The sequence below is a fragment of the Rana temporaria genome, chromosome 9, assembly GCF_905171775.1.
Source record: "Rana temporaria chromosome 9, aRanTem1.1, whole genome shotgun sequence".
Classification (NCBI taxonomy): Eukaryota; Metazoa; Chordata; class Amphibia; order Anura; family Ranidae; genus Rana; species Rana temporaria.
The window spans coordinates 37607990-37727005 of NC_053497.1; the positions used below are offsets into that span (position 1 = coordinate 37607990).

General features: G+C 46.3%; 1 protein-coding gene across 3 annotated transcripts; it reads right to left on the minus strand.

Annotated features, from left to right (window-relative positions):
- Window positions 1–13751: 13751 nt before the first annotated feature.
- LOC120913327 (cytochrome P450 2G1-like) lies at window positions 13752–93635 on the minus strand. 3 transcript variants are annotated; one of them, XM_040323196.1, is made up of 9 exons: window positions 93423–93635; window positions 62589–62748; window positions 55136–55285; window positions 44945–45105; window positions 34957–35133; window positions 34250–34385; window positions 21463–21650; window positions 21008–21149; window positions 13752–14301 (listed from the first exon to the last, which is right to left on the minus strand). In XM_040323196.1, the coding sequence occupies exons 1-9, from the start codon at window positions 93597–93599 to the stop codon at window positions 14114–14116; spliced, it is 1479 nt and encodes a 492-aa protein (XP_040179130.1). In that variant the 5' UTR covers window positions 93600–93635; the 3' UTR covers window positions 13752–14113. The 3 variants fall into 3 exon arrangements, with proteins under 3 accessions (XP_040179130.1, XP_040179131.1, XP_040179132.1); XM_040323197.1 differs by lacking the exon at window positions 93423–93635 and adding an exon at window positions 79147–79176; XM_040323198.1 differs by lacking the exon at window positions 62589–62748 and having other exon boundaries at window positions 93423–93494.
- Between the last annotated feature and the right edge of the window lie 25381 nt (window positions 93636–119016).

Below are 119016 nucleotides of genomic sequence, written 5' to 3' on the forward strand. Positions count from 1 at the left end.
CCAGGGAACATAATTAACCCCTTCCCCGCCCCCTAGTGTTAACCCCTTCCCTGCCAGTGGCATTTTTATAGCAATCAATGCATTTTTAAAGCACTGATCGCTATAAAAATGCCAATGGTCCTAAAAATGTGTCAAAAGTGTCCGAAGTGTCCGCCATAAGGTCGCAGTACCGATAAAAATCGCTGACCGCCGCTATTACTAGTAAAAAAAAAATTATTAATAAAAATGCCATAAAACTATGCCCTATTTTGTAAACACTACAACTTTTGCGCAAACCAATCAATAAACGCTTATTACTATTTTTTTTACAAAAATATGTAGAAGAATACGTATCGGCCTAAACTGAGGAAATTTTTTTTTTGATATATATATTTTTGGGGGATATTTATTATAGCAAAAAGTAAAAAATATAATTTTTTTTCAAAATTGTCGCTCTATTTTTGTTTATAGCGCAAAAAATAAAAACCGCAGAGGTGATCAAATACCACCAAAAGAAAGCTCTATTTGTGGGAAAAAAAGGACGCCAATTTTGTTTGGGAGCCACGTCGCACGACAGCGCAATTGTCAGTTAAAGTGACGCAGTGCCGAATAACAAAAAGTGGCCCGGTCATTGACCAGCAATATGGTCCAGGGCTGAAGTGGTTAAGGACCCCTTCACGCCGATATAGGTCAGCAGAAGGGCACGGCTGGGCACAAGCACATACATGTACGTCGCCTTTAAGAGCCCCGTCGTAGGTCGCGAGCGCGCTGCCGGCGGCGCGCTCGCGGCTTGGTCCTGTGCTCCGTGACCGTGCCCGCAGGACCCGATCGCCGCCGGTGTCCCACGATCGGGTCACAGAGCTGAAGAACAGGGAGAGGTAAGTGTAACCAAACCTTTCCCCATTCTTCCTAGTTTGACTGCCATTGATCGTCTGTTCCCTGTCCCCACACAGTAGTAATCACTCCCTAGGAAACACTTAACCCCTTCAGCGCCCCCTACAGGTTAACCCCTTCACTGCCAGTGTCATTTTCACAGTAATCAGTGCATTTTTATAGCACTTTTCACTGTAACAATGACAATGGCCCCAAAATAGTGTCAAAAGGGTCCGATGTGTCCGTCATAATGTCGCAGTCACGATAAAAATCGTTGATCGCCGCCATTAATAGTAAAACAAAAAAAAAAATGCCATAAAACTATCCCCTATTTTGTAAAAGCTATAACTTTTGCGCAAACCAATCAATAAACGCTTATTGCGATTTTTTTTACCAAAAATATGTAGAAGAATACGTATCGGCCTAAACTGAGGAAACAATACTTTTTTTTATATATTTTTGGGGGATATTTTTTATAGCAAAAAGCTCTATTTTTGTTTATAGCGCAAAAAATACCACCAAAAGAAAGCTCTATTTGTGGGAAAAAGAGGATGTCAATTTTGTTTGAGAGCCGCGGCATCGCACGACCGCGCAATTGTCAGTTAAAGCGACGCAGTGCCGAAATGCAAAAAAGGGGCCTGGTCCTTTAACTACAAAATGGTCTGAGGCTTAAGTGGTTAAGCTAGTGCATTGTTGGTTCACTTACCTTTTCCTTCGATTTCCCTTCTAAATGTTTTTTTTTCTTTGTCTGAATTTCTCACTTTCTGTTCCTCTTCAGTAAGCTTGCCCCCATCATCCGAGCCATTCTGGCCAGAACAGCTTACTGAGGAGGAACAGGAAGTGAGAAATTCAGACAAAGAAAAAAAACATTTAGAAGGGAAATCGAAGGAAAATGTAAGTGAACCAACAATGCACTAGCTTAAAGGAACCTATTTAGAAAATAAAAGACGAACCTTTACAACCCCTTTATGCCCTGGTTCACACTGATGTGATTTCTGATGCGCTCCAGAATACATGGAATCTCCTGACAATTGAAATAACATGGCTTCCTACGGAGGCCGTTCAGATATATGCAGTGGGATCCCAAAGTGATTTTGAAAAGGGTTCTGTGCATTTTTAAGGCAATACAATGAGAATTCAATTTTTTTTTTTATCTGTCCTAAGGTTTCTACAAGTCTCTGCTTTCTGCCCAACCTCTCATTCTTGGGATCAGAAATGCCAACTGTAGCAAAATTGCAAGAAAAACACATTGGAATCGCCTCTGACCCACATCAACTCGCACTGATCAAATCGCATTGCAAAATTAATTCAACTTGCACCACATCAGTGTGAACCTAGACTTACTTGGCACAGTTTGTTCTGGTTGTGTACATAATTAAATATCTACAGCTACAAACATTTTCAGCCTTTGGCTTGCCCCATTCTTACTTGTTATAGATTCAGTATTTTTTTTTATTGAAAATGCTTTGTAGCGGTACCCCCGTAGGGACCACAGGCGAATGTGGTAGTCTCCCACCCTGCACAGCCAGGCACACACATTTCCAGGCACTCCGAGACAAAAAGCAGTCCTTGCAGCTTTGTTTGTTTTGTTTTTTCATTTAGGGCAGGGGTCTCCAAACTGTGGCCCGAGGGCCAGATTTGGCCCTTTGCTAGCTTTTATCGGGCCCTTGGAGCACTATTTCTCCCACTGACACCAACGATGGGGTACTATTTCTTCCACTGATACCAATGATGTGATACTATTCCTCCTATTAATAGGAACACTGGGCCAGATTCAGATACAATTACGTTGCTCCACAGCAGCGTAACGTATCTGATTTACGTTACACCGCCGCAGGTTTACAGCGTAAGTGCCCGATTCTCAAAACTCTTACCTGTAAACTTGCGGCGGTGTAACGTAAATGCGCTCGGCGCAAGCCCGCCCAATTCAAATGGGGCGGGCACCATTTAAATTAGGCGCGTTCCCGTGCCGAACGTACTGCGCATGCTCCGTCGGGTAAATTACCCGACGTGCATTGCGCTAAATGACGTTGCACGGACGTCATTTGTTTAGACGTTAACGTAAATGGCGTCCAGCGCCATTCACAGACGACTTACGCAAACGACGTTGTTTTTTCAAATTTCAACGCGGGAACGACGTCCATACTTAACATGGCTTAGAACAACTAGGGCTCACTCGACGGAAACGGCGTAAAGTTAGATCGACGGGCAGCGCGGACGTTCGGGAATCGCCGTAACTAGTCATTTGCATATTCTACCCCGACCGCAATGGCCTCGCCACCTAGCGGCTGGCCTAGAATTGCATCCTTAAGATCCGACAGTGTAATTCAATTACACCTGTCGGATCTTAGGGCTAGCTATGCGTAACTGATCCTATGAATCAGTCGCATAGTTAGGACGGCCGTAACACAGAGATACGACGGCGTATCAGGAGATACGCCGTCGTATCTCTTCTGTGAATCTGGCCCACTACTCCTATTTACCACCAACCCTGAGGCCATATTTATTCTCACTTCTGCAAAGCATATTACATTTTCTCCCCCTGCTGGCCACAATCTGGCCCCCCTAAAGTCTGAAGGACAATAAACTGGCCCTTTGTTTGAAAAGTTTGGAGCCCCCTGATTTAGGGGAAGAGATAAAATAAAATACAAATTTTATTAGCGCTAAAACTTTTATTCATTTGTTGTAATGAGCAACATGCAAAGTCTAATGTTAGAGCCGTTCACACAGGAGCGACTCGTCAGGTGACTCAGCCGCCTGACAAGTCACACTCCGCTCTATGCAATGGAACTGTTCTAATAGGAGCGACTCAAGTCGCTCCGACTTAGAAAAAGGTTCTTGCACGACTTTGGGGGCGACTTGCATTGACTTCAATACAGAAGTCATTTTGCAAGTCACCTCTGAAGTCGTCTTGAGATCGCCTTGCCGAGTCGCCCCCAAAGTCGTGCCGCCCCAGTGTGAACCGGGTCTCACAGAGCAAACATGAGCCTCAGTTGTCCTGGCTGAAAAAAAAAAAAAAAACTAAAACTCTCCTGTAGTTTGTGCTATGGAGTTATTATGTCCTCACCTTTTGTGTTATTGAATACAGTTCTAAGCCCTATTATACTGTACATCTACTTTGACTTATGTTCTTTGTAAGAGTCAAAAGGTAATGGCAGTTTATATAATTGCCAATTCATGCTGAGTTCTCGTGATTAGTGCAGAGGTCAGGGACTTGTCCGTATGACCCCAGAGCCATGTACAATCTTTTAGACTGATTGCAATGAGTGCAATTTCAACACTTTGATGAAAGTAGTATGATTTTATGTTGTTTGTCTACCTTTTTTCTACTTGCTAGAACCAACCTGTATGCCTGTGAAAGTTTTCATTTATTCCAGGTCATGGTGTGGTTAGTAGTAATCTACATTCAGCAAGTCTTGTTTTGTTAAAGACATTTTGACTTTGATTCAAGTGACTTCTTGGGTTATTAATGAGTGCCAGGAACATACCCCAGCAGGGCCGATCCTAGGGTCACAGACGCCTGGGTGCAGAAATATTTTTGGCGCCCCCACATGGGCATGGTCATCTTACTAACTCCTCCCCTTTACAAATGTTTCTATGGCTACGACTCAAAAATAGAGATGCTTCCCTAAGAAGTCTTCATTAGTATCCCCCATCAGAACCCCCCCACAGCAGGTGTCCCCATAGATCAGTACTTTTAAAATAGATCCATGTAGCTTGGGCGTGCTGGGAGCATAAGCACCTTACAGGGGGCGGGGCATATGTGCCATCTTTGGTTACTTGGAGGGTGGCACTCAGAGAGAATTTCTGGGAGTGCATGGGATGATTTGTGTGCTGCCGTAATTTTGTCATCTCAATGACAGTGTCATCTCCCTCACCTCTTCCTCCTGCCGCAAAGGGAAAGTGTTTTCTCTCCTCTATCCAGCCGCGACATGAGAGGGGGAGAGGGGGCGACTGCCAAAATGACAGTTTTCTCCTCTCCTCTCCTCTCAGCCGCGAGCTGAGATGGTGGGGTGACCGGGCCCCTGGGAACATTCAGGCCCCTTACAGGTATAGTGCCTGTACACCCCTGATGGCAGCCCTGGTTACAGTTAATATATTGTTTAATGGTAAATGTTTTATTAGTTGAAAAGGAAGTCACTAAGGTACTTTTTTTTAATTATTGATTTGATAGTTTCTAATAAGGATATACCCGCCCCTCATTTGAGGGCTTGTTTTGCTATAAATATCAGTTTTTAAATCAATGTGTGCTTTGATGAAGGCTCTATAGCTGACATGTGTCAGCATATAGCCTGTACCAGCGTACCCATGTAACAAATAAAGTACTTTTATTTAAGAGCATCCGAGTTGTCAGCCTTCCTGATCCAAGAATGTGGCCTGGTATGGTTTGGGAGGGGGGAGTGAAAGCTCACCCCCCTTTTCCTGCTTGACTTGATATGGTGTTTCAAAAGGAGCGTTTCGTTTTTTTTTATGTTTGAGGCTTCAGATCCCAATGACAGCACAGCAGTAGGCCCTACTGAGGAACTTGACTCATTATTGAGAAGCACTATGCCTCTTCTTCAGTCTGGTGGTATGCAGCAGATCACAATGCTCTCCAGGAATGGCATGGCATAGCTGGGCCTCTCAGCGATCTCCTGACTATTGTCCAGGCTTTTCTGTCCGTCTGGCTCCTCCTGTCTCTCGCTCTGGGTCTTGTACTTCTCTCTGCCTGTAGTGGTATTAGTTTGTTTCCTTTCCCAGACTACAGCTCCCAACATTCGGTGCTCCAGCTATAAATTAATCAGAAACTCTAAGTCTGAAGAAACTCCTTCTTGTGGTTGAAAAAGAGAACTACATGCAAGGAATGCAGCGGCGCTGCGCACTGTGATTGGTCAGGCGATCGCCTGGGACCTGTCACGTGTCCCAGGCGATCGTCTACAGGGAAGGTCCGCTGTAGGCGATATGACGTATGGCCTAGGCGGTCCCTGGATGGAAGGAGGAAGTGGGGCAGGAAGTCCCACTCCTCCTGAACCCCCCCCCCCCAAAAAAAAAAAAGATTACATGCCAAATGTGGCATGTAAGGGGGCAAGGAGTGGATTAAGCGGAAGTTCTACTTTTGGGTGGAACCTCGCTTTAACTATAACAACGCATCATAAAAAGCTGCACATTTCTGTAACAGTAGGGGGAAATTTACTAAAACCTGGTGCAGCTCTGCATAGAAACCTGTCAGCTTACAGGTGTTATTGTCAAAACTTAATTGAACAAGCTCAAGTTAGAAGCTAATTGGCTACCATGCACAGCTGTACCATATTCTGAGTGCTCCAGCATACGATACAGCTCCCCCTGCAGTCCACACAGGACAGTGTGAATTCAGCCTAATAGAATTTATAATTTTTATAATTTTCTTTCAAACTTCATCCCCTAAGTTATAATCATCATCCCTGTGGCCCCATGTTTCTGAAAGGTAACTTACATGAAGAACATGCTCTGCATGGGCAAAGAAAATGTTACTTTAAAGTCACCCTGTGCTTTGCTAACCTAGGAAATGGCAACATGGTTGTTTAACATCCCCCTTCTCATCAGAACATACTCTTTACTTTGCCCCTAAACTTTTCTGTTGTGCAATAAAATACCAATTACTTCCAGTATAAGTAGCATTATATACAGTTGCAATAAAAAGTATGTGAACCCTTTTGGAATGATATGGATTTCTGCACAAATTGGTCTTAAAATGCGATCTGATCTTCATCTAAATTCATCTATCACAACAATAGACAATCACAGTCTGCTTAAACTAATAACACACAAAAGAATAAATGTTACCATGTTGTTATTGAACACACCATGTAAACATTCACAGTGCAGGTGGAAAAAGTATGTGAACCCTTGGATTTAATAACTGGTTGAACCTCCTTTGGCAGCAATAACTTCAACCAAACGTTTCCTGTAGTTGCAGATCAGACGTGCACAACAGTCAGGAGTAATTCTTGACCATTCCTTTTTACAGAACTGTTTCAGTTCAGCAATATTCTTGGGATGTCTGGTGTGAATCGCCGTCTTGAGGTCATGCCACAGCATCTCAATCAGGTTGAGGTCAGGACTCTGACTGTGCCACTCCAGAAGGCGTATTTTCTTCTGTTTAAGCCATTCTGTTGTTGATTTACGTCTATGCTTTGGGTGGTTGTCCTGTTGCAACACCCATTTTCTGTTGGCTGGTGGACAGATGGCCTTAAGTTCTCCTGCAAAATGTCTTGATAAACTTGGGAATTCATTTTTCCTTCGATGATAGCAATCCGTCCAAGCCCTAATGCAGCAAAGCAGCCCCAAACCATGATGCCCCCCACCACCATACTTCACAGTTGGGATGAGGTTTTGATGTTAGTGTGCTGTGTCTCTTTTTCTCCACACGCCGGGCCGGATTCAGAAAGAGATACGACAGCGTATCTCCTGATACGCCGTCGTATCTCTGAGTTCCAACAGTCATATCTATGCGCTTTTTTTTTACATCGTTTGCGTTCGCCTTTTTCCGACGTATAGTTACCCCTGCTATATGAGGGGTAGCTAATGTTAAGTATGGCCGTCGTTCCCGCGTCGAGTTTTGAAATTTTTACGTTGTTTGCGTAAGTCGTTCGCGAATACGGCTGGACGTAATTTACGTTCACGACGAAAGCATGACGAGTTGCTGACGTCATTTGGAGCATGCGCACTGGGATTCAGTTGCGGCCGGCGCATGCACAGTTCGTTCGTCATGGGGACGCGCATCATTTAAATGATACACGCCCCCTACCCGCCGAATTTGAATTCCGTCGGCTAATTTACGCTACGCCGCCACAACTTTACAGGCAAGTGCTTTGTGAATACAGCACTTGCCTGAAAAACTTGCGGCGGCGTAACGTAAATGAGTTACGTTACGCCAGCAGAAAGATCCGCTGATCTTTCTGAATCTGGCTCATAGTGTTGTGTGTTTCTTCCAAACAACTCAACTTTGGTTTTATCTGTCCACAGAATATTTTGCCAGTACTGCTGTGGAACATCCAGGTGCTCTTGTGCAAACTGTTAACGTGCAGCAATGTTTTTTTTGGACAGCAGTGGCTTCCTCTATGGTATTCTCCCATGACATGCATTCTTGTTTAGTGTTTTACGTATCGTAGATTTGCTAACAGGGATGTTAGCATATGTCAGAGACTTTTGTAAGTCTTTAGCTGACACTCTAGGATTCTTCTTCACCTCATTGAGCAGTCTACGCTGTGCTCTTGCAGTCATCTTTACAGGACGGCCACTCTTAGGGAGAGTAGCAGCAGTGCTGACATTTCTCCATTTATAGACAATTTGTCTTACCATGGACTGATGAACAGCAAGGCTTTTGGAGATACTTTTATAACCCTTTCCAGCTTTATGCAAGTCAACAATCCTTAATCGTAGGTCTTCTGAGAGCTCTTTTGTGCGAGACATCATTCACATCAGGCAATGCTTCTTGTGAAAAGCAAACCCAGAACTGGTGTGTGTTTTTTATAGGGCAGGGCAGCTGCACTGTGAATATTTACATGGTGTGTTCAATAAAAACACGGTAACATTTAATTCTTTGTGTGTTATTAGTTTAAGCAGACTGTGATTGTCTATTGTTGCGACTAATGTTGCGTACAGACGGACGTTTTTTGTGATGAAAAAATAATGTTATTTTTGAAAACGTCATTTAAAATGACCGTGTGTGGGGAAAACGTTGTTTTATGTCTTCTGAAAAACGTAAAAAAAAAAAATCGAACATGCTTGATTTTTTTGTGTCCTTTTTCCAAACGTCGTTTTTTGTATCAATTAAAATGATAGTGTGTGGCCAAAACGACGTTTAAAACAACGTTTTTAAACCCGCGCATGCTCAGAAGCAAGTTATGAAGCTAGCTTCAATGGAAAAGAGTGCTGAACGTAAACGCGCTTTGCTAGAGCATTTTGAAAAAACGATGGTGTGTAGGCAACGTCGTTTTTGAAAATGAAGTTTAAAAAAACGTCGTTTTATTTCATGATTTAAAACGTCTGTTTTTTTTCATCACAAAAAACGACGTCTGTACGCGGCATCAGGTGAAGATCAGATCACATTTTAAGACCAATTTGTACAGAAATCCATATCATTCCAAAAGGGTTCACATACTTTTTATTGCAACTGTAGCTCACTTTCCTTTCTCTCATATGCAGTATGTTGCTGGGACTCTTAGGCCCTGTACACACGACCGTATCTGTCCGCTGGGATTTATCCATGGATCAGTTCCAGCAGATAGATCCGGTCTTGTGTACGGCCTAGCGGACATTTTCCAGCGGACATTTGTCCAGCCGACGGTTTTCCAGCGGATAAAAATTTCTTAGCATGCTAAGAAATCTATCCGCTGGAAACCTGTCCTTCGGACTTATCCGGTCGTCTGTACAGACTCACCGGATAAGTCCGTCCGATCCCCATCCCTTGCATGCGTCGAAATGATTCGACGCATGCGTGGAAGTATTTACCTTCCAGGGTCGCGCACGTCGCCGCGTCATCGCCGCGGTGACGGCGCGGCCACGTCACCGCGGATGTTTTCCGTGGGGATTTTGATCAGATGGTGTGTACAGCCATCAGATCAAAATCCGGAGGAGAAATGTCCGATGGAAACGGTCCGGCGGACCGTTTTCATCGGATATCCGCTCGTCTGTACAGGGCCTTAGATCTATATGAGAAACACACAAACTAGAGCGCCATATGCAATTTGACCACAAGATGGTGGTGTCATGTATCGCTACAACAGTTATAACAGTTATAACTGTTGTAGCGATACATGACAGCACCATCTTATAGGCACTAACGATATAGCGCCTTTTTTTCTTTTTCAATATAAGAGACCCCGGGCCTCTGCTAAAAATATGCGTCAGCTGCCACTTTAAATGTGAACCTCCCTAATAAATTAAACCAAAAATAAATAAAAAATAGGCGCTATTCGACTAGATGTATGTGTTAAGTGATTTATACCTAAAACATTAGAATAAACAATACCATGCAATAAACTGGATTATTTAAAAAAATAAAATAAAAAACCTTTAGGGATTTAATCAACAAAATCATACAATTCATATATAAATGTTCCATTCGTGATGCATTTGTGCACAAACACCAAATCAATTTGGTCTGTGTGTTTCTTTTTGGATTATCATTTCTCAGCTTTCGGTGGAATAGTCTTAGCAGCTGGGTTAGTGACTTTCACCACTTCATGTTTTTGGCTACATACCTCTAATTGCAAGCTGGTACTACCTGGATGTTGGTAGTTTTTAGATCTATATGAACTGATCCTTTAACATGTTATAGCTCAGCAAGTCTGAATTTCTTGTGGACAATGGATGATTCACCAATCTGGCCATTCTGCGTTATCGGCAGTGTGATGCGTGATTCAGTGAATCACACAGCTCCATTTTGTTTGATTTTTTAAAGCTGCTTTATTTGAAGTCTACAAAACATGCAATTTATTTACTGAGATGTTGGGCAGTGGGATAAGTTATGTCATGTTAAAAGGTCAGTTCTCTAATTCTCACAAAAGCAACAGGATGTTCTCCTCGCTGGTGAATTTGTGATAAAATTGCACCTAAAGCAACAATTGATGCATCATAAGAGACAAATGTTAGTGCGTTTGGTAAAAAAGAGGCAAGTGTTGATGCAGATGCTGTGTGGAGTTTCAAAGCATGTACGGCCTTGGAGAAGGGTTGCGTCCAATATCATTCTGTGATTAGGGATGGGAAAATGGTTCGGGCCGAGCATTGCCCCGTTCGTCTGTTCGCTGAACACCCAAATTTTGTGTGCGCTCAACAAGATGTTCGCCAACTGAACTCGCAGTCTTTAGATTGTTAAGGAGTGGGGCTAGGAAGCCAGAGGCCCTGTCCTTAACAACGGATGATTCATCCTTTTTTAGCTGGCTTCCACCCTAACAGCCGAATAAAAAAAAAAATAGCCGGCAATAGTGTGGGCCCCCCATTACGTGGATTTTAAGGGGAACCCCACCCCAAAATTAAGAAAAAAATCCATACCAGACCCTTATCTGTGCATGCAGCCTGACAGGCCAGAAAAGGGGGGGGGACGAGCAAGCGTTCCCCCTAAACCATACTAGGCCACATGCCCTCAACATGGGGGGTGCTTTGGGGCAGGTGGGCTCAGCCCCCCATCCCAAAGCAAATTGTCCCCATGTTCACAAGGACCTTATTGCCACCACCCTGGGCAGGGAGCTTATCGGAATCTGGAAGGCCTCTTTAACAAGGGGGCCCCCAGATCCCACCCCCATGTGAATGAGTGAATTGGGTACAATGTAAATGGTTAACATCAGGTGAGTTCTGTGTGCCTAGTCAGTGTTTTACTGTACTATGTGTGGTACTTTTACTAGGGGAAGAGATGGAACTCATTCCCCGCTTTGCAGGGACACAAACTCCATCCCTTCCCTCTTGTCAAAATGGAGATCTGCCTTGTTTACAAATTGCAGTTCTGTGTCTCTACCCGACGACCCTACTGGAAGTGTGGGATATATTTTTTATATATACACACACACACACTTGATCCGGCGCACAGCTGCTCTGTAGCAGTAAAACTACTAAAGGGCTGACGTAAGTCAGGGGCGAATCCAGGGGGGGGGGGCAACAGGGCAATTGCCACTCCCGAGAAATTTGTGCTAGTTGCGGAATTCGCTGGCACCGCAGAGTCTGAGCGGGCGGTAGTTGCGGAATTCGGGGGCCCCGGCAAGTCTGAGCGGGCGGTAGTTGCAGAATTTGCGGGCACTGGAGAGTCTGAGCAGGCGGTAGTTGCGGAATTCACGGGTGCCAAAGAGTCTGAGTGGGCGGTAGTTGCGGAATTTGCGAGCGGCGAGTGAGAGTCAGAGAGTGGGCGGTCAGCTGGTCGGCTCTGTGGGTGTGAGGGCAGCTGGCCAATCAACAAGCCGAGAGACATCATCTCTCTCTGCCCTGCACCCGCCTTGCATCCATGCAGTAACTTCCGCCCTCACTGTGCAGGCAGCAGAGAGATTACATCATCTCTCTGCTGCCTGACACTGACAAGCAAAACACCATCTTAGCAAGTGACAATCCGCAAGGTGTGGCAGGTGAGGTGGCAAGTGACAATCTGCATCTGGTGGTAAGCAAGTGACATTCCGAAACTTTTGGCAGGTGACGTGGCAAGTGACAATCCGCAACTTGTGGCAGGTGGCGTGGCAAGTGACAATCCGCAACTTGTGGCAAGTGACAATTCGAAACTTGTGGCATTTTAAGTGACAATCTGCAACATGTGGCAGGTGACGTGGCAAGTGACAATCCGAAACTTGTGGCAGGCAAGTGACATTCCGCAACTTGTGGCAGGTGGCATGGCAAGTGACAATCTGCAACATGTGGCAGGTGACGTGACAAGTGATAATCTGCAACATGTGGCAGGTGACGTGACAAGTGACAATCCGCAACTTGTGGCAGGTGACGTGGCAAGTGACAATCTGCAACATGTGGCAGGCGATGTGGCAAGTGACAATCTGCATCTGGAGGCAGGCAAGTGACATTCTGCAACTTGTGGCAGGTGATGCGACAATCTGCAACGTGTGGCATGTGACGTGGCAAGTGACAATCCGCAATGTGTGGCAAGTGACAATCCGCAATGTGTGGCAGGTGACGTGGCAAGTGACAATCCGCAACATTTTCCTTTCTTTTTTCAATTAACCCCTGTTTTTGACAACACACGGTATACTCCACACCGTCCCCTCCCCCCATCCCCCATGTACCGGGTTCACCCACCAGCTAGTGCATCAATTTGAAACCTACAGTGTTAATGAAGTGGTGAGACCCACAGTTTCCCACTTAGGATAACTTTATACATTGTCCCCACGGTATATGGTTGGGACCTAGAAATTATCATACTTTTATGATGCATGTCACTGATGTGTGATCTTCTAGCACGTACAGACGGGCGTCGTTATTTGTTGTCTCAGTAAGTCTTGTCAGTCTTGTTACATGTGTTAAGGAACTTTTTTAAACTAGATGGTTTTTTACATCTGATTACCTTTCAAACTGCACCAAATCTGTGCTAAATAAACCTTTTTTTGATATATTTCTAATTAAGCTCTCTGGTCATTTACTGCTACTAATGGTAACCCACCTACCTAAACTCTACAGTCTTCTCTTAGACTACTTCCCATTCCCACACTTATTCTTTTCATTAATTTATTTTTGTGGCAGGTGATGTGACAATCTGTAACGTGTGGCATGTGACGTGGCAAGTGACAATCCGCAACGTGTAGCAAGTGACAATCCGCAATGTGTGGCAAGTGACAATCCGCAACATGTGGCAGGTGACGTGGCAAGTGACAAGCTGCATCTGGTGGCAGGTGACGTGGCAAGTGACCCATTCGGGGCTCCCACTGATTCTACATTATAGTGAGTTGAACCATTTCATTTTATATTACAATGTAATAATAGAAATAATGCATTTCAATCATCCTGACACCAAAACAACCATGGTGCCTTCATCATTGAAGCGCTAACACCAGCCATTTCCCTGATAAATTGCCCCCTAAAAAACATATTTTCTGGTAGTGCCCCTCCTGAGACTAGACTCTGGATCCGCCCCTGCGTAAAGTAGATAATAATGAAAATGGCGATTGTAAGTTGCTGCATTTAAAATGTAAACCTTCTAACAGAATTTGCTGTCTAACAGCAGTTAAATGTCAATATTTTGACACAGTGACAGTTTAAAATGTGTCTCATTCTTTCCAACTGCATCAATCTGCAGGACATCAGGCTCCTGAACTGCCTGCTTTAAGATATGAACAGATGCACGTGGGGTGGAATGGCAACATTTAGCAAGGTGGTTCAGCTTGTTAAATTCAGCAAAATTATAATCATTATAGAAGGATTTATTTTTATTGAGAAAATCACATACACAACTGTATAGTCAACCATGTTGAGCTTTGTTTTTTTATTTCCAGTGGACTTGATAAATATGCAACTTTTTGTCTGACCAATAATGATGCAATAGAAAACAAGGTATTGTGGTGAGATGTGTTACCCAGCAATCCAACACTTGACTTGACCCACCTCCCACACTATGCCCCCCCCCCCTATACATAACCGTCACACTGCCAGTGGGAAACAGAACTGGTGTTGATCAGTGTGCTGTTTCCCCTTTGAAGCAAGCACCAGGATGCAAGGTAAGAAGGCTTTCTCAATCCAGCTCTAGGGATCTTCTTCATGAGAGGTAAGGAGCGGCTTGTGGAAAAGGGGGAGGTTGTTCCTTGAGGTAGTCGACATTCTAAAGAGCCCGAGAGATGAAAGACATCTCATAAAATATGGGGATATTGGCGGATCCTGTCATTGTGGGTTTGATGTCTTCATCAGTGATTTTAATCTTAGAAGTCAGTTTGAAGTTCTGTAGTATAGTTGTTATAAAAAGAAACAACTCCATACGGGCCAGAGCTTCTCCAACACAAATTCTCTTTCCTAAAAAAAAATAAAAAAATTGCATATTGCATTATATTGAATACATTTTTATGTAAGAGACTATTTGTTTAGGCAAGCGAGAGAAGACATTTCTAAACTTTAGTCACAATTGTTTTGTCTAAATGACCTAGAAAGTGTTGAGACCCGAGACCCGAGACCCGAGTCGGGCAATTCACCTTTCATTTAAAAAAGTGGTTTAGCAAAAGCAGCCTTCATATTTCTCTAAAAAAAAACAGTTTCCTATATACAGTAGGTCATCTGTTAGTAATTTTGCCAAGAGACTGTTCTTCTGAAGCAAGCACTGAATCCTTGTTAGTGGGCTGAGAGGTGAGGTGTGAGGACCAGAGCGATTGCGTCATCATATTGTGGAAAGTGGGCTTCTGAGCGATGGCCTGTATTAAGGCAAGTAAAGCAGTTTATAGGGGATTTCAAATCAACTTCTCCTCTGAAAAGTATTGTTACCTATTTTGAATAAAACCTAAGCCAATTTTGGAGTACTTTAACCCAAAAATGTGGTGTTTGCTACTATTAACAATAGTAATACAACATCAGGTGCACCCTAGTGCATTAAGTGCAGCAATTACTGTGTTTCCCCGAAAATAAGACCTACCCCGAAAATAAGACCTAACATTATTTTCCAGGAGGGCTGCAATATAAGCCCTACCCCGAAAATGAGCCCTAGTTAAAAATGCTTGTGGGAGAAGAGAGCTCCGGCAGGTCACAGAAGCGCAGAGCGGCACTATAACAAAGGTATTTGGCACAATTATATTACAGAAACACACACATTATATAATACTGTAATAGAGTGGATTATAGGATTTTACAAAAATTTTAACTCCGTTCACACTGGGGATTCCTGACAGGGAGAGAGAGGGGGAGAGAAGAAATCACATTACATGGTAAGACCTACCCCGAAAATAAGCCCTACTGTGTCTTTTGTTGCCAAAATCAATATAAGACCCAGGCTTATTTTCAGGGAAAAACACTATAGAAAGGTAGAAATATATGTGATGTTACATTTACAAAAAAACCTTTAAAACATCAATTGGGTACTCCACAAAAGGGTCATCAAGAAGGATACCAAAAAAAATAAAAAATTCCCGTGCACAGACAAAGGTGGACGTGGGCCTTCCTCAGGCAGGGCATGTTTTTCTCTGTTTAGTGATGTTACCTGTGCTATCCAGATCCAGCATGCAGAGGAGGTGGTGGCCTGGCTTACTGAACCATCCACATCCTCTATCACCCAAGCTCACACTAGTGCACCGTTCACCGTGGCTGCCAGAGCAGCTTATTTTGCCTCCTTGTCCACAGCTATAGCCATAGCCCCACCATCATGCATGGAGGAGTCAGCTGAATTATTTGAACACGGCATCAGCCACTTGCTTCTTGACGATGCACAAACATTACTTCATTCTGATATTGTTTCAGATGTACAGGAAGGGAGTAACATGAGCCTACAGAGAGGGGGGGGGACACTGATAAACAACAAATTGGCAGTCATGTTCCCCCATGAACTTGAGCCTGAGTGTACTATAATTTGGCTTCTTCACATAAGGCTTGCTCACTGTGGTGCAAAAATGTGTTATTTCCATATAGTGTTGCTCACGAATATTCGCATTTCGAATATTCGTTACGAATATGGCATATTCGAATATTCGCGAATAACTCGAATTTCGCGGCCAATATTCCCGATTCCGAATATTCGCATTTTTTCAAATTTATTTTTAAAACAGATTACATCCTATCGACGTCTAAAAGCATTGCTGGTATGATTAGAGACCCTGGGCCGAGTAGCTAAGCTGAGGCGATCCTTTTATGTTGCCGAATATTCGCTATTGCGAATATTCGATTTCCGAATATTCGCGAATACTTTCTCAGCCCTTCTTTTGCATCAGAGCCAATCAGAGTTCTCCTACCACAGTTGTCAAAATCTCGCAATCAATTTCGCATTCGCATTAGCGAAATTTCGATAAAATATCACCAATTTTCGATTTCCGAATATTCGCGAATACTTTCTCCGCCCTTCTTTTGCATCAGAGCCAATCAGAGTTGTCAAAATCTCGCAATCAATTTCGCATTCGCATTAGCGAAATTTCGATAAAATATCACCAATATTCGATTTCCGAATATTCGCGAATACTTTCTCCGCCCTTCTTTTGCATCAGAGCCAATCAGAGTTGTCAAAATCTCGCAATCAATTTCGCATTCGCATTAGCAAAATTTCGATAAAATATCACCAATATTCGATTTCCGAATATTTGCGAATACTTTCTCCGCCCTTCTTTTGCATCAGAGCCAATCAGAGTTCTCCTATCACAGTTGTCAAAATTTCACAATCAATTTCGCATTAGCGAAATTTCGCAAAATTTATTTTTTTTATAAAATATCACGAATATTTGATTTTAGCGAATATTTCACGAATATTCGGCTATATATTCGTGATATATCGCGAAATCGAATATGGGGTATTCCGCTCAACACTATTTCCATACAAAGTCTGCCAAAGAGACACCAGAATTTTTCTCTAATCTTGTTCCGAGTGCAGTAAATTGTGGCCTCATCATACAGACTGGCTCCCCAAGCCGTTGTTTACAAAATAAAGAAAGCTTGCAGGGAAAATCAACTCTTTATACAGTATCTCACAAAAATAAAGTACACGCCTCACATTTCTGAAGAAATTACACTTTGCTACAATGTAGATGTAGCACCCTATAGTTTAGGCAGGGAGCTCCTCACAAATTTACTTGCCAGGAATTGTTATCCTGGTTGATTGATAAAGATCTATTGATTTCTCCCTAAGTTTGCCCTTGTTGCACTTTTCTCTCTTACCACTAGGTGGACGGGTACTTGGTGGTACTAGATATTAGAAGGGCAACCCAAGGTCAGGTTATGGGTATGTGGGGAGGGGTTTTCTTGAATCCCTTGGCCTGCTGGCAGAGCCTATATATTCAGATGGAGTCAGGTGATCTATGTTCTGTGCCACTTAGATGGCTGTCTGGGTGGACGTGTGTCATATTGCCCAGGCTGCTAGGCCGGAGATTAGGCCTATCCCGGGCACATATCGCTGCTAGGCTGTGTGAGGGCCTATCCAGAAGCAAGAGAGCATCGCAGGGTTGGGATTGCAGCTTGCAGTCCAACCAAAAGTGACAGCTCTGCAGGCCGGAAAACCTGTCTTGGTCGGAGGTAGAGGAGAAGCTGTCAACAGTAAGGGACTATCTGCCTTATTACCAGGGACCACAGTGAGTAACTGAGCAGTATTCTCACCAACCGAGGATGGTGAAGAATCGGGAAACTTCAGTGGAAATCAAGCCAGTGGAGGTGTGTCACGCTAGGGACTGAGCGGGCTAATGTGGGTGAAGCTTGAGAGGCATCTAGAGTGCCAGGCTAGGGACCCAGCAGAGAAGCGGGGGTGACCCTTGAGATACCACCGTGAAGATTGGAGGAGCTCAAGGGATTCAGTGGCAGTGAATCAGAGCGTCTAGTGAGAAACCGGGAGCTCAGTGTGTGGAAGAACTACAAGGAGAAGTTGTAGTGAAGCTGAAAAAACTATTACACTTTGTGTTAGGAACTGTTAAAGACTGTTGCCATAGGAGACAGCATTCCTGCACGTGCAGATGTGGCTTCTTGCTGGGGCCTTTCCCTGCATGGTTGTCCTCCTATTGAAGTCTCAGTGTCTGCTAATTGAGTTTGCAATTATATAAGAGTGTCCTGGCCCTAACCCTCTTTCCCCTCCAGACTGTTAAGAGATATAAAACGTCTTTTACATCCAAGAAGTGTCTGGCGCCCAATGACTTTCACCATCTTTGCACCCACTATGCCTCACAACCCACCACATACAGATGGATGTCAGCTATCCCTGGCCCTAGATGTTCTCATAAGACCAAAGGAGGCATGGGACCTTGGAACATAAAGTAGGGAGTGTACAGCTTGTATAACAGTGTAAATTTGCTGTCTCCTCAAAATAACTCAACACAGTCATTAATGTCTAAATCCATGGCAACACAAGTAAATACACCACTAAGTGAAAATGTCCAAATTGGGTCCAAAGTGTCAATATTTTGTGTGGCAACTATTGTTTTCCAGCACTGCCTTAACCTTCTTAGGGCTTCACCAGGACTTCACAGGTTGCCACGGGAGTCATCTTACACTCCTCCATGATGATATCACGGATCTGGTGGATGGTAGAGACCTTGTGCTCCTCCACCTTCCGTTTGAGGATGGCGCACAGATGCTCAATAGGGTTTAGGTCTGGTCGTCTTGGAGGTGTGTTTGGGGTCATTAAGTTGGAATACTGTAAGAAAGACACACTTGTCTTCGTACTTCTCACCTGGTTGCTGCCACACATGCTTGACACCATCTGAACCAAATATGTTTATCTTGGTCTCAGACCACAGGACAGGTTCCAGTAATCCTAATGCGCATACACACGGTCAGAATTTCTGACAACAAATGTTCGATGGGAGCTTGTTGTCGGAGATTCCGACCGGGTGTAGGCTGCATCGGACAACAAAAATTTGAGAGCTGGTTCTCAAATTTTCCTACAACAAAATGCGTTCTCGTAAATTCGGATCGTGTGTGGACAATTCCGACGCACAAAATTCCACGCATGCTATGAATCAAGTACAGGACAGAAGCGCTTGGTCTGGTAAAACTACAGTTCGTAATGGAGATAGCACATTCGTCACGCTGTAACAGACTGAAAAGCATCAAACTTCTACTAACACGACTGGTATTAAACTTCCCTTTAATAGTGCTGTTGTACGTGTTGTACATCACGGCGTTCTTGGCACTCGGAATTTATGACAACATTTGTGTGACCGTGTGTATGCAAGACAAGTTTGAGCCAACATCCAAAAAATCCACGGTTTTGTAGTCAGAATTTCCGATCTTCTGTGCGCAGCATAAGTCTGCTTGTCTTCACAAACTATTTGCTAGCTTTCTTGTGCATCATCTTTAGAAGAGGCTTTTTTCTGGGACAACAGCCATGCAGACCAATTTGATGCATTGTGCAGCGTATGGTCTGAGCACTGACAGGCTGACCCCCCCACAGCCCTCTACAGCAATGCTGGCAGAATTCATATGTCTATTTTCCAAAAGACAACCTCTGGATATGACTCTGAGCACATGCACTCAACTTATTTGGTTGACCATGGTGAGGTCTGTTGTGAGTGGAACCTGTACTGCAGCTCAGTTTCAGGGTCTTGGCAATCTTCTTATAGCCCAAGCCATATTTATGTAGAGCAACAATTCTTTTTTTCAGATCCTCAGAGAGTGAACTTCCAGTGACCAGTATGAGAGAGTGAGAGCAATAACACCAAATTCAACACACCTGCTCCCCATTCACACCTGAGACCTTATAACACTAACAAGTCACATGACACCTGGGAGGGAAAATGGCTAATTGGGCCAAATTTGGACACTTTCACTTAGGGGTGTACTTGTGTTGCCAGTGGTTTAGACATTAATGGCTGTGTTGAGTTATTTTGAGGGTACAGCAAATGTACACTGTTATACAAGCTGTACACTCACTACTTTACATTGTAGCAACTTGTAATTTCTTCAGTGTTGTCACATGAAAAGATATAATAAAATATTCACAAAAATGTGAGGGGTGTGCTCACTTTTGTGAGATACTGTATATGCCAGTTTTGCTGCAGCAGGTTCCATACATGGCACAGATGACCCACTTTACAGGTAGACTAAGGGGACCCCCCCCAGGCACTATATTTAAAGGATTTTTTAATGTTTATAGTTTCATTAAAGCGGTAATAAACCACAGGTGGTGTAAAAAAAAAATTCCCTGCAAGGCAATAAACTTACCTTAGAACTAAGCCCTCCACTGCCGCAATGTCACCGCTGAGACAGCTGATATCTTCCTTGAGTCTTCTTTCTGGGTTCGCGGCCTCCGGCTATATGAGTGGCCAGGGTCGCAATGACGACACAAGCTCTGAAGGTCTGGCACTGTAAGCTGGACCTTCAGAGCGCATGCGCGGTGATGTCATTGGCTGCATGCACTATGGATATCTCCTAAACTGTGCACGTTTAGGAGATATTCACAGTACCTACAGGTAAGCCTTATGATAGGCTTACCTGTAGGTACAAGTGGCGTAACAGAGTTTACTACCACTTCTCTGCAGCAATCTCTGCCGTTTAAAAATAAAAATAAATTAAAAGTTTGCATTGCTACATTTCAAGCCCATAGACTTTAATAGGGTTTGTGGTTCGATCCGAACTTTTGCGATGTTCGAGAGTACTGACACAAACCTAACCGGGGGGGGGGGGGGGGGTGGAATTTGACTCTAGTTCTGGATGAAATGTAAATGTAAATGCACCTGCAGAGAATGGCAATTAAGGTTTAAGTTCAGAACTCTGTGAATGAATGCTGTGGCCGAGCAGAGCCGCATTTGTTTATTTTATTGTGACAGCAAGCGGTGGGAGAAGATCCCCGACCCACTGTCACAATGGGGGGAGGGGTGCAGGGGCCGGTGCTACAGTAACATGTTACACCCTGAATATGGGTGTAACATGTTATACTAGGTGAACTTATCCTTTAAAAACGTTGTTCTCCTTAAAGCAGTCATTACATCAATCAAATACTTCAAAAACAAATAGTCATTAAGGAGGATACCAAAAACAGGACCACTCTCATTCTGAGTATAGTTGCACTTTAATCTAAGAAAGTGGTGTCTCTTAAATGTACATGTACCTGCAGAGAATGGCATATAGGCTTCATTCTTCTTAAAGCAGCCATTACTGTCCAGGAAATGATTGGGATTGAACTTAGTGGGAGTAGTAAACATCTTGGGGTCTCGATGAACAGTACATAGTAATGGATAGACATCTGTACCCTAAGACATACAAAAAAAAAGACTGAGTGACCTTGAAGGAGATGGCTTAATACATTTCAGAATATTAAACAACAAAGTGGCCTGTATGCAGTGTATTTTAGGACAAAGTTAAACAATACCCGATAGATACAATATAAAACATCCCCTAGATTATTTCATGTTTAGACCAATTACTGTTCTACTTTTGTCAAACAATGTTAGCGATTTGAAATGCATTTATGTTGGCATGAAAGAAGAAAAAAAATGGAATAGACAACAAACTGAATAATTTTATTTAAAAAAAAATTCACAGTGAGCAAAAATCCCCTCCTACCTTAGGAATGGTATATCCCTTAAAGTTGATCTCTTTCGTCACTAAGTGTGGAAGATCAGCTGGAAAAATATCAGAGAATCTCTGGATCTCATGGATTACAGCATCCGTGTACGGCATTTTGTTCCGATCCTCAATTTGCGGGATGCGATTTTGGCCAATAATCTGGTTTATTTCCTCAAGTACTTTGTCTGAGAAAAAATAAAGATATAAAGCAAAAACCAATGCTTCAGCAATATAAGAAATCTATTTCTAAAAAGAAAATTGCTGTGCAAATGGCTCAGCTTCTGCATAGCCATCATGATTTGAATAATATGCCTAATATGTTTATTTCCAATGATCATATGCTCCATGTAGTTCCTATAATCCAGTATTTTTCTGAGATACCTCAATCGGGAAAATACCCTATTATGGTCACTAGATGGAGCTAAAAGGATAAATTGCAAGTGTTCGATGATCTGGCTGTGCAGATAAGGGATTTGCATGCAAATTGTTTATGAATAGACCCTTAAAGCAGATCTTTATTGCATCTGAGCACCAAAAACCAAAAACACTATGGCCCGGATTCACAAAGCACTTACGCCGACGTATTTCGAGATACGCGCGTAAGTGTAAATATGCGCTGTCGTATCTACGCGCCGGACTCTGAAACCAAGATACGCCTGAAAATAGGCTTCATCCGACCGACGTAACTTTTCTACGCCGGTGTATCGTGGGAGCATATTTACGCTGGTCGTAAGTGGTGCTCCCATTGATTTCCTATTCAAATATGGAAATGAGGGAGATACGTCGATTCACGAACGTACTTGCGCCCGGCGCATAATATACGCGGTTTGCGTAAGTCGTATGTCCGGCGTAAAGTTATTCCCCATATATGAGGCGCAACTCATGCAAAGGTATGGACCAGGGAACACAGCCGTCGTATTTTACGTTGTTTACGTAGTACGTGAATAGGGCTGAGCGTAGGTTACGTTCACACCGTAGGCAGTGATTCGACGTATCTTAGCCAGTTGTTTTGACGTGATTGGGAGCATGCGCACTGGGATACGTCCACGGGACGGCGCATGCGCCGTTCGTTTTAAGTACTTGTCTGTCACTCGGCCCATCATTTGCTTGGGGTCATGCCTCATTTGCATTGCTCACGCCCACTTCCACTTACGACGACTTACGCTTTCAAAACCCAGCGTAGATTTGGAAGCAAGTGGGAGCAAGTGCTTTGTGAATACTGTGCTTGCCTCTCTGCGCTGCGTCGGCGTAGCGTATATTCGATATGCTACGCCAGCATAAATATGCGCCGATGTATGTGAATCCGGGCCTATTATATTTACTATTAATATTTAAAAGAAAATTCCCTCATCCATCCAAGTCTCCATGCTTTTATTCTGTTGAGAAATCAGCAAACCCCTAGCATTTCTGGCCATGGCCAACTTGAGTAAGGACAAATGATTCATGTAGCATTTACTTCCTGAAATCCATCCCTGTGAGAAGAGTATGCCTAGCTGACAAAACCCCTCATCCTATCCTGAAGACTTCTAGGATGTATGACATTTGTCTAGGCAAGTATAGCAAACCCCCAAGGGAGCTGCTTTTGTTTGTTAAGTCCGTTACTCTGCCTTTCAACCTCAATGAACTGACCCAGTGTCACGATCAGGTATCGGGCTTAAAGACCAATTGCAATAGCAGTGGCAGGACAGGCATACTTCTGTTACATAGTTACATAGTTAGTCAGGTTGAAAAAAGACACAAGTCCATCCAGTTCAACCACAAAAAATAAAAAAACAAAATAAAAAACACAGTACAATCCTATACACCCAACTCCATACCCACAGTTGATCCAGAGGAAGGCAAAAAACCCCAGCAGAGCATGATCCAATTTGCTACAGCAGGGGAAAAAATTCCTTCCTGATCCCCCGAGAGGCAATCGGATTTACCCTGGATCAACTTTACCTACAAATCTTGCATACAGGCAGTCACTTCTGGCAGATGACACAGGCTCCCCTGAGGTGCAAAGTCTAGTACTAGCTGGTTTTCCCCAGAGCTCCTGATGGTGGAGATGGATTTAGCTGAAAGCTAGTACCAGGTCGCGGTCCTCAAGTTTGCTCCACCGGGAGGTGAGCAAGCCCGGGTCCAATAGCGGATAAACAGACAAGGATGAAACAGCAGCGTGGTCAGTAAACAAGCCAAGGGATCAATCACAAATAGTTGCAGATTGGGATCAGGCAGTAGAGTAGTCCAGGAACAGGCCGAGGGTCAAACACGGGTGGTTGCAGATTGGCATCAGACAGTAGAGTAGTCCAGGAACAGGCCGAGGGTCAAACACAGGTGGTTGCAGGTACAGATGGCAGCAGGAAAGACAACAGCAATGCACTGGCAGGGAAGGCACAATAAACTGGCAAAGAGGAAGTGCTGAGACAAGGCTTTTATAGGAAGCTCATGGGAGGAGCAAGGGGTTCAAGGTTCAACAGCAATCAAGACACCAAGCAGAGTAGTCTAATGGATCAGATAGGTTTATCCAGCAGATCAGGCAGGGAACTGTCCAGCATCCCAGATAGCTCAGTGGGAAGAGTCAATGCCAGACACAGAAGAGGTCCCAGGTTGAAGCCCAGGTCCTGACACCCAGCCCCTCTGGCACACCTAGCAATGTGATTAATGGAATATCTCAGCAGGAATACACAACACAGTTTTTCTTGTAGTTTACTTGAGGAAAAGTAAAATTCAGGTTAACATTAGTCAGCCAGGACCTGGGTAAGCACCCAGGACTTGGATGAAACAGTTTAAAGGGGTGGTTCACCCTAAAAACTACTTTTTCTTATTCCACTGCCCCCCCACATTCCATCACGATTAAGGCTCTTATTATTTTTTTCATGCTGTACATACCTTAGTACAGCATATTCACCCGTGCATCCGGGTTGCGAGTCCCGCGGGAGTGGGCGTTCCTCACATGCTGGTGATTGACGTTTTGCCCAAAAACGAGCTCCCCCCGTCGCGTAAGCGGCGTCACGATTGGCGAAAGGAGCCGAACGGCGATGCGCATGCGCAGTATAGCGCCGACTCGCCGTTCGGCTCCTTTCGCCAACCGTGACGCGGCTTACGCGACGGGGGGAGCTCGTTTTTGGGCAAAACGTCAATTACCAGCATGTGAGGAACGCCCACTCCCGCGGGACTCGCAACCCGGATGCACGGGTGAGTATGCTGTACTAAGGTATGTACAGCATGAAAAAAATAATAAGAGCCTTAATCGTGATGGAATGTGGGGGGGGCAGTGGAATAAGAAAAAGTAGTTTTTAGGGTGAACCACCCCTTTAAAGAAAACAGTCAGGAACACTATGCAAACAACAAAAGCAATAGGTAACAATATGTAAAGATTACATAGACTCCCAATAACTTTTGGTGTGTGTGGGATGCTGTGGCTAAAGGGGAACACCAGGCTAGCCTATGATACCTCTAGTACACACCCAGTGAAATGATATCAATACCCATGGTGCGTCCCCTATAAGAGCAACCGCGGTAATGTCTTGGAGGCAAAGCTTTGCGTTTTATTATCTTCACCGGCAATATAGGAGCTCTGTGGACAATATTTGGATGTGGTATTCTATGAAAAGCATTAAAGGTTCCTGGGCAAAGCCCCCTCACCAAATCCTATACACAGTGGTCCTCCCCTGAGCGATCGATCGATCTTAGATGCAGGTGTGTCGCAGTGGCATTCAGTCCTTGAGATGTTGCAGGGTGTCCTTCTTTAGCATGGACAATCTGTTCCTCTGGGTTGGCGCTGCATGAACAATTTGTTCCTCTGGGCTGGAGTTGCAGGCTGTGTGACCCTTGGTAGGCCACAATTTCACACACACACATATAGTGCAGATGCTCTCCTGATGGGGTGCAGGCAAAATGAGGCTCTGGCCTAGTTCTTATGGCTTTTTATCTCCTCTCCCACAGTCCTTTGTTGCTGTCTCATGATTGGCTCAGGCTCTTCCAATAGGGAGTTTATAGACAACCTCCAATAGGGAGTTTCCAAACAAGCAGTTCTGAGTGTCTGTGTGTGAAGAGAGAAGGGGGGGGGCCACGCTGCTGCAGCAAACAGCTGTCCCCTATTAGATTAGATCAGTCTGGGGAAGTACCCTGGCAGAGGAACCTCCCACCAATGAGCATGGGAAGGAAGGTTGTCCTGCCTACAGGCCACCTTAACTGGAATGGCCCAGTTAGATGTGCCAGGGGGTGAGTTGGGGCTGTCCTCCAAAGGCGTCTCAAGAGTCCTTTTTGAGGTGAACACAGCTTCCTCAGAGCTTTCATCCCACAAGTCATAAGTCAGTCTCTTGGGTAGGTGAATAGCCCTTCGCTCTCTCTGTTCTTTTGGCTCTGGTGTTACAGGCACACTGGACTTGGCTTTGTCCACAGCTTCTTCTTCCTGCATATCAGCTTCAATTCCCCCTTCTGTAAATTATTGGACATCTTGGGGTCTGCTGTTGGCAGGGAAGATTGAGTGTCTTCCAACTCTTCAGAAGGTTGACTATGGTGCACAAATGCAGGAGCCTGTGGTCTGAGAGTTGCAGCGTCTGTCACTTTAGGCGCAGACAAAGGGGGGGTGGCAAACCCTGGCATTTGAGGTGGCCACAGCCAGTCTATCCCCATCTCTTCATCTTCACTGTCCTCATCTTCTACAGCGAGGGGTACAGACTGAGATCTAATGACCGGTTGGGATTTCTGAGGCTGCGTACACACCATCGGTCCAAACCAATGAGAATGGACTGAAGTTCAGTTTCATCGGTCCAAACCGACCGTGTGTACGGCCCATCGGTCTTTTGTCATTCGGACCAAAATTTTAGAACTTGCTTTAAAATCGAACCGATGGACCGCTGACCGATCGGTCCAAACCGATGGTTAGTACGCAAAAGCATCGGTTCAAAACCCGCGCATGCTCAGAATCAAGTCGACGCATGCTTGGAAGCATTGAACTTTCGTTTTTTTCAGCACGTCGTTGTGTTTTACATCGCCGCGTTCTGACCCGATCGGATTTTGAACTGATGGTGTGTACGCACATCAGACCATCAGGCCGCTTCAGCGGTGAACCGATGAAAACGGTCCATCTGACCATTCTCATCGGATGGACCGGTCGTGTGTACGCGGCCTGAGAGGTCGTGGGTGTGGACTGTGGATCTGGCGGTGGTGACAAACAAACTGCTTCTGATAGGGGTAGTAGATGGTTGTGATGCCAAGTCTTCAGTGGGCCTGTGATCCCCTCTGGTCGGATTTGGTACACTGGAGTCCTGGCAGTTGCTTGCAAATTACATAAGGGAACTTCGTTAGAACACCCCTTGATGCAGTTGCAACTGATCCCACTCTCGGTGCAGTAGGCTGGCCTCCTTCGGAGAGTCAGTGAGAAACAGGTCGGGGTGTTGGTTCTCCAAGGCTTTCAATGCCAAGTTACAGATGGGATCTTCCAACTGGTCTATCCTCAAATCCTTCTTAGAAAGCTTCGGCAGACCTTCACCCCCGACTTGGGTGACATTGTAATAACATTTGGGGACACCAGCAGCTGAAACTCCAATGTCTTCGGCCCTGGATCCTCCTCTAGCTTGGTGTTCTGCTCCCTGAAACAAGGCTCGTACTCCTTCAGGTGTCAGCCGGGTCCACTCTTCTGGGGGGTCACTGGAGCAATAGGGCCTTCTTTACAGAGCGTCTGCATCCTTGTTCCCGACCCACAGTCGATACTTAAGGCTGAAAGTAAACTCTGATAGGGCAGCCAACCATCTGTGACCTGTGGCATCCAACTTGGCAGTGGTGAGGATGTACGTAAGTGAGAGGACTATTATTATAATAATATTAATAATAATATTAATATAATTTTATTCACTACTGCCTACTTCAAGGCCAGGAACTCGAGCTTATGTGTGGGGTAGTTCTTCTCGTGGGTGCCAAGCCCTGACTCACATAGGCAACAGACCGTAGGTGGCCATCGCGTTCTTGATACAGCACCCCGCCTAACCCATCTCGACTGGCGTCAACGTGTAGTTCATATGGCTTGGTTGTATCTGCATAGGCCAGAACTGGGGCAGTTGTTAGACTCCACTTCAGCTGCCTAAAGGCCTGTTCGCATTGGGCAGTCCACTGTTCCTTAATGGACTCTGTGGGTTTTCTGGGCCCTCCAGCTGGTCTGACAGGCCTTTTCGGGTCATCATCTTCCTCCTCAATTTTCAGTAGCTCATTGAGTGGGCGAGCTATCTTGGCGAATCCCTCAACAAATCTTCTGTAGTAGGAGCAGAACCCCAGGAATGACCTGAGTTTAATCACATTAGTGGGCTTCAGCCAGGAAGTGACGGCTTCCAGCTTCTGGGGGTCTGTGGCCACTCTGTCGGCAGACACAATGTGACCAAGGTAGTTGACCGAGGGTTGATAAAACTGGCACTTCTCCAGAGACAGCTTCAACCCCTCATCATAGAGTCTTTTCAGGACCTTCTCCAGACGCTCTTCATGCTCTTCCAGGGTCTTCCTGAAGATGATGATGTCATCTAAGTACACCAACACCTCTATAAGGTTCATGTAAACCACAGTCTTCTCCATGAGCCTTTGGAAAGTGGCTGGGGCACCGGAACAAGCCCTATGGCATGCGGTTGAACTCAAAGAACCCCACCAGGGTAATAAAGGCAATTTTCTCTCTATTATCAGGATGCATGGGGATTTGATAGTACCCGCTCTTCAGGTCTAGTACACTGAACCACTTGGCCCCTGACAGGCTCTGCAAAGCGTCTTCTATCCGTGGTGTGGTGTACTGGTCGGGAATGGTTCTTCTGTTTAACGTTCTGTAGTCGATAGAAAGCCTCAGTGATCCATTCTTCTTCCGTACCACCACTATCGGAGAAGCAGGATGGACTCCGGGACTCTCGGATGATGCTTTCTTCAGTTCTGCCAATTGTTCACGCAGGTCTACCAAGTCCCCTAAAGGAATCCTTCGGACTCTCTCCCTGAACAGCTTGTTTTCTTGTAGATGGATCTGGTGTTGAGTGCTCTTTGCACTTTGCCACATCGAATTCACTCTTGAAAATGCGGCCTGCCATCTCAAGAACTAAATTTTGTCTCTTTCTTTCCATTCCAGAGAGAGGGAAGCATTCTTCGGATAGAACTCCTCTACAGGTATCCCATACTTTTCTCTGCCAGTCTCACCAAATCAGATGGTGAGACTGGGGTGGCCGGGTTCACTTGGCCCAACAACATCCAAGCCGGCATCTTCACAGGTGAGGTTGTTATGTTGCGAACACTAACTGAGATCTTCCCGTGACTTCTCTGCAACGCCTTAGTTGGAACCACTTCAGGAATTATCTCCACCCTCTTGTCTTCTTTCTGCCTGTCAGCTTCAAGGACGATGAAAGGGCCTGAGTGCTTCCAAGTAAGCTTTACTGACGCTCTCAAGCAAGCTACCTCACCGGGCTGCAAAGTGGTTCCAACTAAGGCGTTGCAGAGAAGTCACGGGAAGATCTCACTCCGGTTCAAGCGCCATCTTTCCCACTCCTTCAGATGGGGCCTTCTGTTCTTGCACTAGGCTCTGATAGGCTTGTCTCAACATGGGGTGCACATCTGTAGTTGGAGTGTCCTGCTCTTGGGCAAGAGGTGTTCTGACAAGGTCAGTATTAGTCCCGATGATGAGGAAAGTTTTACTAGCCCCTGGTGGGTGGGGACAGACCACTGCCAAAGTGTCAAAGGTCTCAGCCCTCCCTGCTACAGAAGGGTCGAAGGTCAGTTTGACTGGTAGATAGCCATCGTAGGGGAAGTTATGAGTACCAATTCCCCATATCTCTAGCTCTTCTAACTTCTGTAGTGGCAGGTGCCTGTCATAGAAGTCTCTGTAGAGGAGAGTCACTTGAGCTCCACTATCCAGGAGGGCCTTGGTATAGATTCCTTGTACTTGGATGGGAACAACCGGAGAGGGCCCCACTAGCTTGGCGGAGAATTTGTGGAAAGTGGCAGGCTTGGCCTGTCCCATAGCTTATATCCGCACTCCTTTCTTGTGGGAGCTCTGATCTGGCTTGAATCTCTGTTGGGTCTGGTGTGCATTGTCTCTCCGATGGCGAGTAGCATGGGTCAAAGGGAGTGGGACACTGGGTCGCTCGGAGGCAACAACAGGAGCCCTCGGTAGAGGTTTGGACTCCAGCTGCGGTCTCCCAGCTTTGTTGTGTGATTTGGAGCTAGCTAATGTAGATGGGCACCCGGTTGACTCCTTGACTCCGGAGTTTCCCCTCCAGCTTTTGGGTATTGTGTTTCAGCCTTCACTGGGCTTGGGCATACTTGTCGATAATGATCGACTCCTCCGCAGTTGAAACAAATCCCTTGTTTTGCTGGCTTCTGCACCTGAGCAACCGTACAGCTTAAAAACTTCTTGGGCCCCTCTGATACTTCATCGCTAGGTAGAACAATTGGCTTGGCGGTCAACAGGGCCATCATCTCTATCAGTTGTGACACTTGAGTCTTAAGATGCTTGACCTGAGGGTCGCCATTCTGAGAGTTCTAAACCCTTCTTCAGCAAGATTTGGTGTATGATTTTATCCAAATGTCTCATGTACTCCGGCAGCTTCTCTCCCACATTTTGGTAAGTGTGCTCCAACTTGTAAATAAGATCAATGTTGATTTGAAGAGTGAAGTTCCATTTTAACCACTTAAGCCCCGGACCATTATGCAGCTTAAAGACCAGGCCACTTTTTGCGATTCGGCACTGCGTCGCTTTAACTGACAATTGCGCAGTCATGCGACATGGCTCCCAAACAAAATTGGCGTCCTTTTTTCCCACAAATAGATCTTTATTTTGGTGGTATTTGATCACCTCTGCGGTTTTTATTTTTTGCGCTATAAACAAAAATAGAGCGACAATTTTGAAAAAAATTCAATATTTTTAACTTTTTGCTATAATAAATATCCCTAAAAAATATATTAAAAAAAAACATTTTTTTCCTCAGTTTAGGCCGATACGTATTCTTCTACATATTTTTGGTAAAAACAAAATCGCAATAAGCGTTTATTGATTGGTTTGCGCAAAATTTATAGCGTCTACCAAATAGGGATAGTTTTATTACATTTAATTTTTTTTTTACTTTTAACTAGTAATGGCGGCGATCAGCAATTTTTATCGTGACTGCGACATTATGGCGGACACAAACTTTTTACACTATTTTGGGACCATTGTCATTTTTACAGCGAACAGTTCTATAAAAATGCACTGGTTACTGTAAAAATGATACTGGCAGTGAAGGAGTTAACCAGGAGGGGGCGCTGTAGGGATTAAGTGTGCCCTAATGTGTGATTCTTACTGTGGGGGGGCGTGGCTGGGCGTGGGACGTCACTGATCGTCGTTCCCTATGACAGGGAACAGACGATTAGTGACAGGCTCACTAGGAAGCACGGGGAGAGGTTTGTTTACACTTACCTCTCCCGTTCTTCCTCTCTGTGACCTGATCGTGGGACACCGGCGGTGAACTGGTCCGCTGTTCCCACGGGGAATGTCATGGAGAAGAGGACCGGGTGCGCTCGCGACCCATGGCTGGGATCTTAAAGGGGACGTACATGTACGCCCTTGTGCCCAGCCGTGCCATTTTGTCGACGTATATCGGCGTGCGGCGGTTCTCAAGCGGTTAAAGTGTTTGTTAACCCCATAAAATAAAAAATTGATCCTGCTCCTTTAATTATATATATATGTTCTAATTATAAATATTTGACACAGGGCTTGTCCTGTGTCATTTGGCCCCCTGTAACACCTAAAAAACCTGTCTGATCCTGTCAGTTTCTCCCCACCCCTCTGTAAACTGACCACAGTGTATCATGGCTGCTGAGACCAGACACCGTGGTCAGTAGGGGTGAGCTTTATGTTCGGGTCGAACATAAGTTCGACTCGAACATTGGCTGTTCGCCCCTTCCGCCGAAAAACAAACAATTTGGGGTGTTCGCGGCAAATTCGAAAGCCGTGGAACACCCTTTAAAAGTCTATGGGAGAAATCAAAAGTGCTAATTTTAAAGGTTAATATGCAAGTTATTGTCATAAAAAGTGTTTGGGGACCTGGGTCCTGCCCCAGGGGACATGTATCAATGCAAAAAAAAAAGTTTTAAAAAAGGCATTTTTTTCGGGAGCAGTGATTTTAAAGGGTCACTAAAGGAAAACAAATGTTTTGCTGAAATTACTGTTTACAGGGTATAGAGACATACAAGTTAACTGATTCCTTTTAAAAATGATTACAAATAGATAAAAAATCAGTCCTATAATGTGCCTGCAGGCTAGTTTCACTTTTAAACTGGTTTCATGTTCCTGTGAACTAGAGAGACACACAGAACAAAAACAAACAAATCCAGGGCAGTGTTTTGTTTTTAAAATGAATCTGATTGGTTCTGTTAAGTTTTAGACACACAGTAATGACAGCTTAGACCACCGTGAAAAGCTCCCAGTACTGTGGTTATAAGGAGCCAGACAAGCAGGAAGTGTGGAGATCACAGCAGAATTACAGCAACTTCAAAGCAAAAACGAACAATGAGGACATGAAACTAGTACTGCAGTAAGGTAAAGGAAGCTATTTAGCTAAAAAAAAAAAATCCTTTAGTGATCCTTTAATAATGCTTAAAGTGAAACAATAAAAGTGAAATATTCCTTTAAATTTCGTACCTGGGGGGTGTGTATAGTATGCCTGTATAGTAGCACATGTTTCCCGTGTTTATAACAGTCTCCGCACAAAATGAAAGAAAAGGAAAAAAAAAGCCATTTAAAGCTACTTGCAGGTATAATGAATTAAAACAAGAAATTGATCACACACTGGAACTCCAACTTATCTTGATGTCATCTTGCACCTGATTCTAACTGGAGCAGTGTGCTTCACCTTGTTGTTTGCGGCTATAATGAATTGTCGGGTCCTGACAATGTAGATAAAAGTCATTGAAAAAAACAACATGCCCCCCCCCCCCAGTTCATTACCAGACCCTTTGGGTCTGGTATGAATATTAAGGGGAACCCCGAACCAAAACAAAAAAACAATGTGTGGAGGTCCCCCCAAATTCCACCACCAGACCCTTCAGGTCTGGTATGGATATTAAGGGGAACCCTGCGCCAAAAAAAATAGCATAGGGGTCCCCCTCAAAATACATACCAGACCTGAATTTTAAGGGGAACCCCTTACCAAAATAAAAAAAAAATGCTGTGGTTATCCCCCAAAAATGCATACCAGAACCTTATCTGAGAACGCAGGCCGCAGGAAAAGAGGGGGGATGAGAGAGCGCCCCCCCTCCTGAACCGTATCAGGCCACATGCCCTCAATATGGAGAGGATGTCCCCATGTTAATGGGGACAAGGGCCTCACCCCCACAACCCTTGCCCGGTGGTTGTGGGGGTCTGCGGGGGGGCTTATCGGAATCTGGAAGCCCCCCAGATGCGGCCCCCTATGTGAATTGGACTGGGGGGGAACCCATGTTGTTTTTTTAAATGATTTTTATCTGTATTGCCAGGACCCGACAATTCATTATAGCGGCTAGTAGGGACAATTCTAAACACGGAAAAAATGTGTTACTTTACAGGCATACTATAGACACCCCCCAGGTACGAAATTTAAAGGAATATTTCACTTTTATTGTTTCACTATAAGCATTATTAAAATCACTGCTCCAGAAAAAACTGCTGTTTTAAAACATTTTTTTTGCATTGATACATGTCCCCTGGGGCAGGACCCAGGTCCCCAAACACTTTTTATGACAATAACTTGCATATTAACCTTTAAAATTAGCACTTTTGATTTTTCATGTTCGTGCCCCATAGACTTTAATGATGTTCACGTGTTCAGACTAATTTTTGTTGCCTGTTCGCATGATTTGGTGCGAACCGAACCAGGGGTTTCCGGCTCATCCCTAGTGGTCAGTTTATGTGCCTCTGTCATCAGCAGCCTGCTATCTGCTCTCCTCTCTACTCCAGTGTCCCTCTCCCCCTCCCTTCTCTGTCTGTGTGCGAGCCGCCCCTTCCCCCCTCCTGCTGCTCTCATAACACTAACCTGTATACACCATCAGCACTTCCTCCTATTTCAGTGTCCCCCCCCCCTGTGAATGATTTATAAATACAAATGCTGTAAATACCTTATTTAAGAGCCGAGATTGCATTTACATGACCAGCCAGCTCTCTCCTCCTCTCCTCCTCCTGCCTTCAAGACTGACATCATCAGAGGAATCTCAGCCCCGCCCGCTGCATCTCTCAGAAGAGGAAAGGAGAAAAATGGCCAGTCATGTGATTGCAATCTCGGCAGTGAAATTAGGTATTTGCAACATTTAGTTTTATAAATGACACACAGAGGGGGATACTACAATAGGAGGCAGTGCTGATGGTGTACACAGGTTAGAGTGGATTAACAATCAATTTAAGTGTACAGTAACACAAAGCAAAAAATTAGACATCCCTCTCTTGCTCCACATATTCTAGATGGTTGGGAACGAATATACTGTATTATTTTTTTAACAGGCAAAAGGCATCTTCTTTCTTTTTCAGGCTGGGTTCACGGTATTGTGAATTGGATGCAAGTTTTCCGCATCCAATTTGCATGTCAGGAAATTGGAACCTGCTCTCTATGGAGTTGGTTCACACATCTCCAGAGCTGCTCCAGTGAAAATTGCACAGGAGCCCTGTGCATCTTCTGGTCCTTTTGATGTTCAAATTCAGCCCAGAATTCAGGCTGAAATCGGACCTGAACCAGTGAACAAAGACACACCGGACCCCTGCTGTAAGCCGATCTGTGCTTCGGTGTGAACCCAGCCTTCATAAGTCTTTTACTAAATTCTCCCCAGCATTTACCTTGTATTTCAGGATATTTCATAAGTATAAGGAATGCATTTCGCAGGGTGCTGCTGACTGTCTCCGTTCCACCAAAGAACAAGTTGAGTATTGACAGAATCATGTCTCTTGTGTCAAAGTGTGGATTGCCCTTTTCCTTAAAACATGAAATATTATGATAGTACTAATAATAATAGTAAATAGTAACTTAAAATTTCTCTATGCACATAATAAACTGAGTTGGCATTGTAAAGGAAAAGGAGATGCTCCATTGGGAGGCATTCGGCAAAAGCATGCCCTTGCTTGGTGCAGAAAAGAAATGGAATACTTTTAACTCCTACTCCATCAAACACAGCTATAATGAAGAGGAATCACTGGCCAATGTTCCAGTGTTGGCAATCTCCTGTGTCCTTCGCTGTGCTCAAGGTTCTTCTTCCACCATCCCATACATTGTTAGGGTGTCCTTTAGCGATGTAAGTGTTGGTGGGAGCAACTAATGAGCGCAGCAAAGGACTTGATTTACTCATGGAATTGTTGGTTTCCCAAAAGAGTTGGAGATTCATCTTCCTCACATTGGTGCATGAGGGCAATCAGGGCATGGGGAGACTTTACTTTGTGGCAGTCAGGTTAGGAATTTAGATTGCATTTGTACATTCCTGCAATTATCCTATCATTGCTTGCCTAACTGGACGTGTCTCGAATGCATATTATGTAGTAAATTCACATACTTGCTGTTGCTTTACAAGAAAACAGTCAATGTAATCCCGAGGACAGTTGGGATCCAAGGTCTCCTGGTTTATCTTCACTCTCTCTAAGACGAAATTCACTAGTTTATCCAGATGTCTCTTTATTCTCTGATGAGGTCCCGGAATGTAGTACATAATTTCTGGGAGCATTTCCTGCAACTGGATCATGTACACAGTTACTATTTACAAGCTTCCAAATTAGACAAAATACAAAGCTCAGGTTGGGGTGTAATTCAGCTGCAGTTTGAAAAATTTTCATCAAAATGAAAGTGGTATTTAAGACCAAACGCAAAAAGGTATTGACATTGAGGTGGCATGACTGCATTGTTTTTTTCTTGTTAGACTTTTTACGCTACGTTCACACAATTACATGACCAATAAGTCTTCCTTTAACCATTTTAGCTCCGGGAAGGTTTACCCTCCATCATGACCAGGCCATTTTTTGAGATACAGCACTGCGTTACTTTAACTGACAATTACGCGGTTGTGCAATGCTGTACCAAAATAAACTTTGAGTCCTTTTTTTCCCACAAATAGAGCTTTCTTTTGGTGGCATTTGATCACCTCTGCATTTGTTATTTGTTGCACTTTAAACTTAAAAACTACTGATGATTTTGAAAAAAAACAACAACATTTTTTACTGTCTTCTATAAAACATATCAAATAAAACAAAAAATAAAATGGAATTTCTTCATAAATTTAGGCCAATATGTATTCTGTTACATATTTTTGGTAAAAAAAATCCCAATAAACGTATATTGATTGGTTTGCGCAAACGTTATAGCATCTACAAAATATGGGATATTTTTATTTATTTATTATTTTTACAATTAATGGTGGTGATCAGCGAGTCATAGTGGTACTGCGATAATGCAGAGGAAAAAAAAAAATCGGACAGCAGGGGACACTTTTTGGGGACCAGTGACACTAATACAGTGATCAGTGCTAAAAAATATGCACTGTCACTGTACTAATCACACTGGCAGGGGATTGGTTAACATCGGGGCGATCAGAGGGTTAAATGTATGCCTAAGTTGTGTTTATTAATTGTGGGGGAGGTGCTTTGACTAAGGGAAGACAAAGATCTGTGTTTATGCTTAGTAGAAATGCAGGATTAGTACCTTCCCCTCTGACAGAATGGCAGTCTTCCTTGTTTACATAGGCAGACTGCCATTCTGCTTGTGTCACAAACGATCGGCGGGTCCCAGTGGACACCGAGTATGCCGAACCCGCTGATTGGCTCCTGCTGCGTCCAATCATGTACTAAGTATGTGATCTGGTACAGAGTGACCGCCCTGCCACAGTAAATGTACCCTAGGCGGTCCGCAAGCGGTTAAAAGCCTACACTGCAAAGCAAAAATAGGATTTTTTAATACAGCTTACCTGTAAAATCCTTTTCTTGGGAAAACATCACGGAACACAGAGCCTTAATTACTTAATGAGTTATGTAGTCAGCACAGGTGATTGGACACTGGTTAACCCAATTAGAATTGAGTTCCTCCCCTATATAACCCCTCCCAAATGGAGAGTACCTCAGTTTTGTAGCAAAGCAATAAGTGTTCCACGTTTAACTCCAAAGAGGGGTGGGTGCTCTGTGTCCCGTGATGTATTCCCAAGAAAAGGATTTTGCAGGTAAGCTGTATTAAAAAGTCCTATTTTCTTGATCACTCATCACGGGACACAGAGCCTTATTTACTTAATGGGATGTCCCATAGCAATGCTAAAATTTGAGGGGAGGGAGACACAGATCAGAATAAGATCACCATCGAGCCAGAGGCGGCATCCTCGTACCCTCTCACATCTACCTGGTAGAATTTAGTAAATGTATGGACCGAAGACCAAGTAGCAGCCTTACAGATCTGAGCAATGGAGGACTGGTGATGCACTGCCCATGAAGCACCAACTGCTCTCGTCGAGTGAGCTTTCACCTGAAAAGGAGGGATCTTCTTTTCTAAACCATAGGCCTGAATAATGACTTGTCGAATCCATCTTGCAATAGTGGATTTTGACGCTGCCTGGCCCTTCTTTGAGCCTTGTGACAGAATGAATAGACAATCAGTCTTCCTTATCTGAGCCATAGCTTGCAGATAAACCTTTACCGCTCTTACAACATCTAGAGAGTGTAGACTCTCTTCCTCCGCAGACTACGGATCTGGAAAAAAAGATGGTAGGACTATATCTTGATTCAGATGAAAACCTGAAACCACCTTAGGTAAGAAAGTTAAGTGAGGACGCTGCACCACCCTGTCTTCATGAATAATCATATAAGGTTCTTTACACGAAAGAGCCACCAATTACGATACCCTCCTTGCTGAGGATATGGTTACAAGAAAAAAACAGTTTCTGTGTCAACAGACTTAGAGAAACCTGGTGTAAAGGTTCAAAAGGTAGCTTCTGTAAAACAGATAATACCAAATTCAAATCCCATGGGCACACAGGATACTTAACCGGCAGATTTAAACACAGTGCACCCAGAATAAAGGCCCTCACTAGAAAATGAGAGGCAAGCAGTTTTTGAAAAAATACCGACAAGGCCGAGATTTGGCCCTTGATAGTGCTCAAGGCCAATTTAATATTTAAGCCCAACTGAAGAAAGGCAAGAATCCTATTAATGGCATACTTCCTAGGATGCCACTTTCTGTGTTCACACCAGGAAACATATGCCTTCCAGATTCTGTAGTAGCATTAACCAGAGTGGATAGGACTGGCCCCGAGAGCCCATGTTTCCTTAGAATGTGGGTCTCAACAGCCAAACCTTCAAATTTAGACTTTGTAAGGCAGGATGGAATATTGGACCCTGCGACAGTAGGTCTGAGCATAGTTGGAGAACCCAAGATCTTCCTACTGCCATCCTTACGATTTCTGCTTACCATGGTCTCCTGGGCCAAGCCGGGGATGACCAAAATCACTGACTTTCCTTCCTTCTTGACTCTCTGAAGAGATCGTTGGAGAAGAGGACCCGGAGGAAACGCATAAATCAGGGAATACTGGTCCCATGAGATTGTCAGGGTGTCTGACCCTAGAGCACAGGGACCTCTTGTTCTTGAAACAAAGCTGTCCAGCTTTGCGTTGAACCTGGAAGCCAACAGGTCCACATCTGGGGTTCCCCATTTCTGACATATGACTTGAAACATGTCGGCATGTAGAGACCATTCTCCTGGACTCAGTTGCTGGCGGCTTAAAAAATCCGCCTGACAATTTTCCACCCCTGGAATGAAGCCCGCAGATATGCGAGGAACATGCCTTTCTGCCCAGGCCAGGGTGTGAGTCACCTCTTTTTGGGCATCCAGACTTCTGGTGCCTTCTTGGTGATTTATATAGGCCATGGCCGTAGCATTGTCGGACTGAATCTGAACAGCCCAGCCTTGCAGGCCCAAACTTTGAGGGCCAAATTAATTTCTCGAATCTCCAGAATGTTGATGGGTAGGAACTTTTCGGCCCCGGACCACTTCCCTTGGGCAGATGCTTCTTCTAGAACTGCCCTCCCAGCCCAGAAGGCTGGCGTCTGTGGTCACCACTTTCCAGGTAACTGAATTGAAGGATTTTCCTTCTGACAGATTTTGGGGGAGCAACCACCAATTGAGGCACTGACGAACCTTGGAGATAAGATCATATGAAGATCCAGGGCCTGAACATCTTTGTTCCAAGCTGACAGAATTCTGCCCTGTAACGGTCTTGAGTGAAACTGGGCGTGAGAGACAGCCTCGAATGAGGCTACAATCTTCCCCAATAATATCATACATAGATGGATGAAAGGCCTTCTTTTCACCTTTAGCACTCGGACCAAGTCTGTTATGGCTTTTGTCTTTGTCTTGGGAAGTAATACCTTGCTTAGGGACGTGTCTATAATCATGCCCCAGTACTCTAGCCTTTTTGAAGCTGCAAGGAAGACTTCTCCAGATTGAGGACCCAGCCTAGGTACTCAGATCGTCCAGGTAGGCTGTTACTGCTATGCCTCATGCCCTTGGCCTTGCTAGAGCTGGGGACAGTATTTTTGTGAACACTCGAGGTGCTGTAGCCAGCCTGAAAGGAAAGGCCACAAACTGAAAGTGGCGCTGATCCACCACAAACCTTAGAAACCTTTGGTGAGCGGGGAATATTGGCACATGTAGATATGCATCTCTGATGTCTATTGATGTCGGGAATTCTCCTCCCTGAAGAGTGGAAACAACTGAACGGACAGAAGGAGCGAATGTTCAGGAACTGATTCAGGCTTTTCAGATCTAGGATAGGTCTGACATCCCCGTTTGGTTTTAACCAGCAATAGAGTAGACTTGTCTCGGTAATCTTTTGGATGTATTTATCCAGGTCATCCCCAAACAGGCGTTCTCTCCCAAAGGGGAACACTGCCAAGTATTTCTTTCATGAAACCTCTGCCTCCCAATGTTTTAACCAAAGGGACCTGCGAATGTGTACCTGCAGGAGATTCAAGCGGGATGCTTGCTGAACATAGTGCATAATCACATTAATCACAAAACACAAGGCCTTAGGAAGATCCTCATAAACCTCAATCTCCTCTGTAGGGAGGAGGTTATTCATCTGCTTAATTTGTTCCTTGAGGAACTGACATATACCAATGGCTGCAACTGCAGGTTGTACTACAGCCCCAGCCATGTAAAAGGAGGCTTTTAATAGGTACTCCAGCTTTTTAGCAGTTGGATCCTTAAAACCCTGCGCATTGTCTATAGGACAGGTCAGGCTTTTGTTTGCACAAGAAATAGCTGCATCAATAGCAGGTACCCCCCATTTCTTGGTGAAATCTCCATAGGATAAAGGAGGGAAAACTGCCTAGGAGGAGAAAACAGTTTATCTGGGTGAACCCAGTCACCATACATCAGTTTATCCAGCAAGGGATGAACTGGAAAGGAGCATGCAGCATGCGCGGATTTCTGAGATCCCCTTCTAGGTCCTCTGAGGAAACAGAGGACCTAGAAGCTTCAATAGGAGGCAATTTGTAAGTGGCATACACCATCTCTGCATAATATTGCACCTGCATCTTTAGCGACTGAGAGGTAGCAGGAATCCTATCATCCTCAGAGTCCTCAGACTGCACATGATCCTCATCTCCAGAGAGGGATTTTTCACCCTCAGAAGGAGCAGGGATTTTCTGGTGCCCCTTTTACTAGCCCTTGACCCTCTTCTCTGGGACATAGTCCTTACTGCAAAGCAAAGGTACTATCCACAAATGCAATCACTGTTGTGCTATAGTCTTACAATACACAAAATATCAGCTCACTGCACAACCTGATGCCGAGTAGGAGTCTTAGGTTTGCCTGGTTCAATCCACAGGGATGCTTACAGCCCACAGCTCTGTGTCCATGCTGCTTACAGAAGGCTCTGGCGTGCTGGGCTTTTGAAACCAGCCTCTTGGCGCCTGCACACAGGTGTCCCACATTGCACACGGGGCACTAGCAACCACGGCCCTCCCCCATCCATCTCTCACTTAGACAGCAAAAGCACGCTCCCGGCGGCACACAGGAGACAAGGAAAAGGGGGGAGAGATTACTGGGGGGCATCATTGTGGACCCCTGTATGCGTTAATGTGGCAGAGCCTGCAGCGGAAGGAGGTGAGTGGTGTTTAAATTTGACCAACTTTGACCGACTTCACTGAACTTGTATCCTGGATGGCTATGTAAGAAAACACCAGGTTTTCACTTACTCCCTCCAGTGGTGAAAACCAGGAAAGACATCCTACTCACAAAAGATAATATAAAAATAAAATTATCCTCTTCTTACCTGAAAGCTACTAAAGTAGTAGTAGTAGTTCCAACTTTCACCCATCACTGTGGGCAAGTTGTGCCAACCTTCAGGTTTATCAAAGGTTTTATTAGAGAAAACCTCATACCTGGACCTGTAGATGACTGCCAGAAACCATTTGTGCCACAGATGTATTAGTACACCAAAGTCTGGATTCCAGAGCCCAGACCTCCGCAGAGAGACATTACAGGCACTCCTTGTTTCTTCTTACACAAGGCCTGGGTACCAACCATCTTAGGCTTTTGATATTGGCCCGAGGAATGGATCCGGTTTTAGCTCCTAGGTCTACGCAGCCAGACCAACAAAAGAGCATTTTTCTTCTTGGCACATGTTGAACGTGACCAACCATCTTAAACACTGGCGGAAAAACTGAGGTACTCTCCATTTGGGAGGGGTTATATAGGGGAAGAACTCAGATTTAATTGTGTTTGCCAGTGTCCAATCACCTGTGGTGACTACATAACCCATTAAGTAATTAAGGCTCTGTGTCCTGTGATGTATGATCAAGAAGGTGGCAGTTAAAGTGTTGAGACAAACCATTTGACACCATTTTCCACTCATGAATCGAACACTACCTTATTGCCAGATTGACAATGCTTCCATCCAAGGGTGTCTCCATTGCTCTAATGTAGCCATTAGACATGTGCACACTGAAATATTTTGTTTTGGAATTTCGATTTCATCCGAAAAATACATTTATTTAGTTACTCCTGAATTTTTTTTTAATATTTATTAATTATTATTACTAGTCAGCCAACATTAGAATTCTTCTATAGCCTATGGGCTCGCGGCAATCGTATATTTGTTTTTAGCTGCTTCATCGAATCTTCATGTCTCTATAATGTTGAATCTTTTCTCTCTATGTCGAATAATCTTGGACTAATAGAGTTAGGTTAGGCACAATCAACCGCAGGTTCGATAGACACAGACAGGGGCGGACTGACCATTGAGGCACTCAGGCACTGCCCGAGGGCCCCATGCCACTGGGGTGCCCCATCAGGGTTGCCAGGCTCAGTAAAACCAGAGACAGTATGTAAAAATCTGTGTTTTTTTTACATCTGTCCCTGATATGTAGGAAACCGACATGCTTTTGATGTGAAAATCCCGAGATTTTAGCTGCCCCGCCTCTGCACTACCTCCTGGCATGGTGGCCATCTGTAATCCCGGGGGCCCCATAATCTTCTATTGCCCGGGGGCCCCATTAGTTGTCAGTCCGCCCCTGGACATAGATCACTATTGTCACCATCATGTTGAATCTTCTATCTATATCGAACTGTATGCGGCCAAGCACCGTTCCTTGAGCACAGTATCTGTAGGATCTGCACATCATCCCTTGAGCCTGGTATCGCCCAGACTGGTGAGCGGGTGAAAGCCCACCCATTCTGCACCTAAAGACACTGGGGTAGATTTAGGTGGCGGCGCAGCGTATCGTATTTACGCTGCGCCGATGTAAGTTTGAGAGGCAAGTGCTGTATTCACAAACCACTTGCCTCCTAACTTACGGCGGCGTAGCGTAAATGGGGCCAGCGTAAGCGCGCGTCATTCAAATGATGTTGAGGGGGGTGTGTTTTATTCAAATTAGGTTGACCCCACGTATTTAACGTTTTTTACGAACGGTGCATGCGCCGTTCGTGAAAAAATTCCAGTGCGCATGCTCGAAATTCCGACGCAAATCGTCATTGCTTTCGGCATGAACGTAAATTACGTCCAGCCCTATTCGCGAATGACTTACGCAAACAACGTAATAAATTCAAATTTCGAAGCGGGAACGACGTCCATACTTAACATTGGCTGCGCCACCTAATAGCAGGAGCAACGTTATGCCGAAAAAGCCTTACGCAAACGACGTAAAAAACTACCGCCAGGCGCACATACGTTCGTGAATCGACATAACTAGGTAATTTGCATATGCTACGCCGAAAACAACGGAAGCGCCCCCTAGCGGCCAACTTAATATTGCACACAATTATATGCCATCGCATTCAAGTTACGTTGGCGGAGGAAGCCTATTTTTTTAGCGTATCTGCCTTTGAGAATCGGCGTAATGATACGCCGGCGCATATTTCAAATTACAGGGGCGTATCTGGAGATACGCCGCCGTAAAAGCTACCTGAATCTGCCCCACTGCATGCAGACATCTTTACTTTGCCCTTCTCATTAGACATCTACAACCACAATTGGATGTCATTCTCCAAAGGAAACATTGGGCCCCTTTATTTGAGCTAGCCGAAGATACAAGACAACTGTATATTAAGTGAAGCTCTTTTTTAACTCCTTCCACTGTATAAATGTCAATGGTCCCAAAAAAGTGTCAAAAAAGTGTGCAATCTGTTTGCCTCAGTCCCAAAAAAAAAAAAATTCAGATCAATTGCAGATTTGGGGGATCAATTTGGACGTCAATTTTGTTTTTGTACAACTTTGCATGACTGCGCAATTGTCAGTTAAAACCACACAGTGCTGTATCGCAAAAAATGGCCTAGTCATTAAGGGGCCAAATCTTCCGGGGCTGAAGTAGTTAAGGACAATGAGGGGGGATTTACTAAAACTGGTGCGCTCAGAATTTGTTGCAGCTGTGCATGGTAGCCAATCAGCTTCTAAATTCAGCTTGTTCAATTAACCACTTGCTGACAGCCGGTTTGAAGAGGAATACTGTTGTTATGGCAGCAGCTAGCTTCTTTTTATTTCATTTTAGCGTAAATATGGGATCTGAGGTCTTTTTGACCCCAGACCTCACAATAAAGAGGTTCTGTCATGCTTTTTTTTTCTATTTCAAGGGATGTTTACATTTCTTGTAATAGGAATAAAAGTGACCCAAATCTTCTTTTTTAAAAAGTGTAAAAATATTAAACTTCTGAGCTCAAACCACACATGTGAGGTATTTCCGCGATCGTTAGAACGAGAGCAATAGTTCTAGCACTATAACTCCTCTGTAACTCAAAACAGGTAACCCCGTAGAAATTTTTAAACGTCACCAATGGAGATTCTTAAGGGTTTTCCTGCCATTCCACGAGCGGGGCGCAATTTTGAAGCGTGACATGTTGGGTATCAATTTACTCAGCGTAACATTATCTCTTGCAATATAAAAAAAAAAATGGTGTGACATAAAGAATTGCAACAGCCACCATTTTTTTCTCTAGGGTGTCTGAAAATCTATATAATGTTTGGGGCTCTAAGTAATTTTCTAGCAAAAAAATAAATTATTTTAACTTGTAAACACCAACACTCAAAACCAGGCTCTGTCCTTAAAGGGGTTGTAAAGGTTTGTTTTTTATTTTCTAAATCGGTTCCTGTAAGCTAGTGCATTGTTGGTTCACTTACCTTTTCCATCGATTTCCCTTCTAAATGTTTTTTTTCTTTGTTTTCTTTGTCTGAATTTCTCACTTCCTGTTCCTCCTCAGTAAACTGTTCAGTAAGCTGTTCTGGCTGGCTAACCACCGCTCGGATGATGGTGGCAAGTTTACTGAGGAGAAACAGGAAGTAAGAAATTCAGACAAAGAAAAAAAAACATTTAGAAGGGAAATGGAAGGAAAAGGTAAGTGAACCAACAATGCACTAGCTTAAAGAAACCTATTTAGAAAATAAAAAACACACCTTTACAACCCCTTTAAAGCGGTTCTCCACCCTAAAGTGAAGTCCCGCTGATCGGAACCCTCCCCCCCTCTGGTGTCACATTTGACACCTTTCAGGGGGGAGGGGGGTGCAGATACCTGTCTAAAGACAGGTATTTGCACCCACTTCCGGCCCGGCATTCAAGGGCAAAAGACAGGCATTGCGTCACATCCCGTCGCCCCCCCCCCCTGTTGTGTGCTGGGAACACTCGGCTCCCAGCACACAGCGGGAGCCAATCGGCGGGCGCGGCGCGACTCGCGCATGCGCCGTAGGGAACTGGGCAGTGAAGCCGCAGCGCTTCACTTCCTGGTTCCCTCAGCGTGGATGGCGGGGGGAGCAGCAGGGTGACGAGCGATCTTTAGTGCTCTGCTGCGGACGGCGCTGGACTCCAGGACAGGTAAGTGTCCTTATATTAAAAGTCAGCAGCTGCAGTATTTGTAGCTGCTGGCTTTTAATATTTTTTTGGGGTGGAACATCCGCTTCAAATGGTTAAGCTTTAGCAATCAATCCTGGGAGCAGAGTTGCACCTGATTTTGCACTCTCCAGCTTTAGTAAATAACCCCCAATATTCCTTAGTAAGCCATATAGCACCAGCACAACCTACCTGTCCCAAAGGGCCGCTCGCGTCTTTGAATGTTTCACTAAACAAGGTCAAGAGTTGCCGAAAATTCTGATCATCGTATTCAAAACGGTTTCCAAAAACGATAGAACAGATGACATTAGAAACAGCCTGGGATAGGAGGTTTGATGGGTCAATGGATTTTTCTGCAAGCAAATTTAAAAAATATAGTCAATGTACAGGTTTGCAACCCTTCATACTTCACACTATCGTTATGACACCATTACTGCATAATGGTGTTATGGATGGGGGCCACATGACATACAATCCTAGAGATGTCTCAGGAACTAATTCTACAGTGGTGCCTAATAACAATACAGCTGTGGCTTGGAGGAATAGGTACTGTAGATACATTCATTCCCTAACTGGGGCAACATATCAGCCATAGCTGAACCACCAACACTAACCCTAATTATACATCAGACAGGAGGCTCATATCTTATGCATTATCTTTCTTTAATAATGCCCATAGCAGAAATACAGTAAACATTTATTGTAACTTAAAAAATTCAAAGAACTACCCTTCCCAGCAGTCCCTGGGCCAGTGTAGCCCCTCCCAGACCGTAGCCTATATAAGGGACTGTCTGAGGTAACCTATTCCTCTTTCTTTCTGCTCATAGCCAGAACTCAGATAAGTACAGTACATTACTCTATGTTTATAATTTTTATGTAGGCTTGCTTGTTATTTGGTTATCAGCAGCCTTTTTAAATTTGTGTAGATCCTAATGTCACATCGTCTTTCCACAGGGTGCTGGGGATCCCCCCCCCCCTCCCACCCCGGCTTTTATTACAGCTACGGAGGTTTTTCCCTCCTCCGTTATTCCCTTCAACTTCCACCTGTATCTGTATATACCCTCTGATCCCCTCAGACCTTCATCTGTGTGTGGTTCTATCAACCTTCTGTCTTATGAAGCACAACTGATATTTCTAAAAATGATAAACGTTTAGTTTTTGCTGTATGTTTTTCCCACTTTGCTATCTGTGCCACCCGTTTTGTAGAGAACGCGGTTTCCTCTGATGTGTACATCTTACAGTCATTGGGCTTCTTTATTTGTTTATTTTACAATATACCGCTGCTTTGCTTCTTTTGTTTCCCCCCGGTGCGCTCTGCACACTGCTCGTTTTCTGACTGGAGGTAGGACGGCGCCATTTTAACATCTCGGCGCCTTTTTCCCTACCTCCCTTCTTCTCCTCAGAGCGTCTCATCTCTGAGGGGGGCGTGGCGGTGAGGATCTCCCTGCACCAATCGCGCTATTGTCGCGAATCGACGGCCTGTCCTGGGGACCCCATCCTCCGTGTGCTAGGCCGTCTCTCCCCATCGCCGCCACGCCAGGGTGCGGGCGGCTGTATGGTTGGAACTCTGTGTAGCTCTCACTGATCTATGCGAATCACGTTAGGCCGTAGTCTCGCGAGACTACGGCCCCGAGCCTCACGTCTAGCTCCCCTTGTGGTGGGGTATATCTCCCCTCATCTAACTTCTGTCACTCACACCTAGCTGGTGGGGAATTCCTCCCCTCCCCTGCTTCTGTCACTCCTTCACCTTCAGTCACATTAAACATCAGTTCTTGTTCTGGGAATTTATTCCCCTGTAGTCTATTCTACATATAATGAATATATTAATACATGTAAATAAATAATAAATTTAAATAATTATACGAATGAATAAATTATTGACTTATTAAATAAATATAAATAAATCAATGAACATAAATGTCTATAAATAAATAATTTATACAATCTATATGATTGAATAAATAAATAAATATATAAATATATATAATAAACACATTTTAAATATAAACTATTAAACTATACTTTATATATAATTTAATAAATAAATACATATATATATATATATATATAAATAAAAAAACAAATTATAACAATAATTGAATGAATTATAGAAATTACTATACAAGTTATAGTACATAACTTCCGTATCTTCCTGTGCTGCACGGCCGTGCTGTCCGCAGACAGCTGACTCCTCTCCTGTGGCTGGCGACAGATCCTTTACTCCCTACTGGTGCCACTGAAGTGGTGGACGCAGCCCTGGAAGGCCCTACCTACCTCAGTGCTGCACTGGTTCCTGAGCTGGTCGGTAGGTCCGTCCAGACTACCAGGGCATCGGTTGTTCCAACCCACATGCACCCCTATGTCCGGATCTCCCGGCAAGGATATAACGCCCCTGAGTAGGGCATGGCGTCCCGTATGCGCCGTCACATTAATGTGGCCTCCGTCTCCCCGGCAGGGGAAGTAATTAACATGCCCCAGGCAGTACCCTCCCAGGACTGCCGACCCATTGACTCCCCGACAGGGGAAGTAAATAACATGCCCCAGGCAGTACCCTCCCAGGACTGCCGACCCTCTGACTCCCCGGCAGGGGAAGTACATAACATGCCCCAGGCAGTACCCTCCCGGGCCTGCCGACCCACTGCCTTCCCAGACTCCAATCGACCCCCGAGCCTCGGGGAGATGCACATGCAGAGGCAGCGATCCGCTAGACGGACTGAGCCAGACTCCTCGTGGACTCTTCCAGAGTCGTCCGCGGAGTACGAGGCGGCTAACACCTTTGAGTCTGAGGATGAAAATGATGATGATAATGATGATGATTATGTGAGCAGTGGGCACATGGCGCTCCATGACGACGCCAACCCTAGGTCCCAGGGTAAAACCTTATTGGACTCTTGTGGAGTACCATTTTTCGATCAGGAGGTGATTGGCCACCCACACTCCGGTGACTGGGCGCCTCTACCTGAGGTGATCCAATAGATCGAATGCTGGACCCGGAGATCGATCGGTACGCTAACCGGACAAGTTGAGGGTGGAATACTCACCCTTCCATTACCAAATACGGGGGTGCTCACTCCAGAGGGGGATCCCATAATCATTCATTATTCCAGGAAGGAAATAGAGAGGGCCTTTGGGACCTCACAGTACTGGGTCTTAGATCTCTGGACCTATCACCTAACCCTACGCCTTAGTGAGCAGGCTACCGCCTCTGTAAGCCGGTTGACCTAGCACAATGGGATCACGCTAATTGATGATATCTTTAAGACGGTAGGACAAATGGAGTTATATTACCAGGCGTATACCTGGTTCACCATCCCATTCGGTTTTTCAAACCTAAACACCGTCCTAATGGACAACAGGTTGCTAGACCTTGGACCAAACAGCCGATAGTAGAGATGGACCCACTCTCTTTGAACTTCCTCAACAACATCTTCCCGATCAGGAAGAAGAAAGGCGGTTTTTCGTCCGGTGGGAGCTTGAGAAATCTCACCAACTTACTGCCCTGTGGAACAAGGGTGAGCTTGAACATCTACTTGAACGACCTACTTCTAATGGCTGGTTCCCCTCGCCTAGCGAGCGAACACGCCTCCTGGATGGTCGGATCGCTTCACGAACACCTATTATCTCCCCATTTCAGGAGATAGAGTTTTTGGGGTTCTTGGTGGACACCAACCGAGCGATCCTTCGGCTACCCATACCCAATTAGCCGCCATCCGCAAAGACATCAGTATCATGCTGGGCAGCTGCGGGTGTCCTTACGCAGACTGACTCGCTTAGTCGGCCTGTTCCCGGTGTCAATCCAGGCCACTCTCCAGTCCCTCTTCACTGTCGAACCCTCCAGAGACTCGAGACTCTACATCTTCGCTAGGGACTTCGCTATACAAACTAAGTGAAGCCATGGTGGACCTACGGTAGTGGTTACGTCATGCCGTCAAACGGAACGGCGAGACATTTTCAACTCCTCACCGGATTTCGTCATAGGGTCGGATACCAGCCGCCTCGGCTGGGGTGCTCGGTGCAGTCCCTCGTCCTCCGGTAGGACGTGGTCCGCAGAGAACCCTCGGCTGCACATCAACACGTACACCCCTGACGGCCTTTTTTGCCATCAGAAGTCTGTTGCCACGCACGTCCATCTGCTGTGTGCTATTGCGTTCGGCCAACGTACCCGCAGTCCGGTACGTCGATCGCTTGGTGGGCTCCTGATCCAGAATCCTAGCGGATCTAGTAAGACTTCGGGCACTTCTGCCTGGAATGCAACATCGTCCCGATTGCGGGATATGCCACAGACTATCCCTATAGGGTGGCAGATTGGATTCTCGTTACCTGACCGATTCCAACGATTGGCGACCGCACCGGTCAGGGTCCCTGATCCTCGCTCACTTCGCGGATCCTTCTCTATGTACCTGTTCGCTCCCCGTATCAACCACCAGTTTCCGCGCTCTTACAACCGGAGGCCGGATCCGGAGGCGCACCATGTGGACGCCCTCCACCAAACGTGGTCACAGGGGACACATTATGCGTTCCCCTGTTCCCGGTGACCCTCAGGGTCCTCCTTCACTTAGCGAGCCGGAGGGCATCAGTCGTGCGGTTCACTCCGTGGTGGCCGACGCAGCCATGGTTTCCCCTCCTTCTGAGGATGACGGTGGAACTCCCCAGGTTGTTCCCTCATTCCCCCCACCTCCTCGCTGGTCCGAACGGGGATCTGCACCCTCTACTCACGAAGCACATCCTACCTCTCCTCACATGGTTAGTATCGGGGTTCCGGTCGCAGACTATGACCTTTCGGGAACAGCTAGGGATTCCCTGCCTTGGACTGGGCCCCGGGACTAGATCGGCATCTCGATCTACCTGGGGACTCTGGGTTACTTGGTGTGATCAACGACGGGTCGACCCCGTTCAAGCGCCAGGGTCTGTAATAGCCAATTATCTGGCGGACTCTTTGGATCCGTTGGTGTGTCAATTTTGAAGGTGTTAAGTTCAAATCGCCCAATGTACCAGCACACTTGGGATTTTTCCAAGGTCATGATCATGTTCTCGGGCTGGGGGACGTTGACACTCTGTTTTGAGGTTACTGTCTTTCGAGCTTACTGTCTTCTTGTGTCTGATTTCCATCATCGTGGGTCAGACGTCAAGGCTTTGGACATATCCAGGCGTCATTCCTCGCCTCAGAGACTCAAGTCTTTTTCCGTCGTGCGTTGGACCAGACGGTACTTCGATCGGTTTTCTACCCGTTCTTCCCCGCACACCCACAACTGTATGTGGTCCGCTGTCTACAGACTTATATGTCCTTGACAGCCTCGCTGCGATCTTCGCAAGTCTTTCAACTCCTCGTTTCCTACGTTAATCCTCTCTTCCCGGTTTCCTCTGTGACTTACTATAGCGGCGGACTGTTGTCAGCGACCGCTTTTCCGCCAATCCCGCTTTGAACAGGAGGTACACATATCTATGTCAGTGTTGTGGATTATTTTGATTGTTATTGGTCATATGCATTGTTATAGCTTTGAACTTGCATAAGATATGAGCCTCCTGTCTGATGTATAATTCGAGATTTTCCTAGCTTGTGACGGAAAATATTAATTATATGAAGACAGGAGGCGAGTATCTTCCCTCCCGACCCAACCCTGTCACGAGGTTGTCTCTCTCTCGTTCTAGACTGATGAACCACGCACCCTGCAAGTCGGAGGCTGGTACGCCCCGGGAGTTTGTTTTCACTATCCCCGTTGGGATTGCTGTCCGTTTCGATCCATGGGTTTAGTTCACCGCAGATGGAGGTTCCTACTGCGTTCCAGATCCGGAGTCGGGATGCCGTTGACTGAATCCGTTGGTCCATGTTCCTGAGGACAACTGACCGAATGGTTTGGGTTTCCTATAGTCCCCGTTGGGATGAAGTTGGTCCGGATGAAGTTGGTCCGTGTTGGCCTTGTCCTTTCGTTTCCTCCAGATTCGGATGTTGTGTTCCGGTCGGAAGGTTCCCGGCAGCCGCGGAGATGTCTAATTGGACTTTCGGTTCCTGTTTACACTAATTCGCATGAAGAAAGAGGAATAGGTTACCTCAGACAGTCCCTTATATAGGCTACGGTCTGGGAGGGGCTACACTGGCCCAGGGACTGCTGGGAAGGGTAGCTCTTTGAATTTTTTAAGTTACAATAAATGTTTACTGTATTTCTGCTATGGGCATTATTAAAGAAAGATAATGCATAAGATACTCGCCTCCTGTCTTCATATAATTAATATTTTCCGTCACAAGCTAGGAAAATCTCGAATTATGGGCTATTATACATGGGCATATAAGAGGCATTCACTATGCATTTATTACTGTAAAGTAGAATTCTGGCCAATTTTTTTCCCCATGTCCTTGTTGCTGATCTCCTACCTTCACCAAATTTTACATCCATGTTCTTCTGAGCTCTGTAGTTCCTCTGTAATAGGCTGCTGAACTTGCTGAAAAACAGTTATTGCCTGCTGACATGCTGTTTGTAAGACCGCTGGGTGCAATCCCTCTCCTCAGCTCAGCCAGTAGTCTGACACCCCCTTGTAGTCCTCTGAAAGAACAGGAAGGAAGCAGAGATGTTGCGGGCAGAAAGGGGTCTCATAGACCCCAGTCTGTGCCACCCATGGAGGAGGTGTCCTCCTTCTCCTCTCTCCTCCCTCCTCCTCCTCCCTGCCAGCAATCTGCTATCTCCATGCAGAGCAGGGATCATCATCAGTAATTACTCCCGCTGTGTCAGGTATTGTTATGAGTACACCGATTGCTGATGACCCGCCAACAGCGATCGGCATTCGAGATCGAGATCCCCACTGTGTCATACAAGTGATTGCTGATAATAATCCCAGCTTTACACTGGTGGTTCCTAACATGGTAGTCCCATGGTGGTCCCTGACATGGTTGTCGCTGACTGGTGATCTCTGACTGGTGGTCCCTCGCAAGGTGGTCCCTGACAAGAAGCACTGGTGATCCCTGACATGGTGGTTCCTGACAAGCAGCACTGGTGGTCCCCGACATAGTGGTCCCTGACAAGATGGTCCCTGACCAGCGGCACTGGTGGTCCCTGACATGGTGGTCCCTGACAAGCGGCACTGTTGGTCCCTAACATGGTGGTCCCTGACATAGAGGTCCCCGACAAGCGGCACTGGTGGTCCCCGACATGGTGGTCCCTGACATTCGGCACTGGTGGACACTGATAAGTTGTACAGGTTTGCATTTATATTAAATGCATTAAATGTATTTATTTTATTTATTAAATGCATTAAATTAATATTATATTATTATGCATTTAGATTAAAATGCTTTGCATTTATAAGGCTGTAACTTACCATACCACGTGTTATGTATGGCTTGCTGGCTGCAGAATGAGGGGTGTGATTTATGTTGAAGTGGGCGAGTTCACATTTACATGTACAAGCCTAGTGTACCTCCCACATTCACTCCCATCCCAAGGATTCATGGGAAATGTAGTAACATGTAATAACAGTTTAGTGTTTTTGAAAATCCCGGAGACGTTCTTCTTTAAGCATTTGCCATGCATTTAAGAAAAAGTCAAATCTCTTTAGCATGCATATGTTGCTTGTGTATAGTTCCTAAAATAAAGCAGGTGGCTCACATCTGATATACTAGGAAGCAATGAAAAAAATGAAGCGATATTAGTTTAACCACATCCCGATCAACTGCCATACATATACTGCGGCATACCTGTACTTGATTTCGTCAATAGCTACTTGGGGGCACGCGCACGTTGCTGGAGCTGTGATTGGCTTCCATGTGGCCAATCAGCGTGCAATCAGTGGGCCCGGCGGATGCGATGTCCACCAGCCACTTGCGATCGCTCCCCGCAGAGACAGAACGGCGGTCTGCTGATGTAAACAAGCAGACCGCTGTGCAGTCATGCATGGACACCAAGAGCTTGCAAACTATTGATGTTAGGCTAACTGCTCTGTAATTCCCAGGGATGTATTTTGTCCCATTTTTAAATATTGGTGCTACTGTACATTGGCTTTTCTCCAATCAGCTGGAGCCATTCCAGTCAGTAGACTGGCAGTACAAATTTGGACCAAATGGTCTGGCAAATACTTGACTGAGTTCCCCAAGTACCCTCGGGTTCAAGCCATCTGTTCCCGGTGATTTATTAATGTTAAAGGGGTTGTAAAGGTAAAAACATTTTCACCTTAACCACTTCATTACTGGGCACTTAAACCCCCTTCGTGCCCAGACCAATTTTCAGCTTTCAGCGCTGATGCTATTTGAATGACAATTGCAACACTGTACCTAAATTATATTTTTATATTTTTTTTCCCACAAATAGAGCTTTCTTTTGGTGGTATTTGATCATCTCTGCGATTTTTATTTTTTGCGCTATAAACAAAAAAAGACAGAACATTTGGAAAAAAAACACAATATTTTTTACTTTTTGTTATAATATCCCAATTTTATTTTTTTTTATATATTTTTTTCCTCGGTATAGGCCGATACGTATTCTTCTACATATTTTTGTTAAAAAAAAATCGCAATAAGCGTATTTGATTCACATAGAGGGGCCAGGATCTGGGGGTCCCCTTTGTTAAAGGGTTCTTCCAGATTCTGATAAGCCCCCCGCCCGCAGACCCCCACAACCACCGGGCAAGGGTTGTGGGGGATGAGGCCCTTGTCCCCATCAACATGGGGACATCCTCCCCATGTTGAGGGCATGTGGCCTGGTACGGTTCAGGAGAGGGGGGGCCGCACTCTGTCCCCCCCTCTTTTCTGCGGCCGGCCAGGTTAACGTGCTCGGATAAGTGGTCTTGTGTGAATTTTTGGGGGAACTCCACGCCATTTTTTTTTTTTATTTGGGGTGGAGTTCCCCTTAAAATCCACACCAGACCTGAAGGGTCTGGAATGGACATTTGGGGGGAACCTCCACGTAATTTTTTTTTTTAATTGACGGCGGGGTTCCCCTTAAAATCCATTCCAGACCTGAAGGGGAGAGAGAGAGAGAGACTTGTAAAGCGCAACACATGCGAACTGAATCGCCTCTGGGCGCTGTTTTTTTATGAATGAATTTGCTCTGAATTGCCAGAGCCGACAATTTATTATAGCCGCAAGTCCGGTTTTAAAAGACTTTTTTTCCTTTCAGAAATGACACTTTGTGAAGGGACAGTTCTATGTACTGGAAACATGCGCTATTTCACATGCTAGCTTAACACTCCCCCCCCCTAGGTACGAAATTTAAAGTAATATTTCACTTTTAGCATTATTAAATTCACTGCTCCCGAAAAAACTGCAGTTTTTAAAACTTTTTTTTTGCATTGATACATGTCCCCTGGGGCAGGACCCAGGTCCCCAAACACTTTTTAGGACAATAAATTGCATATTAGCCTTTAAAATTAGCACTTTAGATTTCTCCCATAGACTTTAACAGGGTGTTCCGCGACTTTTAGAATTTGCCGCGAACACCCCAAATTGTTTGTTGTTCGCCGAACAGGCAATGTTTGAGTCGAACATGAGTTCGACTCGAACTCGAAGCTCATCCCTAGTGGTGACAGAGTCCATAAATAGTATGAGGCCTAGGCAGCAGGCTCTGCCCCTGGTGCAGGGTTCTATAGGAGGTCTTCAGGAAGACACCAAGGTCCTAGTTGGGCTTAACTGGGGGCCTATTTGAAAATCCATGTCCGGGGATCAAGTTGGGTTTGGAGAAGCTCATTGGAGAGAGCCAGGTTGGTGGGAAAAAGTTCTGCTGTCCTATGGTGGTGTGAGTCTACATCGCTCTCACTTAGAAGAGTCTGCTGCATATTTGCAAGAGGCAACCAATGATCCTGTGGCTATATGAGTAGACGAACCCAGTGTTGAAGAATAGTGACTGTGTGTAGCTTTTAACTCTGGAAGGAGTACAGGTCTCCAACAGCATAGAGACATTATATTTGCGTGGCACAGCCAGAAGTTGAGCAGACATCAAGTTCTTCAGTTGTACAGTCTTTGGGTTATCCCATGCTCCCTATCCCTATCAAAGTTCACTGTAAAAAAAAAAAAAAAAAACAGCTGTGGCATTGGATAACTTCCCTCCGGTGCCACGACACCTGCCCATACCCAAAAGACTGCCTTTGAACATACCTGTCTGTACTGTCCAGGTGCCCCGGGCACTATTTTTGTATTATTTTCCTGTTTATATCACCTGGGTGGGAATTTGACATCTGGTTTTCTTTCACATATTAATAAAAACATTGTACCAGAAAAAATTTAATAAAAAAAAACTCAAACCCCTAGATTGTTCTTTGGAGTCGGGGGATGATTACAGAAAATGAGGGGCGACAGGCTGTGTGTGCTCTAAGGGGGAAAGAGGACCAAATTCACCAGCGGCTCCTCACGGGGGTATCTACACAATTAGTCCATCTAGGATACACAAGCAGACATCATACCTTTCAGAGATTTGATCTCTGCCACCAGGAACCCAGCTTCTTCCTGTATCTTCTCCTCAATAGATTTCTTCCCCATCCCAAAATTTCTGAGCATGGTGAGAGAAAACCTGCGCAAATCTTTCCATCGTTCCCCATTGCTGAAGACAATTCCTGCAAAAAAAACAATCAGACATGTACAGCAAAGGAGGGAAAACTGCAGTTATCATAAGAAAATTACAATGACCTTTACCATCCATAATTGCAACCATGAAAACACATACTGTAGATCAGGGGTGCCCAACCTTTTGAAGCGTGAGGGCCACTTAAGCGACTTGGAAACTGGTTGTGGGCCACAATGAGCAGAGCAGGCATATGCAGAGCCGACACAGCCCACTATACTCCTTTTTTTTTGCGGATTGGTGGTAGGGCACAAGTCTGTTTACATCTGCCACTCCTTAGAGATGAATCCACCTTAGAGGTCCAATTGGTTCATTCTGACCATGTAAAAGGGGCCCATGGCTGCTTTCACACTGATGCCCTGCAGTTTAGCCGCACAGTGGTTTTAACGGAGGGTACCTTTGGCATTTATGCAGTTTGCCATAGACTTCTGTTATATTCTGCAGGTGTGGTGCACTTTCAGAAAGCTCACACCAAACTCGCAGGTAATAACAGAAGTCTATGGTTCAGTGCAGGCAACCCGCAGGTGCACTGCCGTGCATCTGGATAACTGTTTGAAAGCAGCCCAGTAACCACTGCAGAAAAGATATGCCCATATATACCCTGTGATTTTAGTAATAAACGTACCATTAATAACAGTATTCTATTCTATTCTATTCCATCCCAGAGCAGGAGGTCGCGGGTCACATCAGAGAGCTCTGCGGGTCACATGTTGCCCCCCGGGCCACTGGTTGGGCACCCCTGCTGTAGATAATAATGTTTTTTTCCACTAAAGAGATTTTAGTACTGTTCAGTTCATCTTGTGAATGAAGCATCAATGCCAGAAAACAAAGCTAGGTGTAATTTGAAAATGAAGGACAAGCAGCATATTAATTAATTAATTAATTCTTTCACACCCCATCCTTGCTGTACAAGAACACTACAAAAGCTTGGTACCAAGTCAAACTCTTACATTGCTAGCATTTAAGAAAATGCATTTAATTATGTACAGCGGGTAAAATAAGTATTGAACATGTCACCATTTTATAGGTAAATATACAGGTGCATCCTATAAAATTAGAATATCATCAAAAAGTACATTTATTTCAGTTATTCAATTCAAAAAGTGAAACTCGTATTTTATAAAGATGTGTTACACATATATTGCAAGCATTTCTTTCATTTTGATGATTAGGGCTTACAGCTAGTGAAAACCCCAAATTCAGTAACTCAAAAAATTTGAATATTACATAAGACCAATAAAAAAAAAAGGGTGCCTTAATACAGAAACGTTGGCTTACTGTAAATTATGTCCATGTACAGTGAGTATAGTATGCACTCAATACTTGGTTAGTGCTCCTTTTGCATAAAATACTGCATCAATGCGGTATGGCATTGAGGCGATCAGCCTATGGCACTGTGGAGATGTTATGGAAGCCCAGGTTGCTTTGATATCGGCCTTCAAAAAATGCAATTTTTTAAATTGATTATTAAAAATTACCGTGTGTAGGCTCCACAGCATTTTCCTCTAATTTTCTCGTCACTTTTTAGGTTATGAAAAACGGTAGTGTGTAGGCTTTAACGACGAAAAAAAAAAACGCGCATGAACGTGCATGAACTGCTCTAGAACAAGGGTGGGCAACCTCGGCATTCCAGCTGTGGTGACACTACAAATCCCATCATCTGTCTCATGGGACTTGTAGTTTCACCACAGCTGGGGCGCTGATGTTGCCTAGCCTTGCTCTAGAATTTTCTGGTAGAGGGCTGCACAGACTTTGGACTGATTTAATTTTACAGCAGGACTTGGCACCTGCCCACACTGCCAAGAATACCAATACCTGGTTTAATGATCATGGCATCACCATGCTTTATTGGCTAGTAAACTCGCCTGACCTAAACCCTATAGAGAATCTGTGGGGTATTGTCAAGAGGAAGATGAGAGACACCAGACCCAACAATGCAGATGGGCTGAAGGCCGTTATGAAGCAACCTGAGCTTCCATAACACCTCAGCAGTGCCACAGGCTGATCACCTCCATGCCACGCCGCATTGATGCAGTAATTCATGCAAAAGGAGACCCGACCAAGTATTGAGTGCAAACTATACTGTACATGGTCATGTTATTCAGTAAGCCAACATTCCTGTATTAAAAACTATTTTTTTATTTGTTTTATGCAATAGTCTATTTTTCTGAGATACTGAATTGTGGGTTTTCACTAGCTGTAAGCCATAATCAAATTCAAAGGAAGGAAATTCTGCTTGAAATATATCACTCTGTGAGTAACACATCTACAGAATATAAAATATATGAGTTTCACCTTTTGAATTAAATTACTGAAATAAATGAACTTTTTGATGATAATCTAATTATACGAGATGCACCTGTATTTCTAAAGGTGCTATTATTATGAAAGTTTCACCACATGCCAGTAACAACTTATGCAATCCATGCATACAAAGAAACCAAAACAAATACGTTCAGGAATTAAAGGGTCACTAAAGGAAAAAATGTTTTTGCTGAAATGACTGTTTACAGGGTATAGAGACATACAAAGTTAAAAATGATTAAAAATAGATTAAATTCAATCGTATAATGTGCCTCTAGTTTCACTTTCGTTTTTAAACTGGTTTCATGTTTCTGTGAAGTAAAGAAACCCACAGAACAAAAACAAACAAATCCAGGGCAGTGTTTTGTTTTTAAAATGAATCTGATTGGTTCTGAGGAGTTTTAGACACACAGCTTAGACCACAGTGAGAAGCTCCCATGAGTTTTTTCATAAGGAGCCAGACAAGCAGGAAGTGTGGAGATCAGAGCAGAATTACAGCAACTTCAAAGCAAAAAAATGAACAATGAGGACATGACACCAGTACTGCAGTAAGGTAAAGGAAGCTATTTAGCTAAAAAAAAAAAAATACTTTAGTGATCCTTTAAGTTATGTATAATAAAATGGAATGACACAGGGAAAAAGTATTGAACACAATAATTACAATTTATTTAAAGTTCTTCTAAAGGTAAAAGGTTTATTTTGATGCATTCTGTGCATTAGGATAAAAACCTTTTGTGTACAGCAGCCCCCCCCAGCCTCCCCAGCCCCCCAATACTTACCTGAGCCCGTCTCTATCCAGTGATGTTGCAGGAGAGACTTGGCTGCTGGGGACTCTCCCTCCTCATTGGCTGAGACAGCAGCGGAGCGCCATTGGCTCCCCACTGCTGTCAATCAAAGTCAGTGAGTCAATGAGGAGAGAGAGGGTGGGGCCTATCCACAGGCTCCATGTCTGAATGGATACACAGAGCAGTAACTTGGCTCGGGTTCCCCCATTTCAAGCCGCTTGCTGTGGGGGCACTCAGCAGGGGGGGGGGGGGGGGTTGGGGCAGAAGCACCAGCGAGGGCCCGGAGAAGAGGAGAATCTGGGCTGCTTTGTGCAAAGCCATGCGGATGGTGTAAATAGTGATATTTTTAGCGGTGCTTTATCGTCAACTTCGCTGCTCTATTCGGCCGCTAGCGAGGTGCTTTTACCCCCCCCCGTTGTCAGCTGAGAAAGGGTTAAAACCAGAGGCGTCCCTAGGGGGGGGCCAGAGGGGGCCCTGACCCCCCTAACATCATGCTGTGCCCCACCATGTGCCCCCCCAAAAATTGTTTTTTTTTTTTTTTTTTTTTTGGAATTTTTGTATTTTGCTCCCTGAGAGGGAGAGCGCCCCCAGTCAGCTCTGCGGGGGATTCCTCCCCCTCCCTGTGCTCGCCGACACTGCATAATGCGAGCGCTCACACAACCAGATATTCTAGCCTGGGACGTGTTTAAGTGTGTGCACTGCAGACTGCAGTACACTGTAATCACTGAACTACATTATCTCCATCCCTTCTGTCCCCCCCGATCTGTCTCCCTCCCCCTCTCCTGTTCTTTCAAAACATTCACAATTTACTTTCACTTTCAGTTAGGCAGATAATATATGGTGCAAATTTCTTTCCTGCATCCACAGATTGCAGGAAAGAAACTTGCATGATTCCCCCATCAACAGACAGTGGTGACAGGGGAATATCCCTCCTGCCCAGCAATTATATTCTCCCGACAAACAGTGATTATCACTAGTGGCTATACAGCAACCACTAGTGATAATCATAAGAGAATCTGCTCATTAATGGTTCAAATCTCAGCCAGTTTCTGCTGAACCAGCTGAGATTTAAACTGTCTGTGGCTGGTCTTAGCTCTTAGGCAGCCCATACATTGATTAGCACTGTGGAGTGTCGGCTTCCTGGCGTGATCGGGCATGTGGGATTTCAAACACACCCGAGCCCATCTCTATTGGTTGTAGACAGTTGAGCTCCCTGCAGGTTGCTTAGCAGCAGTGGACCCTTCTCTGACATGCTGATTGGGATGCAATCCAGGTGATGCTCTTAGTCAAATCCTAGTCATAAATATCAGTGATTTTATTGATCAAAGCCCACACTTTACAGGCATAGAGCCCACTTGGCTGCTGATTATACGGTTGATTATATTTATGTGGTTGTACTCTTGATGCTAATAAATATTGTGTTTATTAGATCTGACTGGGAGCATCACCTGGATCACATCCCGATCAGCATGTCAACAGAGAAGGTTATACAGCATTACTGCTGCTAGGTGACCAGCTGGGGGCTCGGCTCTCTTTAACCAATAGTGCCAGTCTTCCCCTGCATGCACCCATAATGTCACCAGCACTTGGTCCTAATAGACTGCCGCCGCTGCCAAGGAGACAGATGCCAGACCAGCTCTGTAAATAGCGGGGACAGGACAGCTGGGGATCCCCACTGTGGCAGAACACCAGGGCCCGGTGGCAAGACAACCTTTGCAACCCTGATAGTTCTTCCACTGCTTTGGACCCTTATGTTTTCTTGTTGTGCTGGTGACATATATCTCTTGTTTTCTGCCACCCTGGGGGGCCCCAGTATAGTAGGAAGGGAGCTCACTGCAGAACATGTGAAAGGGCCCATAGTGGGATCGTAGTAAAGGGTCCCAGGATATATATATATATATATATATATATATATATATATATATATATATATATATAATTGCATTTTATAGTTGGCCCCCCTACTTTTGTCCCTGTCCCCCCATGTGCCCCCCCTAAATATGAAAGCTGGAGACGCCACTGGTTAAAACCACTGCAAATCGCCTCTGCAGAGGTGCTTTGCCGGCGGTATAGCCGTGGTGCCCATTGATTTCAATAGGCAGAAGCATTGGAGGGCTTTCACACTGGAGAGACAACGGCGGCTGTTTCAGGGTGCTTTGTAGGCGCTATTTTTTAAATGTTTTTACATTTTAGGCTGGGGTGCCTTCGGATTTTGTTGGAAAAAATGTTGTAGCAATATTCCTAATGCACACGTTCCTGAAAAAAATTGGTGGATACTGCAGCGACCACCAGCTGGAGACTGGAACAACTCAGAACAAGGGATATGTCACCAGCACACCAGGAAACTCCATTAATCACTTCCCGACCACCGCATGTATATGCACGTCGGCAGAATGGCACGTACAGGCACATTGGCGTACCTGTACGTCCCTGCCTAGACGTGGGTCGGGGGTCCGATCGGGACCCCCCCCCCGCTACATGCGGCGGTCGGATTCCCTCGGGGAGCGATCCGGGACGACGGCGCGGCTATTCGTTTATAGCCGCGCGGTCGCTCCCCGGAGCTGAAGAACGGGGAGAGCCGTATATAAACACGGCTTCCCCGTGCTTCACTGTGGCGGCTGCATCGATCGAGTGATCCCTTTTATAGGGAGACTCGATCGATGACGTCAGTCCTACAGCCACAGCCCCCTACAGTTGTAAACACACACTAGGTGAACCCTAACTCCTACAGCGCCCCCTGTGGTTAACTCCCAAACTGCAACTGTCATTTTCACAATAAACAATGCAATTTAAATGGTCCCAAAAATGTGTCAAAATTGTCCGAAGTGTCCGCCATAATGTCACAGTCAAGAAAAAAATCGCTGATCGCCGCCATTAGTAGTAAAAAAAAAAATAATAATAAAAATGCAATAAAACTATCCCCTATTTTGTAAACGCTATAAATTTTGCGCAAACCAATCGATAAACGCTTATTGCGATTTTTGTTACCAAAAATAGGTAGAAGAATACGTATCGACCTAAACTGAGGAAAAAAAAAATGTTTTATATATGTTTTTGGGGGATATTTATTATAGCAAAAAGTAAAAAATATTGCATTTTTTTCAAAATTGACGCTCTATTTTTGTTTATAGCGCAAAAAATAAAAACCGCAGAGGTGATCAAATACCACCAAAAGAAAGCTCTATTTGTGGGGAAAAAAGGACGCCAATTTTGTTTGGGAGCCATGTCGCACGACCACGCAATTGTCTGTTAAAGCGACGCAGTGCCGAATTGTAAAAACCCCTTGGGTCATGTAGCAGCATATTGGTCCGGTCCTTAAGTGGTTAAAGGTTCCAACTCTTTATTGAACAATCACATCACAGCAAAGGAAAGCAATGTTTCAGAGCCATGCAGGACCTCCCCACATGCCTAAAACAGCGGTCCTGCATGGCTCCGAAACGTCCTTTGCTATGATGTGATTGTTCAATAAAGCATTGGAATCTATTATAGAGTTTCCTGGTGTGCTGGTGACATATCCCTTGTTAACACTGTAAACCAACATTATGTTACCATTGGCTTCAATGCTTTTCTTGTATACAGGCATACCCCGCTTTACGGACACTCACTTTACGTACACTCGCGAGTACGGACATGCCCGCGAGTGTACGTAAAGTGTCTCACAAGTACAAATATTCCGCGCCGTGCACCCGCATTAGACGGAACTGAAGTTCTGAGCACTTAGCCTGCCCAGTTCCAGTGTGCTCTTTCTGTATCCTGGCTGCCTCCCCACCTCCGGTGACATCACATCCCCTCAGGCTTCCCTGTCAGCCACAGAATGCCATCCAGCCTCTCAATAGCACTGTCCTTTGTATGTCCGGGGGATGGATTGGAGCGGCCCCCCTTGCATCAGATGAGCTTATTTACATGTGAGTGTTCCCCTGATGCCCCCACTAAAGCCCCTGGCACCCCCACTACAGCCTAGAAGTGAAAAAAGGCATTGCTTCACTTTAAGTACATTTTCGTTTTACATCAATGCTCTGGTCCCGTTGTGTACTTAAAAGTGGGGTATGCCTGTACATGAAATTCTGCAGAAGCACAATCAATATTGCTCATGCCCAGTCAGAAATGGAAAAAAAACAAATCTAAAAAGCTACAACCAGTTGCACTTTAATTATAATCAGTTATAATCAAAGTCCTGCCTATACCGTTATGTTGAAATAAACGTACCATGCCCTTCGAAAAAATAATCAAAAGTTGACTTTCCACGCCCACCGAATTCCTCTGCGCGGTCCAGTAATGCCTCTTTCACAGTTTCATAACCGCTTAGGACAACAATTGGATTATGGCCAAAATAAACAGTATATACCGATCCATATTTCCCTGCAAACTGAAATAGAATATGAGGAATTTATTTGGCATACATTATTCAAGAAAAAAAAAGTTTTTACTGACTACAATTTAAAAACATGGAGACTGGAAGGGTCATCACTGTTGTTGATAAGCATCAGCATTAAAACTTAAAAGGTACCGAGCAATAATATACCTTTCCCATCACAACCCAAAAAAAAGTGGTTGAAAGGGTAAGACCATAGTTTTATTGATATCAAACAGTATTTGTCCAACAAAGATTGCAAACAAAAAGTACAAATTATAGCTGGCAATAACAAACCAATGCTAGCCAAACATGAACTGTGGACACCAAAAGTAACATGACTTAAAGGCCCGCCTAAAAGTTCAGGACAGAGATCGAATTAAAGCATATTTAAGCATTAAAACAACAATGTAATACTGTATATTGCAGCTTACTGGTCTTTAGACAAGGTGGCTGCATTTGTTTTATATTCATTCGGTTTCTGTCAGTAACACACTTGCAATCCTAGAATGACAACTCAAACATCCTTCTGTATCAGGACAACAGAAATAAAATTGGACTACATAACCTCACCCTTCTCTTATTATAATAAAATAACATAATATAGAAGGTTGTGGTTCTATTTAACCAACAACAGCCAGCACAGGGAGCACAGCGCATAAAGTTTCTGGCAAGATCAGATATTTTTTTAACTTTTCAAACAGAAGAAATAAAATGTTTTCCATGGTACTCAGCAGTACAAAAAATACCAAATAAGAGAGGTTTGTTGTTAGGGTTTAGATACACTTTGAGGGTAAGAATATTAGACCTTTTAAATGCTGGCAAGGTAAGCCTAGCTAATAAATAGTGTTGAGCAGAATATGCCATATTCGATTTCGCGATATATCTCGAATATATATTCGAATATTCGAGATATATTCGCTAAATTCGAATATTCGTGATATTTTATCGAAATTAATTGATTGCGATTTTTCGCTATTGCGAATGCGAAAATAATTGCGATTTTTTAATAACTGCGGTATGAGCGCTCTGAATGGCTTAGAATATTCGTGATATTTTATCGAAATATCGCAACATGCGAATGCGATATTTATTGCGCAATTTCGAGATATGCTGGAGGAGCGCTCTGATTGGCTCAGAATATTCGTGATATTTTATCGAAATATCGCAACATGCGAATGCGATATTTATTGCGCAATTTCGAGATATGCTGGAGGAGCGCTCTGATTGGCTCAGAATATTCGTGATATTTTATCGAAATATCGCAACATGCGAATGCGATATTTATTGCGCAATTTCGAGATATGCTGGAGGAGCGCTCTGATTGGCTCACTCTGAAATCGAATATTCGAGATATTTTAACGCAATTTCACAAAATGCGAATGCGAAATTGATTGCAGATATTTCGAAAACTGCTGTAGCAGCACTCTGAAATCGAATATGTATGATATTTTAACCCAAAAACATATTGCGATTGCGATTTTTCGATCGCGCATGCGCAATAGCGCGAACAACACGCGACCATTTCCTGGAGCCTTGCCAGTTTCCAACTTATGTTCGCAGCGCAATATTACAGCAACATGGTTGGAAGCAATTTCACTAAGTCTGAGGAAAAGTTGCTGATTTGTGTAAGTATTTTGACCACTGTTATTTCATCATCTTCAACTGCATTTTATTCTAGTTTAAAAGTTAGTATATATGTTCAGATATTAGTATTTCACAAAAAATGTGTCTCCTGCTTTTACAAAACTACAAGTCCCAGCATGCCTGGACAGCTGCAGACACCCTGGTTGGCAAATGTGTATTTAGGCACTTTTCCTTGTTATTTAGCATAATGAATTTAACATTTTTTTGGACATAGGACGTATGCGAACGTCCTGACTTCAGTGTCCTCAAGGCCCAAGGACGTTCGAATACATATTGCCCTTTAGATGTTGCAGAACTACAACTTCCAGCATGCCTGGGAATGCTGGCACTTCTAGTATTGTAAGTTCTGCAGGCCCACATTTTTCAGGCCTTTATGCACGGGTCTCTAAACTGTGGCACCCTAGATGCAGCAAAAGTAAAATTCTTAGCATGCACTGACAGACCGTGGCTGATGGGAGTAGTAGTTTTGCAACAGCTGGAGGTGGACTGGTCTTGAAACCCAGAGTTAGGTAACAAACCCGTAGTGTTTTGCAACCATTCTGCCTCCAGCTGGTTATTTTCTGTTGAAAAGCCTGTGGCGTGCAAAACACAACCCAAAAACTCCACCCGGTGCAAGGAAAAATTTGCACACACCTAAAGAGTGACATCACAAAAAACTGCGACGGTTGCATACGTCAGTGGTCCTCCGAAAAGGTCCCGTCTCTGACCCCCCGGGGCGTTAGGCTCCTGACAGGGAAAAGAGTTACTGTGGTCCATACAGCCGAAGCCATATGGACCCATCTCGGTCCAAGCAGCGCAATCAACACGCGAACAACACGCGACCATTTCCTGGACCCTTGCCAGTTTCCAACTTTATGATCGCAACGCAATCGCAGAGCAAGATGGTTGGAAGTAATTTCACTGTATCTGAGGAAAAGTTGCTGATTTGTGTAAGTATTTTGACCACTGTTATTTCATTATCTTCAACTGCATTTTAGTCTAGTTTAAAAGTTAGTATATATTCATAATTATGCAAATGATAATGGCTGCTATATTTATGTAAAAAAGGTGGCGACCGAAATGGCAGTATATAAAATCTGTCATGTTACCCCTGTCATTGATTAATAAGGCGAGAATGCTTCCAATTGTTGAATAGCATACATTTATGTCATATATCCATAAGGCTGTCAACAAAAGTATTACAATATACTTTGTTCTTCATCTTGCAGAAGTTCCTGGAAACAGGATACGATGAGCTGCGGAGGCAGCAAGAAAAACAGGGAGTTATAAGCTCCCTGATTGAGGAACTAGGCGAAGAACACACTCGCATGGCGATCCTCAAAAAGTGGTCCGACCTGAAGAGGCGCCAGATGAACCGGGTCAGGCGTATCCGGAATAAATATCATCCTGGTAAGTTATTGGTCACAGTTATGTTTTTTTTTCCCTAAAGTGTATTTTGTGCGTGTACTCGAGAGAGGAGCCGGACTGCAGGAGTTGGGAGTAGGCAGGCCTCCCCCAGAGGTAATCTGCCACCTTTCTCCATGCCCCGGGTGGCAATGGCGGGTGTGAGGGGGTCCTCCCACACAGACCGTCCTACCTGCTCCGCTTCGAAGCCCCACGGGGCAGAGGGACTCCCAATAAGGGAGTGAGAGGATTTGCCCGCTCAACCAGCCCCGTTAGTCCTTCGCCTCTCTTTTTAGAGACCGCATGGTCAGAGTGCGTGCATGTTAACCCAATTGCGATTGCGTGTGTAAGTGTGGTGGTTTTTGTGGGAGGGAGGTGGGCATACTAAGCGCAGGCTTACCTCGCATAGCACACCCACCGGGGGCCGAGCTGAGACCACCAAACTCAATTCACATGTAGCCGAGAGCGGGATCCGAACCCCTAGCTGCAGAGGTGAATGGCTTGTCAGCGCAGTGGCAATCGCGTTGAGCCAGCCCGGGTCCCTTGGGGACACTTATGTAAGGTCATATGTAATTAATGTAAGGTCAGATGTTGTTAACCAAGACGCCATGTTGTTGTAACATATATCACCACCAGCCAAGGTATTCATAGTACTGTTGGAAAAAAACATGGGACAGCAGACAGGAACACAGAAGTTATGTGGGAACATACTTTTCCCATTGCTTTGCATGGGACTTTAAACAAAAAGCCCGACCCTCACCAATGGGGTTAGTTAAGGGATAAATTAACGATCCTATACTTTAAGTGGACGTATAGATAACATGTGACCAAGTGTTATCGAAATATCTACAGCTGTTATGAAATAACATGTATTTCCCATAGAGTTGAATGGGACTTTAAAGAAAAACCCTGACCAAGGCAAATGGGGGTGGGTATGGGTTAAACCACCAATCCTATATTTGTGGCTGACATATAAGTAACCTGTGTGCCAAGTTTCATGTAAATATCTTTAGCCGTTTGGACGTGATGGTGGAACATACATACATACATGCACACACACGTTGAGTTTTATATATATAGATTCCCACTAAATTCCTGTGTTAGGCGTGGGGTTGTTATAGTAATCCTGTGTACTCCATCAAGTACTTTTTTTTAACATGAGATCGTCTGAACAAAACAAAGGAGACAAAAACAGCTCATTTTACCATGGTGGCAGCCCAGCTCACGCTCAGTCCCCTGTAGTGCCCACAAGACCCTTTAATATAACATTGTCCCATTGGTTAACTGTCTATATAAATTAATTTGTATTCATATACAATACAGTAGAGTACACAGAATTTGCATACGTCATTAGAAAACATTTTTATAATATATGAACATTGTGTTATTATAGGAGCTCCGCTACCAACTGTGCGCCCCAAGCGCACAAGGCGACAGGCCGCAGAGGAGGAGCAGGAGGAGGATGTGGAAGAGGAGGAGAGGGATGAGGAGGAGCAGCCAGGGCCATCCACATCACCACCCCCAGTTCCTGTGGAGGAGCAAGAGGAGGAGCTGCACCCCCCCCCCCCGAAACTTCTGGTGGAGTAGTGGGTGACGAGGAAGAGGAGCAGGATGAGACGGTTAATTATACCGTCAATCAGGAGGGTAAATATGTGCACATATATTAATAAAATTTCAACAATAAAATGTAGCTCTAAAAATGGACAGCATTTAAAGCAGGGCTGTGGAGTCGGTAGATAAATTTTTCGACTCCGACTCCTCAGTTTTATGTACTTCAGACTCCGACTCCCCGACTCCCCGACTCCGACTCCTCTGTATTAATATGCGAATGTATTTTATAGATTCCTTGAGGGAAAGAAACGCAAACTACCACAGGACTACTGGCTGGGAAGCCAACAGTCTACTGTATTGCACAGTTTAAGCAAAAGACAAACACAATGAAAACAATCAAGTGACTGGATAGTAGCAGCAGGCTTAAACATCAGGAACATGATCTTTAACAGTTCAAAAATACAGACCACATTATTTGGCTGTTTTAGAACCAAAACAAAGCTTATCTATAATGAACCCAAAAAAAAAATATGAAAAACCTAGAAATGGTTTATATTAATCTTGAAATGTAGTTCTAGGCTTAGCAAATGCAAATAAATGCAATGTAGAGTTCTAAGGAAGAGAATTGCCTCTGCCAGATCCTCTTTCATAGAGTCTCTTAAGTCAGACTTTATTATTTTTATGGCTGAAAATAATCTTTCGTAACGGTCTTTGAAATCCAAATGTTTTTTTCTTATATCCTAACAGTTCTAAAAAAGCTAGAGGTGAAACAAGCTGCCATGAAAAACCTGACGAAGAGAGTAATGGCAAATGAGCAGCAGATACTGTTTTTGATGCGCCAAAATCAACAACTGGTGCAACAACTGGCGAAAAACATGGATGAGGTGACAGAGCTTCAGAAGTTAATGTCCTAATTTTTTTTTTTTTTTTTTTTATAAAAAATGTTATATTTTGCAAAGGTTTCATTTCTTATTGAAATTGTTAGTTTTTTAAACACATCTAACTTCACATCTAACACATCAACATCAACATCAACATCAACACATCTAGCTTAATAATAACCGAAAACATTTTATACTATTACTAGCTGAATACCCGGCGTTGCCCGGTCTTCCTATCTTAACCTTTTGGGGAGGAAAATCATAGTAATATAAATATACCCATCTTTTATATAAGGGTGTTGGTAAGGGTTAATTTAACTGTTATATATTTTTATTTGGCATATAAGTAATATGTATAGCGGGTATTATTGAAATATCTCCAGGCGTACAGAACTTATGTGGGAACATACATTTTCCATTGATTTGCATGGGACTTTAAAGGAAAACCCCGACCCTCACAAATGGGGGTAGTTAAGGGATAAATTAACTATCAGTGGTATCAGTGAACAGCAGTGGTAATAGGAGTATATATAGAGTGGGAATTAACTTTTTACATAGGTGTCTTGACTGAGCAGCAGCAGCAGTAGTAGTAGTAGTAGTAGATACAGAGTCATATCACTTGGGCAGGAGGTGCCATGATGAACAGCAGTGGTAATAGGAGTATATAGAGTGGGAAATTACTTTTGACATAGTTGTCTTGACTGAGCAGCAGCAGCAGCAGCAGTAGTAGTATTAGCAGTAGTAGTTGATACAGAGTCATATCACTTGGGCAGGAGTTGCCATGATGAACAGCAGTAGGAATAAGAGTATATAGAGTGTGAAACAACTGCTGACATAGGTGTATTGACTGGGCGGCAGCAGCAACAGCAGAAGCAGCAGTAGTAGTATTAACAGTAGTAGTTGATACAGAGTCATATCACATGGGCAGGAGTTGCCATGATGTACAGCAGTCTTAATAAGAGTATATAGAGTGTGAAATAACTGCTGACATAGGTGTATTGACTGGGCGGCAGCAGCAGCAGAAGCAGCAGTAGTAGTATTAACAGTAGTAGTTGATACAGAGTCATATCACATGGGCAGGAGTTGCCATGATGTACAGCAGTCTTAATAAGAGTATATAGAGTGTGAAATAACTGCTGACATAGGTGTATTGACTGGGCGGCAGCAGCAGCAGAAGCAGCAGTAGTAGTATTAACAGTAGTAGTTGATACAGAGTCATATCACATGGGCAGGAGTTGCCATGATGTACAGCAGTCTTAATAAGAGTATATAGAGTGTGAAATAACTGCTGACATAGGTGTATTGACTGGGCGGCAGCAGCAGCAGAAGCAGCAGTAGTAGTATTAACAGTAGTAGTTGATACAGAGTCATATCACATGGGCAGGAGTTGCCATGATGTACAGCAGTCTTAATAAGAGTATATAGAGTGTGAAATAACTGCTGACATAGGTGTATTGACTGGGCGGCAGCAGCAGCAGAAGCAGCAGTAGTAGTATTAACAGTAGTAGTTGATACAGAGTCATATCACATGGGCAGGAGTTGCCATGATGTACAGCAGTCTTAATAAGAGTATATAGAGTGTGAAATAACTGCTGACATAGGTGTATTGACTGGGCGGCAGCAGCAGCAGAAGCAGCAGTAGTAGTATTAACAGTAGTAGTTGATACAGAGTCATATCACATGGGCAGGAGTTGCCATGATGTACAGCAGTCTTAATAAGAGTATATAGAGTGTGAAATAACTGCTGACATAGGTGTATTGACTGGGCGGCAGCAGCAGCAGAAGCAGCAGTAGTAGTATTAACAGTAGTAGTTGATACAGAGTCATATCACATGGGCAGGAGTTGCCATGATGTACAGCAGTCTTAATAAGAGTATATAGAGTGTGAAATAACTGCTGACATAGGTGTATTGACTGGGCGGCAGCAGCAGCAGAAGCAGCAGTAGTAGTATTAACAGTAGTAGTTGATACAGAGTCATATCACATGGGCAGGAGTTGCCATGATGTACAGCAGTCTTAATAAGAGTATATAGAGTGTGAAATAACTGCTGACATAGGTGTATTGACTGGGCGGCAGCAGCAGCAGAAGCAGCAGTAGTAGTATTAACAGTAGTAGTTGATACAGAGTCATATCACATGGGCAGGAGTTGCCATGATGTACAGCAGTCTTAATAAGAGTATATAGAGTGTGAAATAACTGCTGACATAGGTGTATTGACTGGGCGGCAGCAGCAGCAGAAGCAGCAGTAGTAGTATTAACAGTAGTAGTTGATACAGAGTCATATCACATGGGCAGGAGTTGCCATGATGAACAGCAGTAGGAATAAGAGTATATAGAGTGTTAAACAACTGCTGACATAGGTGTATTGACTGGGCGGCAGCAGCAGCTGAAGCAGCAGTAGTAGTATTAACAGTAGTAGTTGATACAGAGTCATATCACATGGGCAGGAGTTGCCATGATGTACAGCAGTCTTAATAAGAGTATATAGAGTGTGAAATAACTGCTGACATAGGTGTATTGACTGGGCGGCAGCAGCAGCAGAAGCAGCAGTAGTAGTATTAACAGTAGTAGTTGATACAGAGTCATATCACATGGGCAGGAGTTGCCATGATGTACAGCAGTCTTAATAAGAGTATATAGAGTGTGAAATAACTGCTGACATAGGTGTATTGACTGGGCGGCAGCAGCAGCAGAAGCAGCAGTAGTAGTATTAACAGTAGTAGTTGATACAGAGTCATATCACATGGGCAGGAGTTGCCATGATGAACAGCAGTAGGAATAAGAGTATATAGAGCAGGGGTGGGCAATTATTTTTTCGATGGGGCCACATGAGAAACTAAAAATATTTTGGAGGGCCGGGCCAAAAGGCTAAACTCAATACTGCATAAAATCAATTGTATTTCTTTATAAAAAGCAGTAAATATCATTGTTGGACAACTGGTACGAGTATTTGTTATAGACATGGCACAGGAGGGGGACAGAGGCTGGGGACATAGCACAGGAGGGGGACAGAGGCTGGGGACATGGCACAGGAGGGGGACAGAGGCTGGGGACATGGCACAGGAGGGGGACAGAGGCTGGGGACATGGCACAGGAGGGGGACAGAGGCTGGGGACATGACACAGGAGGGGGACAGACGCTGGGGACATGACACAGGAGGGGGACAGAGGCTGGGGACATGACACAGGAGGGGGACAGAGGCTGGGGACATGACACAGGAGGGGGACAGAGGCTGGGGACATGACACAGGAGGGGGACAGAGGCTGGGGACATGACACAGGAGGGGGACAGAGGCTGGGGACATGACACAGGAGGGGGACAGAGGCTGGGGACATGACACAGGAGGGGGACAGAGGCTGGGGACATGACACAGGAGGGGGACAGACGCTGGGGACATGACACAGGAGGGGGACAGACGCTGGGGACATGACATAGGAGGGGGACAGACGCTGGGGACATGACACAGGAGAGGGACAGACGCTGGGGACATGACACAGGAGGGGGACAGACGCTGGAGACATGACACAGGAGGGGGACAGACGCTGGGGACATGACACAAAAGGGGGACAGACGCTGGGGACATGACATAGGAGGGGGACAGATGCTGGGGACATGACACAGGAGGGGGACAGACGCTGGGGACATGACACAGGAGGGGGACAGACGCTGGGGACATGACACAGGAGGGGGACAGACGCTGGGGACATGACATAGGAGGGGGACAGATGCTGGGGACATGGCACAGGGGGGGACAGACAGACGCTGGGGACATGACACAGGAGGGGGACAGACGCTGGGGACATGACACAGGAGGGGGACAGAGGCTGGGGACATGGCACAGAGGCTGCAAATAAATTATCATATCACTTCTTCACATCATCAGTATGGTGTGTCTTCCTCCTGTGCCCCTTTCACCTCGCCACAGATCTGACCTGTGGAGAGGTGAAAGGGGCACAGGAGGAGGACACAGCATACTGATGATGTCTAGGACAGCACTTCACACTCTGCTGCTGGACTGAGGAGGACTCACCAGACAAGGCCAGGGCAGTGGCACTGAGGGCAGGCAGCAGGCGTCACGAGGAGTCCTACTCCAACGAAGAGAGTGGAGACCAGGGTCCACTCCAGGTCCGGGCACCAGCATGGCGGCTGGCCGACTGCTACAGTCAGTCAGTCGGGCAGGCAGAGCAGGCAGGCAGGCGCACTGGTCGGTCTCCGTCTGCCTTCACTCAGTCCACTCCGTCACAGTGGGGGTGCGTCTGCAATGTGTCCACTACATCTGCTGCTGTGTGCTATCCCGCCGGTGCCGCTCTCCACAGAGTCCACACATGCTACGATTTTCCTCAGTTTCCCCGCGCTGCTCTTTTGAATAGGCTGGCAGCAGTGTTGTTAGCGCGAAAATGCGCTTTGATAATTGGCTGCGTGGCGGGTGGTGGTGGGCTGGGCGGTCAGAGAGGGCGAGGCTATGCATAATGTAGGAGGACTAGACGCTGCCTGCGCTGCGGCTCACATTCGGATCTTTTTACGGGCACATTTCCCTTATTACGGACTTTTACGAACAGGGAAAAAGTGCCTTTTATTTACGTACTGTCCGTAATTCTACGGACGGTTGGCAACTAGGGTTGTCCCGATACCACTTTTTTAGGACTGAGTAAAAGTACCGATACTTTTTTTTATGTACTCGCCGATACCGAATACCGATACTTTTTTTTAAATGTGTCCCCAAATGCAGCCATGTCCCCCGTATAACAGCCATGTCCCCCGTATAACAGCCATGTCCCCCGTATAGCAGCCATGTCCCCCGTATAGCAGCCATGTCCCCCGTATAGCAGCCATGTCCCCCGTATAGCAGCCATGTCCCCAGTATAGCAGCCATGTCCCCCGTACAGCAGCCATGTCCCCCGTACAGCAGCCATGTCCCCCGTACAGCAGCCATGTCCCCCGTACAGCAGCCATGTCCCCAGTATAGCAGCCATGTCCCCAGTATAGCAGCCATGTCCCCAGTACAGCAGCCATGTCCCCAGTATAGCAGCCATGTCCCCAGTATAGCAGTCATGTCCCCAGTACAGCAGCCATGTCCCCAGTACATCAGCCATGTCCCCAGTACAGCAGCCATGTCCCCAGTATAGCAGTCATGTCCCCAGTATAGCAGTCATGTCCCCAGTACAGCAGCCATGTCCCCAGTACATCAGCCATGTCCCCCGTATAGCAGCCATGTCCCCCGTATAGCAGCCATGTCCCCCGTATAGCAGCCATGTCCCCCGTATAGCAGCCATGTCCCCCGTATAGCAGCCATGTCCCCAGTATAGCAGCCATGTCCCCCGTACAGCAGCCATTGTCCCCCTTATAGCAGCCATTGTCCCCCGTACAGCAGCCATTGTCCCCCTTACAGCAGCCATTGTCCCCCGTACAGCAGCCATTGTCCCCCGTACAGCAGCCATTGTCCCCCTTACAGCAGCCATTGTTCCCCGTACAGCAGCCATTGTCCCCCGTACCTACTGTTATCACCGCGGCGGGGAACATTACAGACAGCGTTCGTTTGAACAGCTGTTTTCCCCGCTGCGCATAGACACTCCCCCTTGGACGGATCTGTCCAATCGCGAGCAAGGGGGAGTGTCTATGTGACTCCCCCTTGCTCGCGATTGGACAGATCCGTCCAAGGGGGAGTGTCTATGCGCGGCGGGGAAAACAGCTGTTCAAACGAACGCTGTCTGTAATGTTCCCCGCCGCGGTGATTAACGTGGCAGCGGCGGCTTCGGCGGCGGCGGCCCTATTGGCAACACTGCCCGGGGGCCGGATTAAAAGGTCCGCCGGGCCGTATACGGCCCGCGGGCCGTAGTTTGCCCAGGTCTGATATAGAGTGTTAAACAACTGCTGACATAGGTGTATTGACTGGGCGGCAGCAGCAGCTGAAGCAGCAGTAGTAGTATTAACAGTAGTAGTTGATACAGAGTCATATCACATGGGCAGGAGTTGCCATGATGTACAGCAGTCTTAATAAGAGTATATAGAGTGTGAAATAACTGCTGACATAGGTGTATTGACTGGGCGGCAGCAGCAGCAGAAGCAGCAGTAGTAGTATTAACAGTAGTAGTTGATACAGAGTCATATCACATGGGCAGGAGTTGCCATGATGTACAGCAGTCTTAATAAGAGTATATAGGGTGTGAAATAACTGCTGACATAATTGTCTTGACTGATCCAAAGGAGTCATGGGAGAAAATCATGTGGTCAGATGAGACTATAATATAATTTTTTGATCATAATTTCACTAACCGTGTTCGGAGGAAGAATAATGATGAGTACCATGCCAAGAACGCCATCCCTAATGTGAAGCATGGGGGTGGTAGCATCATGCTTTGGTGGTGTTTTTCTGCACATGGGACAGGGTGACTGCACTGTATTAAGGAGAGGATGACCGGGGCCATGTATTGCAAGATTTTGGGCAACAACCTCCTTCCCTGAGTTAGAGCTTTGAAGATGGGTCGAGGCTGGGTCTTCCAACATGAGAATGACCCAAAGCACACAGCCAGGATAACCAAGGATTGGCTCTGTAAGGAGCATATCAAGGTTCTGGCGTGGCCTAGCCAGTCTCCAGACCTAAACCCAATAGAGAATCTTTGGAGGGAGCTCAAACTCCGTGTTTCTCAGCGATAGCCCAGAAACATGACTGATGTAGAGAAGATCTGTGTGGAGGAGTGGGCCAAAATTCCTCCTCCAGTGTGTGCAAAGCTGGTGTAAAACTACAAGAAATGTTTGACCGCTGTAATTGCAAAGAAAGCCTACTGTACCAAATATTAACATTGATTTTCTCTGATGTTCTCTGTATTTTTTAGCGCAGTTTCTTTCTATTTTCCATATATTGTTTTTTTTTTATGCTTCCATAATATTTTCCTCAGAATTGAGTAATTCCATATTTTTCCCTCTGATTGATCAGCAAAAACAGTTGCAATTGACTACAGTTTTCATTCTTTTTTCCTGTTTTTTTATTGTTTCTTAGAGCCGGAAGGTTGGAATGTTAAATGAAAATAGTTTTGAGGCATGTCTGCGATTAGTTATTTTTTTACACAATTAAACAATTGAATGAACATTTTCCAAGAGTGGTGATTCCATACTTTCTGCCAGGGATTGTAGACGCTAAAGAAAAATAAATAATGCAGACTGTAGAAGGCATTAATATAATAAACTATATAATAATAATACGGGTCACAAGTTACTTACTAAAAATCCATCTCAAATAAAGAAATAATTATTAATCAAAACAACTCTGACTATGACCAATTATAAAGGCTTTAGGTTTCTTCTTACTTTTAGAAGTAAGAAAACAGCACCAAATTGTAAAAGGCATGTGAAATATTATTTTATGTTAATTATTCTTATGTTTTAGATGTAAAGTATTTAGATACTGTACACCAGTGGTTCTCAACCCTGTCCCCAAGTTCCCTCAACAGACCATGTTTGCAGGTTTTACTTTATCTTGCACAGGTGCTTTAAATCAGAGTCAATGACTTGCTATTTTGGACAGCTATTTTATCTGAGAGAAATTTCCAAAACATGGCCTGTTGGGGGTAGGTTTGTTAACCTCCAAAAAAATCCTGATCCTGTTCCCCTTAAGCATGTTATACAGCACAGCGCTTTTGCTGTGTAATTTGGCCCCTCTTTTTACCCTAAAATACCTGGCTGATCCTGCCTGGCTATACCCTCCCCCCTGCAAACAGACCACAATAATTATGGCTGCTGAGCCCCTGATACCGTGGTCTGTTTAAGTGATTCCATCAGCCTCAGCCCTCCTGTCTGCAGCTCTCCCTGTGTCTGTGTCCTCAGTCCTCCTCCCCTCCCAGCTCGTACCTGCGCCCCCCGTTCTGTACCATTATAAGAAGTTTCCCTGTGCCTGTCTTCTGTAAAAAATCTGCCCATTGTACCTATGTGAGCTCCGCTCCCGCCGCTCAGCCAACGCTCTCTCTCAGGACCGTCCACTGCAGCTGTGAGTCAGACAGAGAAGGAGGAGAGGAATCAGCCCAGAGTGGAGCTCATACGGTACATTCGGGCAGTTTTTTTTTAAGAACACAGGCACATGGAAACTTCTTATAATGCTACAGAGCGGATGGCAGAATTTAGTAAAATTGAGTCAACAACCACCCTGAGAACCACTGCTGTACACAATCCTATGTTGTTATTGTCTGACATGTTGTCTGTTTACAATAATTTAATACTGAATTAGTCTTTGCATTTCTTGTTTTGCTCAGCCCCCCCCCCCCCCCCCCCGGAAAGGTTCACACTGGAACACCGTAAACAAACCAACAAGTTCTAACAAACATGCAAACCCTAAAGTCTATGGGACACGGACATGAGAAATCAAGTGTTAATTTTAAAGGCTTTTATGCAAGTTATTGCCATAAAAAAAAGTGTATGGGGACCCGGGTACTGCCCCAGGGGACATGCATCAATGCAAAAAAAAAGGTTTTTAAAAATTAAGTTTTTTCGGGAGCAGTGATTTTAATAATGCTTAAAGTAAAACAATAAAAATGAAAGATTCCTTTAAATATTGGGCCTTTGGGTCCCCCTAGTCTGCTTGTACAGTGTACAGTGCCAAGGAAAAAGAAAAAGGGGGGTTCCCCTGGGTGGACTTTTAATATTTCAAAATATACAGGATATTGAGAGTAAAAAAAGGTTTTATTCACAATTGTACATATTCATCAAAAATTGTTAAAATATTAAATTAAAATACAGAGTTCCAAAGATTGTCACCATATAGGTAAATACAAGAAGAACCTTCTTTACACCCGATGCGTTTCGGCATAACCTTCTTCAGGGGTGTGTAGAGAAGGACAATTAGTTCATCTGGAGCGCAAGAATACATAGAGTTAATTACATGCATTTATAGCATTATTAAATATATACAAATGTTTTTATGTAATATATATGTATATATATTGTAGTAGTGTGGTACCCCAGGGGTGTGGTGACCCAGGATTCTCAACCAGGCAGGTTGAGGGGCTCCAGGGTATTTGCTGATTTGAGAGGAAACTGGCTTTTCAGTTTCCTCTGTATTTACTAAAATCCACTTTGGGACCTGGAGCCCGGGGATTTCGCAGAGATCCGGGTGGGATGAAATCCCCAGTCCTGAGTTCAGGCTTTAGAGCTGATCAGCACACTAATTGTGCAGGTGTATGTGGGCCTGATAGGAGACTCAAGACCACCCTCCACCCTCCACCCTCCAGGCTCCACCCTCCCGAGGAGTCCAGGTGTGCACGGAAGTAGCTGGAGAGTGCAGTTGTGCACTGTGAAACCCAGAGACCTAAATCTGAGGTTGCTGACAGGCGTCAGGAGGGCTTTATGCTGAGCAGTGGTGCTACTGCTGAAGAGAGCCAGGTGGCTTGGCATTTCCTTTTGCATGTGTGAGCCAGGAGGCTGAAGTCATTATTTTGTTTGGACTTTTATTTTTGCCTTTAATAAAAATGGGCTACCAGGCCCTTAAATATAGTTCTGGACTGGCGTGAATTGCTTAAAATCGCATATCCCACTTGAGCTATCAACCCCCAACCTTACAAGTGGTGGATTTAGCGGGCACAAGACGGTGAAATCCGGTAGGGCTGCGCATCTTCACCGGTCTCACGATTCGATGCGATTACGATTATCAAGTCCACGATTCGATTCGATTCCGCGATGCATCACGATTGCAGCGCAAGTGCGCATGGCTCTCCCCCCAAAATACAAAAGGAGATGGTCAGAGACTGCGGACATAGTACAGGAGATGGTCAGAGACTGCAGACATAGTACAGGAGATGGTCAGAGACTGCAGACATAGTACAGGAGATGGTCAGAGACTGCGGACATAGTACAGGAGATGGTCAGAGACTGCGGACATAGTACAGGAGATGGTCAGAGACTGCAGACATAGTACAGGAGGTGGTCAGAGACTGCAGACATAGTACAGGAGATGGTCAGAGACTGCAGACATAGTACAGGAGATGGTCAGAGACTGCAGACATAGTACAGGAGATGGTCAGAGACTGCAGACATAGTACAGGAGATGGTCAGAGACTGCAGACATAGTACAGGAGATGGTCAGAGACTGCAGACATAGTACAGGAGATGGTCAGAGACTGCAGACATAGTACAGGAGATGGTCAGAGACTGCAGACATGGTACAGGAGATGGTCAGAGACTGCAGACATGGTACAGGAGATGGTCAGAGACTGCAGACACGGTACAGGAGATGGTCAGAGACTGCAGACACGGTACAGGAGATGGTCAGAGACTGCAGACACGGTACAGGGGATGGTCAGAGACTGCAGACATAGTACAGGAGATGGTGAGAGACTGCGTGCATGCTACAGGGGATGGTCAGAGACTGCAGACATAGTACAGGAGATGATCAGAGACTGCGTGCATGCTACAGGAGATGGTCAGAGACTGCGTGCATGCTACAGGAGATGGTCAGAGACTGCGGACATGCTACACAAGATGATCAGAGACTGCGGACATGCTACACAAGATGATCAGAGACTGCGGACATGCTACACAAGATGATCAGAGACTGCGGACATTCTACACAAGATGATCAGAGACTGCGGACATGCTACAGGAAATGGTCAGAGACTGCGGAAATTATACAGAAGATCAGCAGGTAAGTATGATTTTTATTTTTATTTTAAAGAAGAAAATAATACCCTTTAGTATCACTTTAACAAACCCATTGAGTCTTTTGGCAGCAACTTGCATAGTAAACAGGTCAATATCACTGCACAAATAAAAAAAAGGGAGACATTCCAATCAGCAAGAAATATCACTAGATGGTTCCAGAGGGGAGAGATGATGGGGAAATCACAGGAAGGAATTAGACAGTAAAAGAGTTTGTGCAGCCCCCCCAATGTGTTAGGCAAACAGTACACACACAGAGGATAGCTGCAGCAGGAAGGGGGGGGGGGTGTGCCACCTCGATACACTCACCCATATATCAAGCATGACAGGCTTATCTCTCACCTCCGGAGCACTTCCATCCCCCCTCCTCTCCTCACAGCTCGTTTGTAGTTTGCAGAAGCCAACTTTATGCCTCACCCCACGGATATTACAACAGCTGCAGTGTCAGCTCCGTGCAGTCATGATCTGTGTATCTGGTCTCTCAGCTCCTCGTGCGGCTCGGCACCGCCCATCGGGGAGATGACCAGTGTCACTGTCCAGTCAGAGCTCCAAATCCCAGAGGAGGGGGAGATTGTGGGTGGGGGAAGCAACGAGGCTCAGGCTACACTGTGTGAGTTGAGGAGGGGAAAGTTCCAGGCGCAGCCAGCCGATCGGCGGCATATCTTTCCAGCAAAGACATTGCTGTGCAGGGGGAGGGGCCGCAATGACGTCATTATTAATCGATTATTGCCGAATACCGCATCGATGCAGAATCGTCCAGGGTATAATCTCGATGCATCGATGCAACGATTATTTTCAACACCCCTAAAATCCGGGTCCTTGCTCTACAGTGAGTTCACGTCAGGAACTGTTGGCTGTGTGCGGAAGTGCAGCCAGGAAAAAGGCATTGCATGTTGCTGTGAAAGGTGAATCTTGGCAGAACTGAAGATCCCTGGAAAAGTGAGTTCATCTGTTATATGAACTGTGTTTGTGTGCTTGAGACAGCACAATCTGTGTGAAAGCAACTTGCTTTAAAGTGACAGTGCTTCATATTTTTGCGGGACGGTGCAAAAGTTTGGTGGAGTTACTGCGAAGATGATGCAAGGGTTTGAGCCTGCTGGAGAGTACTGCAGACTGTTTTTTCTTAAACCAACTCCAGTTAAAGGAGAAGTGCATGTTGTTGCCCCTGGTAACGCTAGTACAAGCAGGCCAGTTGTTAATGTGAAAAGTTCCATGCTTGCAGCGCTGCAAAGAGCAAGAGAGAAAGGGGACATTTTTCATAATGGTTCAAGGATTTCATTATTTCCAGATTTTTCTCCAGAACTCAGTAAACGTAGGGCGGAGTTTACACCTATAAAACGTAACCTATTAAAGAGTAAAATGAAATATGCATTATTATATCCAGCACGTCTAAGAATAATGACAGCAGAAGGCCCTCAGTTTTTTGATACACCAGGAAAAGCAGCACAGTGGCTGGAACAGAACAAAGTACAGGAATGAACTATGAGCCGATTGGTTGGATAATATGGAGAAGACTGAATAAGGGTTACATATTGGGGGCGGGGAGATCCCCTTTTTTTTTTTTGAGTTCTGAATAATTGGGAAATTATTTTTTGAAAACCTAAGGAAGGGAAAAAATGGAAGAATCAATCCACTTTTAACACATATTAAAGGGGGAAGGGGGAGGGGGAGGGGAAAGAGGGGGGGAGGGAAGAAGGGGGGAAGGGAAAAAGGGGGGGAAAAAAAGCGAGAGAAAATTTACATAAATAGATAGACATGGGGTGTGGGGGAAGGAAGGAAAGGAGTATACACTAATATACACGCGTTAGAAACCTACCACTACCCCTTGGGGGGGGGGCTTCTCTCCTCCCCCCTCTCTTTGCCCCTTCCCCTTTTTTTTTTTTTTTTTTTTTTTTTTTTTGGAGCAAGGGTAGGGGAAGATCTACACAGGATCTACACGGGATCATGATAGATATGGATGGTAAGGTAGAGGAGGGATGGAAGGGAGAGGTCACATGTATAGCCCTAAGGGTAGGCCTGGATAGGCAAGATGGGTGGGGGGATGGAAGGTGGGAGGTGGGAGGGGGGGATGGGAGGGTAAAATCATATCATAGCACAAGTATCACGTTTTGCCTATTAAGTATAAGGGAAGGGATTAGACCTGTATATACATTTAAATGCTTTTTTCTTTTTTCTTCTTCCTGGGTAGATTTAAAAATGGTATATAAATTTGTTTTTTTTTTTCCTTTTTTTTTTTTTTTTTTTCTTCCGATGTTAAGGGTTTGTTTTGGTTTGATATCTTTGGCTGGGTATGAAACCTAAAATGATAAATATAGGCTCCTGGAATGTCCGGGGGTTGGGGGACCCAGTGAAAAAAGCGGCAGTTTTTACTACCCTGGAGTGGTATGGGGTGGAGGTGATTTGTATTCAAGAGACCCATTTGACTAAAGAAACAAAGTTAAAACTGGTTAATAAAAGAAAATATCAAAGCCAGTATCATTCTGTCCACTCTTCCTACTCTAGAGGAGTGAGCATAGTGGTAAAAACTGGTGTATCATTTGTATGCATGGAGTCAAGAATAGATGAATTGGGCCGCTATATCTTTTTGTACTGTTTGATAGAAAATGCACCATATGTACTAGCTAACATTTATATACCCCCTCCCTTTAAGATGGAGGTTCTATATGAATTGATGGAATTTGTGGTAAATAAGGTAAATATTCCGGTATTAGTGGTTGGAGACCTAAATAACGTGCTGAACAGAACGATGGATAGATTTCCACCGGGGACACAGAGCCCAGGGGAAGGAGAGGGGCATCTAAGCCAATTTCTGAAAGAGGTTGGGTGGTGGGACGTTTGGAGGGTGAAACATCCAGACCTACGGCAGTACTCTTGTTTCTCAGGCACACATTCTACATTATCAAGAATAGATATGGCCCTGGGAAACGGTGTATGTTTGCAAGCAGTTAGCAAAATATCTTACTACCCAAGAGGGGTCTCTGATCATTCCCCTCTGGTGCTGTCACTGAATACAGGGAACAAATGCCCCCAAAGTAATTGGAAAATAAGTCCCTTCTGGCTAGAAGTCATGGGGAAGCCAGAAGAAATTAGCATCAAATTAAGGGAATTTCTGGACTTTAATAAAGGTACGGCGCCAGAGGGAGTGGTCTGGGACGCCCTAAAAGCATTCCTTAGGGGTATATTGATACAGCAGGTAGCTAAGATTAAGAGAAACTCAAGGGAATGGGAGGAGAAAATAAGGGAGGAGGTCCTAGAGGCTGAAAAGCAATATGTGGAAAATCCAACACCATCTAAACAACAACAACTATGGTTGGAGAAGCAACAGGAATACAAGTTAGTGGTTAATAAGAAAGTCGAAAACAAGCGTCTATTCCAGGAGCAGAGCGCTTATTCGGAGGGGGAAAGTGTGGGCCATACTTTGGCCCTCCTAGCAAAAACTAATATGGCACCCTCTAAAGTACCAGCAGTTAGGACGGTAGGGGGTGGGATTTCACTTGAAACATCCGTAATAGTGGACACATTTGCAGCTTACTACAAAGATTTATATAGATCAAAAAAGGGGGAAGCTAAAGTGCATATGGAAGAATTTTTTAGAGGAATAGGAACCCCAGTTCTGTCAGAGGAAGACAGAAATGCTATGGAATCCCCAATTACATTAGTGGAACTACAACAGGCAGTCAAAGGACTCTCCAATCAAAAATCCCCAGGGCCAGATGGCCTGCCAGCGGAGATTTACAAACAATACGGTGAGGTACTGCTCCCGGAATTACTAAAAACGCTGAATTGGGCGATAGAAGGGGGAAGGCTACCCCCCTCTATGATGGAAGCAATTATTATAGTGCTCCAGAAGGAAGGGAAGGATCAATTAGATACATCATCTTATAGACCCATATCTCTGCTTTGTTCAGATGTAAAAATACTGTCTAAGGTATTGGCAACGAGAATAAATAAATATATTCAGAAATTAATACATCCAGACCAATCTGGATTTATTCCAAATCGGTCAACGAGTATAAACATAAGAAGGCTGTACCTAAACTTACAGACTCCAACGGAGAATATGGGAGATAGATCTATCCTATCATTAGATGCCACCAAGGCCTTTGATAGTCTGGAGTGGGACTATCTCTGGCATGCTCTGGAGAAGTTTGGGTTCGGTCCATCTATTATTAAATGGATAAAGTTATTGTATAATTCCCCAAAGGCCAAAATAAGAATAAATAATGAAGTTTCACAGGCGTTCGAATTGGAAAGGGGAACTAGACAGGGATGTCCATTGTCCCCCCTTCTCTTCGCACTCGCAATCGAGCCCTTGGCGATTGCTATTAGAACAAGACAGGAAATACAGGGGTTTCAGAGAGGATCAGAGGAGGAAAAAGTCGCACTTTATGCGGACGATATCCTTCTTTTCTTGGGCAATTCTACAACCTCCCTTAAAATGGCAGTCCAAACAGTAGAAGCGTTCGGTCGATTTTCGGGCCTTGCAATAAACTGGGAAAAGTCAACACTCTTACCAGTGGATCCGGTAAGCAATAATGATGGAATAGGAATTCCTCAATTAAAAACTGGGGAGAAGATGGAGTATCTAGGCATTGTGGTAACATGTAACCCAGAACAATTTATAAATAATAACTTAGTGCCACTTCTGGGTAAATTTAAACGTAAAGCGGAGATATGGGGACATTTGCCACTATCGGTGGCCGGCCGCAGCAATTTAATTAAAATGATATGGATGCCACAATTGCTCTATATACTCCACAACTCCCCAGTGTGGATCGACAATCGATGGTTTAAAAAGATAGAGACCCTATTTAGGACCCTAATTTGGAAAAAGGGAAAATCAAGGATCAGTCTCCGAAAGCTGCAATTACCAACAAACAGAGGAGGGCTAGCGGTCCCACACCCCTATAGTTACTACTTGGCGGCACAGCTGCAGCATTTGGGGGGGTGTAGTATAGAGGGGGGAGGAAACGCAAGCGGGAAAATGATGCTAAGAGGATCTCCCCACGGCTCGGTAATAGAGACTTTAGAGGCCAACTCCTTCTCGGTAAAAAACCCAAAAGTGAAGATGGTGGTAAGAATATGGCAAGCAGCAAAATTAGCTTTGGGCTTTAAAGGACTAACAGAATACTCCCCATTATGGGATAATAATAATCTGAAAGAAATCCTGGCCATGGGGAAACTAAAGGAATGGGACAAACGGGGGATAACCAGAGTGGTGCAATTGTATACAGGTTGCATTTTAAAACCCTTTTCAGAGCTAAGCAGGGAATATAGCATCCCAAACTCCATGTTTTTTACTTATTTACAGGTTAGACACGCACTACAAGCCCAATTTAAAGTACAGCCGATAAGATGGCAAAAGCTCACGCAACTTCAAAGGCTAATCAAGGTGGGGGTCCTGAAAGGTCTTATCTCAGAATTATATGAACAGATCAGCGATCAGTTAATAGGAAAAGAGAAGTTGAGTAGAAACAAGCAGAGATGGGAGGAGGATATTGGACCTTTAACGAACGACCAATGGGACAGGATATTGGAACTAGGGACAAGGGTCTCATTAGCCCCGTCACAACGGGTTTCCCACTTATTCCTCCTACACCGGGTCTACTATACCCCAAAGAAATTATATGGATTCGGATGGAAGCAGGATGATAAATGTCCCAGATGTCAAAATACAGGGGACCTCATCCACATGATGTGGAAATGCCCAAAATTGCATAGATATTGGGTAAAAATTTTGGACATTATAAATGCAACTTTTAATACAGCTCTGGAACTTGAAGCCAGGGTCTGTCTATTAGGATGCATCGAGGAGGGAATGGGACAGAGGGACACATTAGAAGCAGTTATAAGATGCCTGTTCCAGGCAAGGAAATTAATAGCACTAAAATGGCAAGCACAAAACCCACCCACAGCAGAGGAATGGTTGAATGTAATGAATAGCACAATTGGGAAGGAAAGGGGAACATGGATTAGAAGGGGAAACCTTAAAAAATTTAAGGCAATATGGGAGCACTGGTTATGTAAAATAGGACGCTCACTTTAAATTAAGGGAGAAAAAAAGAGAAAAAGGAAAAACAACCTAAGGGAAAGAATGAAATTAAAAAACGTGTATGCATTTTAAAAGTAAGATAGGAGAGAGGGAGGGAGGGGAGGGGTGGGTAGGGGGTGAAAAGACACGTTTAATTGTTTGCAATTAATCCTTTGTACGCACATAAAATGCACTAAGTATATAAAAAAAATTGAATCTGTAAACTTTTATGTATATTTGTATGGAAACAATAAAAAAAAGTATTGAATTAAAAAAAAGAAAAGTTCCATGCTTACAAGAGGATGCAGTTGGGGAAGCCCTGCTAAGGCTCTGAAGCAAGAGCGCTGTTTGCGGTGCAGAGAGTGGGGGCATGTTGTCTCCAAGTGCCCTTTGTCTCAGTCTCCAAGACAAGGTGACATGGCCAGACAAAGGTCTGCGACAATGTTTGGGAAACCTGATTTAAGTGCCAGAAGTGTCCAAAAAGCGGATCAGAAGTTTGAGAGGTATGTGGTTGCCCGTAGCAACGGTGGTGATGTCAAGTCTGCAGACCACGTGAGAAACGTATTGCCGACAGAGGATCGTGGCAAGCTGAAAGCAACAATGCATCAAGAATCGCAAAGTCGCTGCGTTTGGGAGAGTCAGCAAAGTACAGCTGGAAGAGTGCCATCTCCTTTAGCAACGAAAGATCAGATGTCAACCGGAAGAAGGAGCTACAGTGGAGATGTGGGGAGGCGTCCCACTAAAGAAATGTGCAAAAATGTACCATGCCTGGAATGTGGTCAGCTTGGGCATGGAATTTTTTCTTGTCCCAGATTATGGAACTTGGCTGGAGATATGGCTACTGGGCAGAAGTCTTTGTCTGCAAGCCCAGATCCTTGTGCAAGTGTGTTTGCAATCACCTCTGGCAACGGTGAGGAAATACCTGTTGTGCCTGAAGGGGGTGCTAAGGAGTCAGCAGTGGCTGCTGCAATTTCATCCCATGGCCACCAGGGGGAGTTGGCCAGTGAAAGACAACGTACTCAAATGAACATGGCAGTCCCTGTTACAGTGATCGGTAAGACTGTTGCTGGTAAATGCATGAAAAAGATTGACTATGTGAATGTGCACACTGGAGTTGCAGTGACCCCAAATGGGAGATCCACTGTCTGTGTGGAAAAGGACTTGCCTCGCTGCAGTGCCCTGTTCAGTGGGGAGGCAAGTGGTAAACTTGAATGTGACAGTGTGATGGGTAAAGCTGATAATATTGTGTTGGCTAAAGTTGATGGCCCAGCTGCTAATGGGCTAGTGCAGCTCACTAGAGATATAAATCTTGATATGAATACAGTTAAAGATGTGCTATCTGACCTAGCAACCGTGATTAAGGCCACAGAGGTGTCCCTAGAAACCCCCAGGGAGCTCTGCGTTTTGGAGCCGGAGGTTGCCTGGGACAGCTATGGTGCCATTCTGAAGGATAAGACGGTACCTGAACATGGTGATGACAAAATGTTAAATGCTAAAACTAATATGTTTGGAAACACTCATGATGGAAGTGTCTTAATGCTGTCTGGCAATGACAGGTGTGAAGGTGTTCATGTGTTTAATGACGCGCCATTAGAGCAAGGTGGTGAGAGTGTGGTATTGCAGCCTGCTCTGGTTAAAAATGTATTACCACAGTCTAGTTTAAACAAAAGTTGGCACAGAGATAACAGACTGGGACAGATGGGCAAAAAGCGTGTTGGCTTTGTTGGAAAAGGCCTCTGTTGGTAAAAGTGGAGCAGACATGATTTCTGCAGTGCCAGTTGAAGGACCTGCAGAGCAACTTATATGCAATGGTGCATTTGCTGCTGCAGATGATGTTGCTCACAAGATGGAAGCGCCAAGTAATGGCGAACGCACAGAAGAGGTCATGTCTGTGATCCACAAAGGTTCTAATGATGTGGTAATGGATGATGCTGTGCCAAATGAGCTGATGTTGGTGGAAGTGCCAGAGGGCACAGCAATAAGTGAACTGATTGTAGTCAAAGATCCAAATGTTGTGTTATGCGATGTTCAGCGGTCGGGACAGTTGCTGGCAGAGGATCTCATGCCAGTGGAGTTTGCGTGTACTGAAGCTGCCATAGATAACCACTCCGCTGGGTGCAGTTCCTCTCCAGACACTGCCCTGCCAAACATGGGTGAAATTAAATATGACAAATGCATTGATATTTCTGACCATGATGAAAAATGCAGCATGTTGGCGATTTTTGATGGTTTGGTTGCCATGGGTGACATCAAAAATAATGGTAGACCTGATGGTCTTGGTCAAGTTGATCTGGTTGTAGCAAACCCTGAAAATTGTAGTGAGACAGGGAATGATAGGTTTGACACAGAGGTAAAAAGTAAAGCAGAATTAGGCCCCCTACAGGTTCAGGAGGGTAATTCTGGAGAAGGTTTCCTGAGGTTTGAGGAACTTCTAGGATCTGAGAAGGATCCTGGTAAACAATGGTTGGAGGGAAATGGCCCAAAGCTTAGCAAGGTGTCACATCACTTAAAAACCTCAGAGTGGCGAGATAGTCAGGATGTCCTTCAGAGGGAGACTAGGATGAGGCCGCAGTTATATGAGGGTGTTAGTGATGAAACTGACAGCATGAAGCATGCAGTGTACATGGGGAAACAAGTGACGCCAAGTTTGGACAGTAAGGGGGTGCCCGTACATAGAGCTCAGAGAGGGACCAGTGTTGCCCCAATAAAAGAGCCCCCACTTATCGCTAAACAAGGGTTTAAAAATCTGATCCCTTACAAATTAAATAAACGGAAAGGGGGTGGTCTATCGGAAATTGAGGGAGCCCTTGGTAACCTTAATGGTATCGGACCCTCAAAGCTCAGAAATCGGCCTTGGGTGCAAAAAGGTGCCAAGAGTAGTAAACTCCCTACTGATAAGGTGGCTAGTGTAGGTCCAAGGGAAATGGGAAGGCAGCGCTTTTGGAAGCGTACACGTAAAAAGGCATGGGAGTGTCTTTGCAGACCCCGAGTAAATGTAGCAGGGGGACGTGGAGAAAGTCACCGGATGGGACAAGGTTTGGCCCATGTGGGGGGCAGCTTGCATGGTCATGCCAAAGTGAGGAGGTTGTACTGGTGTGTTCCGCCCTCTGGGTCGAAACAAGGGGGGGAGATATGTAGTAGTGTGGTACCCCAGGGGTGTGGTGACCCAGGATTCTCAACCAGGCAGGTTGAGGGGCTCCAGGGTATTTGCTGATTTGAGAGGAAACTGGCTTTTCAGTTTCCTCTGTATTTACTAAAATCCACTTTGGGACCTGGAGCCCGGGGATTTCGCAGAGATCCGGGTGGGATGAAATCCCCAGTCCTGAGTTCAGGCTTTAGAGCTGATCAGCACACTAATTGTGCAGGTGTATGTGGGCCTGATAGGAGACTCAGGACCAGTATTCTGGGCTCCACCCTCCCGAGGAGTCCAGGTGTGCACGGAAGTAGCTGGAGAGTGCAGTTGTGCACTGTGAAACCCAGAGACCTAAATCTGAGGTTGCTGACAGGCGTCAGGAGGGCTTTATGCTGAGCAGTGGTGCTACTGCTGAAGAGAGCCAGGTGGCTTGGCATTTCCTTTTGCATGTGTGAGCCAGGAGGCTGAAGTCATTATTTTGTTTGGCTTTTATTGACTTTTTTTATTGACTTTTATTTTTGCCTTTAATAAAAATGGGCTACCAGGCCCTTAAATATAGTTCTGGACTGGCGTGAATTGCTTAAAATCGCATATCCCACTTGAGCTATCAACCCCCAACCTTACAATACACACACACACATGTAATTGTTCACTTACATATTATAAAGGATGATGAATATTTCATTGGATACGTTTTAAAAGAATTGAAAATATACAGCACGCTGGGTTCCACAGCATGCGGTTGTGTGATCCAGACCTCCCCCTGAGACGCCATGTTACTTTGGTACATGGTGGATGTTCCCCGGTGTCAGATTTTTGGTTCTGGACAGGATACACCCCAATCCCAGGGGTTGTGACTGGAATAAGACCCTCCTCCAGATGGAACTGAGATTTATCTTCCAGTTAAATGCTACATTGCCTCCAGGCTTAAATGAGGCTATTTGCTTTAAACCTTTTCTGGAGGGCTTCTCCTCAGGTGGCATAGAAAAATGAGCCACTAATGTAAGTGTAATATTAATATCTGCTGGGTTGCCTTTTAATACCATTAAATCTTATATAACTTACAATTCATGATTAATGTATCTGCTTATGTAATCTTGCTATCTTCTAGTTGGGTCTTATTTAACATCTATGGGGTATGCCAGTCAACTTTATATTGAACACTCTTATTATTGATTAAACTGTTATGTAATATTTGGGTATTACTATCTCTTGCCTTTGCTTTATGCAGGTTTCCGAGATTATTTGCGGTGGTCGATCGAAGGGATTGCCCGGCACACAAAGCCGCCAGTTCTTCGAACCTGGGCGGCGCCAGAGACTCTGTTGGTTGACCTTCCATCCCCGTCCATACTCTCTATTATGCCACTCCTAGCGGATTTGCCTAGTCCGCAGCTGAGGCTTATTGTGTCTGTGGATGTGGTGTGCGTGACGCTGCCCCGACGCTATGACCTAGTGCATATGTGGTGGGGGCTTTGCCGCGCACACCAGGTCCAGGGGACTAACTAGGAGCTCCCTACTATTTTAGCTTCTTGCGGTCAGCTGTCTGCGATTACCTGCGATAGTTGATGCAGGGGACTTGATATAAATATAGAATAAATATAGAATATCTACACCTCTACATCAGCATTCCTTGTTAATTGTTATGGTGTGAGGTCATTTAATAAGTTTCACGTCCATATTACCTGCTTCAATGATATCGTGCAACACTACCCTATATTTTTTACTTTTTGTTTATAATAATATCCCATTTTTTTTTCAAATATTTTTTTCCTCAGTTTAGGCAGATACGTATTCTTCTACATATTTTTGTTAAAAAAAATCGCAATAAGCATTTATTGATTGGTTTGCGCAAAAGTTATAGCCCCTACAAAATTGGGGATAGATTTATGATTTATTTTTTATTTTTTTACTAGTAATGGTGGCGATCTGCGATTTTTTTTGTCAGGCCTGCGATATTGCGGCGGACATATCGGACACTTTTGACACAATTTTGGGACCATTCACATTTATACAGTGACCAGTGCTATAAAAATGCACTAATTACTGTATAAATGTGACTGGTAGGGAAGGGGTTAACACTAGGGGGTGAGGAAGGGGTTAAATGTATTCCCTGGGTGTGTTCTAACTGTGTGGGGGAAGGGGGGTGACTGGGGGAGGTGACCGATGCTGTGTCCCTATGTACAAGGGACACAGATCGGTCTCCTCTCCTCTGACAGCACGTGGAGCTCTGTGTTTACACACAGAGCTCCACGTCCCTGCTGTGTTACCGACGATCGCGTGTACCCGGCGGACATCGCGGCCGCCAGGTACACGCATCGGCTTCCCGGCGATGCGCCGGGACAGTTTTTACCCGCTGCGCGCCCCCCAGTGGCGCGCGCGGGTAATGTAAACAAAGGACGTCTAAAGACGTCCACTCGGCACTTCAGGTACGCGCTGCAGACGTCTTTTGTCTATAGCGCGGATCTGTAGTGGTTAATGACTCTATGCAACACTACCCTCTAGTGGACTCCCATAGATATGATCTCTACGGGTTTACTAAACCACTACCCATATGCTTGCATCCACCTTATTCAGGGTACTAATTAGGAGTTCCCTACTACTTTTTGTCTTTTGCAGTCAGCTGTTTTCAGTTAACTGTGATAGCTGATGGGAGGATCTTGCTATAAATACAGAGCACTCACACCTTCACACCAGCATTCTTTGCTGGGTTGGCAAGCTGTGATGTTGCTCCTGTCAAGTAAGTCTATATTACCTGCTTTAATGATATTATGCAACACTATTCTATAGCTCTTACGTTTACTAAACCAACACCTCTATGCTCAGATACTCCCTAGTTTGGATTTAGTTATTTAAACTTATTTGTTTATGTTATCCTCTATGAACAAATATAAAACAGAAACTATTGTTATATAGTGCATATATTTGATTTAGCCCCTTCCCTTTTTCCTTTTGTATATAATATTAATTTAACCACTTGACCACCGCCTCATGTCAAAAAGACGTCCTGTTTTTAAAGATGTATATCTCGGTAACGGCAGCAGCTGCTGCCACAACCGAGGTATGCATCTTTAGTGCCGACGGTCCTGTAAACGATAACGGCGGTCTCCATGGCGGATTCGCCGCGAGATCGCCGTTATCGGTGGCGGGAGAGGGCCCCCCCCTCCCGCCGCTCTCCCGCGCCTTCCGCCGCTTACCGTAGCCGTCGGTAGCGGCGGAGGAGATCGCGACCATCCGGCAGCTGAGCGGGGACGAGACTGAAGGAAAAATCTCCTTCGCCCGTCCCCATAGGCTCTGCTGGGTGGAAGTGACGTCAAAACGTCAGTCCCGCCCAGCGTCTTAAAGAAACATATTTTTTTTTTTTTTTTTTGCATTTAAGCCCAAATATGAGATCTGAGGTCTTTTTGACCCCAGATCTCATATTTAAGAGGACCTGTCATGCTTTTTTCTATTACAAGGGATGTTTACATTCCTTGTAATAGGAATAAAAGTGATATTATTTTTTTTTTTTTTTTTAGTGTAAAAAAATATAAAAATAAATAAGAAAACAAAAATTTTTTTTTTAAAAATGCCCCGTCCCGACGAGCTCGCACGCAGAAGCGAACGCATACGCGAGTAGCACCCGCATATGAAAACGGTGTTCAAACCACACAAGTGAGGTATCGCCGCGATCGTTAGAGCGAGAGCAATAATTCTAGCCCTAGACCTACTCTGTAGCTCAAAAAATGCAACCTGTAGAATTTTTTAAACGTCGCCTATCGAGATTTTTAAGGGTAAAAGTTTGACGCCATGCCACGAGCGGGTGCAATTTTTAAGTGTGTCATGTTGGGTATCATTTTACTTGGCGTAACATTATCTTTCACAATATATAAAAAAATTGGGCAAAAATTATTGTTGTCTTATTTTTTAATTCAAAAAAGTGATTTTTTTCCCAAAAAAAGTGCGCTTGTAAGACCGCTGCGCAAATACGGTGTGACAAAGTATTGCAATGACTGCCATTTTATTCCCTAGGATAAAAAAAATATATAATGTTTGGGAGTTCTGATTAATTTTCTAGCAAAAAAATTGTGATTTTTCACATGAAGGAGAGAAGTGCCAGAATAGGCCCGGTGGTCAAGTGGTTAAATAGCTCTATAAATTCTTAAAAAAAAATAAAAAATAAAAAAAAAATCCCTATAGTAATGTCATATCTTTTTCTATCCCTGTAGTAATTCAGTGTACTCTTTGACAGCGGACATTAGGTTTGTTGCGGATCTCATATAACCGTTTATTAACATATGAACTGCTATTTTACCAAATTATTACTCTATCTATATAATATGTACTATTTAGCCTTCCACTGGCATCTTGATCTTTGGAATAATTTCTCCCTGAAGGGATAAACATCCAAAACTTGCATTAATTGTACATCCGGATACCTTTTTTCGACTGGCAATGTGTGTGTGTGTGTGTGTGTGTGTGTTGGTTCTTCTTGTATTTACCTATATGGTGACAATCTTTGGAACTCTGTATTTTAATTTAATATTTAAACAATTTTTGATGAATATGTACAATGGTGAATAAAACCTTTTTTACTCTCAATATCCTGTATATTTTGAAATATTATTAGTGCCTTAAAAGTCCACCCAGGGGAACCCCCCGTTTTCTTTTCTCATATTTACTGGATGTGGCACAAGCACACACGTGCCATTCACCCTCCTTTAGTGCCAAGGCAAAATTACATTTCAAAAGAAAAAAAAAAATTGGATATTCCGACGACAATTGTGTGATGGAAGCGTTTTGTCGGATAATCCGACCGTCTTTATGCTCTATCGGACAATTGTTGTCAGAATTTCCAACAACAAATGTTGGATGTTCATGCTCTCAAATTTTCCGACAACAAATGTGTTCTGTCAGATTATCCGATCATGTGTACACAAGTCCGTCGGACTAAAGTCCAAAGTACAAACACACATTGCTCCGAACCAATGCTAACCATCAGACAACATTAGCAGAAACAGCCCAAAGGGTGGCGCTAAAGAGCTGAAAAGCAACGTAGTTTTGTGTATGTTGGCTGAAAAAGTTCTGCTGTCTGTATGCAGAACAAGCTCATGGACAATGCTCTTCAGACAAAATTCCATGGATTTGTCTGATAGAAGTCCGATGATGTGTACAAGGCTTAAGAGTTACCACCTAATCAATACCAAGCACATGACCATTGGATAAGCTCCACTCGGCTTGCAGAGATTCTTTAAATTCTTTGGAACATCTGTATAGCTGATTCTTCTATACAGACAATGGAATAATTATTATAACACTTTGTCTTACCCAAGCCTCGGAGAACAATTATAATATTACAGACAGCACTAATGTCTTCCGTCCTCACAGATCTGTCATCTAAACAATGAATCCAAATCTCTAGATTATATTTCCATTAAAACTGACCTCCATTAGGGATTGGACCAGCTTCCCTCTCCTTATCTGTAGGACATTGCCTACAATGGGCAGTGGTGTTGGTCCTGGTGGCAAGTCACGTCTCCGATACATGGCATTCCATGATGAGTAGAGGATACTGGAGATGATCAGAGCCAGGAGCACGGTGCTCATCCATGTGATGTCCATCTTGTACGGGAGCAGAATGTCAGACTACTCTACACTCAAATGACTGATCATAAAACCATTTCCTTTTCTTGGCACAGTGTGTACTGGTTGTGAAACTAATGAAAGGCTTACAGCCAAAGTCTCTTACGCACATCAGACTTTCTGCAGACAAAGCTTTTGACTTTTATCCAAAGGGTGTTGGCCGTGAACTTGTCTTGCATACAAACGGCAAAAAATTGCCAATAAACACAAAACAAAACTATGTGGTTTTTCAGCTCTTTAGCGCCACTCTTTGGGCAACTTCTGCTAATGTTGTTTTATGGTGAGCATTGCTTCCAAGCATGCGTGTTTGTACTTTGGACTTTTTTGCGACGAACTTGTTTACACACGATCGCATAATCCGACAACACACATTTGTTGGCGGACAATTTTAAAGCATGCTATCCGACATTTGTTGGTGGGGAGTCCAACAAAAATTGTCTGATGGAGCATACAAACGGTTGGATTATCCGGCAACAGCCTGTCATCCCACAATTCCCGTTGGATTATCCGATCGTGTGTACGAGGCTTTTTACTTTCAGCGTCTAAAATGATTAACTATTGCACGACGCAACATGTCTACAGTTACAGAGCACACATACAGGTGAAACTCGTAAAATTCGAATATCGTGCAAAAGTTAATAATATTTCACTAATGCAACTTAAAAAGGTGAACGTAATATATGAGATAGACTCATTACATGCAAAGCAAGATAGTTCAAGCTGTGATTTGTCATAATTGTGATGATTATGGCTTACAGCTCATGAAAGCCCCAAATCCATAATCTCATAAAATTAGAATATTACATGCAAAACGAGGATTGTACATAGAACACTATCGAGCCTCTGAAAAGTATAAGCATGCATATGTACTCAGTACTTGGTTTGGGCCCCTTTTGCAGCAATTACCCCCTCAAAGCGGCGTGGCATGGAAGCTATCAGCCTGTGGCACTGCTGAGATGTTATGGAAGACCAGGATGCTTCAATAGCGGCCTTCAGCTCTTCTGTATTGTTCGGTCTCATGTCTCTCATCTTTCTCTTGGCAATGCCCCATAGATTCTCTATGGGGTTCAGGTCAGGTGAATTTGCTGGCCAATCAAGCACAGTAATCCCACAGTCATTGAACCAGGTTTTGGTGCTTTTGGCAGTGTGGGAGGTGCCAAGTCCTGCTGGAAAATGAAGTCGGCATCCCAATAGAGCTCGTCTGCAGAAGGAAGCATGAAGTGCTCCAAAATCTCCTGGGAGACGACTGCGGTGACCCCGGACTTACTGAAGCACAGTGGACCGACACCAGCAGATGACACGAATCCCCAAAGCAACACAGACTGTGGAAACTTCCCACTGGACTTCAAGCATCTTGCAGTGGGTGCCCCTTAATTCTTCCTCCATACTCCGGCTCCTTGGTTTCCAAAAGAGATGCAAAGTTTGCTCTCATCAGAAAAGAGGACTTTGGACCACTGAGCAACAGACCGGGTCTGTTTTTCTTTAGCCCAGGTAAGACGCTTCTGACATCGTTTGTTGTTCAGGAGGCTTGACAGGAGGAATACGACATTTGAAGCCCATGTCCGGCATCCGTCTGTGTGTGGTGGCTCTTGATGCACTGACTCCAGCCTTAGTCCACTCCTTGTGAAAGTCCCCAACACTTTGAATGGCCTTTCCTGACAATCCTCTCCAGGCTGTGGTCATCCCTGCTGCTAGTGCACCTTTTTTCTTCTACACTTTTCTTTTCCACATAACTTTCTAATAATGTGCTTTGATACAGCACTTTTGGGAACATCCAATTTCTTTTGCAATTACCTTTTTGAGGCTTTTCCTCCTTATGGAGGGTGTCAATGATGGTTTTCTGCACAACTGTCAGGTCAGCAGTCTTTCCCATGATTGTAATTCCTACTAAACCAGACTGAGAGATCAAAAGTTTAGGAATCCTTTGCAGGTGTTATGGCCTAATTAGGTGATTAGAGTGGGACACGTTGACCCTAGAATATTGCACCTTTTTACAATATTCTAATTTTCTGAGATTGTGGATTTGGGCTTTTTATGAGCTGTACAAATCACGGCTTGAACTATCTCATATATTAGTTTCACCTTTTAAGTTGCATTAGTAAAATAAATAAACTTTTGCACGATATTCAAATTTTTCGAGTTTCACCTGTACTTCCTCTATTGTCCTGGCTGTCAGAAAAATAACCAACAACTTTTCTGTAATTGGTGCTATAGAGTAAAATTTGCGGTCACTGAATCAAAATCTGGTGCATCTGTTCATAGAAACTAATCAGCTTCCAGGTTTTATTATCAAAGCTTCAGGCTGGGTTCACACTACTACACTACTTTCATCCTACTTTGCTCTGTGTTCAATGTTTCCCTATGAGAGCGTCTTGTAGTGTCCTACACAAGTCGGTCCGACTTTGAAAATGCTCCCTGTACTACTTTTGGTCCTACATTGATCCTACTTCAGGCCCATTGAATATCATTGAAGTCGGACCAAAGTAGTATCCTGTTCATGAAAGTAGGATGGATGTAGGACCAGTGTAGGATAAATGTAGGACCAATGTAGCAGAGCAAAGTAGGATGAAAGTAGTGTAGTAGTGTGAACCCAGCCTGAGGCAAAGCATTTTGTCCCCATGTTGATGAGGACAAGGGCCTCTTCCCGACAACCCTGGCCATAGGTTGTCGTGGTCTGCGGGTGGGGAGCTTATCGGAATCCGGACCCCACCCTATGTGAGTATGGGGTACATGGTACCCCTACCCATTCACCTGGAGGAAAAAAGTGTCAAGGGAAAAAAAAACACACTACACAGGTTTTTAAAGTCATTTATTAGGCAGCTCCAGGGGTCTTCTTCCAACTTCTCCGCTCTTTTCTTCTGCTCTCCGGTGTTGTCTCCGCGCTCTCTGGTTCTTCTCCGGTGCCTTCTACTGGGCTCCTCCGCTATCTTCTTCCTGCTCTTTGAGTAGCGATGGCCAGGTCTTCTGCGTCTTCTTCCCTCTTCTCTTCTTCCGACATGACACTCTTTCCCGCTGTAATGCCGTGTGTGCGGTGCGCAACGATTTACATAGGCCTCTTATGACGTCGCAGTCCCATCATACTCGGGGTGGTGAGGACATGGGGGGCAGGATGACCACGCCCCATGCCTATATAAATCATTGCACACGGCTTTACAGCGGGAGAGAGAGAGTTGTGTCAACATCGGAAGAAAAGAAGAGGGAAGAAGACGACGGAGAAGACCGGGCCACCGCTACTAAAAGAGCTGGAAGAAGATAGCGTAGGAGCCCGGCAGAAGGTAGAAGGCACCGGAGAGTGGGAGATGACACCGGAGAGCGGAAGAAGAGAGCGGAGAAGTTGGAAGAAGACCCCCGAAGTTGGAAGAAGACCCCCGGAGCTGCCTAATAAATTACTTTTAAAAACCTGTGTATTGTATTTTTTTTTCTTTGACACTTTATTCCTTCAGGTGAATGGGTAGGGGTACGATGAACCCCATACCAGGCCCGGACTGGGACAAAAAAATAGGCCCGGGCATTTTGGATTAAGCAGCCCATGACATGCTAACCGACACCTCCGGCAGAGAACATAGGGGAGGTGGAGAGCATGCAGGGAGGTGGAGAGCACAGGGAGGGTGGTGGAGAGCACTGGGGGGTGGCAGAGACCATGGGGAGAGGTGGAGAGCACTGGGGGGTGGCAGAGAGCACTGGGGGGTGGCAGAGAGCACTGGGGGGGGTGACGTGGCAGAGAGCACTGGGGGGAAGGTTGAGAGCACTGGGGGGGTGGCGTGGCAGAGAGCACTGGGGGAGGTGGAGAGCACTAAGGGAGGTGGAGAGCACTGGTGGGAAGGTTGAGAGCACTGCGGGGATTGGCAGAGAGCACTGCGGGGATTGGCAGAGAGCACTGCGGGGATTGGCAGAGAGCACTGCAGGGGTGGAGGAGAGCACTGCAGGGATGGAGGAGAGCACTGCGGGGGTGGAGGAGAGCCCTGGTTGGAGGTTGAGAGCACTGAGGGGTGGCAGAGAGCATGGAGGGAGGTGGAGAACACTGGGGGGTGACAGAGAACCCTGAGGGGAGGTTGAGAGCACTGGGGAGTGGTAAAGAGCACTGGGGGGGTGGCAGAGAGCACTGGGGGGGTGGCAGAGAGCACTGGGGGGGTGGCAGAGAGCACTGGGGGGGTGGCAGAGAGCACGGGGGGGGTGGCAGAGAGCACTGGGGGGGTGGCAGAGAGCTCTGGGAGGGGGTGGCAGAAATCACTGGGGGGGTGGCAGAGAGCACTGGGGGGGGTGGCAGAGAGCACTGGGAGGGGGTGGCAGAAAGCACTGGGAGGGGGTGGCAGAAATCACTGGGGGGTGGCAGAGAGCACTGGGAGGGGGTGGCAGAAATCACTGGGGGGGGGGGGTGGAAGAGAGCACTGGGAGGGGGTGGCAGAGAGCACTGGGGGGGGTGGCAGAGAGCACTGGGAGGGGGTGGCAGAGAGCACTGGGAGGGGGTGGCAGAAATCACTGGGGGGTGGCAGAAATCACTGGGGGGGTGGCAGAGAGCACTGGGAGGGGGTGGCAGAGAGCACTGGGAGGGGGTGGCAGAAATCACTGGGAGGGGGTGGCAGAAATCACTGGGAGGGGGTGGCAGAAATCACTGGGAGGGGGTGGCAGAAATCACTGGGGGGGTGGCAGAGAGCACTGGGAGGGGGTGGCAGAATCACTGGGGGGGTGGCAGAGAGCACTGGGAGGGGGTGGCAGAAATCACTGGGGGGGGGGGTGGAAGAGAGCACTGGGAGGGGGTGGCAGAGAGCACTGGGGGGGGTGGCAGAGAGCACTGGGGGGGTGGCAGAGAGCACTGGGAGGGGGTGGCAGAAATCACTGGGGGGTGGCAGAAATCACTGGGGGGGTGGCAGAGAGCACTGGGGGGGGTGGCAGAGAGCACTGGGAGGGGGTGGCAGAAATCACTGGGAGGGGGTGGCAGAAATCACTGGGAGGGGGTGGCAGAAATCACTGGGAGGGGGTGGCAGAAATCACTGGGGGGGTGGCAGAGAGCACTGGGAGGGGGTGGCAGAATCACTGGGGGGGTGGCAGAGAGCACTGGGAGGGGGTGGCAGAAATCACTGGGGGGGGGGTGGCAGAGAGCACTGGGAGGGGGTGGCAGAGAGCACTGGGAGGGGGTGGCAGAAATCACTGGGGGGGGTGGCAGAGAGCACTGGGAGGGGGTGGCAGAAAACACTGGGGGGGTGGCAGAGAGCACTGGGAGGGGGTGGCAGAAATCACTGGGAGGGGGTGGCAGAGAGCACTGGGAGGGGGTGGCAGAAATCACTGGGGGGGGTGGCAGAGAGCACTGGGAGGGGGTGGCAGAAATCACTGGGAGGGGTGACAGAGAACCCTGAGGGGAGGTTGAGAGCACTGGGGGGTGGTAAAGAGCACTGGGGGGTGGCAGAGAGCACTGGGGGGGTGGCAGAGAGCACTGGGGAGGGTGGCAGAGAGCACTGGGGAGGGTGGCAGAGAGCACGGGGGGGTGGCAGAGAGCACTGGGGGGGTGGCAGAGAGCTCTGGGAGGGGGTGGCAGAAATCACTGGGGGGGGTGTCAGAGAGCACTGGGGGGGGGGGGTGGCAGAGAGCACTGGGAGGGGGTGGCAGAAAGCACTGGGAGGGGGTGGCAGAAATCACTGGGGGGTGGCAGAGAGCACTGGGAGGGGGTGGCAGAAATCACTGGGGGGGGGGTGGAAGAGAGCACTGGGAGGGGGTGGCAGAGAGCACTGGGGGGGGTGGCAGAGAGCACTGGGGGGGGTGGCAGAGAGCACTGGGGGGGGTGGCAGAGAGCACTGGGAGGGGGTGGCAGAAATCACTGGGGGGGGTGGCAGAGAGCACTGGGAGGGGGTGGCAGAGAGCACTGGGAGGGGGTGGCAGAAATCACTGGGGGGGTGGCAGAGAGCACTGGGAGGGGGTGGCAGAAATCACTGGGGGGGTGGCAGAGATCACTGGGGGGTGGCAGAATCACTGGGGGGGTGGCAGAGAGCACTGGGAGGGGGTGGCAGAAATCACTGGGGGGGGGGGGGTGGCAGAGAGCACTGGGAGGGGGTGGCAGAGAGCACTGGGAGGGGGTGGCAGAAATCACTGGGGGGGGGGTGGCAGAGAGCACTGGGAGGGGGTGGCAGAAACACTGGGGGGGGGGGGTGGCAGAGAGCACTGGGAGGGGGTGGCAGAAATCACTGGGGGGGTGGCAGAGAGCACTGGGAGGGGGTGGCAGAAATCACTGGGGGGGGTGGCAGAGAGCACTGGGAGGGGGTGGCAGAAATCACTGGGAGGGGGTGGCAGAAATCACTGGGGGGGTGGCAGAAATCACTGGGGGGGTGGCAGAAATCACTGGGAGGGGGTGGCAGAGAGCACTGGGAGGGGGTGGCAGAGAGCACTGGGAGGGGGTGGCAGAAATCACTGGGGGGGGGGGGGGGGTGGCAGAGAGCACTGGGAGGGGGTGGCAGAAATCACTGGGGGGGTGGCAGAGAGCACTGGGAGGGGGTGGCAGAAATCACTGGGGGGGGTGGCAGAAATCACTGGGGGGGGTGGCAGAAATCACTGGGGGGGTGGCAGAATCACTTGGGGGGTGGCAGAGAGCACTGGGAGGGGGTGGCAGAAATCACTGGGGGGGGGTGGCAGAGAGCACTGGGAGGGGGTGGCAGAAATCACTGGGGGGGGGGTGGCAGAAATCACTGGGGGGGGGTGGCAGAGAGCACTGGGAGGGGGTGGCAGAAATCACTGGGGGGGGGGTGGCAGAGAGCACTGGGAGGGGGTGGCAGAAAACACTGGGGGGGGTGGCAGAGAGCACTGGGAGGGGGTGGCAGAAATCACTGGGGGGGGTGGCAGAGAGCACTGGGAGGGGGTGGCAGAAATCACTGGGGGGGGGGTGGCAGAGAGCACTGGGAGGGGGTGGCAGAAATCACTGGGGGAGGGTGGCAGAGAGCACTGGGAGGGGGTGGCAGAAATCACTGGGGGGTGGCAGAGAGCACTGGGAGGGGGGTGGCAGAAATCACTGGGGGAGGGTGGCAGAGAGCATGGGAGGGGGTGGCAGAAATCACTGGGGGGGGGGGTGGCAGAGAGCACTGGGAGGGGGTGGCAGAAAACACTGGGGGGGGGTGGCAGAGAGCACTGGGAGGGGGTGGCAGAAATCACTGGGGGGGGTGGCAGAGAGCACTGGGAGGGGGTGGCAGAAATCACTGGGGGGGGGGGGTGGCAGAGAGCACTGGGAGGGGGGGCAGAAATCACTGGGGGGGGGTGGCAGAGAGCACTGGGAGGGGGTGGCAGAAATCACTGGGGGGGTGGCAGAGAGCACTGGGAGGGGGTGGCAGAATCACTGGGGGGGGGTGGCAGAATCACTGGGGGGGGGGTGGCAGAATCACTGGGGGGGGGTGGCAGAGAGCACTGGGAGGGGGTGGCAGAAATCACTGGGGGGGTGGCAGAAATCACTGGGGGGGGTGGCAGAGAGCACTGGGAGGGGGTGGCAGAAATCACTGGGGGGGGTGGCAGAAATCACTGGGGGGGGTGGCAGAGAGCACTGGGAGGGGGTGGCAGAAAACACTGGGGGGGGGTGTGGCAGAGAGCACTGGGAGGGGGTGGCAGAAATCACTGGGGGGGGTGGCAGAGAGCACTGGGAGGGGGTGGCAGAAATCACTGGGGGGGGGGTGGCAGAGAGCACTGGGAGGGGGTGGCAGAAATCACTGGGGGGGGGGTGGCAGAGAGCACTGGGAGGGGGGTGGCAGAAATCACTGGGGGAGGTGGCAGAGAGCACTGGGAGGGGGTGGCAGAGATCACTGGGGGGGGGGTGGCAGAGAGCACTGGGAGGGGGGTGGCAGAAATCACTGGGGGAGGTGGCAGAGAGCACTGGGAGGGGGTGGCAGAGATCACTGGGGGGGTGGCAGAGAGCACTGGGAGGGGGTGGCAGAAATCACTGGGGGGGGGGGTGGCAGAGAGCACTGGGAGGGGGTGGCAGAATCACTGGGGGGGGTGGCAGAAATCACTGGGGGGGGGTGGCAGAGAGCACTGGGAGGGGGTGGCAGAAATCACTGGGGGGGGGGTGGCAGAGAGCACTGGGAGGGGGTGGCAGAAATCACTGGGGGGGGGTGGCAGAGAGCACTGGGAGGGGGTGGCAGAAATCACTGGGGGAGGTGGCAGAGAGCACTGGGAGGGGGTGGCAGAGATCACTGGGGGGGTGGCAGAGAGCACTGGGAGGGGGTGGCAGAAATCACTGGGGGGGGTGGCAGAGAGCACTGGGAGGGGGTCGCAGAAATCACTGGGGGGGGTGGCAGAGAGCACTGGGAGGGGGTGGCAGAAAACACTGGGGGGGGGGTGGCAGAGAGCACTGGGAGGGGGTGGCAGAAATCACTGGGGGGGGTGGCAGAGAGCACTGGGAGGGGGTGGCAGAAATCACTGGGGGGGTGGCAGAGAGCACTGGGAGGGGGTGGCAGAATCACTGGGGGGGGGTGGCAGAGAGCACTGGGAGGGGGTGGCAGAAATCACTGGGGGGGTGGCAGAGAGCACTGGGAGGGGGTGGCAGAGAGCACTGGGAGGGGGTGGCAGAAATCACTGGGGGGTGGCAGAGAGCACTGGGGGGGGGTGGCAGAAATCACTGGGGGGGGGGGTGGCAGAGAGCACTGGGAGGGGGTGGCAGAAATCACTGGGGGGGGGGGGGGTGGCAGAGAGCACTGGGAGGGGGTGGCAGAAAACACTGGGGGGGGGGGCAGAGAGCACTGGGAGGGGGTGGCAGAAATCACGGGGGGGGGGGGGGGGAGAGAGCACTGGGAGGGGGTGGCAGAAATCACTGGGGGGGGGTGGCAGAGAGCACTGGGAGGGGGTGGCAGAAATCACTGGGGGAGGGTGGCAGAGAGCACTGGGAGGGGGTGGCAGAAATCACTGGGGGGTGGCAGAGAGCACTGGGAGGGGGTGGCAGAAATCACTGGGGGAGGGTGGCAGAGAGCACTGGGAGGGGGTGGCAGAAATCACTGGGGGGGGTGGCAGAGAGCACTGGGAGGGGGTGGCAGAAAACACTGGGGGGGGGTGGCAGAGAGCACTGGGAGGGGGTGGCAGAAATCACTGGGGGAGGGTGGCAGAGAGCACTGGGAGGGGGTGGCAGAAATCACTGGGGGGGGTGGCAGAGAGCACTGGGAGGGGGTGGCAGAAAACACTGGGGGGGGGTGGCAGAGAGCACTGGGAGGGGGTGGCAGAAATCACTGGGGGGGGGGTGGCAGAGAGCACTGGGAGGGGGTGGCAGAATCACTGGGAGGGGGTGGCAGAGAGCACTGGGAGGGGGTGGCAGAAATCACTGGGGGGGGTGGCAGAAATCACTGGGGGGGGTGGCAGAGAGCACTGGGAGGGGGTGGCAGAAATCACTGGGGGGGGTGGCAGAAATCACTGGGGGGTGGCAGAGAGCACTGGGAGGGGGTGGCAGAAAACACTGGGTGGGGGGTGGCAGAGAGCACTGGGAGGGGGTGGCAGAAATCACTGGGGGGGGGTGGCAGAGAGCACTGGGAGGGGGTGGCAGAAATCACTGGGGGGGGGGGTGGCAGAGAGCACTGGGAGGGGGTGGCAGAAATCACTGGGGGGGGGTGGCAGAGAGCACTGGGAGGGGGTGGCAGAAATCACTGGGGGAGGTGGCAGAGAGCACTGGGAGGGGGTGGCAGAAATCACTGGGGGGTGGTGGCAGAGAGCACTGGGAGGGGGTGGCAGAAATCACTGGGGGGTGGTGGCAGAGAGCACTGGGAGGGGGTGGCAGAATCACTGGGGGGGGTGGCAGAGAGCACTGGGAGGGGGTGGCAGAAATCACTGGGGGGGGTGGCAGAGAGCACTGGGAGGGGGTGGCAGAAATCACTGGGGGGGGGGGGTGGCAGAGAGTACTGGGAGGGGGTGGCAGAAATCACTGGGGGGGTGGCAGAGAGCACTGGGAGGGGGTGGCAGAATCACTGGGGGGGGGTGGCAGAGAGCACTGGGAGGGGGGTGGCAGAAATCACTGGGGGGGGGTGGCAGAGAGCACTGGGAGGGGGTGGCAGAGAGCACTGGGAGGGGGTGGCAGAAATCACTGGGGGGTGGCAGAGAGCACTGGGAGGGGGTGGCAGAATCACTGGGGGGGGGTGGCAGAGAGCACTGGGAGGGGGTGGCAGAAATCACTGGGGGGGGGGGGTGGCAGAGAGCACTGGGAGGGGGTGGCAGAAATCACTGGGGGAGGTGGCAGAGAGCACTGGGAGGGGGTGGCAGAGATCACTGGGGGGGTGGCAGAGAGCACTGGGAGGGGGTGGCAGAAATCACTGGGGGGGGGTGGCAGAGAGCACTGGGAGGGGGTGGCAGAATCACTGGGGGGGGTGGCAGAGAGCACTGGGAGGGGGTGGCAGAAATCACTGGGGGGGGTGGCAGAGAGCACTGGGAGGGGGTGGCAGAAAACACTGGGGGGGGGGGGGCAGAAATCACTGGGAGGGGGTGTCAGAAATCACTGGGGGGGGTGGCAGAGAGCACTGGAAGGGGGTGGCAGAAATCACTGGGGGGGTGGCAGAGAGCACTGGGAGGGGGTGGCAGAAATCACTGGGGGGGGGGTGGCAGAGAGCACTGGGAGGGGGTGGCAGAGAGCACTGGGGGGGGGTGGCAGAGAGCACTGGGAGGGGGTGGCAGAGAGCACTGGGGGGTGGCAGAGAGCACTGGGAGGGGGTGGCAGAATCACTGGGGGGGGGGTGGCAGAGAGCACTGGGAGGGGGTGGCAGAATCACTGGGGGGGGGTGGCAGAGAGCACTGGGAGGGGGTGGCAGAAATCACTGGGGGGGGGGTGGCAGAGAGCACTGGGAGGGGGTGGCAGAAAACACTGGGGGGGGGTGGCAGAGAGCACTGGGGAGGGGGTGGCAGAAATCACTGGTGGGGGGGTGGCAGAGAGCACTGGGAGGGGGTGGCAGAAATCACTGGGGGGGTGGCAGAGAGCACTGGGAGGGGGTGGCAGAAATCACTGGGGGGGGGGTGGCAGAGAGCACTGGGAGGGGGTGGCAGAAATCACTGGGGGGGGGTGGCAGAGAGCACTGGGAGGGGGTGGCAGAAATCACTGGGGGGGTGGCAGAGAGCACTGGGAGGGGGTGGCAGAAATCACTGGGGGGGTGGCAGAGAGCACTGGGAGGGGGTGGCAGAATCACTGGGGGGGGGTGGCAGAGAGCACTGGGAGGGGGTGGCAGAAATCACTGGGGGGGGGGGGGGGTGGCAGAGAGCACTGGGAGGGGGTGGCAGAAAACACTGGGGGGGGTGGCAGAGAGCACTGGGAGGGGGTGGCAGAAATCACTGGGGGGTGGCAGAGAGCACTGGGAGGGGGTGGCAGAAATCACTGGGGGCGGTGGCAGAGAGCACTGGGAGGGGGTGGCAGAAATCACTGGGGGGGTGGCAGAGAGCACTGGGAGGGGGTGGCAGAGCACTGGGAGGGGGTGGCAGAAATCACTGGGGGGGTGGCAGAGAGCACTGGGAGGGGGTGGCAGAATCACTGGGGGGGGGGTGGCAGAATCACTGGGGGGGGTGGCAGAGAGCACTGGGAGGGGGTGGCAGAAATCACTGGGGGGGTGGCAGAGAGCACTGGGCGGGGGTGGCAGAAATCACTGGGAGGGGGTGGCAGAAATCACTGGGGGGGTGGCAGAAAGCACTGGGAGGGGGTGGCAGAATCACTGGGGGGGGTGGCAGAGAGCACTGGGAGGGGGTGGCAGAAATCACTGGGGGGGGTGGCAGAGAGCACTGGGAGGGGGTGGCAGAAATCACTGGGGGGGGGGGGTGGCAGAGAGCACTGGGAGGGGGTGGCAGAAAACACTGGGGGGGGTGGCAGAGAGCACTGGGAGGGGGGTGGCAGAAATCACTGGGGGGGGGGTGGCAGAGAGCACTGGGAGGGGGTGGCAGAAATCACTGGGGGGGGGTGGCAGAGAGCACTGGGAGGGGGTGGCAGAAAACACTGGGAGGGGGTGGCAGAGAGCACTGGGAGGGGGTGGCAGAATGCACTGGGGGGGGTGGCAGAGAGCACTGGGAGGGGGTGGCAGAAATCACTGGGGGGGGGGTGGCAGAGAGCACTAGGAGGGGGTGGCAGAAAACACTGGGGGGGGGGTGGCAGAGAGCACTGGGGGGGGGGGCAGAAATCACTGGGGGGGGGTGGCAGAAATCACTGGGGGGGGGGGTGGCAGAAATCACTGGGGGGGGTGGCAGAGAGCACTGGGAGGGGGTGGCAGAAATCACTGGGGGGGGTGGCAGAGAGCACTGGGAGGGGGTGGCAGAAATCACTGGGGGGGGTGGCAGAGAGCACTGGGAGGGGGTGGCAGAATCACTGGGGGGGGGTGACAGAGAGCACTGGGAGGGGGTGAGAGAGAGCACTGGGAGGGGGTGGCAGAAATCACTGGGGGGGTGGCAGACAGCACTGGGAGGGGGTGGCAGAATCACTGGGGGGGGGTGGCAGAGAGCACTGGGAGGGGGTGGCAGAATCACTGGGGGGGTGGCAGAGAGCACTGGGAGGGGGTGGCAGAAATCACTGGGGGGGGTGGCAGAGAGCACTGGGAGGGGGTGGCAGAAATCACTGGGGGGGTGGCAGAGAGCACTGGGAGGGGGTGGCAGAAATCACTGGGGGGGGTGGCAGAGAGCACTGGGGGGGGGGTGGCAGAAATCACTGGGGGGGGGGTGGCAGAGAGCACTGGGAGGGGGTGGCAGAAATCACTGGGAGGGGGGTGGCAGAGAGCACTGGGAGGGGGTGGCAGAATCACTGGGGGGGTGGCAGAGAGCACTGGGAGGGGGTGGCAGAAATCACTGGGGGGGGGTGGCAGAGAGCACTGGGAGGGGGTGGCAGAAATCACTGGGGGGGGGTGGCAGAGAGCACTGGGAGGGGGTGGCAGAAAACACTGGGGGGGGTGGCAGAGAGCACTGGGAGGGGGTGGCAGAAATCACTGGGGGGGGTGGCAGAGAGCACTGGGAGGGGGTGGCAGAATCACTGGGGGGGGTGGCAGAGAGCACTGGGAGGGGGTGGCAGAAATCACTGGGGGGGGGGTGGCAGAAATCACTGGGGGGGGTGGCAGAATCACTGGGGGGGGGTGGCAGAGAGCACTGGGAGGGGGTGGCAGAAATCACTGGGGGGGGTGGCAGAGAGCACTGGGAGGGGGTGGCAGAAATCACTGGGGGGGTGGCAGAGAGCACTGGGAGGGGGTGGCAGAAATCACTGGGGGGGGGGGTGGCAGAGAGCACTGGGAGGGGGTGGCAGAAATCACTGGGGGGGGGGTGGCAGAGAGCACTGGGAGGGGGTGGCAGAAATCACTGGGGGGGGTGGCAGAGAGCACTGGGGGGGGTGGCAGAGAGCACTGGGGGGGGGTGGCAGAGAGCACTGGGGAGATCACGAGGAGGCAAAGTGTATGAGAGGTGTAGAAGGAGCAGTGGGGGCGGCTGCATATAAAAAATCATTTTCTCAATCTCCCTTCTGCAGTATTGGAATGCCTGCTTCTCCTCTACCTCCCGCAGCCTCAGGCATTCCAATACAGCAGAAGGGAGATTGAGAAAATGATTTTTTATATGCAGCCGCCCCCACTGCTCCTCCTATCCAGGTTACAGGAGAGGTGGGGGGCTGCACTCACGTTTTCTGCTATATCCGGGCCGGTGTTAGGAGCAACAGGTGTCCGCTCTGGCTCCTCCCCCTCGCAGTCACGCCCCCCGGCCGTGGAGAGGCCGAAGGCTTCTCATCTAGCTCCTCCCCCCTGTGTTTACGTCCACCCGGTAGGCCGCGGAGAGGCTTGATGAGCGGCGCGGGTTTAAAGAGACCTGTGCCCCGCGACTTGCAGCCTCTCGGTGGCCGTGGCCCACCGGGCGAATGCCCGGTTCGCCCGATGGCCAGTCCGGGCCTGCCCCATACTCATTCACATAGGGTGAGGGGCCGGGATCTGAGTGCCCCCTTTATTAAAGGGGGCTCCCGGATTCCGATAAGCTCCCTGCCCGCAGACCCCGACAACCAACGGCTAGGGTTGTCAGGAAGAGGCCCTTGTCCTCATCAATATGGGGACAAGGTGCTTTGGGGTGGGGGGGGCCCCCTGCCCCAAAGCACCCACCCCCCATGTTAAGGACATGCGGCCTGGTACGGTTCAGGAGGCGGGTTTGCTCGTCCCCACCCCCTTTCCTGACCAGCCGGGCTGCATGCTCGGATAAGGGTCTAGTGTGGATTTTGGGGGGACCTCCATGTCGTTTTTTCAGCGTAGGGGGCTCCCCCTTAAACGTTTTTTGTTTGTTTTTATTTGGCGTGGAGTTCCCCCTCATGATTCATACCTAACACAGTGCCTAGTATTTACAGGAATCCAAGTCAGCTTCAACGCATTTTTCCTTTCCCGGCAAGCCAGCTCGGTGCTGTATCCCGCGACAGGGCTCGTAGGCGATCAATCTCGCTGATAAAAGCAGCGAGATTGACACAATATCGCAGTCACCTATTGTTTATTACCATTAACATGGACCTCCATTAGAGATTTGACTAGCTCCATTTTCATTTGTAGGACATTGACAACAATAGGTGTTGGTCCTGGTGGCAGATTATGTCCCTAATACATGGTTCTTTATGATGAGTAGATGATACTGGAGATGATCCGAGCCAGGAGCAGGGTGCTTGTGGGAGAAGAATACTGCATACTCAAAAAAAAAACTCAATTTTGTCGTTAATAGATAATTGTTTACCAAACAATTTGCTTTTCTTAGCACAGATTGCCCTGGTTGTGTACATAAATAATATTTACAGCTATAAAGATTTTTAGTCATTGGTTGGCATCATTGTTCATTTTAGATCTAACATTTTTATTTATCTGTTGCAGAACTTGCATGATCCCTTATTGTTCTGGCTATAAAAAATAAAGTAAAACTCACCAAAACGATTCTATGATTGATGCTATGTAGTTATTATGCCATCACTCTGTGTTATTGAATACAGTTCTAAACTCTAAGGTATGTCTCCTTTTGAGTTATATATTGGCAAGAATCAAAAGGTAATGGCAGTTTATATATTTGCAGAGTCATGCAGAGTTCTTGTGATTAGTGCAGAGTTTGCATTTTCTCCCACTATCTTGCAATGGTCAAAGGCCTGTCCACATGACCTCAGAGCCATGTTCAAACCTTTAGATGCCAACATCTTTTTAAAATTGAATGTTTGAAATGAGACGCAACAGAAAATTATTATTTCAGACACTTTTATCAAAGAAACATTATTTTGTTTTTTTTTGTTTTTCCCAGTAGTTTCCTACTTGCTAGTGCTAGACATAACCTTTTGTTGTGAGTGCAGATCCCACTACTCAAATAGGGATGGGAAATAATGTAATGGGACTGGAGGCGTTAGTATTTAGCAAGTTCAATAAGCTTTTTCCTACATATGTTCTCATGCAAAAGATTTGGGATAAGGCAAGGCAGATGCAGGAGGTCACTGGTTTCACTAGATTTAGCCCAATCTGGCTACCCAGTTATTGAAGTTATTACAATATGGGGCTTGATCATAGGTGTGTGCAGCCTATTACATTAGGGTGTGCAACCCAAAGCTCAAACACACATGCCTTTCTCTGCAAACTCAGCTGCACTGGACAGTGAAAGAATGGGAAAAATGCTCTGGAGGCTACACATGATCGTTTTTAATGACCAATTTAAAAAATGGCATTTTTCTCGTCATGAAAAACGGTCATGTGTACGCGCTATTAGAGTTCCCCTTGCGCCAGAAAGACTATTTAAAATGGGGAAGAGAGAGGACTCTTTATGTACCAGATGTTCCTGGGATCATGGAGATTTGATCCATCTCTTATGGAGATGCCCAAAATGTCATATATATTGGAAAAGGGTTACTGATACCCTTTCTAGAGTATTTGGAGTCGATCTTGGCATGGATCCTAAATGCCACCTCTTAGGTATCATAGATAACCTTTAGGCGGAAGAGGTAGCCAAACAAGTTATAGCCAGGGCTCTATTTCAGGCCGTATACTGGTTCTTCGACATTGAAAGTTGACCGAGCCTCTTTTGTGAAAGGAGTGGGTGGCACAAATAGGCAAGATTTTACGACTGGAGAAGTTTATCTTCCAACATAGAGGGTGCCTGGGCAAATACCAAGCAGTATGGTCAACCTGGATGCAGGGCCGGATTTGCTCTCCCTGCCGCCCCAAGGCCAAGTTCCGCAATGCACCCCCTCCCCGCCAACCGACCCCCCCCCCCCAAATCAACTGAGAATGGGCAGCACCGTTAGTTCAAATATTTTTTATTTATTTTTTACTTTTTTATCACTTTTGTTTTGTAGCTTGTTGCTTACTTTTATACATTTTTGTATAATTTTCTTATTATTTTCCTTATTATTTTTCTTATTCTTTACATTTTTATTTTATTAATTTAATTATTTCTTATTATTTATTTATTTTTTTATCAATTTTTTTTTCACTTAACTTTTTTGCTATCACACAGGAGAAAACAATTCCCTGTGTGATAGCAATTGTAGGTGACATGTTCTCTTTATTGACCCTGTCACCTCCAAAACAGGAGTCCTAGCACTGTGCTAGAACTCCTGTCACAGCTGAAATGGGAAGAGCACAGCTCTCCCCTCTCTCTGTGTACATCGGCAGCAGGGACAGGAGACAGACTCGGTGGCCGGGGGGAGGACGGAGTCCCGAAGACAGAGCCAACAAAGAGAGATATGTGGGGTGGGGTGGGGGGAGAGGGGAGGACGGACGAGAGCACACATTTTACAAGTGATTTCGGCGACATCGCCCAATCACTTGTTAACGAGCGAGCGGATTCCCCATAATTTACCACCCTTAACTGTATGTTACTATACGTCTGGGGGCTCCATGCCACTGCTGCCCCTTGGTGCCCTGCCGCCCCAAGGCCTGGCCTCAGTGGCCTTGTGGGAAATCCGGGCCTGCCTGGATGGATACTCCAGGGCTATCTGCGGTTGATTTAATTCTTGATAGAATTTTGTGATTAATCAGGTACATTTAGTACTATTTTTAAAATATCAGAGACTCAAAGTGACACTGATCCCAGCGCTCAATCTAAATAAGTAAATAAGTAGCCGCTATTCTAAATAAACTAAGAATATTCAAAAATATGCCTGGATAGAAATCAAAGCATTAACAGCTTAATCCAAATATTGTAAATATTCAGTGCTATAATATTTCATACCAAGCCATATAAAAATTCTCCCACACTTCCCAAAATCATTTAAAAAGCATGGGTTCCGGTACAGACAAAATGATCAATCAATGTGCAAACAATAGCATGCAAGGAGTAGTATCTAGAAACACCGCTCTTCCAATGAGATAATAAAAGTCCATGCAATAAATATTGGGTGATGTGTTGTGCCTTAAATCCAAACAGATCTTATGTCATGAATATTCAGCCGATCCACCTTGTGAACACCCCTTTGTGAATCTATTCATCAGAGGTAAGTATATATAGAGCCTGTAAATTCCTCTAAAAGTAAAGCCTGTAGCTCCTCTCTGGATATCCAGCGATCCTTAGCAGGAACGGTTAAGTTTGGCAGATAAAAATAAAAATACAAGGGGATACTCTCCATAGTGTAAAACTATTTATTGAAAGATCCAAAAAAACCCACATACAAGCTATGCTTACAAGGATATATGTTAAAATAGCATGTCTAGCACAGTTCTGCATCAAGCTCACCACTGCCTGGAGTTCGTAGGAACCGCACGCTGTGATGAGGGCGCCCTATGAAAACGTAATGACGGAACGCGTCAGGGCATGACCACGCGACTCACCTGCCAATCACAGCCAGCATTATCCCGGGACTCATTGCGATGGGCAGTTCCTACGAACTCCAGGCGGTTGTACAGATGCCTATGTCGACCTAAAAACCTTCTACTAATGTACAGAAGTGTAAATTTAAATGGGCATTAAGGATATACTCATTGTAATATGGACCAAACTAATGTTTGTAATTTTACTTTTTGTTCTAAATAAAACTTCTTTTGGGATAAATAAATAATAATAATATTTTGCTTTGAGGGATGCAAAGGTGTTGATTTACATTTTTTGGTCATTGTATAGCTATTAGTAGTTAGACACATTATTAGGTCTTGTTTTATAGTCCTGAAGTCATTTTGACCATGAGTCAAGTGGCTTCCTCCCATCTAATGAATGTCAGGAACATACCCCAGTATTTGTATCCAAACAGCAACTCAGTCTCCATTAAATGGTGTCAAGACAGATGCTGACTGTCCAAGAACATTATGAAAGATGTGAAAGTTTATAAAATCACCCTGTTTCTATTATATTATTATTATTATTATTATTATTATTAGTAGTAGTAGTAGTAGTAGTAGTAATAAAAGGAGACGTATGGTTACAAAACAGTTTAAGGAAAGATGGTTGGGGGGCTCTGCTTAAAATGTACAATCTAAAAGGTAGTGCCACGTGATAATTTAATCACCACATGGCCAGATCCACAGAAGAATTACACCGGCGTATCTATTGATACGCCGCGTAATTTCAAAGTTCCCGCGTCGTATCTTTGTTTTGTATCTACAAAACAAGATACGACTGCATATGGGCTCGATCCGACTGGCGTTCGTCTTCGGATCGTAGGTGCATTTTTCCGCCGGCCGCTAGGTGGCGTTTCCGTTGAATTCCGCGTCGAGTATGCAAATTAGCTAGATACGGCGATCCACGAACATACGTTTCTTTACGTTGTTTCCGTAAGGCTTTTTTCGGCGTATAGTTACCCCTGCTATATGAGGCGTATCCTATGTTAAGTATGGCCGTCGTTCCCACATTGAATTTTGAATTTGTAACGTTGTTTGCATAAGTCGTTCGCGAATAGGGATTTGCGTAGAATGACGTCATCGTCGTAAACATTGGCTTGTTCCGGTTTATTTTCGAGCATGCGCACTGAGATACCCCCACGTTAAAAAAAAAAAAACTTAATTTACGTCAGGTCACAACGTATTTACATAAAACGCGCCCCCATCACATCCATCCTTACGCCGCAAAATTTACACTACGCCGCCGTAACTTACGGCGCGCATTCTTTGAGGATTAAAAAAAAATGTAAGTTACGGCGGCGTAGTGTATCAGAGATACGCTACGCCCGAAGCAAATATGCGCCGATGTACGAGGATCTGCCCCACAATGTCTAAAGCCACTATTTACTGTATAAATGTCACTGGCAAGGAGGGGGTTAACACTAGGGGGCGATCAAGGGGTTAAATGTGTTCCCTCAACGTGTTCTAACTGTAGGGGGGAAGGACTACCAGGGACATGACAGAGATCACTGTTTCCGATCACTGGGAACAGTAGATCTCTGACATGTCCCCTGTTAGAATGAGGAATCGTCTTGTTTACATTGGCAGTTCACCATTCTGCCTGTGTAATAGGTGATCGAGGGCCACCGGCTGACATAGAGTCTACCCGACCCGCGGCCACGCTCACACAGCCATACAGCTACGGCGATTTGCACAGGAGAGCTTTGGTATAATGACGGCGGCTGGTCAGCAAGTGGTTAAAGTATGCTACCACCTCCCCAAATACAATCTTGGAGAAAATCTTACCTTTATCCTTTATCCAGCAACCTTCTGAGCAGGGCCACACAGCCCTGCTTTAGGAAACAGTCCTGTTGTGTCTTTTTCATCGTGTGCAAGTGTGCCACAGCTACCTTCGTTCCTAAGGGAAGAACCACATTCTGCAAGACTGATGGTGGTCGCCATGCCATTGAAGACATACGTAGGATAAAAGGGAAACAAAAAAACTATTTTTAATGTAATGCCCTGTTACTCTGGACAGGACTGCATAGCAAATACTTCTGTATTGAAGACAATAGTAAATATTTCTTCAGGTGGGCTGCGCTCATAGGAATGGGGGCATGCATTACAGAAAAAGTTGTATTAAAGGTATAGTTCTTTAACCACTTCAATACCAGGCACTTATGCCCCTTCCTGCCCAGGACAATTTTCAGCTTTCAGCGTTGTCACACTTTGAATGACAATTGTACCCAAACTAAATTTTTTTAATTTTCTTCCCACAAATAGAACTTTCTTTTGGTGGTATTTGATCACCTCTGCGAATTTTATTTTTTTGGAAAAAAATGTTTTTTTATTTAGTTTCTGTCATACAATTTTGTTTTCCCCTTCACTGATCAGCACTGGTGAGGCGGCACCGATGGGCACTGATCAGGCAGCACTGATGGGCACTGATGAGTTGGCACTGATAAAATGGCACTGATGAGCACTGATGAGGCGGCACTCATATGCAGCACTGATGGGCACCAATAGGCAGCACTGATATGCAGCACTGATGGGCACTGATAGGCGGCACCGATGGGTACTAATAGGTGGCACTGATGGGCACTGACAGACAGCACTGATCGGCACTGACAGGCGGCTGTGTTGGGCACTGACAGGCGGCTGTGATGGGCACTGACAGGCGTCACTGATTGCCACTGATAGGCGGTACTGATTGGCACTGACAGGTGGCACTGATGGGCAGCACTGATGATGAGGGGTGGCAAAGTTACTTCAAGGGTTCTTGTTTTGGAAAGTCTCTATCCAGGTGATTGTGTGTGGACTTCACAGATGTTTTTGGATTGCCCTACCTGCAGATAGATGTAGTTTATAAGGACTTTATGGACATTACTTCACTTTAGAAATTGTATTTGTTTTATTTGATGGTGAATGAATATAAACACTACCTTATTTCATGTATTTATATGTAGCACTACCCCCGTAGGAGCTGCTGGTTAGTTTCGGGCCTGCACATTACCTCAACATTCGTCGTCTAGGAAAATAAAGTCTGAAAGAACTCCAATGTCCACACAAGATGTAAAACCTCCAACTGTCAGGTTTTATTTTTTTGCTGAAAAATTGTGAAGAAGGTAGAAGGATGAAGGGGTGAGGGAAGGTTCAGGTACACGGTACAGATCACTGGGGAAAAATCCCCTAAACTCCAAAGTCATTCACCTCTTCCTCTTGAGTGGGTATTGCTCACCCAGATAGACCCCCTCTCACCTGGCCTAGCAGCCGGAATGATGCACGAACCAGTTCGATAACAGTCTCTGCCACAGACTGTTTGAAAACAAATTGAACAGTCCAGAATCCTCTGCCACAGGATGTAATTCCCGAACTTCCAGCCGTATAGTTAAAGAGCCTTTAAGCCAACCCGGCTTAACTGTAGGACAACTTGAGTTGTGGATCCCTCCTTAACAAGGTCACCAGGCCTATCCCGAGACATAAGCCTTCCACTTGGTCTCCTCCAGGGCGGGTCCTCCCCTGTTTTTTTTTATTAAGTGTAGCTTCCTTCACTTAGATGGACAGCTTAGGATTAGGGTTGAGCGAACCCGAACTGTAAAGTTCGTACCGGACTTTTGGGTTTTTGGTACCCGGACCCGAACCCGAACAATTTGCTGTAAGTTTGGGTTCGGTGTTCGGCAATGTAATGGCACGCTGCAGGGCAGCCAATCACCATTTGTTTTACTCGTGTGACCTAGAAGCCATCACAGCCATGCCTACTAATGGCATGGCTGTGATAGGCCAGTGCAGCATGTGACCCAGCATGTAACCCAGCCTCTATATAAGCTCGAGGCACATAGCACAGCTCGTCACTCTGCTTTAGATAGGGTAGGGAAAGGCTGCTGCTGCTGCTCTGAGGGAGAGAAATAGATAGGAGTCAGACTGTCCTGCTTCAGAAATCAAATTACACCAGCACTGCATATGTTCCTGTGAGATAATCTGCATTAGATACTTTAGGGAAAGGTTCCTGATTTTGCTTATAGGGAGAGAAATATATAGGAGTCGGTCCTGCTTCAGAAATCAAATTACACCAGCACTGCATATCTTCCTGTGAGATACTCTGCATTAGATACTTTAGGGAAAGGTTCCTGATTTTGCTTATAGGGAGAGAAATATATAGGAGTCAGTCCTGCTTCAGAAATCATATTACACCAGCACTGCATATGTTACTGTCAGATACTCTACATTAGATACTTTAGGGAAAGGTTCCTGATTTTGCTTATAGGGAGAGAAATATATAGTAGTCAGTCCTGCTTCAGAAATCAAATTACACCAGCACTGCATATGTTCCTGTGAGATACTCTGCATTAGATACTTTAGGGAAAGGTTCCTGATTTTGCTTATAGGGAGAGAAATATATAGGAGTCAGTCCTGCTTCAGAAATCATATTACACCAGCACTGCATATTAGGCATGTGCATTGCGTTTCGTTCCGATTCGACACATTTTTCATTATTCGGACATTCGGATGCATACGAATTCCCGAATTGTAATATTAACAAATTTAACAAATTTTTCGAATCGAAAACCCGCGGACAAAATTCGATCGAATTAGAAAACAAATTCTATTCTAATCAAATTCGAAAACAAATTCTATTCGAATCGAATTCGAAAACAATTCGATTCGAAAACAAATTCGAATGAAAATTGAAAGCAAATGTGAATCAAAATCTAAAAAATATAAATCGATTTCTGAAGATAAAAATATCTGTCTGAGTGAATGTTAGTGAACTATAAAAGCTTATTATAGGGCAAGTCTTTCTTTAATAATAAATAAATTTGGGTTGACGAATGTATTTATTAAAAAAACGTGAAAATATCTGCGCTAACTTGAAATACAAGAGATGAAGGAAGCTGCTAGCACAATATGTGGATCAAACAAACAACAAATATAGTTAAGTGCAGCGCTATAAAAATTATTAATATAATGAAACAGTGTCCAAGTGAGTAGAAAAAACAATCTTCAAAGTGTTCAAAGTGTTGAATATGAAGAACCTCCACCGAGATTTCGGTGTGCAGATAATGAAACACACCACACCCTGTGCAGTCAAACTGCTTACCAGAAGGACATCATTATAGGCATGTAGATTTAAATAATGCAGGGATAAATGGCAGTCGCACCTCCACTGGGAAAGTAATTATCCACAAACCACACCAAGGGTAAGGAAATATCCAAAACTCAAAAGGATCCAAAGGTAAATATTGCGTTCATCAGCAGAAGGAAACACAAAAAAATGCAGAGAGGAAACACAATAGTGAAGCCCGTATGTGAAAGCAACACGCAATTTATTGTAATGTACTTACAAACAAAACGGGTTAACAGGCATCAAAAACATAGAAGGTTCCATGGAGTATAGCGTACATGCGTCATGTATTTATTGGGAAGGAATATTGTGCTTTTATAAATGGATCCATGTATGAGCACAGTGGAACTTTCTGTATGTTTGTCTACACTGAAGGATGAAACTAAAGACTGCCTTGTGTTTAAACAGTCATAGTGTGGAAAGAGCACATGTGGTTCAGTTGATCATACTGTATGATTGGTTCTGAAAAAATTGTGTAATTCAATATAATTTAGTGTCTTTCAGAAATAAAATATTTAGGAAAGCCCAATATAAATTAATGTTCTTCTGCAAAATTAAAATGCTTATGATTGAAAGTATAGTAAGAAGAAAAAATACAATAATCTGGTGAGGTTGTTGGTTTTACGATATTTAATTTAGTAATGGGATAAAGAGGGTTCCAATAGGAATGTAGATTGGATTAATTATATTTACTATTATCAACAGAGGTTCGTTAACTATAAACAGGGATGCACTCCAAGGTATAGCTGAATAACTAGAGGCCACTTCACAAATGACTTTGTAAAATCATATGGCCCTAGACATAATTTTAGCTAACAAGGGGGGTGTATTTAGAATGTTATCTGGTGACAGTACTGATAAAATAGTAATTTTAAGGGGGGACTGTGATGGAAGTTACTAAAATGAATATTTTTGTGTTACGTTACTTTCCTGCTGAGCTACTCAAATGTTGCCTTTCTTTCATTGTATTATTTTATTTCTTGATATATATATATATATATATATATATATAGAGTTATAATACATATGTATGTATGGGTATATGTTACAATACTGTTATTATCCTTAAAAGAAGCTATGACAGATTATAATGTTTTAAAGTTACAAGTACGTCTCAGCTTGAAATTGAGACAAAGAAGGACTAATAATAGGAAACAGCTGTCATCCTCCCCCTTCTTTCACCGAAGAAGCAAATATGGCTCTGAGTGAAGAAAGCCCATGTGAGCTTGAGTGGGGGGCCCTGTGTGACACGAGGACTGTTTGTGCCAAAAATGGACTTGAAAGGAGAAACCACCCTTATATGGACTGACCAATCATTTTTGCTCATGTGAATGATGTCATTTTGTCTATAAAGCTATGGAAATAAATGGGTTCGGTCTCTCTGACGCTGGAACACTGAAAGAAGCAGGGCTCCCTCTCAGCTTTCTGCATGCTTTCATAATTTGGGTCAACGGTAGAATGGGTTTTGCCCTGAAGTTGAGTCAGGGGTTTAATCCTTTTCAATACTTTGCAGCGGGCTCATTGCTGCGCTCCAATTAGAGTATCTGTGAGGGGTTGCAGTGTTGTGGCACCAGCACCAGTGCCTAAGGCCCAATTTTTCTGCCCCTGTTCAACAGGGGCATGTAATTACAATTCTTGATCTAATATTTCACAGCTGGGCGTTCCAGCGCCCACCAAGACTAACTGTGAGGGCTTACAGTGTTGTGGTAACACCAACACCTAGGGCCCAAATTTATGCAGAGTATATACGGCAGGCCTCTACTTTCAAACATCCAACTTACAAACGACTCCTACTTGTAAACGGAAGGAAACAGCAGGAAGTGAGAGGAAATCTACCCCTAGGAAGGGAAATTCTCTTCTGTAAAAGGTGTCTCCTGATGCTTTATCACAATCCTTGTTTCACAAATAATAAAAAAAACAAAAAAAAACAATCATTTGTCATTGGGACAGAAAGTGAGGTGCAATCTTCTGAACAGATGCACACAGACAGCAAAACAAATGTTACAGGGGTGAAAACCCTTCTCTATGTTTTCAGAAAAGCGTAAAAAAAGATTTTATGGCTGAAGCTACACTTTAAAGAAGTACCAGTTGAAAATTACAAACAGGATCTACTTAACAACAAACCTACAGTACAGTGCCTGTCTTGTTTGCACCGCCTGTATACTGCTGTTCAAAGTATATGGGGCCAAAGGGGCTTGTAATGACCTGGGGGGAGAGGGGTGGGGAAACCCATGCTATTTTTCTCAGTGATTTTCATCCATATTGCAGGGACCAAACATTACATTAAAGCCGCAAGCAGTAAATTACTTTTTTCTTATAGTAATCTAATTTTGTGCAGGGACAGTTCTAAACACGTGCCACCTCACAGGCATACTATAGACACCCAGCAGGTACGATATTTAAAGGAATTTTTCATTTTTTTTTTTACTTTAAGCATCATTAAAATTGCTGCTTCAGAAAAAACGACCGTTTTTAAAACTTTTTTTTCCATTGATACATGTTCCCTGGGGCAAGACCCGGGTCCCCAAACCCGTTTTCCGACATAACTTGCATATTAGGCTTTAAAATGAGCACT

Coding starts and splice junctions, on each gene's coding strand:
- LOC120913327 (XM_040323196.1), bottom strand. CDS start 93,599: ATGGACATCACATGGATGAGCACCGTGCTCCTGGCTCTGATCATCTCC. Junction 62,749..93,422: donor TGGTCCAATCCCTAATGGAG/GTCAGTTTTAAT, acceptor ATTCTATTTCAG/TTTGCAGGGAAATATGGATC. Junction 55,286..62,588: donor TTATTTTTTCGAAGGGCATG/GTACGTTTATTT, acceptor TTTTTTTTGCAG/GAATTGTCTTCAGCAATGGG.